Raw genomic sequence first — 113,640 nt, forward strand, 5'->3', positions numbered from 1 at the left:
ACCTCTGGAAATGTGTAATTTTACCACTTTTCTGGTGTAATGCCATTTTTTCAATCTAAATTGAGGTAAAATTACACCAACCTTCCAAAATTACAGCTTCCAAATTTACATTATTTTTTACTGTGTGCCGTTATTTTTGTTATTTATATAAATAACTCGTGATGGTTAAAAGCAAATTCTATACTTATAAACATCATTTTTTAAAAGTTCTAAGGAATTCTAAGAAATCTAAAACTTTGCTGAATATTGTTACACTGTAAAAAGAACCCTGCAATGTTACAAAAAATAGGGAATTTCAAAATTGTTATTGCTTATTTTTTTTCCTTGGATGGCCCACCTCTTACCCATACACAGTTTTTGTAGCATGGAAGGTTTATGAGCAGATATCTTTCGATAATTCTTCGTTCGTGTTTTTTTTTCATAAAATTATTTTTATTAGGTCCTTTTCGGTACTGGAACCTGGTTAGGACCGAGTCGGCTTTTGTAATTACATTTGACTTAATAATTACAATTAGTGGGTCTCGTGGCGCAGGGGTAGCGGCTTCGGCTGCCGATCCCGATGATGCTATGAGACGCGGGTTCGATTCCCGCCTTATCCACTGAGCTTCTATCGGATGGTGAAGTAAAACGTCGGTCCCGGTTTCTCCTGTCTCGTCAGAGGCGCTGGAGCAGAAATCCCACGTTAGAGGAAGGCCATGCCCCGGGGGGCGTAGTGCCAATAGTTTCGTTTTTAATAATTACAGAGGATCTTGTGTGTAAATGTTAGTGGGAGGGGAGCCGATTACCCGCGGCCTACTCGGGGTTAGTAGGGAAGGGATTGATGTTAAAAGACAAGGCGTGGGAAGGGAAGGGGGATTGTGTAGGGGTCTTGGTTGGCTCTTCTGGCCTTTGCGTTTTGTCCTCAGCCGCAACTCGGTGTCCAGCTGCTGGGGCGGTCTTGCTTTGCTTCCGGTGCAATCCAGAAACGACGGCTTTGTGCGAAGGCGAGTTATACTAACAGAAGGAAAACTAACTGAAGGAAAACTAACTGGAAGAAAACTAAATAGATATTTTGGAATCTGAGAGGAACTGATAGATCGGATAGAGAACATCAAGGTCAAGTTGAGATAACGCGTCTCGCATCGGGATTTCTGGTGGTCTTCCTCGGGCCCTGAGGGTATCTTTCAACTTAATTCTGTGAGCCTGGTGATCTGGACACGCCCATACGAGATGGTCGATGTCCTGATAACCCTGCCCACAGTCGCAAAGGTTCGTATCACTCATGTTGATACGGTAAAGATGAGCCTTGGATGAGTAATGGTTCGACATAAGGCGGGACATCGTTCTGATGAATCCACGCGTCAAGTCCATTCCCTTGAACCAGGCTTTTCTTTGCACCTTAGGTCGTATGGAATACATCCAACGTCCCTTGGTGTCGCCGTCCCATTGTGTTTGCCAATCCAGAAGCGCACGCTGCCTCGGAAAACCGTAGCATTCTTGTAGGCTAATTGGCCTTTCAAAAATGTCTCCACTCTCAGCACTTCGTTCGTGTTTAGAGAGTGTCCTGTAATCTTACTCCACTTCCGTGTATGCCCATCCATATCTCTATTTTCTCATCTCAAGGCGCTCTTACAAATCCTATGTTGAGTCTTTTTTTATCAATCAGATTGCAGCAATTATTTATCCATTTAGGGTTTTGGAACCTTTTGCTATTCCACACGCATATGAGCACATACGGTTAAACCGCGCCCAGATTCGCGTTACTTTTGATCAGATTTATCATATACGGCCCAGAGTGATTCCATGCAAATGCGTACCGATAATGAAGATGGCCGACCGTCATAACATGCTCTTCGTCACAGTACCATCGTGGGTCACTCTACTCCAACGGCCGTTGCCGTACAAACTCCTTGCAGCTCCGTTTAAACTCGTTTATATTGAACAGTACATTGAACTCTCCTTCAAATGACATGTCCCACGATTTGACTAGTTGAATAAATTAAAACAGCAGGTGTTTTTTAACCATTTTTTTATGAGATAAGTTTTTTTTCGGAATTTTGAGCACGCCGTCCCATCGAGAGTCCAATTTAACATAAAAATCCCTTTGACAACAAATTTCCAAATCATCACCATTTTTGACTGCAAAATATTGAAATAAAGTGGTTTATCGAATATTCAAAACTGAAATGGGTCGTATATCTACTCCGCCACGAGATAGCAAAAAATAAACCTTGGATTCGTGATTAGAGACATTTTTGCAAAAATATTCATTCAAAAGTACCTCTGGCTTCAAAAAGGTTATTTGTTATTGTTGCTCAAATCAAATAAAAAATTATCAAATGTTCGTCAAAAAAATCTTTTCGCTTTTAAGTGAAAAAAATAGTTTTTTCTTTAAGGGTGCACATCAAATAAAGATGTTGTTTTCTTCTTATTCCAAAATTGACAAAACTTACGGACCCAATCCTGCAACAATCTGATTGTTAAAAAATGGCTAATTTTGTTGTAAATCGCTTAATAGACAGTACTTTAGGGAATGAATAACAATTTATATCAATAGTTCCTGCAATTTCGAAAATACTAAAATATCTGTAACAAAAATCTTGGTGCAAAAGCTCTGGTTGATGTGCACCTATGTGCACCGTTAAAACTTCACATCGATTACCAGCCTGAAAATTGTGTGTAAATTTTATGGAAAATCCTATTATGCAAAAGTTCAATTTTACTGTAGGTTTTTGTTGTTGTTGTAGTGTTACGATGCTTTAGTTGAATTCTGGGATTTCTTTCCGTTCTATGATATCACAAACAATCTAGCTATTTTCCACCGTATCCGGCTATCATAATCCATGTTTATCTAATGTTACTTTCCTTCGTCACTAAAAGTAAAATTCTGGACATAGATTGCGTGTGTTGTTTGTCTCTTCTTCGTGTAGTAGTACTCTTTTATGCTGTACGCACGTGTCTGCTTCATTTGAGTATGTTCTCTCTTTCTTTCTGTTGTTTTTTTTTATGTGTGTAAACAGTACTAGTGTGTTGTATGTGCGCGCGGGCGGGTTAAATATGTTTCTACACTGTTGCGTGGCTACCAATTGCATATGGTTCTAGTCTAGTAAGATGCAAGTTGCTGCTGCTCTGAGAGGGGAAAAAATCTAGGCTTTATTTTGTTTAAAGCAGGAGCACAAGCTCCTCACGCCGCGTTTAGTGGGACCAAATTTCTATCATCGTAAGGCACTATGAAAGTCTGAACGGACACCGTTGTTTGATTCGATTTAGTGAGGCTTTAAAATGGGCGCAAATCTCACGCAAGCTAGTAGTTGATTGTTGGAAAAAGCTGTTTTTTTAAATTGTGTGTGTGCTCGTGTAAATGAGTTTGACGTGAGAATTTGCTTCAGTGCAGTTTTACCACTTTTTTCTTTTTCGAGCAAAATGCGTTTCTTAAATAGGTTCTCATTTTCTTGATTTCGTTTATCATGTGAGTTTTGAGTATCATTCAGATCTACAATTTGCAGCATTTGTGAAAGCATTCGTTTTTTTTAATGATTGTTTTGCTTGGTTAAGCCAACTACCCGCTCTCTAATAGTACAAACAGCTAACAAAGAGGCAGTCTAGAAAGATATTTTAGGCTTTTTTCATGTTTGTTGGTTTAGACAACGGCGGAAAAGTTTAAAGGTCGTTTTTTGGGTTTGTTTCGTTCTGTATTGATTTTATTAATAGTTTAGATTTATACTTGCGTAACAGTTAAGTGTGTGTGTGTGCTTTGTTTCTAAGCTAAGCGCGATCAAATAGCAGAACCAGAGTGGATTAGTATATTTGTCCACTCTGTTAAATGTTGCACATGCGTTTTAAATTGCGATTTGATGTTTGCTCTCCTAACGAGTACACCATGTCTTCTTCGTGTTTCACAAAGTCTTATCGTCTAGAACAAAAATAAATGGGAGGATTTCGTAATCTGTCCTGTTAAATAGTTGATTTTTTCTGCGTTGCACAAATTTTGTACAGGTAATAAATATTGCGATCTCAATCGTCTGTTTTTTTGGGGCATCCCTCCTCGAAACGAGTAAAGTTTCGAGGAAAACTGCTCCTCAGTAGTATGTGTTTGTTTTTGTAGGGTTAGAATTTTGGAGGGAACGGTTTGCCAAACGCTGCACATCGTGTGGGGGCCAAATTTATAACTTACACTTCTTTTCTTCCCTTAAAATGTCTTTAAAAAGAATCGGTATCACATTTCCTTTGTTACCTCGACAAGTTTCTCTTTCTTCCAATCAAATCGACGATTTGCTGATGTCATTTTACTCACGTTTCTATTTTTTTCTTTTCTTTTGATTAATCGCCTACATTCTAAATGACATTATTTGATAGAGTGGGGAAATACAGCGTATAAAGTAGGGTTGTTTTCGAAATAAAATATAGGTTTTTAAAATTACCCTAACAGAAAATGGAAGAAGAAAAGGAGAACATTTACAATTCTATAATCCTTACACAATACAACTGGACAGATTTTTCGCTAAAATAAAGGTGTAAATATCACTACAACTGTGTTAGAATAGGGAAATAGACAACGAAAAACATAAAAACAAAGAAAATAAAATAATTGCCATTTTTCTCGGTGATGTTAGGGGGGAGGGAAAGTTAGTTTAGGGTGCATCCCATGTACACGTCCCTCCTCTTCAGTTCAGAGGGACACCACTCGCACTCTCTCTCTCTCTCGCGCTCTCTTGGGATTTTAAGTATTTTTTTTTGTCTTCGCGTAGAATTTAAAAGAAACGTAACAAAGAGGTTCTCGCGCACTCATCCACACTCAATCACACACTCATCCGTTCTCACTCATCGCTCGGTCCCCCCGCTCAGTCACCCAGGTCTGCCGCCGCCGCCGACGGTGCAAAGCTGTAGTCGGACACCTCGAGTCCGCTGCCGGCCAACAGGTCACCGCCGTCCGGCCCAAAGCCGGACGCCTCGTCCAGGTGGTACAGATAGCTCAGCAGACGTTCCTCCTCGTGGCCGACCAGGTGCAGCAGCGGCCGGTGGTAGTCCGGATGCTGGGGGTGACGTTGCTGCTGCAGGGGAGATTGCTGGCGCCGGTCTCACATGTGGATCGTCGCGGCCGTGTAGCGTGCCTCGCCCCGCCGCCAGGACCACTTATTGGGACGGTACTGAGAAGTGGAGGAAAAAAAGGAGGTTTAATAACATTTTAAATTATTCGGTTGAGGATTGATATCTGTAATGGATGAATGAATAATATGTACAATTTTGTAGAGGCGAATTTAAGACTAAGAAATAACCATAAAAGAAATTATTTAAAGTCTAATGTCTGAAAATCATCGATTATTAAAATTAAAAATATCATTTTTTAAATGTTTGATAGAAAAAACTATCATTTGACGATTCCTGGACCAAAATATCGGAGGGTATAGCAACCGAGTAGGCGAATGTCCACGGTCCATACAAGGGGAGGGGGGCTTGAGATTTAAATAAAGTGTTCACGTGGTTTATGGATGGTCCCCATGCTTCTCCTATACTTGTTCAAAATTTCGTGTAAAATTCATTTCAAAATTATTTTTTTAAATTTCACCATCAAATGAGTCACAGTTTTTGTTAGTTCATAAAAGATCTAATAAATAATATCCTTTTACAAAATTCGGCCGAATTTCTTATAATGTGGTTCTGCGAATTTATTTCGCTTGTATAAAATTGTCTTTTTTATTCAAATGAGCACAAGGTTTTTCGGTATCTCTGGGAGTGAATAATGATGGCGATATTGTAATTGAAAAGAATTAAAAAACAAATTTGAAACGCACTAGTATCTCAAATAAACAAAGATAAGTATGAAATGAGTCAAACTAAATTATGATCCTTTCTATGTGATCACAAACCTTTTGCATCTTTTTATTATTTCGACAAGTTTTGCACAAGGAGAAAAAAAACGAGAGAGAGAAGAACAACGTCATTTTCATCAGTAACTCACTTCCCTTAAAACAGTAATTCTACTCACTCTGATCAGCAGCTGGCCGCTCTTGGTGTGCGGATTCCGGTACGCGTACAGTACCCAGCCGCCGCACGTCAACACCAGACAGCAGATGACCAGCACCGTCACCAGCAGGCTACTGCTGGACGATTCGTGCTCCATGCCGGTGTGGAAGGCGGGCACCCTGTTGACGCTGTCATCGTGGCTGGCGGCCCCGGCCGGGGCTCCGCTCTTGTTGGTGCCACTCTTGGACAGCTGAATTTCCGTTTCGTGCCGGTACGTTCCGTTGGTGTCGTTGCCCTCGGTGCTGATCTCGACCGGTTCGCCGTAGTTGTTGCCCTTGGAGCCGAGCGCCGGACACACGGAGATCTCCATGATTTGCGTTTTGTCGCAGCCTTAAACCGAGGTGCGGGGGATTAGCTGAGGTTCTGCGAATAGTTTTGGTCAACTCACCCTTCTGGATCCAGTCTTGACGTTTACGGTCGACACCGGTTGAGCAGCGGGTCAGCGTCGGGCACCAAATGCACTGTAAGAAGAAGACATTCGTAAATCTAAAATGGATATTAAACAGTTCAACTCACCTTGAAGTCCGAACCCTCGTGGTTCATACAGGACTGGCAGTCCTTATAGCTGAAGCACGTGGGCTGAGCGTACAACGTGATGAGCGTATCGTTCTGGACCTTTGACCGGCCAAAGTTGACCCGGTGGTACTCGTAGATCGTTTTCTGCTTAGTACCTGTTGTAAAATTAAACAAGCAATTAGTAATCTTCGCCTCAACCCAAGCAACAAACAGCGACTCACGGAAGATGGTCTTGTCGATGATGTAAGCGTCCGACAGGCCAACCTTGACCGGATGTTTGTCGTCGTAGATCTGCTGGATGTCGATGGGAATGGTTTTGTACGCAAACACAATGTCGCCGGACTTGTTGAGCGTGGCGCTGAACGTGAACGAGCCATTCTCGGGCCTATCCTGGAGCGATACGTTCTCCCAGACCACGGTGAAGGTTTCACCTGTGAGAAAAAATAATTCTCGTTAGAATTTCAAACAAGTCTCAAAGAGAAAACCATCCTACCATCATCACGGAACTTGACGAACGAGTTGGTGGACAGGCTGGTGTCAAAGTTGGCCATCAGCGGCGCGATGTACTGAGTCGAGGCGAGCCACGAGTGCACGTAATCGCCGGTGTACAGGAAGCCGCCGGTGGCGATCGTGATGTTCCGGATCGGAAAGCCGTAGTACGGGAAGTCGAACGTCAGCAGGACGGTCTGAAAAAAAAAACAGGTTGTCATGAATTTTAATAAATTGTTATTATTATCAATCAAAAAATCGAGTTTTTGAGATAAAAAAAAATAGACTTTACAAAAGTTTTATTCATAATCTACAACTTCGACGAATTCGCCTAAAGGTGCGCAGGTTTTAGTGTTTTAATGATTACAGTACATCTGAATAACCCCGAAAATGTATTACAAAAATAAAGCGGTCTGGCCTACTGTATTGCATTAACCGCAGAGACAGATTCTGTGAAAGAATCACATTAATCACATAATTAACAAGGGAGGAAGGATGCGTGGACATACCGTACCAAACACTCCGAGTCAGTTGTGGCGTGGTGTGTAAGTGCGAATTGAGCAAATTTCATATAGTTCTACAAGCCTTACCCGACAAACTTCGTTCTGCCTTTTTTTTCGTTTGTTGACGTTTTTAACTTTTTTGCTTATTCAGCCTCCTGTGATCAAAATTTGATTTTACGTAAATTTCTCCTTACAATGCCGATGCTCAGGAATCGGTTCCAGAGTGGCCAAAGTTGTCACTTTTTGGCGTGAGAACCTTCCTTGGACTTTTACGAACCCAACGCAGCAAAGAGCAACTCGATCCGACGCTCCGTATTGAACAGATTCGCGTTCGAACAAAACCGTCGAAATTTTATATATATATAGATAGATTATTATGGTAGAAATTGATTTTGAGAAATTGGTATTGTGGAATGGGAAGGTGGGAAGTGTTGAACGGGTATTTCATTTAATAAATAGAATATAATCATCTAGCAAATATTGATGGAACGCTCTTACCAAAAACAGCTCCAATCTTCAATAATTTTTCAGTTTATTTTCACAAAAAACTCGAGAGCATCATCAGATAGCTTCGGATGAGTTCCCGAGATATCGTAAGTTTGATTATCTGTCAGGAAATCGATAATTTAGAATTTTAAGATTTTTTTTATGGCCATAAGGGGGCCATCCATAAAACACTTGGACACTAGGGTGCCCAGAATATGGGACTTTTTTTCAAAACCTCGCTCCACAAGCTGTATATTATTACTTGAGCTATTTTAGGGCTCTGGGTTAACATTTGGGTTAGCAAAATCGGTTAACATTTACCCATTGATACTCGGAGTTGAAGTTTGTTTTGGAAAAATCGAAAAAATGTATGGAAAACCCAATTTTCTTACTAGTTGTTCTGCACGATGCGCTACTTACATCCAAATATTCCCAAAAGTGAGATTCTCATTGGAAATTTAATGCTCTACAACTTTGTAGAACATATCAAAGCTGTAAATCTCTGAAAAGTTATTAGCGATTTAAAATAATCATTTTTGTATGGAAAACATTATTTTCACCAACTTTAGACTCGGGTATCAATGGGTTAATTTTAACCAATTTCGCTCAAAATTTACACAGACGCTTTTTTTCTGTTTGAGTATTAAGACACTGAATCCTGATTACAAGGACTATTGTATCGTGTAACCCATTTTTACTGTTATTAAGCATTTCCAGATCTATAACACAGTCCCTATTGAGAGGGAAAGTGCTGTTCCATCCAGATGCTGTAAACTCCATTCCATGTGCCTTGTGCGCTATGTATCGCTAGAACCGCGGTGACAATTTTTTCGTGTCATTTTTCAAGCTCTTCCCAGCAGCTATTATTTGCCGCGCGGGGTCTTGTAAAGACAATTGTCTTTTTGCAGCGCTACTTTTGCGGTGTTCCCTTTGCTCTGATCTGGACAATGCGACTGGACTGCAGTGCAATACCGATCGGCTGGGCATTATTTACATGCGAAGGCACGAGGAATGTATTTTGGGAAAGAGGCGCAAAGGAATATCCCAAGATCGATCACATGCTAGAAGAGCACGTGAAGCAACCGTTTTATCCTCATGCGGTTGCTGCTACCTGTGAAATTCCCAAAAATATTCCCGAGAAGATATTCATTTATTTCGTAAAATTTTGATTATTCCCCTCTGTGCCCCGTGTGTAGAAGAACGATGGTGCAGCAGCGAACGAGAAACAATGACAAAGCAACCAGGCAAAACCATTTTTGCCACGCGGCTAGCAGTTATCACCGTTATGTCGGTTTCTCCTTTTTTTCGTACGTCCACTGCTGCACGTTCTGTCGCGTGGTCTGTTGGCGGCCTCGAGTTTTTCAAAAATATTTTTTTCATGCGTTTAGTGCTCCAATATTTTTCGAGAAAACTATCAATGTTATGGTATCATAAGAATCGTAAGAACTTGCTCTTTCCTATCATGTTTTCCTTTTTGCGAAAAAGTGACCCCAGTCAGAGTTATCGCGGTGGGAACAAACCAAAACGTGGGCAGACGGTCTACGAAGTTTTCACAAATCGACTCATTGTGAATTAACATTTTGATGAAATTTCAAAGTAGTTAATCCATCTGAAAATTCAGAATGTCTTCTTGATCCCTATGGTTTAACATTTTCCGAAATTCAATTTTGAACGCTTCTACCAGCCCACAAGAAAAAAAAATTTGGACTACGCTCTGCCACTCTTGACCTCCACGTTAAACCTAAGGCTGCCACCCTGAGAAGAACCCATGACTTTCCGCTTTTGAGGCGAAACCCGTTACCATTCGGCCACAGGAGGTTGGCTACACAGATGCTTAAAATAACCCAAAAACCGTTTTCCGCTTGTGGAGCAGGGTGTCATTTTTTTCTGGGCACCCTATTGGACACCTGGACAACTGATTGCAACTATTGCTGATATTTTCCAAAAATCATAATTTTTTAAAAATGCAGTAATCCAGTAACAAATTTATGTACTAATTTTGTAAACTTGAGCGCAAAAGATGGGAATTAAAAAATCGATCATATTTTTGATGTTTTCCAAAAATCTTTTTTTTTTCAAAATAATTAATTCCGGTTTTTCACTATCTTAAACGCATAAGATGCCTTAAACCCGAAAACATTTTTTAAAATCTCGAAAATAGTTAAAAATACGTATTTTGAAAATTTAAAATTAATTCAGGTTTGTAAAGTCGAAGTCGGTGGAGTCTGATACTTTTGAGGACCGGGAATAGTCAAAATTTGAAAAATCGAAGTCAATTCTTTTAGAGAGTTTGGTTTGAAGTCGATAAATTTTTAAACCCGGAGTCGCTTCAAAGGTTCCTGATTTTTCTAAAAATTCCTAATATGGCTTTATCCATAAAGTACGTCATGCTACAATCACCCAAAATTCCCCCCCCCCCCCCTCTTTGTCAAGCTTTCCCAATACCGTAAAACGGGGGTTTATTCAAAAAAAAATGTTTTCGTCAAATCTTACATTTTTGGAAAAAGAACTAGTGTAATATGCATTTTAAAAGACTTTTTTCATTCAAATGTTGAGACTTAGCATGTTGTTTCAATTTTAAATTTTTTTTATTTTTATAAATAAAAAAAATACTCGGCCAGCTATTGTTTCAGTAAACCCAAAGTTGACCGCAGGGTCAAAAGATTTGGCACCCTGCACTAGAGTTTTGTTTTGAGCACTTATATAGAACATTTGAAGCCCGGATAAAATGTAGTTAATATATTTAAAAAATATGAGGAAGACCTCAAAAACTTTAAGGTTGATTAAGTAACGGTTTTATAGATTATATACCTAATATAAAACGGTGTCGATAAACAAACATTAAATAAATATGATACCTCCACAACATGATATCCGAACCGAAACGCCACCAATTTGTTTGAATTAAACCCAATCCAAACAATGTTCAACATTCCAAAACAAACACCACACTCGTTTTGCCATTCCGTCTGTCCCTCGCCAGCTTTAATCCCCGGGGGCTTGTGTACAATTCACAACAAACAAACCACGGCTGACCGGCCGATCGACCACATTGCACATTGCAACTGTAGGTAGATAAGCCACACTGCACTCCACTATCAAAGCCAAAAGCTCGTACTTTATGTGACGCGCCCCATATTATGCAAGACGGAACTCACCGTGGCCCTCCGGTGCGAGTTGGACAGCAGACTGCTCACGTTCATCGCGTCCAGCCGCTTCCAGTACGCTTCGCTGGCGTTCTTATCGGTCGTCCAGACGCTGTTGTAGTACGTGTGGTAGTCCTCCTGGGTTTGGGTGATGTTGAAGTTCTGCAGCGTCGTGTTCAGGTCGGCCTCGCTCCGTTCGACGGTGTCGATGTTGATGGCATCGCTCAGCGGATCCGGGACGGTGGTCGTCGAGGTCGTGGACGTGTTCGTCGAGTATCCTTCGGAGGCCGTCAGCTTTGTGAGCAGTTTGCTCTTGGCAACGTCCAGCGAGGTGTTGATGGCCGTTGGCGTTGGCACGGTGATCGGTTCCGCGCCCGGCTTGAACGGCACCAGGGTGTAGTCCTTGCGCTGGCCGGTTCCATTGGCACCGAGCAGGTGGTCTGCCGACGTGTACAGCGTACCATTGGCCGCGATCAGCGGTTTCTTGCCTGTGAGGTTTTCGTTCTGAAGTTTCAGCTTTGTAGCGCTGGTTTTGTTCTCGCTGAGCGCGGGTTTACCACCACCCGGTATTTGTGTTGGATCTGGGGTTTGGGACTCTGCCGAGGAGGGTTTCTTGGCCGGGTCCGATTGTCGCCTCACGCGGTCGAGGGAGTCTGAAAGGGAAGAAGAAAAGTTTGTTTATTCAAAGCATTATTCACATGGTGATTACTATAGAGGAAAGCAAGTCTGAACCATAAAAAATATATGAATTCCACTAAAGTGGCGATATCTCAGAACAGGGATGCCAGATCTTTTTATTATTTGGATAGGGATTTCGAGTGCTAAACAAAACGTACAGAAATATTGACGAGAAAATTCTTTACATGTACTTTGCAGTACCGCAATTAATTAGCGCCAATCTGTCAGTTAAAGCGCCACCGACACCGACGTCGCTTCCATTGGATGTGATAATGAGACGCATCAATCGCCATTTCACAGCCGTACAACAGTACAATTAAACTATCTGGCTGGACACAGACGGCGCGTGTAATGAGCCTCAGCGAGCAGAACCGGTCGATTCTAGACGGAGCAAATAATCAACCGACGACGGCGACTTTAACAACTGGAATCTGTTTGATTGACTGTTTAACCCGCGTGGCGCCTCATGCAGTTATTAGCGCACTAGCTGGACGCGCATCGTGGAGATTCCCCTTAAGTTGTAGTGAAAAAAATAAATAATGCGATAAGGTTGGCTGGCAAAGTCCGAGAAGATGTCGCAAACTGATAGTGATCGCATGGTGTTGGCTTAACCCTAAACAAATAATTTGTTGTAGATTTCCAAATAGTTAAACTACGGAGTAAATTTTCCCTTTTTTATAATGTTATTTTGACTACTAATTCAACTTATTTTGAGGCTTTTTTGTTCGTGATTCGACTATCCGAAGTCCTATACAAACCTTCGGATAATCGAATTTTGGATAATCGAGGGTCTGGACTGAATTGCAATTTTAAATAATGACAAAATAAGTGCATGGGGCGTAATCTAATCACAAGACTTTCCAGCATGCTTTCATCGGACTGGCTGTGATTGTATTAGATTAAATTAGATTAGATTAGACTTTGTAGTTTGTGCCTTTCTCACTACTTAACAAAAATGGTTTACACTAAAAATCCACAAAAAAAAATATCTGAAATAATGATTCTTTAGAAACCACAATCAACTCAGTGTTTGATATGAAACAATAAGATTAAGATGCGGCCTCAAAAAGAATACAATTATCCCTTATGTGGTCATAACTTGAGACAGTGTGGCCAAACCTACGAACTTCTAGACATGTTTGAAAGGTTTTCTAGTCACCTATCCAACGATATGTCGAATGATGGTTCCGGACACATTTTTCATACATATTAGTGAGTCCAGCTTCGAAATAGTACATTAATATCCTTTAAGTAGTCATAATTTGAGCCAGGGTTGCCAGATTTTCAAATTTATAGACCTGTTTGGAAGGTATTTTGATAACCTATCCCATGATATGTTGGATGAGGGATCCTAATACAATTTTTATACAGATAGGTGAGATCCGGCTTCGAAAAAGTAAGTAAATAACACTTATGTGGTCCTAACTTTATACAGTGTTGCCAGATCTTTGATTTTGTTGAGAAATTCTTACAATTACCTATCCAACGATGGTGGTATTTTAGACGATTTTTGATAACTTATCGAGCATCCGGATATCCGGATATATGCGAAAACACATTTTTATACGTAACTTTTGGACTGAATTCGAATCTAATACTATGAACATGAAGGTGGGTCTTAGAAAAGTTCTTTTTTAAAGTAAGATTATACACGGAGAAAAAAGAGTTCCCAAAATCGTGAACAAGCGTTCTTGGAAATGGGAACCACGAACAAAGTGTTCAAATTTCATGGTAAGTTTTTCAAAATCATACCATGGGATTTGAACACTTTGTTCGAGGTTCCCATTTTCATGAACGCTTGTTCACGATTTTGGGAACTCTTTTTTCTCCGTGTAGCTTTGCCTCAGTGAAGAAGGCAAAGGTAGGAAAGAAGGTGAAATGTTTAGATTGATACTTTTTATTTTGCATTAATATTATTTAACTGCCAAATCACTAACAACATGGAGGGAAAAAACCATGTAGCCGAGGGAAATGAATATAAAAAAGCATAAAAAAATGATCAAAAAATTATTAATGTAAATTATGGACGACCCACAGATTAACACTGAAAATTCATCAAAATTTATGAATAATTCGATATTATATCTGAAAATAATTTTTTTTTCCAGATTAATAAAGTTTCACTATAACTGAATAAAATATCATAATGCGCTTACGTCACATAGAGAATTAAGTGCAATCAATTAAAAACAACTATTAGTAGCTTCAATTGTACTGAAAAAGGCATTTTTTGTTAATTTTTAAGACAAATTTTGTTAACTGAAAAGTTGATACTAACATCTCTGAATAGCGTAACTCAGTCCTGAGTCATTTACGTCACATTATCAAAAGGCAAATTTCCAATCAATTTGTTCTTTATTGGAAGAATCGTATTTTGGTCACAATGCAGGTGATTTGATCCTGTTTCAACATGTTCGTGTTTTTTTTTTTAAATTCTCTTCTCGACAGATTGTCAAACTCCGAAAAAGATGAACTAAACCAGATGTTTTGATAACACTGGGCAACAAATTTTCTGCGCATGTTCAATTCGAGGGGAAGCATGAACATTATGGTCTCCAGAAACACGTAAAGTAAATCTTTCCCTGTTCCTGAGGGAAACACCCATGAAGAGTATCGGGCCGGCATTTACAAAGCGGATTCAGTGACAGTTTATTAATCAACTTAATGTTAACATGTTAAGGTTAATGTTAACATTCCATAGGTCGTCTTCCTAAGGTGTCTTGATAAGGTCCAGTTTGTGGCGATACACTACCTTCCCTTTACTAAGCAATCGAATCCAGAAGGGAAAAGATCACCAGTTGTGTTGGTCCGAGCCGGGATTTGAACCCCGATCTACCGCTTACGAGGCGGAAGCGTTACCACTGGGCTACGTGGCTCGGTCTGCATGCAATTTTTGGATTGTATGCAAGAGCGACGAACCGCCCGCAAATGAAGCTTAGATTGCTTATATTATTGTTTACATCGATTAAGCTTATTTTTCTGACAGCTCTTTCCAAGGGATTATAGTTGATCCATAGAAAAAATGTTGTCTTGCAACCTTTTTTTTGCATTAAAATAACAAAAAGTGATCAGTAATTCGCGATCAAAAGCTCAAAAATTCCGACAGATGGCGCAAAGCATCGAAGAATGACGATTCAAATTTTCGCTGTTCGGTTACATAGGAATGCAAACTTAAAATTGAATTTACAGCTCATAGAACAACTTTTGAGAAAAAATTCAAGTAGTACGATTGTTAACTCTTTGCCCTCTATAAATTAACGCAATAAAAAAAATTAAAAAAAATAGTTTTGAAAAAATAATATTGTTTAAAATGATAGAGCATCAAAAGTTAACAAAGTATCAGCTCGAATTTTTGCTCAAAAGTTGTTTTCAACGCTGGAATTTAACAAAACAGAATTCGCATACATAACCTCAAAGGGCGGAAATTTCAATCGACATTCTTCGCTCTGTTCTGCTACTCAACACTAGGTGTCGCATGTCGTTTGGATCTTGAACGGCAATGGTTTTTTAGCGTGTTTTAATCGTTGTACATACAAATTAACTTAGGGCTTTAGGACCCTATTCTCCATACAAACATTGGAGAAAAACCATACTTCCCCTGGAGCTGAACCTGCGCAGTCATACTTGTCAATTTTTGTAGGCTAGTGTAACAATCAGTGTCAAACCATATGGATATCGATGATGAATTACCTGTACTGAGCACTACTCGTTTACATATTCAAGGAAGCCATACAAAATTGATGCCATCAACTATTTATTACTGAAAGTAAGGCAACTTACTTTCCATCTGAACTTATCCATCTGCCAACACCATCATCGCAATAAAAGCTTAACTAGACTTCGCGTAGATTGCAACCCCCGATTGCCATTGTCTCAAAAAGCTGCCGGGTGAAATGTACACCTTCGCCATTTTCCCTCCCGCGCCAGGTTAGTTTCACTTTAGCGTGCACGCCAGGCCAAGTTGGTGATGGCGTAAATTGCTGCCACCGGAAGCAATAAGTGCGCGGTAAAGAGTTTTATGAATTTGCTCTACTAATCAGTCTTCGAGGCGGACAATTTTTCTTCAACTTCCGTACCGGTTTTTTTTTTGTTTGTTGCGACTGACGACGATCAGCTGATATTGTGGGTCGCCACTATAGTTGGATAAGGCGAATCAATTTGTGGCGGCGAAACTCAATGAATTTCGCTTGTCTTGGGGCCGTGAGAACGCTTCTCTGAAGAGTGAAAGTCTCTGAATTGCATCGTAAACGTGAATTTCTAATGAAGAAGTAAAGATTTTCGCAAAAGATTAAAAACTGAGCAAAACAGACTGCTAAATCAGCTGACTTTGACCGCAACATTGAGCAAACTTTTCATTCCGGCTGTTTCGAGTGGCCATGATATTGATGCCACAGGTCAAGTCGACACCATTTGGTGGATATTGATCAAACCATGATTGGTTATGGTTTCCCGTCGATACCATTTTGGCACTCGCGAAAAACCCGGAAAACACCTGTTGTTGATATCCATTTTGTATTGTTTTAATTGTTTTTTTATTGGATCTTTTAATTATTCTTTGTTAAATTTTCCTAATAAGCTTTTCTATTTGGCGATATTTCAATCTCCAAACGAGCCTCCAATTTCCAACTTACGTTATGGTAGAATGCAGTGACGACCTTCAAGCGACCATAACGTTAGCCAATCATCGGCGAATGATTCGACGAAAAGGCCTCAACAAGACTTTGCGTTTGAGCCGCGGCGAAACGCCAAGAGTTGAAGGTTGTGGGCTTGAAGTTTTGCAACTTTCTCGTCAGATGGCTTCTGGTGGCTTGTTTGAGCAACTCATTGTTTGCCTTTGTTTCGCGAGTAATGGGTCATTTCGTGGTTTTGAAGTGTTTCGTTAGCGAGATTGAGGTGAACTGCAAGAATTTGAATTCTAAAAGAGTTTTTTTTAAGCTTAATTAGAATTTTTGAAAATATGGAAAACATTACGAACTTAATGTTAAAGTTAAGAACAACTTGTGAAAGCTGCTCGACACTGAGTCACGTTTCGTCGATTCGCTTCGTTGTATACCGAAGTAGTTGAAAGAACCTGTCTTTAGTGCGGGTATGGTCGTAAACTTTTTGGGAATTACCACTCAGCACCGACCAGTGCGCAGCGTTGGGAGTTCAAGCTGGAAGCTTCAAGTTTATTCCGAGCAAAGAATAAAGGCTTGCGCGGTTTGTGGAGTTGTGATTGCGTCACTGGTTTTACGACGCGGATGGAAAGTTTCAGGTTTTCGCAAAAGCTGTAAAGGTGCTTCGCTTCACGAAATTGGATGATCTTTAAAATTTCATGAATGTAATTTTTATTAGGAGAAAACTATTATCTGGTAAAAAGTATGACAGTGATTATGGATAATGAGGTTCTTTTCAACGTCAAACTTGATTTAAAAAAGTATTATAAAAATAAGTTACTTTGTCAAAAATCAATTTTACATAATTTATTAGTCGATTTGATCAATTTGTATTAGTTCAGTAGACTTTACACGGAGAAAAAAGAGTTCCCAAAATCGTGAACAAGCGTTCATGAAAATGGGAACCTCGAACAAAGTGTTCCCATGGTACGATTTTGAAAAACGTACCATGAAATTTGAACACTTTGTTCGTGGTTCCCATTTTCATGAACGCTTGTTCACGATTTTGGGAACTCTTTTTTCTCCGTGTAGAGATGAAAAATGTTATTCACACACAATCTTAGAAGATCAAAACTATAGCAACATTAAACGGGTTGATTTTGTAGTGAGTTAACTCTCTAATGCCCAATATTTTTCTCTGTTTTGACATGTGTTCAAGAGGTTATTTTGAGCATATTTTGTTCCACGAAAAACTTAATAAATCATCATTTATGTTTTCCATAATTCATTTTTAGTTTTTTTAAATGTTTTTTGTTGTTTAGTTCAGGCCTGCCCAACGTCCGGCCCGCGGGCCGGATACGGCCCGTGAAGCCATTTCATCCGGCCCGCGACTGCTTTTCAAAATAGTTCTATGACCGGCCTTGAGGCTGTTTATGAAAAACTCAATAAATAAATTGAGTGTTAAAATTTAAATAATAATCTTGAGATCAAATTTTCACATATAATAAAAAATAATGTATTTTTTCAGAACAACTTTTCAGTGTTTTTTAAATTTTACTGGAGAAAAGTTAAAAAAAGAAATTAAATCATATTGAAAATAAAGATCGCAGCCATTAATTTTAAAATATTAAAAAATGTCTGATAATAAGTCAAGAAATCAGAGAGAAACATTTTTTTCATAAACCTCACAAATTACAAACAATTCAATTGCTATCTATATTTATAAAAAATTTCGACGATTTTGTTCGAACGCGAATCAATTCAACATAGAAAGTCGGATCGAGGTGCTTTTTGTTGCGATGGGTTCGTAAAAGTCCAAGGAAGGTTTAAACGCTAACAAAATGACACTTTGGCCACTCTGGAACTGATTCCGGAGCATCGGCATATTGTATGGAAAAAGCTACTTAAAAACAAAATTTGATCACAGGAGGCTGAATAAGCAAAAATGTAAAAAAAAACCTCAACAAATGAAAAAAAGGCAGAACGAAGTTTGTCGGGTAAGGCTTGTTTAATATATATTTTTCTACACTTCTTTAAATTTTGTGTGTTTTAAATCATTTTAAAATGTTTTGTAAAATAATTGAATAAAGGTGCACAACAACGCAACTTTTTTTTTGTAGAGAAGTTTTGACTGCAAATTTTGCTTCAACAAATTTTATTTTGTCTCGCTGATTTTTTTGATATTGTTGTGTTGAGGAAATTAAACTTATTAAAAAAAAAAAACTTTCAACGGCGAAATTTGAACTTTTTTTAGTTCATATTGCAGATTGCAGCGATTTTTAACAATCGTGCAACTTGTGGAAAGCTCTATACAAAAGTGCACACCTTAAACTACAGCAGAAAAAAACTGTCTAAGACACACACCCTAGTTCGAAACTGTTCTAAAGTTTTCGAAAGCAACAAAGCTCAGTCGAGACACGCACCACTCTAGGCGAGCGGGGGGGAGAAGGGGTAGATATTTCAAGTGTGCAAATATTTGAGTTATGATTTGCAAGGGTGGAGAATTTGGGGCAAATTGTGCAATATTTCGTAAAAATAAATCAAATAAATACATCTTAGAATGTAATATTTCTTTCCTAAAATAAAAAAATATTAATCTTATTTGCAACACTAATTTATTTATTTGTTTACTTGAAACAACCTAATAATTCAAATCATATGAAAAAATGTTTACTTTTTTTATTTTTATCCAATAATAGTTCCGGCCCACTACTGCTCAGAAAAATCAGATCTGGCCCGCAGGGTCAAAAGGTTGGGCACCCCTGTTTTAGAAGATGGACCAAATTTGAAGCTCAAATGAGCTTGCGGGCAAAATTTACAAAATAAGATATTTTAAAAAATACGTTATTTTAATTTAAAAGTCTAGAAAATAAATTTTTCAGCTGAAATTTTTTTTATCAGCATTTCCGTTAATAAAAAACAATATAAAAAAATATAATTATCTTTAAATTGATCCAGAATTTCTACTCTTCAACAAAAAATGTTAGAAAATGTTTTAAGCACACGTAAAGTTGAATTGCAATAATTACTTTTAAAAAATGTAAGATTCGACAAAATAAAAAAAAATGAAAAAACATTTAATCATCTAATTTGCACAAAAAAATCAAATTATATTTGAATAAACCAGAACATGCTTAAATGATTCTAAACGATGAAAAATGCATTTTCAATTGTTTTTAGATGATTGCACTTAAATTTCCTTTGTTATTTTGAAGTTTTTTGAATTAATATTAAACCCATGATTTTTACTTTGGTCACCCCTGGTGTAGGCTATACAATTTAAGAAATAACAATAATTTCTAGGCAATGGAAAGTGTTGTACCGCCATTGGGGCTGGGGGTGAAATTGGGTCATATAAAATATGTACGACCCAATTTCACCCCCCAGACCCAATGTCACCCCTGATGACGGTAAACAACATTAACATTTCAATGATATGGTGAAAATCCAAATTCACGAATTAAATTAAAATTATCCCAATTCAATGTTACTTCAAACATGAAATCTTTACTAGTTACAAACACTTTCTCGCCCTGGAGCTACTCGTAATGTGCATTCTGTCGAAGAAAGCCCCAGCCCGAATTCAATTGCACATTCCATAATGAACACGTCCGGTTATTCCAGAGCTCGGATGGCCCTGGAGTCGTTTCTATGTGGGTGGCAAGTTTTCCTGAGTCGAGCAGTGTGACCAGACATGACAGAATCTAGTTTTGCAATCTACTGCCATTTGCATTTCATACACACAAACATCTTTTATCAAACCACATAACCAACCAGTTGCAGTTTGCATAGATAGTGGGACTTGAAAGGGTCGGCTCGGTGAAAGCCAGTGAAAAACAATAATACAGCAGCGCATGATACCTTCAGGTGCAACCCAAACAAGTCCACACGATGATGCACTTTCTGCGGGCCAAAACGTTTCCGGACCAGCTGAATCAGTGACGGATGAATGTGAACTTCTGAATGTTGGTTTGTTTGTTTGTTTGTTTGCACCCACGTTGCCAGCACCACATGTCTTGCAATTCAAAAGAGCGTGCATGTAAATCTCCACAGTTCAAGATGTGGGCAGGGGGAATAAGGTTTCGGGGGTCGAGGGGTGGCCCAGTTTTTGGACGAAAGGTAATTATAAAACCACCACCACCACAGCAGTGTCTTGTGGACTTTGTGGCCAAATGAGACGCTCTACGTCTGGGCCGTCTGGGTAGACAGTAGGGGATTAGCGGCGATGACGATGCATTGTGGTAGAATCGGAGGTCAAAATGATATTTTCAATAGATTGATATTGAATTGAAATATTTGTTGTTTTGATTTCAGTTTAATACATTATTTTTAGATATTTGTCTCTCCATTTCTCCTTTGTTTATTTTGTAGGATTGGTTCAAGCTGGAAGCTTCAAGTACAACGTATCAATAAATTCATCAAAGATTACAAATACTTTGATGAATTTATTGATACGTTGTACTTGAAGCTTCCAGCTTGAACCAATCCTACAAAATAAACAAAGGAGAAATAAAGATTTATGTCTTATGATTTTTGGTCTCAAAATGCCCCATTTGATTGTAGAGCATGAATAAACGTTATACTATAACAAAATAATTGTTTATTTTCATTTTCGGTTGTGGTAGCAATTATTATCTTCGTGTCACCATTTAAATTTATCATATAAACCCAAAATATGACTAAAAATCGATATTTTGAAAGTTTGGCTCAATTCTGAGAGCAGATTCAGATTCAGCGGGAAAAAATACATGGAAAAATAGTTGGACAATTTTAGAAAATCGTTAGGGTGGTCCCATACACTTTTCCCTTGAAAATTAGATATTTTCAGCGTTTGTAGTGCAGGATGCCCCTTTTGAATGCGACCTGCCGCTTAAAATTTGGCATGCGCTTTTCGAGATTTAAATTAGTATCATTTTTTAATTAAAAATGGCTGTAACTGTTTACCCTTCTAATCTAATCTAATCTAATCTAACCCTAGCGCAGCCAGTCTTTCGAGGGCATCCTGGAAAATGCCTTAGGTTGATTAACGCCTAGCATCCTCTTGTCATTATTAACAATTGCAGTGCCCCAATGCAATAAATTGCTTTGAAACATCACAAACGTTAAAGCGGCCAGGCCAACTGCGTAAAGTTTACCGCAAAGATGATTCGTTGAATTGGATTGAGTTTGAGCACGAATGTTCAAACACCAACACATTTCTGAATCGACAGGGGAGGAAGAAACGTGGGGATCCCCCGCTCACGTTCCTGTTTGTTTAGGCAATTTATCGTTGGGAGCACCATGCTAAGAAGTTTTGGTGCTCCGGGACCCTCGGGGATGGGACATTGTATTTCCACAAATGCCCTGGACACTATTTGCCGTGGTTATAGCGCCACAACTCGCTCAATGGCTGTAACTGTTTACCCTTAGGTCCAAATTGACTTGAAAAAAAATTAATAATGTTTGTTTTTTGAGCTCTAAAAGTACCCTCAATATCACTATACTCTAAAACTTAACCCTGGATTGCCACGTTTTGAAGGTTTGCTCGAATGCTTTCTATAAATTTGCTCGATGAAAACTAGATTACGAGATAAAATTTTAGTGTCCTCGACAAAGTTGCTTGAATTGGCAAGTCTAACAACTTTTTTTCCTAAAAAGTTAGATTTTCAAAATCATAGTGGGTCGGGAAATTCGTTTTTCCCAACCCCACACTACCTAAGAAATTAATTCTCAGGTGTCTGGTAGCAGATTCCGACCTTGTAAAAAAAAAAAAAAAAAAACACACACACACACACACACATCAAAACTTTTTGTCGATTCAAGTATGCCTTATTTTTCTGCGTGTAATTAAATTTACTAAATCCCTGTTTGAAAAATGTCGCACGTCGTACGAGTTGTCGCACGTATTTGATTTTACCGTTTCGATATCGATTGGTCGAAAGGACGACAAACACTCGACATGCTCGACATAGTTTTTTCGGTCGATTTTCCTTCAATTCGACGTCGATTATCGTCGACGCAAACAGTTTGACAGTTCTCTTCAGTTGATCTTGTTCGGACTTGATTCCAACCGAATCGAACCAGCTGTCGTTACTTTTGGCATTTGGTTTAGGAGCTGAGAAGATTTTGGACGATTTTCGACGGATAATAGGTAAGTTTAGTTCTAGATTGTAATATTTTTGCTGCCGAAATGTTCCGGCCGGGGTGCGCGAGTGACCGAATCAAAGTGTCTTCCTTGGTGTCTTCTATTCCAGATTTCGTTCTTCGTGGCGGTGAAGGAGGACGGGAAATTTGGCGGGTCATTCCAGAAGACGGGACGGGAAGGAACCGGTTTGCAATCGAGGTAGCGGTTGGTGTTTGGTGTTTTACTTTCCGCGGGAGGTTGCGGCACATACCTGATGAAACTGGTGAGTCATGTTTTAGAAACGAAGTGTGTGTTTGTATTGTATTAAATTCAAAACCTCAAAACATCAAAATTGTTATCTAATCCACGTTTTTACCCAATAATTCTAAACTGAAGAAAAATCTAAATTACTAGAATTAAAAAATCTTGAACACTAAAACTGTAAAATTCTACAGTTTTTTATTCTTAATTTTCAAACTCTAGTATTTCAAAATTAAAGGTTGTGACGGTTTGGTTTTGATCGTGTCGGGCTCTAAGTTGAATTGAGTTTTTTACATAGTTAAAAGTTTAAAAGGGGCTTCCAGTTAGTTGAAAGGGTTAGATAGGAGGTGTAACTACGTGGATTCACTGGAGTTGGGCTGCTGTTTGTGAATTTTGGTCATTTTTGGAACGAAAGTAGTGTGGCAGACTCTGAGGAGTCTTCTTGTTTTACTTGTTCTTATTCGATGCTGAAGGGAGAGGAACTTATCTAGTTAAGTTTCTGACGGCTCATCTGGGGGCTAATTTCGCGCTCGTGACGTTTCAGAAATCTGTCTTGGTTGCTCTCGGGTTTTCCAATAGGAAAAACAAACAACATATTGACAATCTAGTAAGCAGGGTGTTCTTATTTAAATTTACCTTTGATCAACTCGAAAATAAAGGGAAATATCAGAGCACAGTGTAAATATGTCGTGATAAAAATGGTAATAGTGAATAAAAGAAAGCCGTGTTTCTTGTGACGACGGTTAAGGATGAAGCTGAAATCTTGTGGGAACCAAAACACCAATGGAATAGGTGCTGGAATTTTTTTTTCGGCAAATGGTAACAGAATAGAGTCAACAAAATCTGGTGAGTTTGTTCCGGTTTTACTAATATTCTTGTAATTTGACACTTTTGGGAACAGAGGAAGTCTAGGAAATTGTTCATATAATTTTTGTTGTTGTTATTTATTAATTTTATCTAGAAATGTGTTTTATGGATATTTTGTCTAATCTGGCTTTCCAGATAACATATAACAAAGAAATTTAATGTCTTTAATTTTATTTATCAATGTGTTTTCATGGATAATTTTCCAGCTTTCCAGACAAAATATAACAAAGAAATTTAATATCCTTCAATTAAATTAAAACCAGTAAGGACTGCTATTATACTGTCAATGTATCTGTATGCAAATTTGAAACATAATTTAGTTCTCAATCTAAAGCAGCAAAGTGTAAATAGATTGCAATTTGCTCAATATTAAAATTAAAAAGGTCTAAATGTCTGTAACTTATGGGAGTCAGTTAAGATTGTCTTTAAGTGTGCTGCATAAATTCTTATTGGATTCCAAGGTAAGCATGTTAAAAAAAAACAATGTGTTCATCCGGGCGTGTGTGATTTGCTTGCGGCTGTTGTTTTCCGGAAGTGTGAAAATGGTAAATTACTATCAGAAAACGATAAATAATCGTTTTAAACTGAAGATTTTGAAAATTCCAAAAGATGGGAATTGTTTGTTCGGAGCTATTATTGAGCAGCTGATGGGTGAGCCAACGTAACAGTAAAGATAAACAATTGGGATAAAATTTACTGTTTTCTCCCCAAAGGACTGGACGTGGAAAGTCTGCGCCATCAGGAAGCGGTTCAAGAGCTGCGGGCAAGAAGTGTTTCGTATATGGAACGAAACTGGAGGCAGTATGAGAATCTTATTCTCTCGGAAGCGGTGACCTTGGACCCTGCAGCTTGGCCGAGCGAAGAGGACAAGGAAGAAGTTATAAGGAATCGGATTGAAAAGTTGAAGAAACCTGGAACTTGGGGTGGCTCGGACATAATTAGGGCCGTATGCGATCTGTTCCGAATCAGGATAAACGTGTACATTCCAAATCGTGAAATCTGCAGTTTCGGAAGCGTTGGTTCTGTTCTATTGAATCTGTACTACAATGGTTTGTCTCACTATGACAGCATATCGGCAATAGAAGTTCTGGAGGCATCAAGCTCAAGCACACGCAGACTTAATGATGTTCTACAGGACCGGAAGGTGACGCAACAGCCAACCGTAGTTCAAATTGCGTAAGTTTTACAATTTTGAGAATGTTTACATGTCTGCAGCGCGACCACACAATTCTATGTTTCTCAGCTCACCAACGGGAAGAGGAACGGAAGTAACCCCGGATGTTGGCCTGGATGAGATGCGTCAGGAGAAGGTGGTGCTAAGCACAATCTCAAACCTGCCAGCCCCGAGAAGGGATGATCTTGGCCAGACAGAATCTGAGAAAACGGATGGTGCGCAGCTCACTGGAGTGGGAGCCGGACACATCGGCAAGAAGCGGATCAATGATGACGAGCTGCATCAAGTGCCAGAGTTGGAGGGGCAAGTATGCTCTCTTCCAGGGAACGTCCCCAATGGGGAGACAAGGCTCTTGGTGCAACACAAAAGGCGCAGACTGACTGAGGAAGTAACCGATTGCCAAGTGGGAGATTCGCTGTTTATTGAACTCGCCAGGATTCGCCTCAAATCGCAGGAAACAAATTGGGCAGTAGAAGTCAACGCCTTGAACCTCAGACGTGCAACTATCAATGAGATAAAAGGTCGGCCTTCTTACTACGCTCAGTTGATTATGCCGGAAGCAGATCAGGAAGGTTTCTCGGACTTAATAACACACTGGAACGAGCCTGGAAATGGTACTGGAAAAGAAATTTGCTGGGCGATTGCTGAAGTGTTGGGTGCAGAGATCAAAGTCCAATCGAAGAACATCACAGGAGTGTTCCACCCTGCGGCGAGACGTGCCACAAGGCGACTGTATCTGTCTGAGGAGGACGGAAGGTACTCTGGCAAAGAAGAAGGGTGGTGCAGCGTTTAATAGCGTAGAACCGGAGGGTGTAGATACTGCTGGAGACGAAGTTCAAAGGGAGAAAGCTGTTATCGGAGGGAACGACACGGATCACTCCAAGGCTAGGAAGAACCACATAAATATTGGAACGATCAACTGCTTTGGGTGTTCAACGGAAGTGAAGCGAGATGGAATCGACCGACAGTTGGAAGAACTTGGAATTGAAGTTTGCGGTATTCAGGAGACGCGCGTGATCTGGGAGGAAATGGACACGAAAAATTTCAAATGGTTCTGTAGCCCTTGTGAGAAGGAAACAAGTCATCGCGGAGTTGGTATCCTTTTGAAAAAATCCTCTATGGTTCAGCTTAAAAACTTTCGTGCAATATCAGAAAACCTGTGCTCAGCGTGGGTACAGAAGGACAATTTCTGTCTCTTTCTGATAGTGGTGCACGTGCCCTCGGACAAGAGGATGCCTGGTGTGTTCGCAAGTGTATCAAGTCTGATATCGAAAATTCCGCCGGAAGATGACTTCATTGTCATAGGAGATTTCAACGGAAGGATTGGGAAACAGGATGTTGATGGAGATTTTAATCGTTTGGTGGGTGGCCAGCTGCTACACGATAACAGCAACGAAAACGGTTCGTTTCTTATTCAACTCATCATGCAGTTCGACCTGATAGTCGCGAACACATTCGCCAGGTCAGATACGGTTCTGGAAACCTGGTCGAGTAGAGGAACATCGTCACAGATTGACCACATCTTGATACCAGAGAGCTCAAGGGTCAAGATCAAAGAGAACAGCTTGGTGGCAGTTAAAGGGAACTACTTTTTGTCGGACCACAAAGTCCTCAAAGGGACCGTACGGAAGACATCGTTTATAAGAGAACGGTTGGGCAAACTAACCAGCAGATTGCCACCAGCCAGATGGAACGTTAAGCTGCTTGAACAAAAGAAAGCCAAGGACAAATTCCAGGAGGCGGTTAAAGAACGTGTGGCCAGGATGACGCCTCTGCTAGAACAAGAAGTCAAATGGGACAGGCTAAGGAACATCATCAAAGAAGCGGCCAACGAAACTATCCCGGCGGGGAAGAAACCACCCAGGTCTCCAAAAACTAAAAAGGCGTACGCAACACTGCAAAGGAAGCGTTTTCGGCAAATGAAATTCCCGGACGTGGACCGATGCAGGCAAGAGGTGAACTTTGCAAGAGCTGAATTGGAAAGGACGGAACGAGAGCATATTTGGAAGGAGTGGAAGCAGTTTTTCGCCAATATTGATCAAGTGGAACCCTACATGCGGCCAAAACTTACTTTCCAGTTTTTAAAGCAGCACAAACAACACAATCAGCGGAAATCCAGCAAAGTTCAGGTAATGGTTCAATTTGAACCAAATTTAAGCTTATCTGTAAATTGTGTACTTGACTAAATCGGCTTAAATTTAATTTTATATTTTTTTAGATAAGCCAATTCAGATGGCTCGAAGCTCTGTATGAGTCAGTTGCTGATGGAGAGGATTTCGTCCCACTAGATGAAGGCAGTGTTCGCATTGATGCTCCCACTAAGGAAGAAATCAAGGAAATCCTAATTAACTTTAGGAACGGAACAGCTCCAGGTCCTGATGGAATAAACATCGAGCTTCTGAAGAACGCACCACCTGAATACTTGGATGAGCTACACAACCTGCTGCAGGAGGCGTGGGAAAATAAGTTGGTTGGAGTTGGTTGGAGAGTTGAAGGTGTTGCTGGAAGAAGCAGGGCTAGTGATTCACCCGGGGAAGAGCGAGCTCCTGGTACGCGATTCAACCCGGGTGGCTGTGGAAGACACATTCGACATCGGCGGCATGAGCGTGAAGTCGAAGCCGTACTTTCGCTATCTTGGTGCATACCTGTCCGCTACTCTAAACAGACCCATTTCTGTAAACCAACGCTGTCTTCAAGGGATTCGAGTTGCAAAAATGCTGCTGCCGTTCATCCAAAAGAACAAACCGCCATGGGTAATCGCTCGAAGGATATACACGACTGTGGTCGTCCCCTCGGTCATCTTCGGTCTCAATGCGAGCGCCCTGACAGATTTGAAAGGAAGATAATCAAGGAGTGGCGTGAGGCCTGTGGGGAACCTCCGGGAATCACACGCAAGCTGTTGGGACTGAGGACGATAGTTCAGCGTGTGAAATCAGGACATTTTATGTACTGGGGACACATCTGTAGGAGGAACGAAAATCATCTGTTGCAGGCGGCCCTGAACCTGCGACTTACTGGCCCTAAGAGGAGATGCAGGCCGTGCGACACCTGGTGGGACTCATTAGACAAAGAGTTGGCTTCCCTTGGTAAAACCAGAAGAGACTTTGAACATCTCCTAGGCAATAAATAGGATCTGAAGAAAGAAGTCGACAGAGCCTGCCTAGTCCCAGAACAATCAGACAGCGAGGTATCATCAGCTAGTGAGTCGAACCAGTCAGTGAGTGAAGAATCAGGACACCTAAATCAGTCGGTCAGAGCGGATAGCAGCGAAGTCGAGCAGTCGGATAACGAAGAAGGTATTTTGGAGCGTGGAGAAACGGGGGAGTCGGATCAGTCGGAGACGGACGACAGTGGGGAGGTCAATCACTCGGACGAATCGGATAGCGAAGGTCTTTGAGGTCATTCCTGACCGTAATAGCGTTGGAGTGCAAACGGAAACGGATCGTAGTCGTGGTGGAATGTTGACTGATAAACTAACGCAGGTTTTTACTAATTAGACGTGGTAGATAATAAAAAGTGGAACGATTGGTTGGTTCTTTATTATTGTTTTGAGTATATTTTAGGGTGACAATTGGAAATTAACGTCAGGGATACTTTCAGAATCGATTCCCTGGGCGGAAGTGACTGGCTGTGCCCGTTTTTAGACCGGAGCGGTTAGGGTCAGGGGGTAGATACTTTAATACAAAACGTCTTCTTCAAATAGGGCATAACTCATCAGAGTAAACTCGGATCGTTTTGCGGTCTTCGACATAGTTGTTTACATAATGAGTTGATGGAATTTTGAAATCTTGGCTTTCCCCTTACATTCTGCAAATTTTCTCGATAGGTCAAACTGCACTAGAGCTGATCAGCTGTCATCGTGCTCGTGGTGCCAGCGGGAGTCTGTAGACATGATGAGAACACATGCTTATGTGCTGCTCACGGGCTCCAGCTTGAGAGATTAGCCAAGGGATCATCGAATTTGAGGTAGGCTCGTTTTCTTTTTCAGGGCATGTAAGAATGTGCCCAGCACTAGTACTTTGTCAAGGTGAGTTCTTAAAACGTTATTTTGATCTCGTTATAAAACAACCCCGGCATAGTTTTTTTCCTCTGACTCCCCTGTAAAATAATGTTCAAATTGACCCCTCACCCTAAACCATAACTAACCCCTCTCCTTAAAACTGTTTATTCTTATTAATCTTATTCTAATATTTCTTCAACAGTGAGCGAGTTGTGGCGCTATAACCACGGCAAATAGTGTCCAGGGCATTTGTGGAAATACAATGTCCCATCCCCGAGGGTCCCGGAGCACCAAAACTTCTTAGCATGGTGGCTTCCAACGATTTATTGCCTATAAAACAGGAACGTGAGCGGGGGATCCCCACGTTTCTTCCTCCCCTGTAGATTCAGAACTGTATTGCTGTTTGAATATTCGTGTTCAAATTCAATCCAGTTCAACGAATCATCTTTGCGGTAAACTTTACGCAGTTGGCCTGGCCGTTTCGACTTTTGTGATGTTTCAATGCATGTTAATGCAATGGCGCACTGCAAATGTTGATAATGACAAGAAGATGCTAGGCGTCAATCAACCTAAGGCATTCTCCAGGATGCCCTCGAAAGACTGGCTGCGCTAGGGTTAGATTAGATTAGATTAGATTAGATTAAAAAGTTAGATTTTCAAAATCACTGTTTGCGCATGCAAAAGGTTCAGATTGTAGATTTGTATCAGTTCAGTTAGATCTAGTACTACAGAATAATTCTAAGCATCTTCAAATGAGTTCTTGGCATTGTTATAGAATTTCCCGCTAGAACTACCAGCTTTGGTCACAAGAATCTTCTCGAGTGGCCATTGCTCCGCGAGACACAGTACAGAACAGATCAGACAGAACAGAACCGTCCTGTTCTGAAATACAGCTCAAGATGTAGAAAGTTACAGTTTTCTTGTCTAATTACCGTTTAGTACAGTTCAATAAACCGACAGAAACCAAGAGCAATAAAGTTTTGATTACAAATTACTGTGCATTAGTTAACCCGCGAGTTTCAGTTCTGTCCAGATCCGATTATGCCACGACCCAAGCAACAGACGCTCTTATGTGCGTTAACAATCACCTTAATCGTGAACCACCCTAATTTTCAACCAAACCTAAAGTTGCCCCTTCTTATCCATTTTCCACTTAATTTTGCGATCTAAACCACTGTGCATTGTTTAATGATTATTTTTGGATTTATGATTTCTGATTTTTGACACCGTAGATCTTAAAAGGACAAGAATAAAAATATTTTCATGAATTCGTTGAAAATTTGCAAATTTTTGACTGTGACGTCTTTTTTTTGCAAGAGCTTGAGACCTCCTAGCTGAACGATTTTTATACAAGATTTTTTTTTCTGTAGATACAGCGATGGCAGATTTTTCATTAAGTGTCACTAAGAACACAATGAGAGAAAAATTGGAAAGAAACCTGGTTCTAGGTAAAGATTTATCCAAACAATAAAAAATCTATTCCAAAAGTTTTAGGAGAAATTTCGTTGAAGTCACAATCAAAACAAAGAAAGTTGTTCTAAATATGTGCTGTTACTTTTTTCATTGGGAGAATAGTCAAATTTTATGGGAAATATGAAATCATGGATCTCTTTGTTAGAGAGTTTTGTAAAGAAATCCATTTCTTAATGATGTTTTATTTTGAGAGTGTTTGTTTTTTTGTCATAAAAACAATTAAAAAAAATCCATTTATTTTGTAAAGATACCCATTCTGAAATTACCCTTTAGTGCACTTTTATAAAACAAAGATTTCTTCCAATTCAAAACCTAAATTTGACCACCGTGCAACTTTAACGACGCCGTCCACGATGGGCAGCAGCATTAGTAAATGTGTTACACAAAAAAAAAAGAGCCATGATGCAATAATACGTTCCGTTCGTCACTTCATCGCGGTCTGCTCGAAAATGACAACCCGGCGGCGATGAAGTTGAGTTTGAAGAATGGACGATTTCTGGGCAAAGGGGCACAAGAGAGACTCGCTGCGCGCGAATTAGTGCGACTGGCAAAGGCCAACGAATGTTGTATTAGGAGAAAATGGTTTTGTTTTGGTTTCAAGATAGCAAAATAATGCACAAAGTAGAGTACTTTGAGCAGGCAGAGTAGAGTAGTGATGGTGTAATTGGATGGACTGCGGAGGTTTTTTTCTTTTTTTAAGGGGGAGAGAGGGCAGATAAACAGTTTCTTCCTTGTTGCTTGAGCTTGAGTAGAAATGTTTGGCTTTGGCCTGGTGATTACGTGTCGGACGATGGATTCAAGCAGCTTTGTGCAACAGTTTCGTTTTGTTGACATAAGTAACTGCTGGGGGTGGAGCAGCCTTTTTGATGAAGTTATTAAATAACAGTTTAATTGTTTGAGTGGTTCAAATTTAACTTTCGCCTTCCTTTACAGGGCTGAATTGTATGGGTGTACTGAGAACTAATCTCAAATATTTGCTCAATTGGACAAAAACTCGAGCAGCCCAATCCGAGTACATTTTCCATTCGATTTTGCCAATTTCTTGCTCTGAAATAAGAAGTTCAAATTTGAACCACTCTATTATCCAATCCTGTCATGAGCAAAGAATGAAAAGGAATCCCAATTCCAGAAGTTGATCAAAATTTGGAAGCTTTTTTACCCTGAACAATTATTTAACTTGCTGAAAATACATTAAAATTCCAAACATGACTATTTTAGATTCACTTTCCATCGACTCCGGACAAGCTCGTCTCCATATGCAAATTTGCTATACATTTAACAATAGGCTACTAATTGGCTTCAAACAAGCGTTCAGCTGCTAATGATGATTCTAAACAAATATAAAACAACCAACCAGAATATTGATCGTCACTCAACGGGAACAACCAATGCAAACGTGCCTCCCATTTCTCACCAAACTTGTGCGATCTTGAATGTCTAATCGAGTTGAGTTATTGCTTTGAACTTCACTTGCTTTCTCGGCGTATTTACTCAACCATCAGTGTTGTGCCCCCCCGACAACGACGACCGCGGGGATCAAGGCAAAACAGTTCGCGTAACTTCAAGTGAATTCAATTAAAGACCACCAGAGGTCACGTTCGTCATCATCATCATTGGATGGCACGATACGGAAAAAAGAGTGACACCCGTGGAAGACTTTGGTGGCCATGCGCGTCTGAGGAAGAAGAATTCGTCCAATATCCGTTTCGGGAAGGTTGACGTACCTCATAAAAAAGCAGGGGGATGACAGATGGTGATTTCAGCCTACCGCACATCATTTGCAATATGGCGGAGATTGTTTGTAAACATCACACAAAACATGCTAGCAGAAAAAAACAGCGACAAGAGCGAAAAGTTCTTAAAAGTAGTTCGATTATTATCATTCGTGCTTCAGTTTCGAGTGAGTGTAACAAGTTTAGTAGGAAAATAATTTAATGATGATAATATCAATAAAACTTTGGTTTCTTCCCACAGATATAGTAGGCAAAAAGGCAAGCTCCACCGGGACGTCGCTTCCAAGCTGGAATTTTCCGTTTGCTGCCCCGTCGTCTACTGTTCAAACTTCCATGTCCCGCCACGGTTGGAGATGGCCACTATCGCTTCTTCAGATGCCGGCAATTAAAGTAACCCAAATCCAAGCCCAAACCCCTATGGAATCGACGTGCTGCCGAATCTTTCAGTGTCCAGAAAATGGCTAACTAGTTCAACTAGGCCAAACCGACCAGCACCAGCTAGGCCCGGAAGAAGAACAAAAAATGTATATCAAAATAAATGTTGCCCTGTGACCGTGACCCTTGCCTCCTTCGCTAACAACCGTTCCAGAATGAACGTTTTTCAGATCGCATTCTTCTGCCAGTCGTTTTTTGCTCCCTTCCGCCACCTTGTAGTTTCACTAATTTATCCGCTGGACCTCCTCCCACTCGGCCTCAGTTTGCACGATCATTCAAAGGACCATATCGGAAAGGACACCAAAGTAAACGCCTCGATCTCTAACTAGATCTCGTCAACCGGAACCGGCGGACCGCTTTTATCTGGATCTAAACGTTTTTGAACAGCTGCATCAACTCAACCTGTTCCTCCTCGGCCTGTTAGCATCGATCCGGGACCAGGAACAGCCTACTCTCGGCCGTGCTCAGTCAGCGCGGCTTCCGGCGGTGTACTGGAGCGGGAGGTCGGTGTACTTGGTGCTGCAGTGGGCTTATCAAACATAGCAAGGTCTGCAGACCGGCAGCCTAGTAATTAATAATGCCATAAGCATGTTAAAAAAAGTAACTAATGTGTGTTTCATTGAACAAAATGATAAATAAATTAATTCTAATCACTAGGTCTATTCCCGTACTGCAGAATTCTGCAATTCTGCACAAAAACGGCAGCAGAGCGTTCCCGTACTTTTCTGCAACAAAAGTAACTTTTCTCTCAGGCAGAACTTCTGCAGTGAGAGAGGTAGAAGTTGCAGCAAAACCGTTCCCGTACTTTTCTGCAAGCTCTCTCTTCTCTTTCTTGTTGAAAAGTTACTGCAATTTGGTATGATGAGTGTTGAGTACACGCTTACATAAAATTTGCAAGTTGGGTGAAATCAAGCATTTTATTATTAGTTGTAATAATAAATTATTTTGGGGTAGTTTTTTTATGTCTGGTTTTATTGAGAACGATTTTCTTATGTTAGCGATTTCAGCTTTAGTTCATTCATGTAAATGGTAAAGCGATTTTGTTAGTGTTATTATTTTTACCTGATTACAAATTGATAACTTAAGCCATAGTATTACAGCACGGCTAGTACCTCAACAAAAAATGAACTATAAAAACTTTTTTTTTAACTTTTAAAAGGCACATTTCTTTTGAGTTTAATAATTGCAAATAAATATTTGTTCAGGAATAATTAAAATAATAGGTAAATTTAATTGGCAAATAATAAATTGTACCTTTAATCTGCCCATAATTGAAAATTTGGCTATTATGCCAAATCAAGTATTCCGAGAAAAACGCGTTTTAGTGTTTGACACAAAATCTCCGTCAAGGTAATTTCCCATAAGAGTGGCATATTAGCCGTTTGGTTTTTCGCATCGGCAGCCAAGTCTAGACACTATTTCAGTAAAATTCAAGTTCCAGAAGATGCGTTGGAACGTTCTCTATGACCTGGTGCTAATATCTCGTTTTTGCCAAAAGTGGATATTAGCCGTTTTTTCAATAGTGGGCAGTAATGGTGCTACCAATTTGTATTCTTATATGAACAAAAAAAATTGATGTTATTTTGTCGAAATTAAAACCCTGAAACTCTGAAATTCTTGAATTCTTAATTTCTTAAATTCCTGAATTCTCAAATTATTAAATTCTTAAGTTCCTAAATTGGGTCCTAAAATGAAGCTTAGATTGCTGATATTATTGTTTACAGCGATAAAGCTAATTTTTCTAAGTACAATGACCCTTTGTACGACCACAAAGAGTTTAAAATGGATTTTTAAATCAATTTTGAAAAATTAACCTCGCGGTCCTTCTTGACAGAAAAGCTCCTACTTGACAGCTCGTTCCAAGGGGACCATAGTAGATCCATCGAAAAAATGTTGTCTTGTCAAAAAAAAAATTTGCATTAAAATGAAAAAAAGTGATCAGAAATGGTTTTTAATCGTGTTTTTTACCGTTGTACATAAAAATTTACATAGGGCTTTAGTACCCAATTCCGAGCCACGTAGCCTAGTGGTAACGCTCCCGCCTAGTAAGCGGTAGATCGGAGTTCAAATCCCGGCTCGGACCAACACAACTGGTGATCGTTTCTCTTCTGGATTCGATTGCTTAGTAAAGGGAAGGTAGTGTATCGTCACAAACTGGACCTTATCACGACACCTTAGGAAGGCGACCTATGGAATGTTAACATTAACCTTAACATGTTAACATTAAGTTAAGAATGAAATTGCCACTGAATCCGCTTTGTAAATGCCGGCCCCGATACTCTTAAAAGGGTGTTCCCCTCAGGAACTGGGAAAGATTTACTTTTTTTACTAAATTCTCAAATTTTTAAATTCTTCGCCATCTTGAATCATAAAATACACACATTTTTTGGAGTCATATTTTAGGTTAGAAACATAAATTTGGAGAATCTAGAGATGGAAAATTTGGACTGTTTCTATTTTATTTATGTTTGAGTTTTAAAATGTTTTATTTACAGAATTTTTTCAATTTTACTTTATTTTGAAATTATAATTTCTTTAATTTTCTATCTTATTATTTTTAACTGTAGCTTTTGATTTTTTGGTGTTCTGAACTCATAAATATTTCAACATTACTTTTTTATTTCAATTTTTTTCAACCTTTATTTTTTTATTTCGAATTTTTAAAATTAAGATTCTTTGGAAATTTCAAACATTTTGAAATATTTAGTTTATAATTATTTGAATTTTTAAGCTTTGAATTTGTGATCTCTTTAAAAAAAAAAAATGATAAAATTATTTGCATTTTTAATTTCTCAAATATCTGATTTATGTTTTTTGGAAATTTCTCAATTTGAAAATATTAGTTTTTTTTTATATATATTTTTAATTATGGATTTCCTAAATAATTTCCAGATTTCTTAATTTAAGTGTTTCAAAAATTTGAGTTTTTGATTAATTTTTTTAATTTGTCAATTTCGCTGCGTCACCGTTGTTCTTTCATGTGACATCCAGTCATAATTTATTTATGTTATTATGAATAATCTTTCAAACATTCTGCAATTAAAACATGTGTTTTTGGTCCCTTCTATATAAAACCTTTGTTTGTTTTTTTTTAAACATATTTGTTAAACGTACCTGCCACTCTCATTTGTAAAATTGTTTACCTAATGTACAAAATTTGAGTTGTTTCTAATATTAATTTCTACCTAAGCATAATTAATTTCTAGTTACCTAATAAATAATACATCCTTGATTATTTAAATGAAATGTTGTACTGCATAAAAAATTATATCAACGTTATAGAGGTAAACTTCTTTCAATTACTTTTTTTGTTAACCTTTTTTAAATATTTTGAGATAATTAAAAAAAACTTTAATACCCAATTTGAGTAAATCCACTCAACTGTGTACAATATTGCAGAAAAAGTACTGGAACGCGCTACCCAGGCAAAAGTTTTGCGGTTTCTCTCCTTGCAGAACTTCTGCAAAAGAGAGAGATGAAGAGAGCGAGCTGAAAAGTACGGGAACGTGCTGCAAAAAAGTGACTTATGCTGGCTGCAGAATTCTGCAGAAGCTGCAGAAATTCTGCAATTCTGCAAGTACGGGAATAGACCTACTTTCTATTTCAATTTCCATAAATAGGTACGATTGAAAATTGACATTTTACCCGAATGAAAGACAAGTTGTGCGATAAAAGGGTAATTCATTGGTACCAACGGTGACATTTCAAATTGTCAAAGTACCAAAACATGTCAAAGTACCAAAAGGTGAGAGGTAGGCTCTCACTGTATGGAGTTTGACAGGTCGTCTACTCCCTGTAAAAAAGTGCGACTGTTTCATTGACAGTTTAGTCAAGTCGGTCAAGATGTTATCGTCAACTGGGTTGATTCAGGACTGCGGTATCAACGGTATCAATAGGCAAGAAAACCGTGACGTAGCAAATGAACTCAAAGAACTCAGTATTCATTTTGTGAGTGCCATTTGAGTGGTTTGACAGGTGTCAAATCGGGACTTAGCATTTTTTTGAATTCGAATTTGCTTCCGATTGCGCGAAACGTCATTACCCGATTTTTTTTTCGTATTAGTGCCCGTGTGCTTGTCCGTGCTTCTGGCCGTGTTTGTGTACGTGCACCTGACCACGTAGGTGCCTGTTCCTGGTCGTTCCCGTGGCCGTGCTCTAGGCCGTGTCCTTGTCCGGACTCCTGCCCGTGTTCGTGCCCGTGCTTCTGGCCGTTTTCGTGTCCCTGGTCATGTAGGTGCCTGTTCCTGGCCATTCCCGTGGCCGTGTCCTTGCTGTGTTCCTGGCCGTGTTTGTGTCCATGCGAAACGGAACAACCGGAACAAAATTATAATTTTAAATGCTAAGTCCCGGAACTGACACCTGTCAAAAAAGTTCATTCGGTTGTTTACCTTTGAGGTTAAGTTCCGAGCTTTTCTCCTTTATAGTGAATAAACAAAGTTAAAAAAAACTTGTTTCGTGTTTTCCTTTATTTTTTTTTATTTTTTTTTTGTTTTTCCTGATACATAGTTTACAACTACCACACAATAGATCTGCAACCTCCACACATTATCTTTTGTCAGTTTTTCTTATTTACCCGTTATTATTATCACAAATATTCTGCATCAGTTGATTTATTCGATCCATTAGATCCGAGCAAACTCTTTTCAACGTTGAATTAATCAGCTGTTAAAAGGTAGCCAAGAAACTGTATAAAATGCTAAAACAACGAAACTAATGTATTGCATTGAAATGATGAAATTAAATGAATTAATAATTTATGAAACTTTATCATTTCAATGATGTTGCTATTTTCTTGTAGTTTATGCCCCTCGACTAATAGTCGATAAGGCAAAAGGGTAACAATAATTGAGAATTCAACCCGCGCTTTCCAATTTGAAGAAAAGAGTTATCCAAAAGTATCTACTTGGTTTGTGGAAACACTCTATTCAAATAATCGAAAATCTGTAGTTTTCTAGTAATATATAATATATGAGGTATTTAGGCCGTTGCAAATATTTTTCAAAGTTTAAAAAACTCATAACCACTTTTTTAAAAAAAATCATAACTTCGCTCCATTTCAACCGATTTTAGCTGTCTAGGGCGCAAATGAAAGATGATAAGTTTGACTTCCAAGAAAAAATAATGTAGAGTTTCAAAAATCTAGCCTAACATATGAAAAGGGCGTATGAATCATTAAAATGCCGTTTTGACGGTGTCTGGACCAAAGAGCCTATATCTGAAAATATTTTCAACGGATTCCTCGGACAATTTTACATAACATATCAAAAAATGGGCGAGGTTCATTAACAGGATTCAGAGATATGATTTTTTGAAAATAAAATCCGGGTTTTTCGACGCGCCGCGCGCGGAAACGGGAGATTGACGAAATTGGCAAAAAATCATTTTTTTTCACTAAAACAGCGATAACTCGAAAATTTCAGCGATGACCTATATATGTTAGGGTACCAAAATTTTCGTAATTGAAATACGCAACTTTTGGTACCCTAACATGTATAGGTCATCGCTGAAATTTTCGAGTTATAGCAGTTTTAGTGAAAAAGTTGATTTTTTGCCGATTTCGTCAATCTCCCGTTTTCGCGCGCGGTGCGTCGAAAAACCCGGATTTTATTTTCAAAAAATCATATCTCTAAATCCTGTTAATGAACCTCGCCCATTTTTTGATATGTTATGTAAAATTGTCCGAGAAATCCGTTAAAAATATTTTCAGATATAGGCTCTTTGGTCCAGACACCGTCAAAACGGAATTTTAATGTTTCATATGCCCTTTTCATATGTTAGGCTAGATTTTTGAAACTCCACATTATTTTTTCTTGGAAGTCAAACTTATCATCTTTCATTTGCGCCCTAGACAGCTAAAATCGGTTGAAATGGAGCGAAGTTATGATTTTTTGAAAAAAGTGGTTTTTGTGAAAATCGACGAAAATGGCCATTTTTCGGACCACCCTAACACGGCGTAGGCCACCCTAATGGCCAATCAAAAAAATACGGGTCTAATTATTTTGGCCAAGGAACCCCCAGAAAAATTTTGAGCCAAATCGAAGCACTTTTATTTTTTTTCTTTGACTTTCATATGGAACTGCTGTATATATATATATATATATATATATATATATATATATATATATATATATATATATATATATATATTATATATATATATATATATATATATATATATATATATATATATATATATAATATATATATATATATATATATATATATATATATATATATATATATATTATATATATATATATATATATATATATATATATATATATTTTATATATATATATATATATATATATATATATATATATATATATATATATATATATATATAGGGGCGCCGACTAGTCCAAAATGTTGGGGGGCACGGTTGTTTTCCGAAATCGATAGGTAAGAGTGGCGAATAGATGTTGAAGTTTCATGTATATCACGAATTTTAATAATTTTATTACGATGTGATACGATTTTTTTTCATCCGGAATCAATTTTTTTTTAAATAGATGATTTATTAAAACGTGATCGAGAATGTTAAATAGGGGGAATTTAAGCAAAAGTTTAGGACTTCAGAAATTTAAAAATACAAATACAATTTTTCAAATCTGCAATTTAGAAAAAATAACAAATACACAAAATTCAATATTTCAAAATTAAAAAAAAAAATAGTATAAAATAATTCTAGTGTTAAAAAACCTCATGGCTTGAAAATGTTAAGAAATCAAAAGCAGAAATTCAGAAATTTAGAAATAACAAAAAAATCGAAAATTTCAAGACTATCAAAGAGACTTTTAAATTAAAGAATTTAAGAATTTAAGAATTTAAGAATTTAAGAATTTAAGAATTTAAGAATTTAAGAATTTAAGAATTTAAGAATTTAAGAATTTAAGAATTTAAGAATTTAAGAATTTAAGAATTTAAGAATTTAAGAATTTAAGAATTTAAGAATTTAAGAATTTAAGAATTTAAGAATTTAAGAATTTAAGAATTTAAGAATTTAAGAATTTAAGAATTTAAGAATTTAAGAATTTAAGAATTTTTTTTTTTCTGGATTTAGATGCATTTTTTTCTAAATCGACAACGTTTTATCTATACCACTGTGCTCTCTGGAAAAATCAGTAAGCTTATTACAAGAGCACAGAGGCGTCGATATATTTAGCCGAAAAAAACAATTGTTTCAAAAAAAGTAAATTTTTGAAAACTAGTGCACCGCTTTACTGAGAAACTGAAAAATAAAAACATAATCTGAGACAATTCCACTTTAAATTCTTGAAAAACACAAGTATATCGCCTTCTGCAATTAATGATCGATTTAAAAAATGTATAAAAAGGCTATAGAGATTTTAACTGTACCTTAAAAAATATGCCAAAAAATCAGGGAGTGGAAAATAATACTGAAAATAGACATTTTTCAGGAAATCAGCATTATTGATTATTAGGAATCCATTTTACAACGTTTTTTGTCGTATTCTTAAATTCATAAATTCATAAATTCTTAAACTCTTAAATTCTTAAGTTTTTAAATTCTTAAATTCTTAAATTCTTAAATTCTTAAATTCTTAAATTCTTAAATTCTTAAATTCTTAAATTCTTAAATTCTTAAATTCTTAAATTCTTAAATTCTTAAATTCTTAAATTCTTAAATTCTTAAATTCTTAAATTCTTAAATTCTTAAATTCTTAAATTCTTAAATTCTTAAATTCTTAAATTCTTAAATTCTTAAATTCTTAAATTCTTAAATTCTTAAATTCTTAAATTCTTAAATTCTTAAATTCTTAAATTCTTAAATTCTTAAATTCTTAAATTCTTAAATTCTTAAATTCTTAAATTCTTAAATTCTTAAATTCTTAAATTCTTAAATTCTTAAATTCTTAAATTCTTAAATTCTTAAATTCTTAAATTCTTAAATTCTTAAATTCTTAAATTCTTAAATTCTTAAATTCTTAAATTCTTAAATTCTTAAATTCTTAAATTCTTAAATTCTTAAATTCTTAAATTCTTAAATTCTTAAATTCTTAAATTCTTAAATTCTTAAATTCTTAAATTCTTAAATTCTTAAATTCTTAAATTCTTAAATTCTTAAATTCTTAAATTCTTAAATTCTTAAATTCTTAAATTCTTAAATTCTTAAATTCTTAAATTCTTAAATTCTTAAATTCTTAAATTCTTAAATTCTTAAATTCTTAAATTCTTAAATTCTTAAATTCTTAAATTCTTAAATTCTTAAATTCTTAAATTCTTAAATTCTTAAATTCTTAAATTCTTAAATTCTTAAATTCTTAAATTCTTAAATTCTTAAATTCTTAAATTCTTAAATTCTTAAATTCTTAAATTCTTAAATTCTTAAATTCTTAAATTCTTAAATTCTTAAATTCTTAAATTCTTAAATTCTTAAATTCTTAAATTCTTAAATTCTTAAATTCTTAAATTCTTAAATTCTTAAATTCTTAAATTCTTAAATTCTTAAATTCTTAAATTCTTAAATTCTTAAATTCTTAAATTCTTAAATTCTTAAATTCTTAAATTCTTAAATTCTTAAATTCTTAAATTCTTAAATTCTTAAATTCTTAAATTCTTAAATTCTTAAATTCTTAAATTCTTAAATTCTTAAATTCTTAAATTCTTAAATTCTTAAATTCTTAAATTCTTAAATTCTTAAATTCTTAAATTCTTAAATTCTTAAATTCTTAAATTCTTAAATTCTTAAATTCTTAAATTCTTAAATTCTTAAATTCTTAAATTCTTAAATTCTTAAATTCTTAAATTCTTAAATTCTTAAATTCTTAAATTCTTAAATTCTTAAATTCTTAAATTCTTAAATTCTTAAATTCTTAAATTCTTAAATTCTTAAATTCTTAAATTCTTAAATTCTTAAATTCTTAAATTCTTAAATTCTTAAATTCTTAAATTCTTAAATTCTTAAATTCTTAAATTCTTAAATTCTTAAATTCTTAAATTCTTAAATTCTTAAATTCTTAAATTCTTAAATTCTTAAATTCTTAAATTCTTAAATTCTTAAATTCTTAAATTCTTAAATTCTTAAATTCTTAAATTCTTAAATTCTTAAATTCTTAAATTCTTAAATTCTTAAATTCTTAAATTCTTAAATTCTTAAATTCTTAAATTCTTAAATTCTTAAATTCTTAAATTCTTAAATTCTTAAATTCTTAAATTCTTAAATTCTTAAATTCTTAAATTCTTAAATTCTTAAATTCTTAAATTCTTAAATTCTTAAATTCTTAAATTCTTAAATTCTTAAATTCTTAAATTCTTAAATTCTTAAATTCTTAAATTCTTAAATTCTTAAATTCTTAAATTCTTAAATTCTTAAATTCTTAAATTCTTAAATTCTTAAATTCTTAAATTCTTAAATTCTTAAATTCTTAAATTCTTAAATTCTTAAATTCTTAAATTCTTAAATTCTTAAATTCTTAAATTCTTAAATTCTTAAATTCTTAAATTCTTAAATTCTTAAATTCTTAAATTCTTAAATTCTTAAATTCTTAAATTCTTAAATTCTTAAATTCTTAAATTCTTAAATTCTTAAATTCTTAAATTCTTAAATTCTTAAATTCTTAAATTCTTAAATTCTTAAATTCTTAAATTCTTAAATTCTTAAATTCTTAAATTCTTAAATTCTTAAATTCTTAAATTCTTAAATTCTTAAATTCTTAAATTCTTAAATTCTTAAATTCTTAAATTCTTAAATTCTTAAATTCTTAAATTCTTAAATTCTTAAATTCTTAAATTCTTAAATTCTTAAATTCTTAAATTCTTAAATTCTTAAATTCTTAAATTCTTAAATTCTTAAATTCTTAAATTCTTAAATTCTTAAATTCTTAAATTCTTAAATTCTTAAATTCTTAAATTCTTAAATTCTTAAATTCTTAAATTCTTAAATTCTTAAATTCTTAAATTCTTAAATTCTTAAATTCTTAAATTCTTAAATTCTTAAATTCTTAAATTCTTAAATTCTTAAATTCTTAAATTCTTAAATTCTTAAATTCTTAAATTCTTAAATTCTTAAATTCTTAAATTCTTAAATTCTTAAATTCTTAAATTCTTAAATTCTTAAATTCTTAAATTCTTAAATTCTTAAATTCTTAAATTCTTAAATTCTTAAATTCTTAAATTCTTAAATTCTTAAATTCTTAAATTCTTAAATTCTTAAATTCTTAAATTCTTAAATTCTTAAATTCTTAAATTCTTAAATTCTTAAATTCTTAAATTCTTAAATTCTTAAATTCTTAAATTCTTAAATTCTTAAATTCTTAAATTCTTAAATTCTTAAATTCTTAAATTCTTAAATTCTTAAATTCTTAAATTCTTAAATTCTTAAATTCTTAAATTCTTAAATTCTTAAATTCTTAAATTCTTAAATTCTTAAATTCTTAAATTCTTAAATTCTTAAATTCTTAAATTCTTAAATTCTTAAATTCTTAAATTCTTAAATTCTTAAATTCTTAAATTCTTAAATTCTTAAATTCTTAAATTCTTAAATTCTTAAATTCTTAAATTCTTAAATTCTTAAATTCTTTAATTTAAAAGTCTCTTTGATAGTCTTGAAATTTTCGATTTTTTTGTTATTTCTAAATTTCTGAATTTCTGCTTTTGATTTCTTAACATTTTCAAGCCATGAGGTTTTTTAACACTAGAATTATTTTATACTATTTTTTTTTTTAATTTTGAAATATTGAATTTTGTGTATTTGTTATTTTTTCTAAATTGCAGATTTGAAAAATTGTATTTGTATTTTTAAATTTCTGAAGTCCTAAACTTTTGCTTAAATTCCCCCTATTTAACATTCTCGATCACGTTTTAATAAATCATCTATTTAAAAAAAAATTGATTCCGGATGAAAAAAAATCGTATCACATCGTAATAAAATTATTAAAATTCGTGATATACATGAAACTTCAACATCTATTCGCCACTCTTACCTATCGATTTCGGAAAACAACCGTGCCCCCCAACATTTTGGACTAGTCGGCGCCCCTATATATATATATATATATATATATATATATATATATATATATATATATATATATATATATATATATATATATATATATATATATATATATATATATAATATATATATATATATATATATATATATATATATATATATATATATATATATATATTATATATATATATATATATATATATATATATATATATATATATATATATATATATATATATATATATATATATATATATATATATATATATATATATATATAATATATATATATATATATATATAATATATATATATATATATATATATATATATATATATATATATATATATATATATATATATATTATATATATATATATATATATATATATATATATATATATTTATATATATATATATATATATATATATATATATATATATATATATATATATATATATATATATATATATATATATATATATATATATATATATATATATATATATATATTTATATATATATATATATATATATATATATATATATATATTATATATATATATATATATATATATATATATATATATATATATATATATATATATAATATATATATATATATATATATATATATATATATATATATATATATATATAGGGGCGCCGACTAGTCCAAAATGTTGGGGGGCACGGTTGTTTTCCGAAATCGATAGGTAAGAGTGGCGAATAGATGTTGAAGTTTCATGTATATCACGAATTTTAATAATTTTATTACGATGTGATACGATTTTTTTTCATCCGGAATCAATTTTTTTTTAAATAGATGATTTATTAAAACGTGATCGAGCATGTTAAATAGGGGGAATTTAAGCAAAAGTTTAGGACTTCAGAAATTTAAAAATACAAATACAATTTTTCAAATCTGCAATTTAGAAAAAATAACAAATACACAAAATTCAATATTTCAAAATTAAAAAAAAAAATAGTATAAAATAATTCTAGTGTTAAAAAACCTCATGGCTTGAAAATGTTAAGAAATCAAAAGCAGAAATTCAGAAATTTAGAAATAACAAAAAAATCGAAAATTTCAAGACTATCAAAGAGACTTTTAAATTAAAGAATTTAAGAATTTAAGAATTTAAGAATTTAAGAATTTAAGAATTTAAGAATTTAAGAATTTAAGAATTTAAGAATTTAAGAATTTAAGAATTTAAGAATTTAAGAATTTAAGAATTAAGAATTTAAGAATTTAAGAATTTAAGAATTTAAGAATTTAAGAATTTAAGAATTTAAGAATTTAAGAATTTAAGAATTTAAGAATTTAAGAATTTAAGAATTTAAGAATTTAAGAATTTAAGAATTTAAGAATTTAAGAATTTAAGAATTTAAGAATTTAAGAATTTAAGAATTTAAGAATTTAAGAATTTAAGAATTTAAGAATTTAAGAATTTAAGAATTTAAGAATTTAAGAATTTAAGAATTTAAGAATTTAAGAATTTAAGAATTTAAGAATTTAAGAATTTAAGAATTTAAGAATTTAAGAATTTAAGAATTTAAGAATTTAAGAATTTAAGAATTTAAGAATTTAAGAATTTAAGAATTTAAGAATTTAAGAATTTAAGAATTTAAGAATTTAAGAATTTAAGAATTTAAGAATTTAAGAATTTAAGAATTTAAGAATTTAAGAATTTAAGAATTTAAGAATTTAAGAATTTAAGAATTTAAGAATTTAAGAATTTAAGAATTTAAGAATTTAAGAATTTAAGAATTAAGAATTTAAGAATTTAAGAATTTAAGAATTTAAGAATTTAAGAATTTAAGAATTTAAGAATTTAAGAATTTAAGAATTTAAGAATTTAAGAATTTAAGAATTTAAGAATTTAAGAATTTAAGAATTTAAGAATTTAAGAATTTAAGAATTTAAGAATTTAAGAATTTAAGAATTTAAGAATTTAAGAATTTAAGAATTTAAGAATTTAAGAATTTAAGAATTTAAGAATTTAAGAATTTAAGAATTTAAGAATTTAAGAATTTAAGAATTTAAGAATTTAAGAATTTAAGAATTTAAGAATTTAAGAATTTAAGAATTTAAGAATTTAAGAATTTAAGAATTTAAGAATTTAAGAATTTAAGAATTTAAGAATTTAAGAATTTAAGAATTTAAGAATTTAAGAATTTAAGAATTTAAGAATTTAAGAATTTAAGAATTTAAGAATTTAAGAATTTAAGAATTTAAGAATTTAAGAATTTAAGAATTTAAGAATTTAAGAATTTAAGAATTTAAGAATTTAAGAATTTAAGAATTTAAGAATTTAAGAATTTAAGAATTTAAGAATTTAAGAATTTAAGAATTTAAGAATTTAAGAATTTAAGAATTTAAGAATTTAAGAATTTAAGAATTTAAGAATTTAAGAATTTAAGAATTTAAGAATTTAAGAATTTAAGAATTTAAGAATTTAAGAATTTAAGAATTTAAGAATTTAAGAATTTAAGAATTTAAGAATTTAAGAATTTAAGAATTTAAGAATTTAAGAATTTAAGAATTTAAGAATTTAAGAATTTAAGAATTTAAGAATTTAAGAATTTAAGAATTTAAGAATTTAAGAATTTAAGAATTTAAGAATTTAAGAATTTAAGAATTTAAGAATTTAAGAATTTAAGAATTTAAGAATTTAAGAATTTAAGAATTTAAGAATTTAAGAATTTAAGAATTTAAGAATTTAAGAATTTAAGAATTTAAGAATTTAAGAATTTAAGAATTTAAGAATTTAAGAATTTAAGAATTTAAGAATTTAAGAATTTAAGAATTTAAGAATTTAAGAATTTAAGAATTTAAGAATTTAAGAATTTAAGAATTTAAGAATTTAAGAATTTAAGAATTTAAGAATTTAAGAATTTAAGAATTTAAGAATTTAAGAATTTAAGAATTTAAGAATTTAAGAATTTAAGAATTTAAGAATTTAAGAATTTAAGAATTTAAGAATTTAAGAATTTAAGAATTTAAGAATTTAAGAATTTAAGAATTTAAGAATTTAAGAATTTAAGAATTTAAGAATTTAAGAATTTAAGAATTTAAGAATTTAAGAATTTAAGAATTTAAGAATTTAAGAATTTAAGAATTTAAGAATTTAAGAATTTAAGAATTTAAGAATTTAAGAATTTAAGAATTTAAGAATTTAAGAATTTAAGAATTTAAGAATTTAAGAATTTAAGAATTTAAGAATTTAAGAATTTAAGAATTTAAGAATTTAAGAATTTAAGAATTTAAGAATTTAAGAATTTAAGAATTTAAGAATTTAAGAATTTAAGAATTTAAGAATTTAAGAATTTAAGAATTTAAGAATTTAAGAATTTAAGAATTTAAGAATTTAAGAATTTAAGAATTTAAGAATTTAAGAATTTAAGAATTTAAGAATTTAAGAATTTAAGAATTTAAGAATTTAAGAATTTAAGAATTTAAGAATTTAAGAATTTAAGAATTTAAGAATTTAAGAATTTAAGAATTTAAGAATTTAAGAATTTAAGAATTTAAGAATTTAAGAATTTAAGAATTTAAGAATTTAAGAATTTAAGAATTTAAGAATTTAAGAATTTAAGAATTTAAGAATTTAAGAATTTAAGAATTTAAGAATTTAAGAATTTAAGAATTTAAGAATTTAAGAATTTAAGAATTTAAGAATTTAAGAATTTAAGAATTTAAGAATTTAAGAATTTAAGAATTTAAGAATTTAAGAATTTAAGAATTTAAGAATTTAAGAATTTAAGAATTTAAGAATTTAAGAATTTAAGAATTTAAGAATTTAAGAATTTAAGAATTTAAGAATTTAAGAATTTAAGAATTTAAGAATTTAAGAATTTAAGAATTTAAGAATTTAAGAATTTAAGAATTTAAGAATTTAAGAATTTAAGAATTTAAGAATTTAAGAATTTAAGAATTTAAGAATTTAAGAATTTAAGAATTTAAGAATTTAAGAATTTAAGAATTTAAGAATTTAAGAATTTAAGAATTTAAGAATTTAAGAATTTAAGAATTTAAGAATTTAAGAATTTAAGAATTTAAGAATTTAAGAATTTAAGAATTTAAGAATTTAAGAATTTAAGAATTTAAGAATTTAAGAATTTAAGAATTTAAGAATTTAAGAATTTAAGAATTTAAGAATTTAAGAATTTAAGAATTTAAGAATTTAAGAATTTAAGAATTTAAGAATTTAAGAATTTAAGAATTTAAGAATTTAAGAATTTAAGAATTTAAGAATTTAAGAATTTAAGAATTTAAGAATTTAAGAATTTAAGAATTTAAGAATTTAAGAATTTAAGAATTTAAGAATTTAAGAATTTAAGAATTTAAGAATTTAAGAATTTAAGAATTTAAGAATTTAAGAATTTAAGAATTTAAGAATTTAAGAATTTAAGAATTTAAGAATTTAAGAATTTAAGAATTTAAGAATTTAAGAATTTAAGAATTTAAGAATTTAAGAATTTAAGAATTTAAGAATTTAAGAATTTAAGAATTTAAGAATTTAAAAACTTAAGAATTTAAGAGTTTAAGAATTTATGAATTTATGAATTTAAGAATACGACAAAAAACGTTGTAAAATGGATTCCTAATAATCAATAATGCTGATTTCCTGAAAAATGTCTATTTTCAGTATTATTTTCCACTCCCTGATTTTTTGGCATATTTTTTAAGGTACAGTTAAAATCTCTATAGCCTTTTTATACATTTTTTAAATCGATCATTAATTGCAGAAGGCGATATACTTGTGTTTTTCAAGAATTTAAAGTGGAATTGTCTCAGATTATGTTTTTATTTTTCAGTTTCTCAGTAAAGCGGTGCACTAGTTTTCAAAAATTTACTTTTTTTGAAACAATTGTTTTTTTCGGCTAAATATATCGACGCCTCTGTGCTCTTGTAATAAGCTTACTGATTTTTCCAGAGAGCACAGTGGTATAGATAAAACGTTGTCGATTTAGAAAAAAATGCATCTAAATCCAGAAAATTGTTAACGATTTTGTTCAAAAAACTTCAGCGATTTCGAAAACAACAAATGTTTTTGAACTATTTTACGGATTCGCTTACAAGAGTTCTATCCGTGTGTACAAACAATGTTCCATTGAAGTTTTAGATATTACAAGCCTTACCCGAAAAACTATCGAAATTTTTTATATATATAGATTCAGCGATGACCTATACATGTCTGGGTACCAAAAGTTGCGTCTTTCAATTACAAAAATTTTGGTACCTGAAATTTTTAAGTTATCGCAGTTTTAGTGAAAAAAGTTGATTTTTTGCCGATTTTGTCATTTTCCGGTTTTTGCGCGCGGCGCGTCGAAAAACACGGATTTTATTTTCAAAAAATCATATCTCGGAATTCTGTTAATGAACTCCTCCCATTTTCCGGGGAATCCTCCCATGTCCGGGGAATCCGATAAAAATATTTTCAGACATAGGCTCTTTGGTCCAGACACCGTCAAAACGGCATTTTAAAGTTTCATTCGACCTTTTCATATGTTAGGCTAGATTTTTGAAACTTCTTATTATTTTTCTTTGAAAGGCCAACTTATCACCTTTCATTTGCGTATAAGACAATTGAAATCGGTTGAAATGGCGAGGAGTTATGATTTTTCAAAAAAAGTGGTTTTTGCGAAAATCGACGAAAATGGCCATTTTTCAGACCACCCTAACACGGCGTAGGTCACCCTAATGGCCAAACAAAAAAATACGGGTCTAATTATTTCGGCCAGGGAACCCTCAGAAAAAAATTGAGCCCGATCCGAGCACTTTTGTTTTTTTCCATGCTGTTTTCGTGGGGAATTGCTGTATATATATATATATATATATATATATATATATATATATATATATATATATATATATATATATATATATATACAAGCCTTACCCGACAAACTTCGTCTTGTAATTTTTTTTCGCTTTTTGACGTTTTTAGCTTGTATGCTTATTCAGCCTCCTGTGATCAAAATTTGATTTTACGCAACTTTTTCCATACAATCGGCAGATCTTCCGGAATCGGTTCCAGAGTGGCCAAAGTTGTCACTTTTTGCGTAAGAACCTTCCTTGGGCTTATACGAACCCAACGCAGCAAAGAGCGCTCTGATCCAACTTTCCGTTATCAACTGATGCGCGTTCGAACAAAACCGTCGAAATTTTTTATATATATAGATATATATATATATATAAAAACGTTACTTAAATCACCTCAGTTATTGGTGCCATCCTCCTAAAATCAATTAAAAAAGCATTCTAAAAGCGTTTGTAAAGTATTTCCAAAATCTTTCCTTTCTAAAAATGACATGCTTTTTTGCAAAAAACACCCTTTTTGTATCGTTTCAACTTCTATGGAATCAGTTTTTTAGCATAACTTTTGAAGTACTTTGCTAAACTTCCTTCCACCTCGGGTTTTGAATTCATGACGTTTGGACTGAGAATCTGAGTGCCTAACATCTGATTCAGGCAGATTTTTTAAAATTTTATTGAAATTGATAGGTAAAAAATAATTTATAATTATAGTTGCACTAACTTAAAAAAAAATAATTACGGTTTTTTTCTAGGTATGTGTCACACATTTAAAAAAAACCATAACTCTGTCAATTTCTCACAAAAATATAAACTTCTTGCATGAATTGAAAGCTTGAACATTCATCTATGTTTGGCTAATAAGGGTGTTTCATCAGATGAACTCTTCGAATCATGCCAAGCGTTTTAAAAAATATTTTAAACCGGCATTTTAAAAATGTTTGATCCCCCTTTCAACATTTTGAAGAAATCTTAAGCAATTTTTTTCATATTCATCCAAAATTTAGAATTTTTATAAGTTACAGCACTTTCACATAAAACCTGTACGTTTGTGTTCAAATTATTACAAGTTAAGTATGTAAAATATTTAAAAACTTAAAATATTATTTTAAAATACCAAAATTAGGCATGTTTACAAAAGCTGGAAATTTGTGTTTACAAAACTTTTGAAAAAAAGTTCAAACTGCAGTAAGTTATGTACAACTATACTAAAGGAAACTATGTATGAAAACCCAGCCCAATGAATTAATCTTGAGGCTGATTCCAGTGACTGTAAAAATGCAGGGATCAAGTCTCCCCAAACGCACTTTTTTAAACAATTGATTGTAAAAATAGTATGACGATAAATTTAACATCAAATGCGTTAGGGTTTTGGAGTTGATAAGTTTATCAAACAATTCATGTATAAAAAATATTTTTTTGAATAATTTTTGAGTGTTTTCTTTACATATCAAAACAAAGAAAAAAAGATCTCTTGGAAATTTTTTGCAGCTCGTTCTAGAAAAATGTGTGTAACTCAATCTAAACATTTTTTATTTTTTTTTTCTTTGTTTTCTACAATGAGTTTTAGTTAATTTCGCACAACTTTCTAGAATAAAGCTAATTGTTTTACCCACATGCTGACAAGATACAGGCTAAGGATCAAGTGTCCCCGGGGATCAAGTCTCACCACTCTCCCCTATATAAACTTCTTACAAAAATATTGTATAACCTGATTTCAATGTTTGTTAAGGAATATAAAAAGCACTGTTTTTCAATTGTTTTTAGTTTCATTGATTTTTATCATTTTTTTACAATTTGAAATGTCATTTTTTGATGTTTTATATTGATATGACGATAATAGTCTTTTTTAGTTCTAATGATTCTATTGTTATTTCATTTTATCAAATAAACAATTTTTCACATCTTTGCGGGTCAGATGTGATGTGATGATGCATATGTGGATTCAAATTAGGAATTTAAAAAAAAACTCTGAGGACCCCTGTTTTAAGGTCGTAGCAGGTGGAATTCACTCTTGTTGCAATGACTGTCACTGATGGTTCTGCATATAGAGCCCAAAAATAGTAAATGTAAATGAATGATGAATTAAGATATGTAAAACCTTTCTACAAACAAGATATAGATTTATTTTTATTGATGCATTCTGAATCAAAATTTTAATGTTTTTGTTCTAAAATATACATGCCCGCCAAATGGCTCACCGGAAATTATACCTTTCAGAGCATTGATTTGAATTATCAGATTTGAAAAGTTTAATTGCAGTTTGAAAAAAATCAAAAAGAACTAACAAAACAAAACAGATAAAAAATTGGTTATGTTAAACTATCCTTGTTTAATGAAAATCATAAAATTTCAAAATTGGAAAATAAGCAGAAAAATAAAAGACACAATCCAAGCCTTCAGTTAATCCCATTCGATTTTCATAGACGATAAAGCATTCATTCACCGCAGTGTAATATATGCACTCCATACACACAACCACACATCCTGAGGCCATTGTTCGTGCTATTGTTGCATCCACGATTATTTTTTCTCCTTTCTATCCAATCTATCAATCTTAGCCGCTCGTGTGAGTGTGTGAGTAGGTCTATTAACTCTGTGTATTTCAGACGTGCACATCGCACACACAGAGCGCAGCTCTGTCTAGCTAATTTCTATTGTATGCAGCTTTTACTTTCTTCCTCGCAATGCAATGTGGTGCATCTTGTGGTCTCTAATAGCAGGAGGAATCTTGCACCATAATTCAGCTTCCTCGAAACGATTAGACCGATTACGATGCATCACGCACTGAATTCAAGTCTCTTGCTCGATAACTCTGTCTTTTGTTTACATTCATGTTTTTTTTTTCTCTCCTCTAATACTAAGTTCAAGTGTTGCAAACGCGCCTCTAAATCAAGTCTAGAAGATAAGTCGACACACCCTTGCGTCTGTGTATGTGCGCGACTTTTCGATGATGACGGTCGTAGTCGTCGTACAAAGTTTCATTCGCTCAATTAACCCTGGAGATCTGTGCGATGATTACACTTCATTTTTCTTCTTTTCGTTTTCTTCTTCTTTGTCTTTTGTGTCTCTTGCTTCTGGTTGTGCTGAAATGGAATTAATAAACGCACCAGTGCGCTCGCTATGTGTGTGCCAAGATCTGCATCGTCGTTGCGTTTTTTCGAGTGTCGTCGTATGTACTATTGCATTCTTGTGTCACAGAAGTAATAAGACTGATTTGTTTTGCTTCTTGTAAGACATCACTTGGACCAGGCTAGTTAATTATTAGTGTATGTTTCTACATGAATTGTTGGGTCATTTTCGTTGCTTTGGTTACTTACTGTTGTTTAGATGATTCGATTAAGTGTTCAATTTTTTTTTTAATTTTACAGATTTTTGGCACTTTTGCAACACTATTAAATATTTTCAAAAAAAATTACCTATACATCGAAAAATGGTCTCTGGAATGCCTTTCAGATAAATAATAATAAAATAAAACATCCAGTTCCTACACAAAACTTTTTACAGAAAGATCGTAGACCCACCTTCATGTATACATATCGACTCAAAAATTATGCAAATGCCTGTCTGTCTGTCAAAATTGTCACTTAGTTTTCTTAGCACTGGCTGGACTGATTTTGTTCAAACGGGTCGCATTCAACTCGGTCTAGGGTCCTAACGTCACTATGAATACAAAGAGACGAGTTGTTCCTTTAAATTCCGCTATATTAATTATATCTTGATAGATACGTATTTCGTCTACGATACGAAATACGTATCTCTTTGTATTCATAGTAATGCATTCTGCTAAAACGCTCAACCAAACCACAATCCTAACGTCACTTTTTTTAAGAGCGAGTTTTTCACCAATGTGTAACAGGTCGTATCGAGGTACTCCGATTTGGATGAAACTTTCAGCGTTTGTTTGTCTATACATGAGATGAACTCATGCCATGGCCCTCTACGACAAAGGGAAGTGGGGTAAAACGGGCTTTGAAGTTTGAGGTCCAAAAAACATAAAAAATCTTAAAATTGCTCGCATTTCAGTAAAACTTCATCAATTCCAACTCTCTTAGATGCATTCGAAAGGTCTTTTGAAGCACTTCAAAATGAGCCATAGACATCCAGGATTGGTTTAACTTTTTCTCATAGCTTTTGAAAATTACTGTTAAAAATGATTTTTTTTAAAACCTTAATAACTTTTTCCAACAGCCTCCAACACCCATACTCCTATAGGTCAAAAGATAGGTAATTACATGGACTATAAGCCTACTGTATTAACTTTTTGGCCAATTGCAGTTTTTCTCATAGTTTTTCGATTTTTCTACAACAAACATTTTACAGCGTTAATTTTTGCCCTGTAGGCCGCCATAGCAGCACTTTTTGGTCTCAAATATGTCATATTCGGAATCCTCGGACAATTTCACGTAAGTTAGAAGTATTGAAGTTGTAAATTTGATTGGAAAAATTGCCATTTAGAATGAATTAAAATATTTGTTGGATTAGGGGTAAAACAGGTTTTCGCCTACTTGATACAGCATTTGACGTATTGATCAAATGGTAAATAAGATCTATTTCTTTTTTCAAAAATGTTTTATCTAATTATTTTTTAAATGAAATTTACAACTCCAATACTTCTAACTTACGTGAAATTTTCCAAGGATTCCGAATATGACAAAATTGAGACCAAAAAGTGCCGCTATGGAAGGCTACAGGGCAAAAACTAACGTTGTAAAATGTTTGTTGTAGAAAAATCGAAAAACTATGAGAAAAACTGCGATTGGCCAAAAAGTTATTACCGTAGGCTTATAGTCCATGAAATTCCCTAACTTTTGACCTATAGGAGTATGGGTGTTGGAGGCTGTTGGAAAAAGTTATTAAGGTTTTAAAAAAATCCATTTTTAACAGTAATTTGCAAAAGCTATGAGAAAAAGTCAAACCAATCCTGGATGTCTATGGCTCATTTTGAAGTGCTTCAAAAGACCTTTCGAATGCATCTAAGAGAGTTGGAATTGATGAAGTTTTACTGAAATGCGAGCAATTTTAAGATTTTTTATGTTTTTTGGACCTCAAACTTCAATGCCCGTTTTACCCCACTTCCCTTTGTCGTAGAGGGCCCATATTTGGCATGAGTTCATCTCATGTATAGACAAACAAACGCTGAAAGTTTCATTCAAATCGGAGCACCTCGATACGACCTCTAGAACAAACCGAGCAATATTTACAAAAACTGCCTCTTAAGTTTTGATTTGTAGTTCAAAAGTTATGTATAAAATTCGTGCTTGCCATTTCATTAGGGCACATAACTTTTTAAAACAAGAGTGTGTCCCTTTCACACCTTATGTACATTGTCATTCGAGTGAAAGGGATATACTATTGTTTACAAAAGTTATGTGCCCTTGTGAAATGTTAGGCTCAAATTGTGTTTCGCATAATTCGGATGTTAGATAAGTGGCGATATTATACATTATTGGATAGGTACTTGAAAGGCCTTTTCAACGAAATCAAAAGTAGGAAGATCTGGCAACTCTGTCTCAAGTAAGTTAAGCACTTAAGTGATGTTTGTGTACTAGATCTCACATATATGTATAAAAAAAATACCGGATCCTTCATTCAACCTATCCTTGCGTAGATAAATGCAAGACCTTCCAAAGAAGTCTAAAAACTTGAAGATCTGACAACCCTGTCTCAAGTTATGACAATTTAAGCCATATTTTTGTACTTTTTTGAAGCCGGATCTCACTTTCCTGTGGGTAAATTACTACCCATCGTTGATAAGGTATTCGAAATACCTTTCCAGCGAGTCCAAAAGATAGAAAATCTGGCAACCCTGTTTCATGTTATGACCACTTAAGTGATATTCATGTAATTTGTACATTTTCATGACTTCAGATCATTAAGTAAAGAGTGAGGAAGGCACCAACCACATAGGTGGATGAGGTTAGTTTTTGAAAAATATTTTAAACAACTCTTTCGACGTGTGAATCTTCATAATTTTAATTGAGGAAGAATAAGTGATGCGACAGGTTGCTTTTTGAGTCTAACTGATGAGAGTCAACATTAGGTGCCCGATGGAAGTGCACTCACTTAGATGTGCCATCGAAGACCTAAAACTATCGATTAGTTCAATGTTTCCATTCAACTAGTTTAAATTTTCCCCATCTCAAAGTGGTTCGGAAGCAAAAACCTCAGCTGTACCAACGGTAAATCCAGGAGAGCAACCAATTTAGTTCAAGCATTTTGCTATACCTTAGTCGTACGTGTGTAAGCTAAAACGCAAACGCCACCGCTGACGACGACGACGACGGACGTCTCTAACGATGATGACAGCTTCAACGTCTTGGTTCTTGGTGGTTGTCTTAGTGCAAGGTACCTACCGGCTTTGCTCGGACTGCCTGGCTGATGATAGTGCGGCTCTCTATGGATTTGAACGAGCGCGCAAAAAGAAGAAAAAAAATGAGGCACCTACACACTTCGACTTTGAATTCATTAGCATCTGATCAGGTCGGTGGATGGATGTTTTCATTAAGGTACCACGTTCCACGTTTTTCATACACACACACACACAACACTCAACCAGACTCTGCTGATTTGGTTTGGTAGTGGTGTGCAGGAGAGTGCAGAAACCCGGTAGCGCCGCCTCGGCGATGTGCAGTGTTGATGAAAAGTTATGTGTGTGATAGATTTGGTCGTGATGGGGTGATTTATCTTAGTGCAAGTATACTAGACTGTTTCCATTTTCGAGAAAATTTTATTGTAACTGCTTAGCTTATTTTTTTGTTTTTAGCTTTTTTTTCAACTATTTCTAACAGTTTTATGCAAAAGTTTTTAACTTAAGTTATTCTAACATATAACTGAAAGGAGTTCCAAACCTAAGTAAACTAATTATAATGTGATTATTTACCAATTTGAGAATAATATTTCTGTACCGTTGGGAACATGGCTTGCCAATGGCGTATTCCAGAAAAAAACACGAAGTTGACCACTAGTGTCTTCCTTTCAACTACAAGGACTTCGCCGCCCTGGGCTCCTAAGTGTTTTTAGTACGGCACGGAGCGCCGGATACCCATTTTTACACTTAGAATTTTTAGAGCGCCCGCCGCGGGATTCGAAATAGCAACATCTGGATTGTGAATCTAGTGCGCGGTCCGATTGATCCACACGGGCGGGACCAGTACTCCAGACCTTCCCATAAATCATCCATCTACAAGCGTTACTTATTACTAATACTTATAACTACCAATTTATCATTAGGAATCGCTGAAGATGACATTATATTTGAGACACGTTTAACTCTTTTCGTGTTTTTTGTATGTTCAGGGTGTTTTTAAACAGCAAATTAGGTAGTGCCATCGCCACAAAAGATATAAAAATGTCGTATGAGTGATTTTGTCACAGCCCAACGCTAGGTTCTCTGCCATTATGAAATGGGTCATTGAAAGCAGAGCGAAGGCTAAAACCACCTAATATCCGGGACTAATAAGCGAAGCTGTATCATTGTAAATCAAGTCTGATACAAAGAATAGTAGTTTCCCATAAATTCGCTGCCGGCCAGTGGACCACGCTCAAGTTTTTTTTAATAGGGGAAATATACCCATTTTAATCACTCTAAGCCGTTCGACCAATTCTCATCACTTTTGCAGTTTTTCGCTATTAAATCAACATTTGTGGATACGTCAATAATGGAAAGATGCTTGCTAACTTGTATTTGAGCTGTTTGTTACTTTGGAACAGTCAAAAACACTTTATGAAAGTTGTAAATCATGATCAAAGTGCTGATAGGCCGATAATAGAAATAGGCTGAGAAAAGGGTTATTTCCCCTACGTCATCATCCTGGTACGAGAATCGAACTCACGACCTCTGGATTGCATATCCCCACCCCCTACCGGTCAGTATTCACAGTGAGCATTATTGCTCTTTTAAGGGATCTGACTTTGCCGAGCCAGACAGGAATCGAACCCATCACCAATCAATTACACTCAAACCCCGATGGTTTGACACCAACTGTTGTCAAACGAACGGGATCACTTTTTAGTTTGACACCCCTTTTACACGGAGTTCACGCACACTATCAAACGTTTGTTTTGATAGTGTGCGTGAGCGCCGTGTAAAAAGTGACAGTTCGTCACTTTTTAGTTTGACTTTGACCAACCAACGGGATACAAACTGAAAAAGTGTCAAACGAAAAAGTGACCAACCACCGGGGGTTGAGTGTATTATTGAAGTTATTTTTAATTATAGCTTTGGTGTCGCGGTAAATAGTTTACAACTGACGATCATAATTGGCATTAAAGGTAAAAAAAGAAAGAGTAGTTTGGAAACAGTTTACTTACTTGATTATGATAACAATAATAAAAAGTCAGAATCGTCCAAAAATTACATGGGACAATTATGTGTAGGACTACATTATGAGTCTCATCTTTTTCAACTAGCCTTTTTCATTCACGTAAACAAAATATACAAAAATACTTTTGGTCGTTCTTTTTATCGTGAAACAATAAATAAAAATATTCTCTTATTGTTTTTAAGTTTGTGCGGTTAACAGATATCAGCTTAAATAAGGTGATATATAACTTATTTTTATATGTGTTGAAGATGAACAACTCTATGAACAAAATTTAAACAAGTAAAACATTGTATAGCCAATCTTGGAAGTGTTTTTCTTATTTGTTGAGATATGTATATCCAATCATCAATTTTCCTACATCAATCAAAAGGTTTACTCTCTTCAATGTTTAACTACAAGTATTGAAGCGTCTAGACGAAGAACAAACGAAATGATCAATTCTGTGCAAAGCAGATATCGAATCAACTACACATTTAGTAAACAAAAGGTTCTCACGATTGTATGACGAATGACCTCATTTTACAATGAAAATCGAAAGCATTTTACAGAGATAAGATTGCTTTTGACTCTATGTTGTTTCATTCGAGTATATGATTCAGATCTTATGAGAATCTAAAGTGCTAATTAAACGTTTTCAAGTTAGTTTCTAATTTAAATGTTTGTAAACATTTGTTTCAAATGTGTGTTTTAAAGTACAACGTTGTTAACTTAATAATCTGTTCATATATCTTGTAAAATGTATGCTTATCGATTCTTTCAGACGCAAATCAAGTCTACTATAACCACCAACGTTTCCGATATAAAATATGCATCACTGTGGGACGCCTCCCTGCTTCACACCATAGACTGTATAGTGGGTTATCATGGAACATGCAACTCAGTCAGCAATCCCTGTTGTTTGTCCTTGATTTCGTGTTTCCGGCACGCCAGGATAGCTGGACGAGACGACTAGAAATCGATACGTATCGCATGACTTTGAGTCTGCCTGATATCAGTCGACTGACAATCAGCAGGGGTTGGGAGGTGCATTTCCCGGTGAGGAGTTGAAGGTGGTGGTTGACGGACTGTCCGACTACTCTCAGGCTCACAGGCAACACGTTTCCTTCAGCCTTGTATACACTCTCGAATCTCCTGAAACCTCTCTTTCTTGCTGCGGATGCCGGTGTATGCGTTCGATTCCTCTATATCCAACTATTGCGTAGATTGCGCACACCACCGACCAGAAGAAGGTAGGCTCGTTCAGCGAGTCCGCTGCTGTTACGTAGTACGAGACATTCCTTCTCGCTCTGGCGGATTGCGATACACTCTTTTATTGGTTTTGTTGGTTTCTTTGCTTTTACTGCTGCGTGAATAACAAAACAACAACAACCATCTGAGCCAGCTAGTTGGCCATCGGAGAAGAAAACGAAGAAAATTTCACACTTCTTATATTTTAAGAACATTTCACCACGCAAAACCAACTAGTGGTGGTTGAAAATAAGACGACCCCAGCAGACTAGTTTGGAAAAGTGCACTTGCACAGCTCCACACACTAGCCGCTGCTTCCCACACTTCCCGTTGAAGCTGGTTTTGTTCAGCAAATCCTCAGCTGGACGAGACAGCAGCAAGCTACACGTAACCCCCGTGCCCACGAAACGTTCGCCCAAAGAACTCACCTTCCGCATAGTTCACACGACAGCAGTCGGCCAGCAAGATCAGCAGAAAAAGTGCACTTTTAAGCACCACAGCACCACCAGTAGCATTCGCCATTACTTTCAATTGCACACACTCACGTACACGTACAAGTACACAGGGGGGAACCAGACTACGGACACATCAATTCCGTCTACTCGCCAGCTCCACACTCACTCTTCACGAACCCCTCGCTGGAGAGACAACTTCTTCCAGCACTTCCTTATCCAGCGCGATCCCGCGACGAGACGTTCAGCTACCCGTCCAAGTCTGCAAAAACCTTCCACGACAATACCACACAACCCACAAAGCGAGATATCGTTGGTATTGGTTCAGTTAGCAAAGGGGGGCGGCCCAATTGGTACCCAATCTACAGGGGTCAGCCACGAACTCTACCTTCACTTGGCTTCACCTCGCACTTCACACTGCTGTGCTGAGTTCTACGACCGTAACGATAACCACCCTCGCGCGCGACTAGCGACTAGCGAACACCGAACTGGACTGAGCTGAACGTAGATCCGAAGTTCGGCTCGGTCTCAGACGTTGGTTGGGGGAGCTATGATGTTAGTGGTAGTGGTGAGAGTGGATTGACGTTTTGAACATGAGCAGATGGGTGCTGAACACGTTACATCTGACTTGTGAGGGATGGCGAAGCTGAACGTGTTATGGTAACGGTGCGTGGCAGTGGTGTGTTGAGGGTTAGATGAAAAGGGAGTTGCGAGATTTGATAAAGTTTTTGATGAATTTGATGGGTAATCTTGTTTGAGTGTAGTCTTGTAAAATTATTCAACCACCGACACCGACGTAATACTTCATGTAACAAATCTGCTGAAATGTGTCCCAGCACAACTCACCCTAGTTACTTCCTTGGAATCACCCCTTGCCGATAAAAATACATTTCGCAACACTGCTTGACCCATTGTTTGCAAACAAATCGTAGTTTATGAATGAATCAGCTGATTTGTGTTTACAAACAAAATAGAATCAGTGTTGCCTTGCTGATACATTTTTCGAAAAACCGTTTGACAGCTCACCGGACTTACCGGAGGGGTGATTCAAAGAAGGGTCAACTTTTTTACTTGAGTGTTACGTCGGTGTCGGTGATTCAACCGTTCGCAAAGAATCGAATCCTCTAACACAGTCTTTCTCAACCGGTGAGGAATTCCCTATAGAATTCTATATAGAAACCCAATGCATTTTTGTAAAAAATATAAATCTGTATCGGTACTTTTTTTGAACCTTTAAAGCTAAGTATATCTTTGAATCCATGGAATTTTTTTTGAAAAGATACAACAGCAATTTTTATATCGTTAGATTTCATTTTTGCAGGTGTTTGGAAATATATCTGACAAAAACTAAAATTCAAATATGTTTATCGAAAAAAAATAATTCCTTTAAATTGTGCTGAATAACTCCATATTATAAAAAAAAGTCCCTACATACACTTTTTCGGATTTTTTTGCAGTAATTTGTTTAAGATAATATTTTTTATATTTTTGTTAGTTTTACGTTCTTTTAGACATGAGCAATTTATGAGGAATGGGGTGTCTTAAAAAAATTGTGAATTTTCATTTTTTAATTGAATCATGAGCAGAAGTTGAATATTTTTGTAATAGTTTTCAAAAATGAGCTGTATTTATTTTTTCTACAAATGAATTCAAACTAGTTCCATATTGTAACCGAGCCTCGTAGCCTAGTGGTAACCTTCTGCCTCGTAAACGGTAGATCGGGGTTCAAATCCCGGCTCGGACCAAAACAACTGGTAATCTTTTCCCTTCATGATTCGATTGCTTAGTAAAGGGGAGGTAGTGTATCATCACAAGCTGCACCTTATCATGACACCTTAGGGAGGCCACCTATGCACAGAAAAAAAAGTTGAATTTTGAAATGTTGAAAATTTGGTAGGTTGAATATTACCTCTTTTTTTGAGTAATATTACATAAAAATGTGTAAAAATGTGAACCTGATGAATATTCATCAAAAACTGATGAAAATTCATCATTTTCTGGGGTAAAATTTATCATTTTTTTTGCCACAAAATCTGTCACCATTTCCTGATGAATATTACCATCATTTTTTTTTCTGTGTGGAATGTTAACATCAACCTAAACATTTTAACATTAAGTTAAGAAATAGCCACTGAATCCGCTTTGTAAATGCGGCCCTGATACTCTTCATTAGTCATGGGAAAAAAATACTTACTTTTTAGTTCCATATTCTTTCAATAAACTTTTCAAAAGTTCATGAAAATTTAAAAAAAATACTTTCTCAAGTATTTTTTCATTGTTTTGATGATGACCAGTTTTTGCCTTCCTCACCTAAATGAGGAAAGGCTATAAAATCACTCGAAAAATGAACTTCTTTATTCGACCTCGTAGACCCACCTTCACATATACCTATCGACTCAGAATCAAATTCTGAACAAATGTCTGTGCGTGTCCCTGAGTGTGAGTCCGTGCACCCAAAAAAATGCACTCGATTATCTCCGGGCTGGCTGACCTGATTTGGACCGTTTTGGTCTCATTCGATCCGTCTTTGGGTCCCACAAGACCCTAGTTAATATTATGAAGTTTAGAGAAGTACTTCAAAAGTTATGCTTAAAAAAACGATTTTAGCTAAACTTCGAAAGATTGTAAAAGGTGCTATTTGTAAGAAAACACTATATACACGCTATATGAAAATGATGGTAATCTTCATCAGGAAATGGTGACAGATTTTGTGGTAAAAATAATGATTTATTTTACCCCAGAAAATGATGAATATTCATCAGTTTTTGATGAATATTCATCTGGTTCACATTTTTACACGTTTTTTATGTAATACTACTCAAAAAAAGAGGTAATATTCAACCTACAAAATTTTCAACATTCCAAAATTCAACTTTTTTTCTGTGTATTGTATTCACTTTATGAATGCGAGGAAGGCACCAACCACCTAAAGGTGGATTAAGTAACGTTTTTTTTTAATATTTTGTGACAGATTTTTGCTTGGTAATTTATTTAAAACAAGCCTTACCCGACAAACTTCGTTCTGACTTTTTTTGTTTGTTGACGTTTTTAATTTTTTGCTTATTCAGCCTCCTGTGATCAAAATTTGATTTTGCGTAACTTTTCCCATACAATCCGCAGATTTTCCGGAGTCGGTTCCAGAGTGGCCAAAGTTGTAACTTTTAGGCGTAAGAACCTTCCTTGGACTTATACGAACCCAACGCAACAAAGAGCACCTCGATCCGACATTCCGTGTTGAATTGATTCGCGTTCGAACAAAACCGTCAAATTTTTTTATATATATAGAAGATTAAATTATATTTGAGTTCTTTTGAAACTGGGCAGTATTTGAAAGAATATATTTGTAAGATTTTGCGTTGATTCGATTTTTTGAAAACATTGTTCACATTAACTGCTGGGATTTTTTGCATCTTTTTGAGCAAAGTTCTATTACCTTGCAAAGTAGTAATAATTTTTTTTTGTAAAAGTAATTTGACATCTTATTTTTTTTTTGTTTTCTTCAGAAATTTATTTTTATCAAGATTTCTGTCTAAGATTGATAAAAAATAAAAGTTCGAGTGTTTGTTACATACAGGAAAATTTATAAAAAGTTTATTTAACAAATATATTTCGTGAGGTTTTGCGTTCCATTAAATATGAGCAAGTAATTAAAAATCGTTTTTTGTCACTCAAATATCTCGGCACGGACTGAACCGATTTTGGCCAGAGTGGTTTTATTAGACCGATTTTAACTTCCCATAAGTCCCTATGAAAAATCATGAAGTTTTTTTTATCTTTAAGCTAATGTCAGTAAGCGCTTAAGTTTCGTATGATATGATAGATTTGAGCTGTAAATTTCGCATGATTATTTAAGTTGATTCAATAGCTTTTGATGAAACCGAAACTTTGACTGACATAAACCTCAAAAATGTCGAGTAGTGTATTATGTTTGATTTAAAATATTCACATATATATATAAAATTTTAAATATAATGTTTACATGTTTGCATCGAGGTTCACATCCTTAAAAATTTGTCTGATTACAGAAAAGAAAAAGAATCTGTTTTGCACTACTAACTTTTTTGTTTTTTTTTTTTTCAATGATGTAATTACAGTTATTTTGTTTACAAAGGGTTGTAAAATATCAATGATTTATTTATTTTACCAAGCTACATGTCTGTTTTTAATTAGTGAAATTGACAGTGATTTTTGGCATATTTATTCAGTTTCAACTCAATTTAACAAATAATATAAAGTTATTTGGTATAAATATACACGGAGAAAAAAGAGTTCCCAAATTCGTGAACAAGCGTTCATGAAATTGGGAACCACGAACAAAGTTTTCAAATTCCATGGTACGTTTTTGAAAATCGTACCATGACATTTGAACACTTTGTTCGTGGTTCTCAATTTCATGAACGCTTGTTCACGATTTTGGGAACTCTTTTTTCTCCGTGTATGGATTTAACAAAATAAGGTAGTGATTCACCTAAGTCTATTCACGGGGTATAACCTCCCGGTTTACAAATGGAAAAAATCTCAAACGACCAACCCAAAGTCGCGATTTCAGCGAATGGATGAGGTCATACAGCCGCTTCTCCCTTATTTTTGCCCTAAGTTCATTCCAAAAACCCTTGATGATCTCATTCTGACCAGAATTACGTAACATTGAGACCCTTCTGGTGGTCAGCAGGGTGTGGTCGATCTACATTACCGTTGACACAGTATCAGTCGAAGGTTGTCATTCAGTATGCAGTTGTGCTGCAAGCTGATGCAATAGCTAGCATGATTTCATTGCATTATGGGCTAGCTCTGGACTTTCATTGCCAAAAATTATTTCTTTTGCTTCGCGTCCGCATCCCAATTAAAATCCGGACATAAACCTGATCGCGGTCCGTAACCAGAACGCATGCAACTCTCCTAAAAAGTAACTCCCTGTTGACCGCGATGTGCAATTCCTCACATTTCCAAGTCGCTTTGGGGTTTGTGTGTAGGTCAGTAGCAGAACGGTGAAACAGATGATGCCCTTGGGCGTAGGATGATCTTAAGGAGTGGTGGGGGATGCTGGGAGCTGAAGGTGGTGATAAATTGCCCCACTGTCAGCGACAGTTCAATCAATGTCTAGGGGTCAACAAACCGGCTTTGGAGCGCGACAAGCAGCTGAATTAAGTTCTAATGCTTTTATAGCGTTGGAAATTGCTATTAGATCATCGAGAGTTGGCTGAGCGCTGACTGTGGAGAGGGAGAACGACACAGAACACCGTAACCTGGTGTACGCCCAACATGCCAAGGAACACTGCCGGCGACGATTGCACTTGAAAGTTGCTTTGTAGCTGAATCCGGTTCGGGGTCGTTGGGCTGAATTGGATAACATGTAAATCATTTTATATTTTCCCAAACAAACAGATTTTATTTTTTTTATAAATTGCTAAACAATGAAATTTTCATTGGAAAAACTTGGCTTTTTAAGCTTTCAACTTATTTTGAATTTTATTACTACAGATCGGAAAAAGAAAAAACATTTTAGGAAAAAGAATTTAAAAAAAAATAAAACAAAAAACTTCTAAAAAATATGTTTAATGACCTAACAAAATTGAATAATGTTTTCAAAATGTGATGGAAACTTCTATAGTTTTTTTAAAATAATTTTCAAAACTTGCGTCTTGTTTAAAAATCTAGGAAACGCTTTCAGTATGCTGATGGGATTTGTTCGAAGAAACTCTCCATAGTCCCATAGAAGAAAATATAAAAACACATTTGTTGCAATAATCTTTTAACCCCAACTTACCCAAAAAATAATCTATATCAACATATCGCACAAAAATGTGTGACCCTTACGCATACTCAGAAGTGCACCTTAACCCAATCACTATGCATATTGTATCAGTAGGGTAGGTGTATGTAATGTTGGCCAACTAATAGATAAAAAATTATATCCAAAAATATCTGAATCAAAATGCATCAAGAAGTTTTTCAAAATTTTCAAATTCAATTTCAGGAACTCATGCTCTTATTGAACTTTGACAAGCCAGACGGCAATTTCAGATTGTTTTTATTTTTTTCTTTTTCCTCTCTCTCTCTGCAGACTTGCAGCTTTGGACTGGTTTTCGAGAGAATAATTGTTTATTGAGTTGCACCTTTCATCGGCGCGGGCTCTCGAGCCGCCAGTGTCTGCTAACAAGTCAGATACCGTCACCGTGTCGTGGAGCCGGCTAATCTTGGGCCTGTTCCGAGCCCGCCGGACGAATGCATGCGAAATTGAACGAGAGGCTGTGCTGCTAAAGCACGTGAGCACGTGAATTGCTTGGTCGCTTGGGCTTTGACAGATTTTGAATTAGGAATTACATTGCGACCACGCCTGATTTTTTTATTATTTCTGCTTGTAAAATGTTGAGGTTAGGGAAGGGTATTTTGACTTTAAAGAATTCAAAATGGAGTAAAGATAAAAATATCAAAAAAGAGACTAATATTTTTTTTTAAAAAAAAAATATGAAAAATAAAATGTTTTCAAAATTTTAAAAAATAAACTAAATAGAAAGAAAAACATGCAACAATAAGGTATCCTGATAATCAAACTAATCATATTCAATTCAAGGGTGACAAAACATTCGTGTCAGGACACTTCACGACAAGTTGCACGATAAAATCTAACAGAAAGCCGATCGCTCTGTAGCAAATCCCACGCGCGCCGGCTTCCACGCGTCCACCCTATGAGTGCAAAAGTGCAAAAGGGTTCGTCACTCCAATCCCGTTGAGCTCACTTTGCACTTGTTGCTTGCGCCGCGTGGGCTCCTTAGTTCTATTCTCTCTCGTCGACTCAATGACATCCACCGCTCTTAATCTCTTTCGAAGCTTAGCGAATAGCGTATTAAGAGTAAATTGCACTTAATTAGTTTAATGCCCTTATTTATGCTTCTGCAGTTTGTTAGAAAGGAAAATTGACCAAGTTGATTGAAATTGCATCGAATAAAATGGGTGGATAATCGATGTTTTAATTTTATTTTCAATGATACGATCCAACTGATTTACCTACTTTCTGTTTGACAAGATTATGTCATCAATTGGTGTTCATGATATTCATGATATATTTCCACAGAGAAAAAGCACAACAGTGAACAACTTCTTTTTCGCTTGCAACAAAATTAAATAAAAAGCTTTCACTTTTTTTATGCATACCAAAATGAGGAATTCCCCCCCCCCCCAACTCACACGAAATCGATTTGTGTGATACATTGTCCTAAGGAGTAATTTTTGACCCCCTGATCACGAATCCGAGCTCCATTTTTCGAAAGCTAGTAACGGAGGGGCGGTACGACCCCTTTCATTTTTGAACATTCGAAAATAGACATGTTTTTCAATGATTTACAGTCAGAAGTGGCGATGGTTAGGAAATTTGGTGTCATAGGGAATTTTATGTAAAATTGGACGCCCAATTTAATAGTTTAATCAGATTTCCGAAAAAAGTATTTTTCATCAAAAAAACACAAAAAATATTTTGAAAAGCTTAAGCCATTTTTCGTCATGCGACTGTTTTTTTTTTTCGATCATTTCATATTATGTGGGTATTTGTCCCTATTTTGGGCCTAGTACGTATTTTGGGTCTACCAAACTTAATTCAACGAAATTGAGCATTACACCAAATCTGGCAGGGATCTGTCATTATCTTCATTGCAGTCATTATCTTCATTTTGGTGGGCAAAAATATCACTCTTCACATTTTTCTTGGCAAATCGCTAGGTGCCCATTAGGTCCAAAATATTCACCACTTTTGCTTACCGCTTGTTGACACTCAGTGTAACGGTTTTCATCGCTCAGCAGTCAGCACATGAATGAGAACCGTCTCCCGAATCTCCAACCACCGGCAATGTGTTTTTATTGGTGGGTTGCACAATCCCATTGCAAAAACAATCACTAAACTGCCACCAAATCAATAAAATAACTGATTAAAGTTGCTTCGTCCATATCGGAGAGAAATGGATATATTTTCGGTACATTTGACAATTCTACAAACTGTGCCAGTGTGTGTGCGCTTCTCGAATTTTACAGTCTTTCTTGCATATTACGAGCTTGTTCTTTGGCTACGCAACAATTGTTTAATTATGTTTAAAACTCGTAAAGAATGATATAAATCATGTCCAAGCTAATTATGCACGTAATGCAAGTGAAATCAATCATTCTAATGTTTATTTGTGGCTTAAAATATCACAATGATTTAGCATATTTGTCGACCGAATTTGTGCGGCTGTACTTTACGAGCTGGGGCTGGCCCGTACGTCAAAAAAGATCGCCACGTGCTTCGAGATTTCAACCAATCAGAAGGTAGGCTGAAAATATGCACAAAGAAGGTCGTATTTACAACTTTGTAGAACATTGTACACTCTAAAAAATAACCAGGCATAATTAGAAAAAACGCGAACTTTTAAAATGAAAAATTTCGTTTTGAAAAGAAAAAACTAACTTAATCCACCTATGTGGTTGATGCCTTCCTCACTAATTCCTAAAAATTGATCCGGAATTATTTTTCATCAAATTATTATTTTTTTGGAAAGTACGTCATAACTTAAACAGGGTTGCCAGATTCAGACTCGTTTGGAAGGTCTCTCGATTACCTTTCCAACAAAAGGTCGATTGATGGAAATTGTTTCCGATCCGGTTTTAAAAAAGTGCATAAATATAACATTAGTGGTCATAATTTGAAACAGATTTGCCAAATCTTCAATGTTTTGTACTCGTTGAAAAGGTCTTTCTATTACCTAACCAACGACGGGTCGGATGATAGATTTGGACATAGTTTACATACATTTAAATGAGATCCGGCCTCAAAAAAGTACATAAATATAACTTAACTGCCCATGTTCGCATAAATGTCCCATATGTAAAAACAGCAAGCTGAGAAAAACGCATTTAAAGTTTGTCCCACACATAAGGCTACGTGTTAAGTTTTCGCGAAAAAACTGGATTTCCTCCTGATTTCTAGAACAAAGTACTGGATGTTGTAGGCTCTTTTGAAAGATCCCACAATTTCGAACCAAACTGCATCAATAGCTCAAAAACGATGAAAATGCATATGGGACATTTATGCGATCAGGGGCAGTTAAGTGGTCATAACTCAAGACAGGGTTGCCAGATCTTCAATGTTTTGGACTCGTTGGAAAGGTCTTTCAATTACCTAACCAACGATGTGTAACATGATGGTATTTGAATCAATTTCTGGCCATTTATCTGACATCCCGAAATATAAGAAAATACATTTTCATGCATAACTTTTGAACTATTTATCGAAACTTCAATTTGCATAAAACTCGATCTATGGGACCCTAAACCAAGTCGAATGCAACCGGTTTCGTTTCGTTTCATTTTTCGAGCAGGATTATAGCCTTACCTCAGTGAGGAAGGCAAAATACCCTTCTGCGTTATTGCTTATTCGAAAAATGCATTAAATTTGCCACAAAATGACATGTGCCAACATTGTTTACAGTCGTGTTACGAAAAATTGAAGAATTTTTGCAACTATTTTTGTATTTTTCTCAATGAAAAATACGTTTTTTCGGAATTCGGAGTACGCCATCAAATCGGGCAATCCAATTTTACACTTAAGTCCCTTTGACACAAAATTTCCATCTTATCACCTTTTAAGGCTGCAAATGATTAATAAACACGTCTTTTTGAAGTTCAATAATGGAAGAGGTAGTACCGCCCCTCCATCACAAGATATCGAAAAATGGAGCTCGGATTTGTGATCAGGGACAAAAGTTACCCTTAAGGACAAAGTTTCATGCAAATCGAAGAGGGTTTGGGGCAACTTTTTCCGATTTCGTGTGAGTGAACGGAGAATTACCCAATTACAAAAAAAAAGTGTTAATCGCAATCGGAAATCAATTTTTTTATATGTTATTTTAAAGTTTTAATGTAAAGTATAGTAAATTTTTCCCATGACCCATGAAGAGTATTGGGGCCGCAGTTACAAAGCGGATTCAGTGAGTATTTCTTAACTTTAGGATCCACTACACGCGAACATTTTTTGCTTCGACTTTTACTTACTTTTGTCTTAACTCTAGAAAAAATGTTCGTGAGTAGTGGATCCTTATAATGTTAACATTCCACAGGTCGCCTGCCCTAAGGTGTCGTGATAAGGTCCAGCTTGTGATAATACCTTCCCTTTACTAAGTAATCGAATCTAGGAGGGAAAAGATCACCGGTTGTGTTGGTCCGAGCCGAGCTTTGAACTCCAATCTACCGCATACGAGGCGGAAGCGTTACCACTAGGCTTTTCAATTCTGGTAGAGTAAATTTTCTTTAAATTTAATTAATATTTTAATTATTTATATTGAATAACATACTAAAAAAGGATCATTTCTATGTTATTCTATTGCATTCATATCATTTATGACTCATACACATACGACTCCTAGATAAAAATTTACCTATTTCTCGCTCAAAATCCCAAAACGCACTGCTCAACCACACTCCCTTCGATTCAAACAGGCCGCAACCAATCATAAACAAATATCTCGTCTAATAATGCTAATTCTGCATAACTGATTGTTTTAATGTCCTCCCCTTTCCTACCATCGGAGCCTCGATGTGTCTGTCTGTGTGGTCTCGTTGTGTCGTGGTCCCGGCGGCAAAGTCACCACACTGCAAAACCTGTCCGGTCGCGGTCGCCTCCTGAAAGTAATCACGCGGGCGAGGTCTGGTTAGCATGCATGCAACGACAAACACGTGCTGCACCACTAAATTTCGTCTCGCGACTCGATCAAAACTTACGCACCGATCTCGTGATTCTAGAACGCTATTTGCGCGGGGACCGAGCAAGTCAGCAGCACCTGGGTCGAAGGGATTATGGGCGCTGTTTGGGGGGTTCTCTCGTTCTAGCGCCCCTTTTACGAGCCGGCAGGGGAGACTGGGGAAATATGATTCTTTTTTATACTTAAAGAATGTATTTTAGCGAAACCTTTTTTGCAAAAATTAGTTTTGCTTTACCACGTAATTTTTGCGATAAAATCTCATCCAAGAGATACAGCCACTTTAAGCACAGAAAATATAATAGAGTCCAGGCAATATTTTTCCAAAGCCTTCGGATTATCAAACTTCAAACTATCGAAACACTGGATAATCGAGTCTAGACTGTATTAGTTATTTTTAATGTCTCCCAGAAAGCAATTTACTTACAAATGCTGATTTCTCAGAAGCTATAAAACCGATTTTCAATGTTAGAAATTAGAAAACCACATGAAATTTTGTTTTCGAAAAATATATTAAGGAAGAATATTTTCAAATCATTCGAAAAAGTCCACAAAAATAAGCTTGGGTTTACTCAAAAATCTTTTGAATTTTTGAAAATTTTCGATGTACAGTACCGCAAATAGTTTTTTTTTCGTAATAATTTTTGTTTTCCTTAAATCATACATTTTTTGAAAACAATCATTAGTTTTCAAAACAACTGAACTAGTGAAACATGCTTTTTAAAACACTTTTTTCATTCAAATGCTGAGATTATGGCTTGTTATTTCGATTTTTGTAATTTTTTTTTTCAAGAAAGTACCGTAAACTGGGGTGACTTTGATAGCCCTGGGTGACATTGATAGAAATTTTAAATAGTAAATTTTCATGATAATATTATATTGTGTATGGACAATATTTTAAACAATTGTTTATCAGTTTTTAAGAACTTTTATGTATTTTTTTCACAATAAAATATGTTGCTGCAGCAATTCGTATTTTTTTCCATACTAAAAATCCATATGGTACACTTGCCCCACCTAAACAAGATTTTTTAAAAGCTCTCTACAAAAATAACCAAAACATAAATCATACTTTATAATACGTGCAAGTCATTGGTAGGGACACTACTGATCTAGGAAAAATAGCATTTTGATAAAATGAGCCTTAAAACGAACCCTAAACCTTATTTTGTACTTTCCAAATATTATAAGGTATAAAAGGGTTTGAAAAAAACTTCATTCAATATTATGCCCCGTGGCGTTTACTTCATTTTGGTGGTTATGTGGTGGTAGAATCAGCTAATTGCATTGCTAGCAAAAATTCCTCATACTGGAAATAATCAAAATTGTAAAAATTACGGCCTTACTAGCGATTGTTCCTCTTGCCCCATATGGTCGTCTTGCCCCACCTTCCCCTATATTTGAGAAATTCTCTACGAAATCGGCCGATATCGACCATTGTTATTTTTTGTATTTTTTTATTTGGCTCAAACAATTTTGCATAAAAAAGTAGGTCAAAAAAAATCATGCATGAAATTTCGATTTTATCCAAAAATTACTATTTTTCAAAAATCGTTAACTCGGCGGCAAAATCTTTGACCATTCTTCTCTATGGCTCAAAAGTTGCTGTTTTTGGTCCCCGTAAACATATCAAATCTCTTGAATATACAAAAATACGAATTTTGAGAAATAGAGTTTTTGTAAAAAAAAAGTTTATTAGAAAATCGGCAATTTTTTTCGGTGCATCTTTTTTTCTGAATGGTCGTCATCAATACCTGGAACTTTGCCGAAGATACAAAATTGACCAAAAAATACCTTCAAAAGTTACAGATTTTCGAATATTTACGTACCGTTTTTGTATGAACAGCTGCCAAAATTGTATGTAGACTTGTATGGATAAAAAAATCAATTTCCGGTTTTGGTAGAGAATTGGTAATTTTACAAAATCTGTACAATTTTAAGATATTTTTTTCCAGATACAATGTGGTTTAAATAGCGTCAACAGTAAATATTCCATACAGATTTATTATATTTTTATTGCATTTATTTATTTATTTATATATTTTTTATCAATCAGGATTTAAGCTATATTATAAAAATTTAAAAATCATTAAAATCTTAAAATGACCTTCAATTTTGTTTTTTTTTTTAATAAATTCATAAAGGCATTTTTTAATAGAAGCGTTGCGATAGATAGACATTAGAAATAAGATTAGAATTCACCAGCCATTTCAAAGAAAAAGTGTTGTAAAATGCTTGACACCATTTTAGGTTCACATAAAAAAATGAGTTTTGGAAGTTTGAAAAATTTGGTGGTTGAATATAACCTTTTTTCGATAAACTTTTATTGTGGATTATTGATAAGAAATTACACATAAAAAATGCAAATTCAAACGTTATTACCTAAAAAAAACTTGAATTGACAAAAATTGCAGCAAAAACTTCTGAGCATGTTTTCCATAAATATAGATACAAAATAAAAAGAAGATCATTGCTATGATATTTAAAAAATAGCAAAATAATTATCAATAAAAAATCGACATCATCACCAGCTTGTGACATCAAACCAATTACTATCAACGCATACAATCCGAGGATCAACTGTCTCCCCTACTCAGCATTAACGCGCTATACGCAGCCACCGCCCTGCAAGCCCGGCTGAGCCTTACATCCGATCGTGCGCGCAAAATGCTCTTGTTTTGCGCGTTTGTGTCGTACGGAGACTTTGATATTCCGAATCTACGCGCACGGGGTGTTGCTTTTTTTAATTCTCATTTTTCAGACTCGGGCTTAAACGGTGCCAGCCCGAAAAGTAAGGTGTGCGCAAAAGCGCGACTATATAAAGCGATCACATTTTGCAATAAAGTTATCAGTTACTTGTTGCACTCTGCACTGCATAGTTCCTTAAGTTATTTATTTATTTATCAAACAAAAACACCGCTCAAAATGTTCAAAGTGAGTTGAGTGAGAATTTTGGGCAACTGATTTGGAGTTCTAAACGGTGATCTCGCTTTCTTTCCACAGTTCGTCGTCTTCGCCGCCGCCGTTGCCGTGTGCCAGGCCGCTTACTCGCTGAACCCAGCTGGTCCGACCTACGCCGGAATCCACACCCCGGCCATCACCAGCCAGCAGTCCAACATCCTGCGCACCTACGGTAACTTGGGACAGATCTCGACCCATTCCAAGACCATCGACACCCCGTACTCGTCGGTGAGCAAGTCCGATGTGCGCATCAGCAACCCCGGACTGGCCGTCGGACACGTGGCCGCTGCCTACCCGGCTGCCTACGCCCATGCCCCAGCCTACCACGCCCCCGCTTATGCTGCCCCGGCCTATGCCGCCCCAGCTTACGCTCACCCAGCCGTGTACGGAGGAGTCAAGGCCGTCGCCGCTGCCCCAGCTCTGCTCGGAGTTGCCTACTCGGCTGCCCCGACCGTCGCCCACATGACCTACAGCAACGGACTCGGAATCAACTACGCCTGGTAAGAAGTGTCTTCGAGAACCTCGGATCACCGGAACCGGAACCAACACAACAACCACAGCAACAACTCTAAGTCAACACAGTCAACGAACAAAGTCCGCTGGGTGGGTCGGAACAACATCTCCCACGACGACCCGCAGCGGTGATCAACTAGAACCAACACCCACACACACACACGCAATACCATACGAAGAACCGTTCTTTGCACCTCTCAACATCAGGGTAATAAAATGAACAAAATATGAGCCAAAAATCTGTTTGCTTTATTTGCTTTATTGAAGATATGAGAACGATAAGAACAAATGAACAGAAAATTTCTAGAGTCCTATAAACATATGAAATACAACAGCTTAAGACCTTAAAAAAATCTCTAGATTTTTTCTACATGATTCAAAATAAAAAAAAATGGTTTCAACACTTGAATTAAAAAAGTGTTTTAAAATGCTTTATACAGCTGTCCAGTTGTTCTACAATCATTAGTTTTCTAAACATCTCAGTATTGGCGGCTTTGTTTTCCTTTACAAAAAAATAACTTTTCACGGTACTGTACATTGAAATTTCACATCAATTCAATAAACGAGCTCAAAAATCGCTATAAACACTGTCTTACAACCATGTCATTTTTTTTTAATAGGTAGCTTAACAACTTTTCCTAAGACTTTTTTCTAAATTTCCTAAAGTGACTTCCTTGGCCTGAAAAACATTGTAAACTAACAAGTTGTCGTATCGAATAAACCAACAAATTACAAATTAAGACACCAACGTCATAAAAGGTCACCAGTAGAAGTTAGGGTTTGGTTGACACCCTGTAGGTGGGTCACCCTGCATGTCAATAATTTTATATAAAAGCCACATTTATATAAAACAACTTTTTCTAACATACCAATTTGCGAGGTTGCTTCCTTATTACGTTAACCCTCTACAAAACAAACTCAACTCTAGGCGAGCTTCGATCTGAAAATTCGCCAAAAAAAAATTCAACCAATTATTGATGTTAAAAAACATTGAAAAGAAGATTTCTCAAAATTTATGAAATTGTAAGGTTAGAAAAGTGACTTGTTTTATGTGACTTCGCCAATATTTCAAAAAATGTCATTTTTTCTAGGGTCAACTTTGACTGTGTTTCTTACTAACATTTACTTTATATTATATGAAAATAAGTATGCAGTATTTTTTGTAGTGTACCAAACTATGCCTCTAAGATTTTTTTTTTGCAATTTAAATGATAATGGTATCGTTCTTTAGTAGAAAATGTTAAAAACAAGCAAACAACCAAAAAATTCAAAAGTAACTGAGTAATTCTCTACGAAATCGATCTTTTTTTAATTTTGTTTAATTTTGTCCGGCTAAACTATTTTGGTGCCTTCGGTATGCCCAAAAAAGCCATTTTGCATCATTAGTTTGTCCATATAATTTTCCATACAAATTTGGCAGCTGTCCATACAAAAATGATATATGAAAATTCATTTTTTTATCTTTTGAAGGATTTGGTCGATTTTTTGATCGATTTGGTGTCTTCGGCAAATTGTAAGGACTACACTGAAAAAAATGATACATGGTAAATTTTAATTTGTGATTTTTAATTCCACTTTTTGTCACAAAAACATGATTTGCAAAAAAACACTATTTTTAATTTTTTTCATTATCCGATATGTTTAAAGGGACATCAAATGCAAACTTTTCAGAAATTTCCAGAATGTGCAAAAAATCATTGAGCGAGTTATGAATGTTTGAATCAATACTGATTTTTTCAAAAATCCAAATATTGGTCGCAAAAATGTTTCAACTTAATTTTTCGATGTAAAATCAAATTTGCAATTAAAAAGTACTTTCAAGAAATTTTGATAAAGTGCATCGTTTTCAAGTTAAAGCCATTTTTAGGTAACTTTTTTGAAAATAGTCGCAGCTTTTATTTTTTTTTAAATTAGTGCCCATTTTTGCACACTATTGTTTTTTTAATGCTGAGAAAATTCTATATATTTTGCTTTTTTTGAACATTGTTAATACGAAATTTAGTTGCGGAGATATTGCCATTGCAATGATTTAAACACAGGAAAATTGTTGGTTTCTAAGTCTCACTCAAATAACCCACCATTTTCTAATGTCGATATCTCAGCAACTAATGGTCCGATTTTCAATGTGAAAATATGAAACATTCGTTAAATTGTCCGATCTTTTCGAAAACAGTATTTTGATTTTTTTAAAATCAAGACTAACATTTCAAAAGGGCCAAACATTCAATATTACGCCCTTTTGAAATGTTAGTCTTGATTTAGTGTATTGTATCGTCACAAGCTGGACCTTACCACGACACCTTAGGGGATGGCGACCTATGGAATGCTAACATTAAGTTAAGAAATAGCCACTGAATCCGCTTTGTAAATGCGGCCCCGATACTCTTCAAGGGTCATGGGAAAAAAATCGGTTGTCGAAATTGGCCGACGAAATCTAACGGAATTGTTCATTAAACCATTTTTTTACCAATTTAGTATGCGAACGAATAAAAATCCGGCTCGGTCTTCATACGGCGACTTAAAATCATCCTAATTAAGCCAGCTAACTGAGCAGTGTGTCAAAGACAAATGGGCGTAACAAAAAAGAATTTATCAGAGCAGAATTGCGTCGCGTCCGATTTGTACTCGCAGGTAAACCGTAGAATTTTGAGCTACCATGATTCTTGGATAAAAAATCGTCAGAAAAAAATTCTATCGAATGTTGACCATTGTGAAGAGAAATAAATAGTTCAGTATTAAATGCATGGGATTTCCTAAAAAGGCGGAATGAATGTATAAATATCGTGTTTTGGTATTTTTAAATCAGGTGAGCAGCGATGGAATAATCATCATCAAAAGAAAATCATTGGACGTTCATCAAGAGAAAAAATCCGTAGGGAGCATGGCTCTCCTCTCTCGCGCACGAAAGATCGGTAAAAGGAATCTAAAAAAATCATCATCATGATTATTCGGCGGAACATCTTTTTCACTACTACACTTGCAAGTGTAACGTCACACGTCGAAAAATGATCTGTCACATTTTGTAGATGGGCAATATGTGTAAACAAAGTGAATTAAATATTTGTAAGTGGTGATGACAAGGAAATTCACAAAAAAATCATCAGCAGATAGATTTTCTTGAAGAAGTTCGTTCCTCTCTCTTTCGCGGGTGAAAAAAGTTCGCAAGTGAAAATGATTTTTTTGCGATTATTCCATCCCTGCAGGTGAGAAAATGTTCAGGATTTTCTTTCAACTTAAAGCACTGATAAATAAAAGTCGATTGTTCATTTTTCGCGTAAAATTATGATTTACTAACACTTTTTTCTGTTATTTCCTTTTTCTTTAAATTACAATAATAATAATAAGATATACACGTAAAAATAATGATTTTTTTTTCCTTAATGATCACTCTTTTCTTCTTAATGATTGTTTATATAACAAATACTGACGATGTTTTTTTTCCTCTTTTTTCTCTTTATTCTGCTTCTGTTTCATTCCTAAGATTTCTCTACCGATGTTGTGTGCCGCGTGTTCTTTCGGTGCTGAATGAAGTTTTGTTTCTGTTTACGTTTCTGTGTTCCGAATCCTTCCCCTTACTTTATGTTCATCTTAGTCATTCCCACCTACTTTTTGAATGTGTGTTTGCACATGTTTTCTTTTCTCTGTTTGCTCTCCCGATAGGTTATCAAATTTTACTGGTTTGATGTTGCATTTTTTCTCTTCTATTATAGGGTTGGTTTTTCCACTTTTTGTTTTTATTCAATATACATACGGTTTTTTATTAGATTAGGTTTTTTGTTTGTGTTCTCTGATTCTTCCGCGGATGTGTTGTCCTCTTTTTTGTCTTGATTTTTTCTGGCTTTTTTAAAAAGAGATTCTTGATTAAAATAATTTACTTTTTCCTTTGCCTTTTGTTTGCATTTGTTTTCAAAAACGTAATTATTTATATTTACTTTTACCTTTTTTTGTTTCTTTCTTTCTTTAGAGAATATTTTAATTTTCCTATTTTTAATACATTAAAATACTAGATTTTTAAGATACACTAGTACTTTCATTCGGTTTTGTGTACTCAGCTTGTGTGTGTGTTTTTTTTTTTACTTCTTTTATTCTGCGAATTATTCACATTCTTTCCGATATTCCTGTGTTGTATGTTTGTAATTCCAGAGAGAGGATAATTTTGCTATGGATTTTTACGTGATTTGTGTGTGTGATTTACTTTACAGAATTCCATATCGCATTTTTACGTGTTACTTCATTTGTTTTCTGTGTTGATTAGATTAGAGCAGTACAATGAGTTGTTGTAGGTGTGTTTATTACAAATGGTTTTTTTTCTTTCTTTTCTTTAAATTCTGCAGGTGGATGATTCACAATCGTCATCTCACGTCATGAGTGAGAAAATGTCTTAGTTTGGTTGAATCCAATTAAAACAATGAGCTATTTGAGGGGTTGCAGTTTCCGAGGTTGTTAATCGATAATACTATCGTTGCTATATTCATCGCCTGGCGATAACAATAGAGGATATAGCAGCGATAACGTAAATATTACGGCCACCTTCATAGACGGTACAAATCATGGAAAAAAGCTTCTAAAATTCACTAATTTAAAACACAATTAATTTTTCAAAGTAATAATAGTAACTTTTTTCTAATTTCTAACAATTTTAATAATTTTTAAAAATTACAGTTCAAATGTCAAACCAAAGCAGATTTTGGAAGAATTTAACTTTCACGTTGGTTGTACGACCCAAATTTAAGAATAAAATGATTCAAGTGTTTATCGATGGTAAATTATGTATAAATCTTAGCATATTACAGCTGTTTAAAAAAATATACTGAGATTTGAACAAAATCACTAGAGTGCAACACACGTCAAACGAAAACAAATTTTGAAAAGAACATTCTTTTGCGGTAATTCTCGAATGACGAAACAGCCTACTTTTCATCACCAACAATAATAGTACTGAACAGCATTTTTCAGCATTTGGGTGCCGAAAGGTTCGACCTTCAGCACTTGTATCAAAAGTAAAACTTTACGATACTTTTAAGGAGTTTGCAGCAAATGACATTCAAGCGGAATTGCAAACAAGCTGTATTCAACTACATAGTTACTTGCAAAACTTGATTTTTGCAGCACTCGTTGTATTGATCCAACTCGGTAAACTCGTGCTGAAAAAATCCTCTTTTCACAACTTGATGCATTAATTACAATTTAAATACTCAAATTTTCATGCTTTTTTTTAGTTTGGGTGTTAATAGAAACCAAATTTTGCTTAAATTCCAAGAAATTAAAGCATTTATAGTTGACAACTCGAAAGATGGGTGACAAAATCTTTGGTTTTATTTATAAAAATATGATCTCACTTGGAAAAAAATCTATAAAAAATTCCAAATGGTCGAATTTTTCAAACTTATAAAATTACGAATGAACAATTATATTTCGATGTTTTTTCTACATTTTTTATGGGGAGTTAGAGCGGTTCGTCGCTGCTGCATTTAATCACAAATTGCATGCAACATCTACGAGTGAACCACCCATATTCTCTGTATAAAATTTGAAGATAATTCGTGGCCAAAAAAATACAATCAATTGAGTATGAGATATATTGTTGCACATGTTTCTTGACGAAAATGACGATAATATTTTGGTAATCGCTAAGATTAAACTCGTTTCCGGATAAAATTATCAACCTTGAACATTTCTCAACTTTCCTCGGGGAACCGCCAGCTCCAAGTATTTTTTTTTTTTAGCATGTACCAATTTAATAAATAATCGAAAATAAAAACTAAAATATTTTTCTTTTTCGTTTTTAAGGAAAACTCTACCCCACTTTAAACTCTCACTCGACATTCATGTTCCACGAGAAGGAAGGAAACTAAAAAACGTATAGTTTAGTATTTATCCCACATTTACACCGCCCGAGACGAGAGACTATCTCAATTTACATCTACATGTGCCTTAACGAATGGTTTATCATCAAACTCTCTCGCTCTCTCACGTTCTCCACAATCACACAATGCTCTTAAAAACTACCCTTTTCTCTCAATTGTTTTTTAATTATTTCTGTGTTTGCTTCATTCGCTTTTCTTTTCTTTTTTTATAAGAACATTTCCGTTTTTTGCTTTTTCATTCTTGGAAAAACACGATATCTATATTGCAAAATTTTCGCTCGAAAAACGGGTCCTACCATTTTTCTATTCAGCTGTGCTTCTGTTTCCGAGTTAATTCCGTTTCTCTTTCAGTGATCATTGTCAGTTTCATGTTGGTTTGTTTGTTCTTTTCAAAGTGTCCAAATGTTTAGTGCCAAATTCTAGACTCCAAATATTTTTAATATCCGCCCGATCCACATTTAAACACTAGGAAATCTTGTCCGCGCCGCAGACGACTCGGGGGATTCGGGGGTGAAGATCACAAGCCAACCACAGGCGACGTCGATGAATCCGGATGCCGGACCCCGCGTCCGGAATTGGCCTCCTCTCCCCTGTTCTCCCTCCCCATCATCCGACGGCTCCTGGTTTGCGTCTAATTCTTGGTATGTGTCTTGGTTGCTTTCGCTTCTCTGCTTCCGCTTCTGTTAGGGTGATTCCGAGGGACGAATTTGCTCCAGCAGGCGCATCCATCATGGCCATCTACTGGTTCTCCTCCTTCACCCTATAATATTACAACTGTCACTGGGACACCGACGGGCTCTTCTTGTCCGAGTCCTGGCTGGCCGGTCCGCTGTTGTTGGGCCCTCCCGGTCCTCCGCCGCCGCCCCGGTCCACCTGCCATGAGTTGGGCCCACCGGGACCACCGGGACCACCCGGACCTCCCGGGCCGCCCGTCATCGGGCCCGAATCGTTGTGGCCACCGAACGCGTTGTGGCCGCCCACGCCGTCGTGATCGAGGGAGTTGGCCGCATCGTACTGGGTGTTCTCCAGCCGCGTGATCAACCGTTCGTCCTCGTCGCCAAATTCGCCACCCATCAGGGACGGTTCACCCACCACCATCACGTCCTTCGAAGAGCGAAAATCGCGGGAAAAGGGAAAAGAGGAAAATTGATTAATTACAGTTTGGGATTCATCAGTTATTGAAAAGTAACTTTGTTGAAAACATTATTTCTTAATAAATGCTAAGTCACCGAATGCTGCTCCCTAACTGGAATGAACGAAAAATAACGAGGCGACCAATAAATAATATTTTCCTAATGAAATATAACAATAATTAATCAAATTTGTTTGCAATGCTTACTTTTCATATTTCTTTAATTGTGATAATAAAAAAAAAAATAAAAAAAGATTTTTAATTTCTTGAACATGATTTTTGCATCCATTAACCCTTTTCGGTCTTTTCGGTTTGTTTTGGTTTTTTGACGTTTGTCTGCTTTTTAACTGGGCTACGGCCCAGTTATCAAGCGCCCAGTTAAATAACGCCCAGTTACTGAACAACTACTGTATTCGACTTAATTTTATCAAACTCAACGAATCATCTCTGCGGTAAACTTTGTAGCAGTGGGACTGGCAACTTGAACGTTGATAATTTTTCTATGGGTTTTATGACATTGTTGGGATTCCATTTGCTTTAGATTTTTTTTAGTGGACATTATCCGGAATAGATATTTTATGGAATACTAATTCATGATTTTTTCCAAACATATCTTACAATGAATTGAAGAATAAAAGTCTCGGGTGAGTTTTCAAAAAGCCGTAAGACCTCCGACACTAAAATTCGTTTTTCTCCAAGTTATAAAAAAAAATTCATTTATTTTTAGTTTAGGGCACTTGAAAAACGTGTAGCATTTCAGAAATTGGCTTTTCGTAAGTAGGTCGAACACCGATACAAAAGGGCTTTATTTACCATTGGCTCTTACGTCTTTTTGAAAACTAATCCGAGAAGTAATCCTACAAAAAAGTCTAATAGGAAATAACCATATTCCCAACTTCAAAGCATCCAACAAAGTGTCCAGGTGAGTTCGGTACTCCCCATAATAAATTTGATTTAAATAATTTTCTAAACTAGAATTTCGCACTTTTTGAAGATTTTTTAATTTGTATTTATTTAATTTTAATAATCTAGCAACGGATTACGAATAGTTTATTTAAAACTTTATTTTGACTTAAATAAAACATGCATGTAGTACATACTCGAAAAGCAAAAAGCACTTTAAATGATTTTGTACGGTTGATATTTATATTATTCTTGGTTAAGGGGTCATCCATAAATGACGTATCCCTGTTTAAACTAATAAATCACAAAAAACTAGTAATTAAAGTATCGTAAAAAATAATATTGTAAGCGAACACCTGGAGCGTTTTTACGAAAAGCCTGTTTAACTTTCTTGTCTGCCACAATATGTTATTGAACGGTTGTCAAAACGTATGTCTAACTCACTTCTGAATCTTAAAGGCAGAATGTTATTAAATGGTTCTAACAACGTTTATCTAACCCGGTTCAGAATATTATAGTTAAGAGTTCTCATGACATGTTCAAAAAACGTTCTCTATGCAAGTATGACTTGCACTTGCAAAAATAACTAAAAACACACACTTTTCTAACGGATGAAGAGATGTTCAACAACAGAAAAACGTGCGCTTTTTCCAGCGTTCAAGAGTTCTCGGGGACGTTCGGAAAATATAGTAAATGAGTTCAACAACAAGTTCGGAAATCTCTTGGCGAACAAAGTGTGCTACTTGGGTTTATGAATCCCAGCAATCTTAGAACAAGAAAGCACAAAGGCATCGATTTTTGAAAAATTAACTTTTTGCAATTCCGTCGTGAAACTACTTACTTTTCCTGTCATTCTTGAACGACGAAATGGCCTACTTTTCTGTACCAAAAATAACAGAATCGAATAGCAACACTTTTCAAAATAAATGCTGAAAAGTTCTACTTTTCAGCACTCAAATGGGTGCTGAAAAGTTGAACTTTTCAGCACTTGTTTCGAAAAGTAACACTTTTAAAAAAAAAATTGATTTAAACGATTTATTGACAAAATACATGAAAATTTGACATAAAATTTCACTCAGTGTGTGTTTTTTGGAATTGCAAAAAATGATGTATGGAACTCGTTGCAAAACTTGATTTTTTCAGCACTCAGCACACTCGGTGAACCTCGTTGGATAAATGTACGACTCGTGCTGAAAAAATCCTCTTTTTGCAACTTGTTGCATAAACTACTATTTCTCAATGATCTTTAACCAAAGCATGAAATTCATGTGTAATTTATTTTCTTTTCATTCCAAAATATTTCATAATTTTAATAATTAACCCAAACAATTAAAAGTACTGAAAACATATGAGTGCTTTCCTTAATTAAAAGTACTGAAAACATATGAGTGCTTTCCTTAATTAAATTATTTTTAAATCGCAAAAATGTGAACCATTTTTAAAAGATTTACCCGGAAAACACCATTAACCTGAAAACAGAGCACTTTATCAAACAAGGTGTAAAGTAACTTCCGATAAAAAAAATATTTTTTCGCCTTTAAATTTAAAGTTAGATAAATTTTCTATTTCTTGCGAAAAAAAACACATCTTTTTTCAAAAAAAAATATTACTCAAGTACCAGATTTTGCACCATCCTATAACCTCTGCAATTAAAGTCGCTTTTTTGGTCCCATAATAAATATTTAAAAATCTTGAAAATTAGAAAAAAAAACATTTTTTGAGATCAACTTTCAATGCTTAGAAGATAAATAATCACTATTTTTTCCCATGTACCTTGAAAAAAAAAACAAAAACTAGAGCACGCAATGTGAACAATAACAAACAAGTTTTATTTGGCAGACCGTTCTGCACAGTATCACGAATTTGGTTGTAGAAATCTTGAGTTACAGGTAATTAAAAATGTTTACACTAGTCGTCGTGTGTCAAACCGCTTCTGACGAAATTTTCTTTGGCCAGTTGTCACACTTGCAGCAATTTTCAGGGTGTGCCAAGATAGCACGAACAGACCGAAACTTCTTTCATATGAAGAGTGGCAACAATGCACGGAGTTCCGGTTTGTGTTGAATATCTAAGGATTGATATCAAATTTTGGGGATCTGCGGAGGTCAAACGAAGGCGTTATTAACTCAATTTGGCTCAAAATTTACGTGAGATAGCACGATGACGGCGATATGCAGTTTAGATTTAATAGATTGGTTAAAAAAATAAACAACGTTTTCGTACAACAAAATCTTTTCAATAACAAAGGGGGAAACAAACTGGAACGTCAACTCACTACCTGAGACGCCAGCGAGAAGTTGGGTCCGGGCGATCGCTTCTTGCTCGGCACTGGCGGACCGGCATTGCCCGCTCCCGCCCCCGAACTCGAACCCTTGCGTTTCCTCCGCTTGTTGGCGGGCCGTTGCGCATCTGGAAGGACGAAGGCACGTCTTATTACTGATTCATGTTTGAGGTGGAGGGTCACTTACCAGGTGGTGCCACCATCCGTTGCCACTTTTGGAACAGTGTCGTCTTGAGGCAGTCCCGCGGACTCAGGGCGTACGCTTTATGTCTGGACATCAACTCTTGCATCGGTTCTAATATCACACATAGCTGTGAGGATTGAAAAAAGAGCGAAAAAGAAAGGGAAATTTGGATTAACAAAAACAGAGAAATAAAAACTTTAAATGCTGGCTGCCACTGCTCTCATAAATGTCGATAAAACATCACCACTCACGCGCAGATAGTTTAGTGTCGAGTTTGTGATTCCCTGTCTGGTGATATTCTTCGTCAGCTGCTCCAGCATGGATGGATCCGGTTGTTGGGTGTGCATCGCGACCACCGAGCGCGGTATCAGCTCCCGGTGCGCCCGCACCGCAAAGTGCCACGACTTTATCCGCATCAGGTCGTCGAACGTAAACTCCAGGATGAGGCGGCCCTCGGTGATCACCTTGGGGAATGGGAAGAGGAAACGGTTAGTATGTTGTGTGTATATCACAAGCAGATTTTCAAAAATAAGATAGATGCAACTTTCCCTACCTTTGTGTACATGGGCTTCCCGTGCAACGTCTCCATCGTGCACTGGTCACAGTCTAGCGTAATGGATGTATTGTGAAACGACTCCTTCGAGTGTCTCAGGTTGAAGTACAGCTCCGTTACGCCGCCTTCAAAAATACTCCGAAAGTACCGAGGAATTAGTGTGCGTCCTATAGCTGAAAGGCGTTAGAAGAACAAAGTTAGAACAGTGTTAACATTTGTAGAGACCTCAAAGATCGTCTTACTATATCTTTTTGGTCCATCTTCCAAACAAAATGTTAGTGTTAGCGTTGCATCATCTTCGAAGAACTCATTCGCGAACGAATCCCACCAACAGTTATCACTTTCCTGAAAGATTCAAATTAGAATTTTTAGAACTGATCACTTCTTCTTCCATAGTTGGTCGAACTTACTTCAGTTCTTTGCTGTAATCGCTTATTTAATTCATATATTCTATAGTCAGGTTGTCCGAAGTACGCATGCCTTCTGGGAACGTTCAATTGACTGAAAAGAAGCAAGGAATTTGTTAGTTCCATGGTCAAACCGTACAAATCAACCGCTCACTACCTCTGATCCATCCGATCGACCGGCTGCGGACCGCTCATCATGTGTCCTTGATTCATCGGTCCGCCCATGTTGGGTCCATTGGGCCCGTGTCCGAACGGCGATCCCGGTGGCATCCCAAACTGGGGCCCACCGAAACTTCCCGGACCTCCGGGGGACGTAAAGTGGGGCCCACTGCCAAACGCCGACCCGGAACTACCCGGCCGACCAAACTGCGGACCATTCGCGGACGGGGAACCAAACGGACCACCAGCGACAGGACCTCCCCCGCCGGGCCCGTTGTACGGTCCCCCAGGGCCAGCACCTGCGTTCGGCGGAGGAAAGCCCGAACCTACGTTCTGTGGTGGTCCCGGTCCCGGCGTACTCGATCCGGACGGCGCCGGCGAGGCCGTATACTGCGGGGTGTTGGAACCGGTACCGGGCGGGACATTCTGGTAGTTGTTGGCGCCGGATCCGCCCGCAGGCGAACCCTGCCCAGCGGGAGGAAACACCGGTCCACCGAAGTTGTTGCCACCGCCCGGGCCGCCAAAGTTGTTAACTCCGCCGCCCTGACCGGGGCCTCCACCACCTCCGGGTCCACCGCCGCCGGGGCCACCAGGGCCCACAGGTCCTCCGGGTCCACCGGGCTGCTGCGATGGATCGGCGGGGCCCGAAGGTGTTCCTTTCCAGTTATTCGTAGTGTCCTCCAGTGTAGATGGCAAGCTCAAGGGCGGTCCAGCATTCACTCCACGACGACTTAAACCTGAAAGCAATGAGAGAAGAAAAAGTTTGTAATGATATGTATATCAATTGCTAAGACACGACGACAAATCCTTATTTTACCCTTCTAGGCCTGATGGGTCATATATGACCCAAAAGGCAAAATTTAGAAAACTAGCTTTTAATTTTCGTATGGTACTCAAAATCATTATCCCAACATTAACAATTTTTTTTTGAAAATTCAGGACTTAAAGGGTTAAAGAGTAAAATAAACAAAAAAAATATTATGAAAATAAATAATCTAATAATTATAAATCAAGTTAAAGATGATTTTTTTTAAACTAATTGCTTTTGATTACAGAAGAAAAAATCTTTTGAATTCACAAACCCAAATTAGGCCGATGCAAATATTTGTCCCTAAGCTATAGTAACACAGAAATCGGTCGAAAAATTTCAATCACGGTTTTCTCAGGTCTCGGGTTTTTTTTTTTAAAGTACATATAAAAATATGAAAGACAATAGCTTATAGGACCTTTTTAAAAAAAACAGGGTTGCACTTTTTTTTAACTTGGGACAATAATGCGTAGAACAGCAGAGATACGTAGATAGGCGCCCCCACCAGAGGCGCTGTCAATATTGTTTACGTATGGTTTTTGAAAAGGTCGTATGAAATAAATACATAATTATTTTCTCAACTTATGTTTTCTGTTAGTTTCTACCTCGGTTTTTACTTTTTTCATATATATGCGAGTTAGTTACAAGCATTACGTTTTTTCACATTTGACATTTATTAGATCAATAAAACAAAGTTCTACTTGGCCATTCAAGAAAAACAACACAACACACTGAACTGAACTAAAAACTGAATAGCTTCAGTTTCCTTGAAACAAAATAAAATTTGTTTGATATTTCCTGTCCGTTGTATTAAAATGAATTACGCTTTCAGAATACTAACTAAATTTCTGTCGAAAATGCTTTAAACTAGCTGTAACTGAACACCAAAGTGCTGATATGCCAACAGTAGGTTCTCGATGGAATTATATGCTGTTCCCCTAGTTCAAATTTGAGATTAAACATAAATCTTTCTAAAGAAAAAAAAACTGAAAAAAGTTTTTATTTATGTAATTTATGTCCGATGCGCATACGACCTTTTCAAATGCCACGCGCTAAAAACTTGGTTCGATCTTGGTTCGATTTTGACTTCACTCGCTTTATATGTGGATGACAGTCGTGTCGTAACCGTGGTCTCAGCTTCCTGACTAAAGATATGTCCGATTCAAAATATTCTGTCGGTAAAAATTGCGTTTTTCATACTAATGGAGACGTCTGGTGCTCAATATTAAAAAAAAAATAACATACTATCTCCGATCGTTTATGTGAATCAAAGGTAAAAGAAATGTAAAACATTTTGAAACACGACGCCGTCGTGCTAACTTGTCGTACGTCACTTTTTGACGTTCCGAGAACAACGGTTTTCAATGTTTGACCTTGAATAAACAAAAGCTAGAGCACGCAATGTAAACAATAACAAACACGTTTTGTTTGATTGACCATTGCATTGTCCTGAAATTTGGTTAAATTTGATAGCTGAAGTCCCGAGTTACAACTGAAAATGTTTAGGGGAGAGTGGGGAGACTTGATCCCCATTTTTTTGTATCGCACATAACTCTGTCAGTTTCTCACAAAACTTTGAACTTTTTGCATGAATTGAAAGCTTAAACATTTAACTATGTTTGGCTGATAAGGGTATTTCATCAGATAAACTCTTCGAATCATGCCAAGCGTTTTAAAAAAATATTTTAAACCGGCATTTTCTAAATGTTGGGGGTAATTTGATCCCCCTTTCAACATTTTTATGAAATCTTAAGCAAAATATCATCATCCAAACTGTTAATTTTCTATAAGTTACAGCAATTTCACATTAAACCTGTACGTTTGTGTTCAAAATATAACAAGTTTAGCATGTAAAATATTTAAAAACTAAAAATTTTCTTTTTTAGTCCAAAATTGAGCATGTTTACAAAAGCTGGAAATTTTTGTTTACAAAACTTTTGAAAAAAGGTTCTAACTGCAGTAAGTTATGTACAACTATACTAAAGGAAACTATGTAAGAAAACCCAGCCCAATTATTTAATCTTGAGACTGATTCCAGTGACTGTAAAAATGCAGGGATCAAGTCTCCCTAAACGCACTTTTTTAAACAATTGATTGTAAAAATAGTATGACGATAAATTTAACGTCAAATGCGTAAAGGTTTTGGAGTTGATATGTTTATCAAACAATTCATGTATAAAAAATATTTTTTTGAATAATTTTTGCGTGTTTTCTATACTTATCAAAACAAAGAAAAAAGATCTCTTGGAAGTTTTTTGCAGCACTTTTTAGAAAAATGTGTGTAACTCAATCTAAACATTTTTTAATTTTTTTCTTTGTTTTCTACAATGAGTTTTAGTCAATTTCGCAAAACTTTTTAAAACAATGCTAATTGTTTTAACCACATGCTGACGAGATACAGGCTTGGGATCAAGTGTCCCCGGGGATCAAGTCTACCCACTCTCCCCTACGGTAATCGAGCTCGTTCCTGTGTCAAACGCGTTCTGACCTGAAATCACTTTGGCCAATAGAGTTATCTACGTGCGCATGTATTGCGTGTACGTACACGAAAAAAGTGAGGTTAAAATTTGTACTCGCCAGCAAAAACAAATGGCGTGCTAGTGTGCGTGAGATCGGGCTTAGATAGCTCTATTGTTGCACTTACATCAATTTTCAGGCTGTGTCAAGACAGCTCGACAAGATTGAAACTACTTTCATATGCAAAGGACAAAAAATGCACGGAGTTTTTTTTTGTTTTTATTGATTATCTCGGGATTGAAATCGAATATTGGAAAGATCATAAGGCGAGACATGATGAAATGCTCTAATTGGCGATCTTAATTCAATTTTGCCCAAAATGCACGTGCGACAAGTTAGCAGCATCAGTTTACAGAACGATGCAAAATGAAGACTCGATTGAAAATATTTTTTTCTTGATACCCAGCTATGGGAGAGAATCATGGCAACGTCCATCAAACAAAAACAAACTAATGTCAAACACCCTTCAAAGCTTCGTTTCGCCAAGAAAAATGTCTATGCAAGCCATGAGAAAGTAAAATTATTGACAACCGGAAGAGATTTTTAAAGCAAACAGAATCCAAGGGACCGTCGAGAAAGAGATCCTTCAAGCAAGGAAAAATATCGAGGAATGAAGATAATTGAAGTATGTAGATTGAAGGGACTGAAGAATACATCGATAGATGGAGAATTATTGATATCGAGAAGATCGACAGCCAGAGAGTCGACTGTAGAGGATTGATTCAACTTTTGTCAGCAGTTATCTAAATAAAAGCGAAATCTGAACACTTAAAATTGATCGATTTTGAAATAAAGTGCATTACGCAATAGAGGAAACTTTTATGGAGAATGGGTCATTCTGGGGAATAAGTTTTTGGGCCATGAACTGAGAATGGACCATTATGAGGAGTGAGTGAGATTCTGGGAATTGGAAAAGAACCGATATCTCATCAAGTAAAGTATGATTTTCAATGTTATTTTTTTTGGAAAACTAATATCAACATTAATGTTTTTATCCCTTTTGAAATTAAGGCTGTGAAAATAGCTCATAATAGTGATAACCAACCAAAAACCTTCAATTGAAAATAAAACTAATTTCACTAATTTTAATTCATAGTACCGTAAAACGGGGTGACTTTGATAGCCGGGGTGACTTTGATAGGTTTGCAATTTTTCCGCAAAATGAAGAGTACAATTAAAATACGTAAGGAATGGTTCAGAAACATACTGACCGTGGTAGAGAAGTGTTCAAAGTACCTCATGAAGAACTTTTCACAAATTTTTGAAAAGTTTATAAAGTTAGTTAACTATAGCTAAAAAAATGTGGATGAAAGTCATTATTTTAAACTTCTCAAAGTGTCATGATTTTCTCAATGAACATTATTTTTAATCGGAAAACGGTATGCATTTTCGGATTCTTTGGACAATTTTTCACTAGGAGAAGGTTAAATAAGTTTGTAAATAATAAATAATATGTGTTTTTGAAACACAATTAAAAAAAATCTCCAAATTTATAGGCAAATTCAGTTGAACAAATTTCATGTAAAATGTGAAAACTTGTGATTTTTGCTTCGAATTCAGTTTAAAATGCAATATAAATCGATAATTTTATAAACAAAACTATTTTTAACAAATTTCAGGCAAAATTCCGACTTTTTAACAATTTTACCTAAAATTTATATGTATTTTGTTAAAAGCTTATAAACTTAGTTAACTTAATATAAACATTGATTTTTTTCTTACAAACTATATCAGCTACTTTAGTGATGGTACATTTAACGTACAAATAAAGTTTGAACATCTTAAATATGATTTTAACAAGAAAAACTATGACTATCAAAGTCACCCCGGAATTAAAACCAAGAATTTTTAACGTAACTATTTTTCTAAACACTATTGAAAAAACTTTTTTTCCAAAATAGTGCATGGACTTTGTGTGGCCTACCCCAGTACATGTTTTAAAAATAATAATCTTGAGAAAAACCTTACCTGTTGGAAAATATTCTAAAAACAAATTGAAATCCTATCAAAGTCACCCCGGTTTACGGTATTAAAATAAAAGTAATCACATAACTTTTAAAAGGGTCTATTGTTGTTCAAACTTCCCAAAAATTAAAATCTTAGAGATTTCATTTCACTGCTGTTTAAGCCGTGTATTTGCTCATTATTTTGATTATTATTTTTTTGCAGATATGGGTTGGAATAGATTCAAAATGTCAAAATATTGTGTAGTGACAAGGCTAAAACAGCTGTCCCAATCCGCCCCATGTGTCCCAATTTGCCCCAGATGACGGTACTCTAAGCAATGTGGAATGAAGTTTCAATGACACTTTTTTTAACTTCATGATTTGTTTTAAAAATTAACTTGAATGATGATAACAACTTTGAATATAAATATTTAATGGTCTTATCAAAATTGTTCCCAAGTGACAACTGACGTTTAAAATTTTAAAACGACTACGAATGTTGCTATCGATTCTAAATCCAACGTTAAAGCAAATCTACATCAAAATTCCAGTCCAAAAAACGGCTTGCAGCATAGAGAAAAAAGCAAAAATTATGCACACCTCTCGACACATCATAAATTGCATAAAAGCGAATCCAACCCAAATAAATGCAGCGGTGAAATGCCACAAGTTAAGTGCAATTCATCATCCACCCACCGAGCAACGACGTCGACGGACGGTGGGTTTAAAGCACCACGCCGCCGTTTTCTCTTCAAGTGCGGAAAAGTTTTCTGCGTGTGCGATAATATCGGACCGAACTTTTGTTAGGGGCACATTGACAAAACAAAAAAAAGTAAAGAATTGTTTGCTCGAAAATTAAATTCAAATTAAAGACATTTTTTGCAAAAAAAAAAAGTTTGTAGCAGCTTTAAGCCACAACGAAAAGTTCCGCTCGAAACGTCGTGTGAGCACGTCACGAAAAGGCAGTGACGGTGGGAAGGAAAACTTTTCGATGAATGAAGCCGGGGCCACTTCTGAAATTCTCGTTATTTGTTTACATTCGGATCATGCGCTCTTTCAATGCCGAATCTGCCTCCGACGACGAGGTGGAACAACACCCCACAGGGGCAAAGGTATACTTGTCATTTATTGTCTCTCCTCTTAGTTGACTTTCTTTCCAAAGAGAGGGGGGTCGGAGTTGGGATGTAGGGGGGTAACCCCTCAAAAAACAACAACCACCCATCGGCGGGTTCTCCCATGAGCATGATGGGGATGTTAAAGCCCAAGCCACCCACTGCTGACTGGGTGGGAGAGGTTGCTACTTCGATAAGTAGGTGAAACTTTGAAAAGTTACAGGACACGTTATACACAGTTGGGATTGAATTTTATTAGTGAAGGTCTGGAATCGTTTTCGTTCTGTTTATATTTAGATGAATCTTTGAATTAGAAGCTGTAGTATAACGTCTACGAGGTTTGACGGAAATACATGCTTTGCCCTATTCGTATATTATAAATAAGTTTATCGAGTCATAGTTTACTGAACTTCAAATCCTACCACTTTTGAGACATTAACCTGAAATATACAATTATTTCAGGTTATTTTGTTTAATATTTATTATATGAGCCAAACATCCTTAAAGTATGAATATAAATTTCTATTTCAATTCAATTTTCTCTACTGTACCAAGTTCAATCAAATCTGATAGTTAGAAGATAGTCTCTTCGCCCAAAAACAATTTTTCATAAAAATCATACAAAACGTCTTCTTTTAATCGTTAATAACTCGTCAGGGTTAACTCGGATCGTTTTGCGGTATTCGACAACGATGTTTGTCATAAAATTGTACATTAGAATTTCACACTTGACGATGACTCGACACTTTGAACGCCACTTTTTGGTGAAATTTAGAAAGTTATGCTTTTCCCCATACATTTTTGCGTTTTTTTCCATGCAAATATCAACGATCAAAAACGACCCTAAACCTTAACCTTAACGATTTGGCTCAAAATTGGCACAGTATCTTATTTTTACCTAAAAAATCGAGCCAGGAAGTATCTCTTAAGATTTCCCAACATTTTCAATGTTTCGTGTTACCCTATTGAACACTTAATAATATTTTGTCTGCATAGATATAAACAAAATATTACATATTTGTATTTGTATTTTATTTTTCAAAAATATACCGAAGGTACAACCTTTTTTGTATACATTGACTTAAATGAAAAAGACCTTATGTTTAATGATTAAAACTAAAAACTTACAACCAACAAATATCAGATAAATAAGTGCACAATTGTGGGATACACAATAACATCGAACAGGCAATTTGGAGGTCGTGTTTTTTCTGCTCTCGATTAAATAGTCTTGAAATTCAGTTTTTTGATAAAAAATAACTACTTGCACAGTTATAGGAAAATGTCCAAATAAAGATCCTAAAAATAGCAGGGTCAACAGCAAAGATGCATTTGGCATGTTATTGACAAATTATCAAAAATGTATTCCGAGTTAGTGAGTGTTCTGAATATGTGGGATGACTGTTTACTCTTCGGTTGCAAATTCTATTTTACTTTAAAACATGTTTTGATATTATTTTTGTTAATTTTTTTATTATTTAAAAAAACACGATGATTGAAAAAAACATACCTCCTAAATTGAAACTTTTTTGAAATTCATATCTCCTATTTTGAAACTTTTGTGAAATCAAGATTTTAAAATCAAGCTTAGCATTTGTAAAGATCTAAACAAATATTTTTCCTTATTTCTTATTTCATTTTCACGCGGAACGTGAAAAATGTTGAAATAACTCTGAAAATCTCTACTTTTTATGTTTCATTAAATATTATTCTTCAATAAACTAAAAAAATCCTCACTAAATTTTAACTTAACACAAAAAAAATCTCCCTATTTTCAAAAAAGTTTCCCTCTGGTTAATGGATGAGCTCTATTTATATTTGGAAACAAAATGTAAGCGTGCGTATTCTCATTTATTGAACTGCTTTTTTACTATTATGAAGCAAAAAAGCTTTCTCTGATTTGCTTCGGTTTTATCAGTTTACATTTCATTGAATTTCATATCAAAGCAAGATTCAACAATCTTGTCCAGCCAAAATGAGTAAAATAGTTTTAATTTTTCGTCCATTCAAAATATGTTTTAAGGTTTTAGTCTCCTTTTTCAAAAACTTAATTGAAAATCAATAGGCAAAAATAATAGAATTGGTAACGAAATCGAAATTTTTATTCAAAATAAGAACAGAAAACAGAAAAGGTGCTATTTTTAACTTTCACGAGAATCATCCACCCAAAAAATCAAGTATGGTTAAAATTAAACAGGACTCAGAAAAAAATCTGAAATGTTTTTAAAGGTGATTTCAGAGAAAAACAATAGTCTTCATTATGAATAAAACAAAGTTGAATTCTTTAAATTTCTTCTAAAATTTAAAAAAAAGAGTAGTAAGTTTTTTTACTACAGCGAATACAAATATTAACAAATTAAATTAGTTTCTTAAATACTAAAAAATCTGAACAATTCTTCAAATGGTTCATATTAATCTTTTCAATTGAAAACTAATAAAATTTACTTAAATAGTCTTTATTGTTGAAATATTTATTATGATGCTATTTGAAAAAAATGATTTGAGAAAATTCATAAATAAATTTGAAGAATTTTATACCGTCCGCGAAATCGTCAAAATTCACTAACCCTATATATTAGCAATTGAACAAGGTTATTCAATCGCTTAATTCTACAGTATTTCTGAAGATTATTTTTATTCCTATTTGAGTTTGATACAATATTTTGAGAAAATCGTTACAGTTTCGCACAAACATAAAATTTCACGGGATTTCGCGGAAAAAGACAAATTTTGCGGATTTCACGCTGTCCGTGAAATTTCACTAAACCTAGTCATAAGATGTCTTTTTTAGTCCCCTAAACTGCCCCTGATCGCATAACTGTCCCATATGCATTTTCATCGATTTCGAGTTTTTGATGCAGTTTGGTTCAAAATCGTGTGCTCTTTCAAAAGATTATTATGTTCTAGATATCAGGAGGAAATCCAGTTTTTTCGCGAAAATTTAACACGTAGCCTTATGTGTGGGACAAACTTCAAATGCGTTTTTCTCAGCTTGCTGTTTTTGCATATGGGACATTTATGCGAACATGGGCACTAAAGCAAATTAAAAAAAAATATCAAATAAAAATTACGTATTTTGGAATCCAACTTTAAGTCATATTAAATAATCAGAAATTACAACTTTGCCTAAGACACCAAATCGGTCAAAACATTATTTCTCAAGATATATCATTTACATACCTTTTGTATGGAGACTTGTATGTAAAAACCAACGATGCAAAATGACTGCATGAACAAAAATCAAGAATCAAAATAAGATACAAAGTACCGATTCTTAGTAAGGCTACACCAAAATGCCACTTTTTAAAATTTTCAATGAGATTTTTTAAATGAAAGATTTTATATCTAGGGGAATGTGGAGCAAGTGTAGTAAGCTAAGGAAATGCTCGTTATAACCCATTAAAAACGTTACGTACTTTTATGAATTTATTTTCCAATAAACTATGTTGTTACAGCAATTCGTTACAGCAATACTTTATAAAAGGTGCAAGTCATTGATAGGAACACTACTGATCTAAGAAAAATAGCATTTTGATAAAATGAGCCTTAAACGAACACTAAGCCTTATTTGGTACTTTCAAAAAAAAAATAAGAAAACTAAGGTTTTGACAAAAATTTCATTCAATCTTATAACCCGTGGCGTTTACGTCGTTTTGGCGGTTATGTGGTAGTAGAATCAGCTAATTGCATTGCTAGCAACAATTTCTCATACTGGAAATAATCAAAAGTGTCAAAATTACGGCCGTAAGAGCGATTGTTCCTCTTGCCCCACCTTCCCCTATTATGATTCAATTATTGCAATGTGTTTTAAATGCGTTTTCTTACCTCAAACGCCAAAAATATTGACCAGCCATTGAATGGGAGAGGATTTTTTTTTATAAAACTGCTCCTTTCGTTGTTCCGTCACCCTTTGCAATTTCTGGCAAAAACACAAATTTAAACCAATTCGTTCAGTTCAAGGAGCAGAAGATTCGTTTTTCAATTTGTGATAATGTGTAGAAGAGCAAAAGTTAAAAAAAAATCAAACTGCCATAAACTGTAGAGCAGTTCTCTCAGATTTCGGTAATTCGATTTTTTTTTTTGTATTTTTTAATCCGACTGAAACTTTTTTGGTACCTTCGGTATGCCCAAAGAAGCCATTTTGCATCATTAGTTTGTCCATATAATTTTCCATACAAATTTGGCAGCTGTCCATACATAAATGATCGATTTGGTGCCTTCGGCTAAGTTGTAGGTATGGTAAAAAAATGATACACGGTAAAAAAAATTGGTGATTTTTTATTTAACTTTTTGTCAAAACTTGATTTGCAAAAAAAAAATATTTTTTTTTGTTTTTTTTTTTATGTTTTAGAGTACATCAAATGCCAACCAGAAATTTCCAGGTTGTGCAAAAAATCTTTGGCCAAGTTATGAATTTTTTAACCAAAAAAAATCGAAATATGTAAAATTAAAATTGCAATCAACCAATTTTTTTACCGTGTATCATTTTTTTTCAATGTGGTCCGTATCCATACCTACAACTTTGCCGAAGACTCCAAATCGATTTAAAAAATACAGCCAAAACGCAGAAAAAAACTTTGGATTTTTTTGAAAAGAAGAATCGGTCAAATAAAAGTCGACTTGTCAAGTCGTAGAGAATTACTTATATAACTTATAATAATATACAGTCATCCCACATATTCAGAACACCCACAAAGTCGGAACACTTTTGTGATAATTTGTCACTAGCATGCCAAATGCCTCTTTTCTGTCGATCCTACTATTTTTAGGACCTTTATTTGGACATTCTCTTGCTATTTCACAAGTAAAAGTACAGTCATCCCACATATTCGGAACACCCACAAATTCGGAACAATTTTGTGATAATTTGTCAATAGCATGCCAAATGCATTTTTTCTGTCGCCCCTGCTATTTTTAGGACCTTTATTTGGACATTCTTTTGCTATTTCACTAGTAAAAGTAGTTCATTTTGGACAAAAAACTGCATTTCGAGACTATTTTATTCAGAGCAGCAAAACACTGCCTCCAAATTGCCCGTTCCATAATTGTGGGATGTTATTGTGCCTCCCACAATTGTGGAACACCTGGATTATACTGATATTTTCACAAAAAAAGTTATCAGACCATTGATAAAACATAACTAAGCTTGAATTTTGATGATTTCAGTATGTGAAGTCATTATGCTGTAAAAAAAATTGTGCTCCTGGAGAGAAAAAAAGTTTGTTTACATCCGTAAGAAAAAAGTGTTCTCAATTTGTGGATTTCAAGGGTCAAAGTTTTTCTTCAAAAACTTGATATAAAAGTTAAAATTTTCAGTTGATCGATACAGCATTCGAAAGATAGCAAGAAAAGCTTTCAAATGAAGGTAAAAGCGAATCGTTAAGTTCAATTATCGATTTGCTATGATTTTTTGAACTTTGGCCGATCTGGAAACCGTTCCGAATATGAGGGATGACTGTAAACTGAAGACTGTTCTAATTTTGTAGAAAAGTTTTGAATTCCTCTCATGGAACCGTCTTTCGCGCTACTTTAGACCCTTTGTGAACATCCTTGTCGGTACATACTAACTGCAATCGATTCGCAGCATAAAGCTCGGCACTACAACGATCGAATGAGATAGTCCTCTTTTTGGCAAGCATTGCTCCTCTCTCGCGCGCCTTTCTCACTCATTCTCCTTTGTGTGTGTGTTTTTATGTTTCGCTGTGTATGTGTGTGCGAACCTGTGGCGAGAAGGACTTCTGTTCGTTATTATCAATTTTTTCATTCTGTTTCGTTCTGTTTCCCTCGCTACCATCGCACCAGTCATCAGTCATCGTCATCACAGCACGCACACTGACACTGACACTGACGATTGACTACTGACTGGCTGGCAGGCTGGCTTCACCCTCAGTCGTCGTCGAGAGGAAAACAAAAAACCGGTTCTTGCACAGCCACCACCGCCAGAACCAAAGCCAAAAGAGTACATCGCAATGCTTCTGACACAAACACAAAGAGTACATAAGTTAGCTGCTGAAGGTACATTATGTACAACATCATCATTATATCCCCCCCGAGGGGGCAGGCAGCAAAAAGGAAGAGGAAGAACCCGTGTTGTCTCCTCCGGAATCATAGAGGAGGCCCGGTCTGTGGCCAACTGGCAAGTGAACAAAAGTCACCACCAAGAGGGTACTACTTCCATGCCTCAAGAGAGGAGGTGGCTCTTTTCAGGTGAACAGGTGAATTCTAGACGAACAACTGATCGGGACGTACTGAGAAATTAATAAATAAAAAAAATGTCAATACAGATTTCCAGCACTTAATATAACATGCTTCTCCATAACGAAATATTGATGGAGACGCATTATATGTCAACATGAAATTCTAGAGTAAATTGCCTTGGCGTTCTCGATTGCGAGATTCCTACTCGAAACTAAGTGTCCGAAGGCTTGAGTGTTGAGGCAATCGCAAACCTCTTTTACACCTTAGCCTCCATCCACCCCGGAATTCGAACTGACGACCTTTGGATTGTGAGTCCAACTGCCAAACAGCGACTCCATCGAGACAGGAATGGAGAATGGGACGATGAGTCTTACATCTGGATTGAGCTAACGACCTAACCCCCTCTAGAATAGACCGGGACCAACATTTACTTCCCCGTCCGACGGAAGGCGTGATCAGGCAAATCTCGTCTCGAAAAATGCCACCGGGACCGTCTGGGATCGAACCCAAGCCGACTGGGTGAATGGTAACCACGTTTACCACGTGTCTCATATAAATGCGTTCTTAATTTTGAACAACTTTTTGCTCTCTGGATTCGATTGCTTGGTAAAGGAATGTAATGTTTTGACACAAGCTGGACCTTATCTAGACACCTTAGTTAGATGATCTGTTAACATTTACACGTTTACATTAATTAAGTAATAAACTGTCAATTGCCAAAAACTGCCGGCTTGGATTGTGTGGTTACCTCATGATCAGTGAAAGATTGAATTTATTTTTAATGAATGAATTTTTGAATGAATTGTTTTATTTTTTTCCCTTTCACATTGTAAGTTTTTCTTGTCCCTCACAATCATGTAATAAAAATTATACTAAGATCTTTTATAATTGTTAATTAAAACAAAGCTGTCAAATCGCAACATGGAGTTAAACAATCTGTGCAGTTGCTGTGAAGCTTACCAAAGCATTTCAAAAAGTTTAATTCCATGTTGCACGCACACACTCTCACTTCTAATTTCTCGATAAAGAAATGTAAGCATTGAGTGTATCCCGTTTCACACCTTATGTCAATGTCCATCGGAGTAAGCGGGATACACTCAATGTTTACATTTCTTTACAGGATCCAATTAAAAAAAAAATCTAGATTTACTGCCTTCTTATTTTTACCTAAAAATTGGTAAATATTAGTCAAAAGCACGGTCAAATCACACAACGATTAAAGGAACTAATTAAATTATTAACTATCAATATTTAAACGGGCACCTGTAAACAACTGTTACTAGCCTAGCCTAACAAATAACTAGAAAGTTTCAAATTCGACAAAACAAAACCAATTTGGTCAACAGGCGAAATGTGTCCCAAACAGTTCATCCACAATTGCCGCAAAAGCAATTTCAGTTGTTACCGAAACGCTTTCTATGTGGACTATGGAGTGTAATTGAAATTTAACCACTCCTAAACTAAGCTCCAAACTTATAGCAAACCCTAATACAACATGTGGATATCCGAAGCAAATTGGTACACAACATTTGTGTTTTGTGTTTTATTTTTACTTTTTCAGCGTTTATCACAATAACAATACCAAAATATTTACATTTATTTACAAAATAAATACATTTTAATTTTTTTTGTCGGTTGATTTTGTAGACATTGGACGATCTTAAATCTGTTTCAAATATGAGGAATGTCTGTACTTTGAGCGTTTTTATTTTTTATTTTTTTACGTACTTGAACGCGTAATTAAACAAAACATTGAAAAAAATACAAGAAACCTAAAAAATCATTGAACTTTTTATTTCATATACAGTCCAGACTCGATTATCCGAAGCCTCGATTATCCGAAGTTTTGATTATCCAAAGTTCGATTATCCGAAGGTTTGTATGGAACTTCAAATAATCGAATCACGAACAAATTTTTTTTTCGCTTTTTTTTCTTTTAAACGTCAAATTGGAGTTCTGCTATCCCATTTTAGTCGAATTTGTATTGTATTGTAATTGATTGCTTATTAAATAATAAAATGCTTGGATTAAAACAAAGTAAATCACTTTAGCGTAGTTTAGGGGCCATACTTTAGCTCGACAACCAAAAATAAGACAGCGAAAAAAAATTTTTTTTTGTTATTCGATTATCCGAAGTGAAATTTTTCCGAGGCCTTCGGATAATCGAGTCTGGGCTGTAAATTTAAAGAGTACTAATATCGATATCTTCTGGATAAAATAAAATCCTACCAAATTTTGTGATACATGATTTGGTTTAAGACCACGTTTAACTGGGCTGCATCTTAACAACGTGTTCGAACCGAGCTCTCAGCCCAATTACCGAACAAGTAATTTGATTTACCATTTTGATTCACATAAAAAAAAAACAATAAATCCCATAGTCTGAAATTCTCAACCCTCAAGCCTAGCATGCGACCAATCGCTGGATGATGATTAAAAACCTTTCCAACGAGCCCGATTTCTGATGAAAAGGGGGCAAGGAACCCATCGTTGGATGAGTTATCCAAAACGTTAAAGGTTTGAAAATTAAATTTAGTATCTGTAACTGCTTGACTACCTTTGATGAAAAAAACTGCATTAATGTGAGGAAGGCGCCAAATAGGTGGTGGATAAATTAACGTTTTTTAAAAGAGTTTTGGTTCCTCAATTCCAGTTTGCGGGATACTTTAACGCATTTTTTTATTCACAACGCAGCAAAAAAGTAGTAGCTGCGTGTAAAAGGCCTGGGTTTAACATAAATTTTGTATTATTTTATGAAATTCTCTGTAATATTACACCCTGAAATATGTAGCCCACCAGTATGGGAAACCTATATGACCGAAATGTCAAGCTCATATATGCGTTTATCCTTTCAATTCTTCATCGGTCTGATGGCCAGGCGGGCTAAGGCTCCAGTCCGTACTGCTGGTGCTGGATTTGATTCCCGTTGGTTGCACTTTTTTTTTTGTTTACAAAAATTGTACATGCAGTGTGTAATATTAAGCTCCTTTTTTGACGAATGTGATGTCAGTGATGTGCATGCTTTTGCATGCGATTTTACCATCGGATTTATTGCTGTGAATAAAACTGGATTTTGATTGCTTCAAAAAAAATGTGTTGTTTGTAACTTTCAAAAGCTAAATCTGGATTTTTTTTCTGTTTCAATAAATTTTGAAATCAAAGTTACTCCAATTGTGAATCTTTTTAGGCCCAATATTTATAGGTAAAATGATTTGTTAAAATGTGTCAATTACTGTTATTATGAAATAATCTAGTTATATCAAAAGTATAGCACAGAATCGTCCAGTTGACGGTTTTTTCATTTAAAAAAATTAAACAGGTAAAAATTGCGTAGATTATGATAAAATTTTCATTGTGCCATTTAAATCATCTTTAGCCCTTTCAGAATTAAATTTAAAAAAAATGATAAAAATGGGTAAATGGATGAGGGACCATACGAAAATTACAGGCTACATTTGGTGATTTTGATTTGTGGGTCATATAACACCCATCAGGCGTCCAATTCAACGTTCCGGGAAATATTATACTAGGATATTTCGCTCTATTTTTTCCGCCATTTCTTAGAAAATAAGAAATTTCATAAAATTCAAAGAAATTCCGGAAATTTAAAAATTGTAATTGTAATTTGTTGCTTTATTGGATACGATAACTTATAGCGTGCACTTTTCGTCAAGTCATGAAAGGAACTGTAGGAATTTACAATAGAACCAACATCAATATAACAAATTTTCCAAAACAAAATTGATTAAACAGTTTAAAACTAATTTAGAAATGATCTTCTCGTTGCACATTCAATCAAATATTTTACATAAAATTTGTCCCACCAAACAAATTAAAATGTTTTGAAATATTGAATAAAATAGTAGAATGCTCAATTTCATGTACTTCTCATTCTTTCATTGGAATAATTAATGTATTCTCCCAATTTTTATTTCTTCGGGTTCTTTTTCTGATAAGAAATGCTTCGTGTTGTTGTGTTTATTTAAAACAACAGCATCTGAACATGCAAATGCAAACTTCAAAAACATTGCTCGATTCACCATAAAGTGGATGCTGCTCTTTTCCTCACATTTATATAATAATTTCATCCAAAATAAATAGCATTTGAATGTTCTGTAAATTCAACCCTTTTATTGTTAGCGAAATTTAACTTCGCTACTCAAATTTTTGGTAGGGTTGCGATATCTTTAGGAAAGGAATCATTGAATCTCGACTACCCATCATTTCCATCACTATAAAACCAGGGAGTTGGAGCCAGAGTCAGTGGAGTCGGATACTTTCAAGGACCCGGAGTCAGAGTTGCAGAATCTTAAGAGGCCGGAGTCTAAGTCGGTTATTTTTTTTAACAATTCAAATTCTACCCAAAAATACTCAACTACGCAGCCCTGATGAAAACACTAGGTGCTCATAACTTTTGGTAGGGTTGTCAGACCTTGGAAAATGTTTTATCTTTATTTTTCAATATTTAACTATTAAATCAATTACAAAACCAACACTTACCTATCATATTCTAAACGGGAAAACGCTGAGGCGAAATCTCTCTCTCTCTCCCCTTTTTTCGGGGATTGGTAGCGGGAGGTGGGTGGTGGCGGGTCGGTCGGTTGGACAACAAGCCGCCGACGACGACGACACACGTTTCGCTTCGCGGTGTCTTCCAAGCTTTCCCTACGCCTCTTTCTTTTTCCTTCTCTTCTGCTTATTCCCTCTTTATTATTAGTGGTACAGTTACAGAGTCTCTTTCGCTCTATCTGGTCTTTTCTTTATTTTTTGGGGGGGAATTTTTCCTGCTACGCGTGTACGTACGTACGTATTGCGTATGCCGACGACCCTCGAAAACGTGGGTTCGCGCGCGTGTTTTTCGCTTGCCTGACGCGTGGGATTGTGGGTGGTGAAGGAGGGTGGTTCGTATCTACGACTAGGCGACTCCTCCGGGATGATGATGATGGCGAGGATGACGGCTTTCGAGGAGACGACGAGCTGACGCGGACGAACCACAATGAACACGGCTTGAGCAGTACCGGTAACAGTAGCGATCGTTGGTTGAGGTTGTGGTGGAACACTCCAGTCTCACCAAATTCCGGTTCATCTTAATACACTAATTAACTGTACAGGCCCGAAAATAATAATAAAAAAACAACACCACAAATTCACTCACTGACTCAAAACTAGGTAGAGGGAAAAACAAGCTGGAAACAACACACAATGATCTCGTTTTCGTTTTCTTCTTTCCCTCTACGATCACGTTTTGGCTTAACTAACTGCTCTTCGCTGCTTCTTTGCTTCTTGTGTATTTTCATCCCAAAAAAACCTCCCGTCGCACACTTACACGCAGCACAAATACAGAAAGACCCACCAAACCTCAGGAAAGGTGCTTCTTTTCTTGTTTGCTGTCAAAAAATTTGCTCACACACAGTTTTCTTACAACTGCCGCACAAACCGAAGGTTGTCTGTTTCTTCTTCATTGATGGCCATCAGCAGCAGCACTCGTTCTGATTCCGCACGAGGAAAATTATATTATTGCACTTTGACTTCTTCGTTTTCTTCGCGTTGACTGCTTCTGGCTTTTCCTCTTATCTTCTTTTATTAATTCAAGGAAATTATTGATTCCTGCTAGTTATGCTGTTGCTGAAGCTGTGTTGATGCTGCTGTTGTTGATGTTGCTGCTGAATCTGTTAAAGCAGATAGAGAGAGAGAGAGTTTTCATTATTAACTTCCTTCAATTTTCGCGGACATGATTTGCTTCCTCCATTCCATTCCTCATCCATTGCTAAAGATTGCGCGGAATTTGAGCGCTCATTCACTCGATCTCTTAATCTCGAAAGAATGCCTGCTAACTCCCAGCATTTGAAATCCGTTTCGTTTATTCCCCGATCTTGGATGACGATATCCATATGACCATCGAGGAAGAGAAGAACGATGTTAAATAATGACTCGATTGAAAATATTATTTTTATTATTATTATATTATTTTTATACCCATCTATGGACCACAATCACGACAACGTCCAACAAACGAATGTCAGACTATCTACAAAGCACCTTTTCGCAAAAAAAATGTCTTAACATGAGAAAATATTGACAACCGAAAAGTGTTTTTTGAGCAATTGAAATTCAAGTAATCATCGAGCAAGGACTTCATCGAGCTGGAAAGAATATCGAGAAAAAAAGAGCATTTAAGATTGCAGTTTTAAAAGACTGAAGAAAGAAACTGAATCCTAAGAAGAAGCAACATTGAGAGAGAGAAGATTGAACATTATAGCTTCGACTGTATTAGGGGAGCGTTATTTTATTACGTAATTAAAGGGTGACGAGCGGGAATTTCAGGGGAAAATTTCCCGGGAAATCGACAATTTTTCGACCTCTCGAATCCCGGGAAATTTGGTCGAGACTCCCGGGAAATTTTATACCGTAAAACGGGATGACTATGATAGCCGGGGTGACTTTGATAGGTTTGCGATTTTTCCGCAAAATAAAGAGTACAATTAAAACACGTACGGAATGGTTTAGAACCATATTGACCGTGGTAGAGAAGTGCTCAAAGTACCTCAAAAGAACTTTTCATAAAATTTTGAAAAGTTTAAAAAGATAGTTAACTATAGTTGGGGAAATGTTGATGAAAGTCATTATTTTAAACATCTCGAAGTGTCATGATTTTCTCAATGAACATGATTTTGAATCGGAAAACGGAATGCATTTTCGTATTCTTTGGACAATTTTCCACTAGGAGAAGGTTAAATAAGTTTGTAAATAAAAAAATGTGATTTTGAAACACAAATAAAAAAACGTAAATTAATCCACCAGTCCGAAGGTGGTTGGTGCCTTCCTCGCATTCATAAAGTGAATACAATCCATAGCCTCAAAAAAGTGTATAAATAACAGTTATTTCTATCAAAATATCTGAGATCCGGCCTCAAAAAAGTGTTTTAAAAACACTAAAGTACTTGTAACTTTTGATAGGGTTGTCAGATCTTCAATCTTTTGGGCTTGTTGGAAAGGTCTTTTGTTTACATATCCAACGATGGGTCGCATGATAGATCCGGACAGCTTTTTTATCAAAATATTTGAGATGCGGCTCCAACAAAGTGTATAAATAACACTTGATTGCTCATAACTTTTGATTGTCAGATCTTCAAACTTTTGAATGCGTTAAATACCTACGTCTTTCAAATACCTTTCTAAAAATTTATAGCAAGACGGGTTTTCTTACAAAAACCACCCTTTTTACAATCTTTCGAAGTTTAACTTAAAATGTTTTTTCAAGCATAATTTTTGAAGTACTTTTCTAAACTTCATAATATTAACTAGGGTCTTGTGAGACCTCAAGACGGATCGAATGAGACTAATACGGTCCAAATCGGTTCAGCCAGACCGGAGAAAATCGTGTGCATATTTTTCGGTGCACGGGCTCACATCCAGACACACGCACAGACATTTGTTCAGAATTTGATTCTGAGTGTGGTGGGTCTACGAAGTTGAATAAAGAATTTCATTTTTCGAGTGATTTTATAGCCTTTCCTCATTCAGGTGAGGAAGGCAAAAATCTCCAAATTTATGGGAAATTTCAGATGAACAAATTTCATGTAAAATGTGAAAACTTGTGATTCATGCTTCGAATTTAGTATAGAAATTTCTGGCAAAATCCCGACTTTTTAGCAATTTTACCTAAAATTTATATGTTTATTGTTAAAAAGCTTATAAACTTAGTTAACTAAATATTAATATGGATTTTTATTCTTAAAACTATATCAGCTACTTTAGTGATGGTACATTTAACGTACAAATCAAGTTTGAACATCTTAAATATGATTTTAATAAGAAAAACTATGACTATCAAAGTCACCCCGGAATTAAAACTAAGAATTTTTAACGTAACTATTTTTCTAAAAACTGTTGGATTTTTTTTCCCAAAATAGTGCATGGACTTGGTGTGACGTACCCCAGTACATGTTTAGAAATAATAATCTTGAGAAAAACCTTTACTGTTGGAAAACATTCCAAAAACAAACTGAAATCCTGTCAAAGTCACCCCGGTTTACGGTACGAGTAAATTTCGAAGCAAAATTATATAAACTTTCAAAAAAAAAATAATTGAAAATTCGAATTTGGTTATGACATAGGATGTTCAATGTTTGGTGTTCAAATTAAAACCAACCAATGCTTCTCTTTTGTTCGTTTTTAGAATGTGTTATTTTAACTTGTAAAAAAATTGCAATAATTAAAATTGAGAGAAGCAAAAAAAAACGTGGATCCCGAAATTTACCTTAAAGCATGCTTAACAGTTACACCCCAGAAATGAAAACTTAAGTTTTTCAAATACTATTTTTATTTATTATTTATAAATATTATAAATATTAGCTATATTTTAAGTTCACAAAAATGTGATAATATGGTAATTCATGCAACAAGTTTTTGTAACTTTTGAAAAATCACTTAGTGCGAATGATTCATATACATTTTAAACTACTAAATCCAAAATAGCTCAATGAACGATCTTGTATTTGGAGATTCAAAATAAAAAGTCCAAAAGTATAAAAAGTTCCTCAAAATCATGAGGCGTTAAGGTTTCATTGAATAATTATTTATTAATTGTAACTGAATCCATTTAATAAATTAAAAAACGTACTTTTGTTTTTAAATTATTGGCACTTTTGGCATAGCAAAAAATCCCGATACCCGGGAATTCCCGGGAAATTGCAAAATTCAACTCTCGATACCCGGGAAATTGAAACTCTCAAGAATGGTCACCCTCTCTACGTAATGCATATAGAACAGGGGTGCTCAAAGTTTTTGGAGGCCGGGCCAAATTTAAAGCTCAAATGAGCTTGCGGGCCAAATATACAAAAAAGGTTGTTAAAAAAATTAATTACGTTATTTTAATGTAAAATATTACATTTCTGTTATTTAAAAAAAATGTGTATTCAAAATAATAGAAACCACAAAATAACTGGTTTCTATCGGTATTGTTGATTTTGTTGTTTCTGGTATTTGAAAAAAAAAAGTTTTTAGCTGAATGTACTTGTGTTTTCAAAAAAAAAAATTAAGTTTTGTTTTTATATTTCGAAAATGGTGGTGACATTACATGTTGAACAATTCATCTATAAGTTAAGTGTGGCTAATGAAAAACTTTTAGAAAATGATGAAAGCTTCCGCATAGTTAACCTGCAATCATTATTTTCAAAAAAAAGCGAAACAACATTTATTTATTTCATCGAAAATTTACTAAAATTCAAATTATTTTGAATAAACCCAAACATGCTCAAATGATTTTAAATGCAAAGGAATGCTTATTTAATTAATTTCAGCTAAATGCACTTAAATTTCATTTTTTTATGTTTTTTGAAAATATATTTTTGCTCCTGGTTTTCGAGCCAATTTTTTAATAATGGTGGAGGGGTGGGTTGATCGACGAAAGCTTTGTTAAATATTTGCTGCAAACTTGATTCTCAGATTTCCACATTTTGTCTGCCTGAATCAGTTGATAGTCAATCAAATTCGTTATCTAACTGTAATGAGTTCGAATCCCTAAGGAAGTACAATGTAAGTTTGAGGGTCAGTTTATAAAAGGGTCAATATGACTTGCAAATTAATAAAGAAAACTTTTATTTTTGCAACTATTACAGAATTCTACCTAAAACAAACTTGTACGTTTTTTTATATTTCTAAAAATGTTTGATAAAAGTTTTGACGATATTTACTAGTTTCACTCACATTGAAACGTGTGAAATTGTTTTAATTACAAAATATTTGGAACAAATTATTTCCTAAATAATATCAATAATATTATTAATTAAAAAATAAAAAAGATAAGCATAAAAAATCTTAAAATAAACCCTAATTTTGAAAAAGTATAAAATCACTTTACAAGTGGTCAACGGGCCATTTTACATGATCATTCAAAATGGGTCCGCGGGCCACAAAATATCACCTCGCGGGCCACGTTTGGCCCGCGGTCCATACTTTGGGCACCCCTGATATAGAAGAAGGGGTCGCTGGATGTGTTGCGCTTCATACACAAAATAAATTGTATGGAAATTTGGTTGCGAGGGAAGTCAATAATCCCAAATGTTGCGTTACGTAATGAAATCACGCTCCCTTACCAAGATAACTTTTAAATAGAATATCTTCTATCGTTAACAGTTTTCTAAGACCCCTTGGGGACCATCCACAAACCACGTGGACACGTGGAAGTCTGGACTGTATTTTGTAAAGTGATATTGCAACAATAGAAATAAAGGAAAATCCACGGTTCAAATAACCGTGGATTGGTTAACTATAAATCAATGCTCTTTCGTACTGTCCACAATCACTATTTTTAAGGTTTCAATGAACCACATTTGAGACTTTAGTTTTGAACACCGGGAAAATCCGTAGGGAAAAGCTCACTGCTGGTGAAAAGCATCGCAGCCATCATCAAATCCAAATCCGCGATATGTCGGTGGCGGTGGCCCGCGAGAGTCACAGCAGCCAACAAACAACAGTAAAAAAAAAGTGTACGTGAATAGTACGAAGAGAGGAGTTCAGAGGAGCGAGAGGAAAAAAAAATGCCGTAAACCAAAAAGAAGTCGACGACGACGATGATGATGATGAGAAGGAGAGGAGACACGACGACCAAACCAACAAAATCAACCAACTCTAAACCAGAGAGAAACAACGAAACAAAAAATAATATGACGGGGTCGATCCGTGATGGGAGGAATCCGTTGCCGGAGAAGAAGCCCTGCCTGACAGCAGAGTTGCCAGGTGGATGCGATGATAAGTGACCCCGTGATGAGTGATCCAGTTGTGTACTGGAATGTTGTTCTTGTTGGAGGGAATTGGAAGAAAGCTCCATGGAGAGTTGTCAATGGAATCGCATGTAAGTTAGTTGATAAAAATGTGCTTGAATTTGAAGCTGTAGGCGAATTGCGAGAAACAAATTGAAGATGAGCAGTGTGTGTTTGTGGAAATTTATTCATGTAAAAAAGTAATTAAACAAAATACATTGTTAGTTTACAATTCTGAAGTTGTTTTATTTTTTGAAAAGGTCCAATAAACCAAATTTTCCAGTTTTTGATTTTTGGGTGTTTTTGAAACAGCCTTGAGTCGGGGGTATTAAAAACACCCAAAAAGCAAAAACTGGAAAAATTGGTTTATTGGACCATTTAAAAAAAAACTCCAGGTATTATGTTTTCGCAAAATACCTGGATAATATTGATTTATCTGAAAGAGCACACGATTTTGAACCAAAATGCATATCTAACTCAAAAGTAAAGAAATGAAAATGCATATGAGACATTTATGCGAATAGGGGCAGTACAGTTTTGTAACTTCAAAATTTTACAATAACGAATCCAAAAAATTAAATTATATTATCAACTTTTGTAAATTTGTTCTCCGATCTCCTGTATTGAAAAAAAAAAATATTCAAATTTTGCTAAATCTTATTTCGATTCTTAATTTACATTTGTAGTAAAACTTACGTTTCAAATTTTACAAAAATATATGTAGTGTCGTGAACAAATCATAAAAATAAGAATTGTGTGACGATTTTATGGTGATTTCGACTTTCTTACATGCCCAACAATAAAAACCTTCAAGTTGATGAATAATTATATAAAAAAAAACAGTCAGAATTGGGTCCTGAAATTAAGTTAAATCTGCAGATTTTATCGTTCACCATGATAAAGCTTATTTGCTAAAAGCAATGCCACATTGAACGACCGTAAATCAATTTGAAAAAAAATATCCTGGTCAAGGTCACCAAATAAATCTTGGGACAAACTGGGGGTAAATGATTTTCCTAGTTTCCACCAGAATAACCATTATCTGTTCCAGATTTTGACATATTTTCTGTTCCAGATTTTGACATATTTTCTGTCTTCTGTCTTTATGATTAAAATGAACGATTAAAATGCAAAATTTCAAAAAAAAATATATTTATCTGAGTTTAGATGTAAATTCAACCTATTTGAAACTAAAAAATTAATTAAACCATCTTAAAATATTTAATTTCCGAACTATGCAACTAAGAAGTCAATTAAATAAATATTTGAAACATGAAAACTATTTCAAAATTTGCACATTCCTTCACACTAATCAAATAACTTCGACGCCAATATTTCAAAAAGCATTATATACAAACCATGCTTTTTATGAAAAACTCATTCGAAAGTTTAGCATCATTCTTCAATTCACATTTTAATATAAAAGCAAAAGCAGATGTTGTAATGATAACAAACGATGAAAAACGTTGCTTTTATTTGATACGTGATCATCCATATTCAATAAAACATTATTTTTTTCATTATATTTAAGAAAAACAAACATAACTTCTTTTGAAATCACCAACGTCTATATCACCCTTTGTTATGATTCGTTTCTCTTCGCCGAATGTACATGGCGCCTTTTGCAAGCGGAGGGGAAGTTTTGTTATGATTCGCTTTTCGTCGGCAAATGTACATGGCGTCTTTTTCATGATGCTTTTTTTTTTTCGTCACGAGGTTCATGTAGTCTTTTATTTGACAGGTTGACAGGGCTATATAAGCAGGCATTGCTGATGCCAGAGATTTTGTTCATGTTACTTTATTTAAAATCATAATTAAACAGACTTTACTGACGTAGGAGAACTATACCCTTTTTCAGCCTTTTTCTATTCTTGGCATATCAGCACTTTGATCATGAGCTTACAGCTTTCATGAAGTGTTTTTGACTGTTACAAAGTAATAAATAGCTAAATAAAAGTGAGCAAGCAACTCTCCATTGTTGATACATCTGAAAATGTTGATTTAATAGCGGAAAACGACAAAAGTTATGAGAATTGGTCGAACGGCTAAGAGTGATTAAAATGGGTATATTTCCCCTAACTTGTGCTCATTTTTGGTGGAGAGGTAGTTTAATAGGAGTACTTTCAGAATATGCAATAACCCAGAATGTGTCAAAATGTACATGATGCCTTTTGAAATGTTGCCGTCGACTTGTTAAAACCAAAAACTATCCTTAATTTCATTAAATATTTTAACCATTCTAATTGGATTCACATAGTTGCGCATACAATATTTTTGTTATTGTGATATCTTGCATAACTAAAACCTGCATTCATTTCGAAAATGCATATCTCCCTAACGACTATCTTTACGTTATTACACAATTTACAATTTCCAGGTAAATCACTACTTGCATACGTGAACATCACCCGCGCGACTGTTTACATTAGCAACGACGAAACGACAGTCTGTCTGCATTGTCCAACTGTCTCACTGTCCCATCCACACTTCGGTTATCAATCCCAACGGCGCTGGCAACTCTGGCTCTGGCTTGCTGGACGGTGATTTTTTGAGACCATCATCGACGAAACGTCGCTCGGAACCGACACAACACGGTGGAGGGAGGGTGTGAGAAACGAGCGCGGCGGGTGTAAATTTAAGTTCTTTTGCAGCGGTGGTAGTGTGACGGCGACGGTGTGCGAGATGGGTTTGTATGGGTGAGTGTTCCATGATATTCGTCGGCCGAGAAGGCCGTCCAAGATTGGTGGCGGTGGCGGAGACGGGGTTGGAGTCCCCTCTTCCACACACTCACACCTTGCTCTTTACTTTTCTCTAGCTTCCGCGCGCCAACCCAATAACATCCACACACCACAAAGGTTTCACACTGTGTGTAGCGTTTTTATTTCTGTGTTCTTCTTTCACTTTGCCCACTGTGTTCACGAAATTAACAACACACATACAGGTGAATCCGTGTGCAACTTCTTCAAAATCTTTTCCAACATGGTGTTTCGATCTCTGATTGAAGTATTTTATGTGGTCACTTGCTCGGTGTTTCTCGGGAAAATTCAATGAAATTCACTGAGCCCCCCTAGTCCATGTCTCCAGGGTTCGGGCCCCGGTAGTCCGATTTGTTGCTGTGGAAACCCGGGACCGATTGCAAATCGGCAATTTTTCCACCTGAGCGCATCCGCTACTCCGCTGGCATAGACACACAGAGTGAGAGAGCAAACGCTGCTCAAGTGCTACAGGATTTCCATTTTTCCACTAATGTGTTTGTGAGCTTGCCGAAAAAAAGGAGCACTTGCGATCGTCCTTACCAGCATTCTTCCTCTGACACTTTATTATGTTCTTTAACTTTTACGCACAACAATCGTGAATTGTTCCACCGTCTTTGCCGTCTACTTAGATCCCAATTTGACGTTTCACGACCGTCGTGGCGCGATTTGATGGAAACGTCGACGATGACGCGCGTGGAGCAACCGCGATAAAGATATCGGCCGTCGTAGAGTGTGTATTGAACAAGCCGAGGAAGATCTTCTCTTTACGGCGGCCCCAATATCGACGACCAACACCACAACAGCCACCGCCGCTGATTTTCCATCCACCGCCAGCGAAACAAAACTTACACAAACAGCCGCACAGCAGCAACACTACACACAAATCGAAAAGAAGAAAACTGGCACTCTTCCACACACAGAGTTTTTTCTTCTTTGATTTGCTCTAGCATACACACCACTGTGCCGGGTTGCCAGCAGAACAAATCGCGTTGTGATCCAAATTCGCGAATCGATTGTGAAAACTAAATAGGCACCTGTCACAATGCTCTCTCATTAGCAGACCCGTCACTGTATTTTCTTACTTTGACAAGTTGATCGTTGCGTTCATGATCTGTCCATATGAGTTAGTTTGCTTGTATATGTCACCTGCTTCTCGGTATTATGCAATTTTGTATTCGATCTGTAACTTCCTTGTTTTGAAATCAACCGTTCCTGTCACTTTTCAACTTTGTATCATTCCACAAGAATCCTGCACTGCTTCTTCTCTTTTTGCTTCACACAAACAAAATGTTTATTGAAACCGGAACTGCATCCAAAGTTTTGCATGTTTCACCAAGCAATGTTTACACAATTTAAATCTCAACAAACACTCTAGCCTTCCCGAACCTGGCAACACTGCGTGCCCTACTCTTTTCACCGCGCACTGTCTGACAGCGCTGCCAACCCAACACACACCTTCACCTCAACTTTTCCACGCAAGCTCACACCAACACACCCACATGGTGGAAAACAAAAAAAAGGTCGACACAGCACTCAAAAACCATAACCTCCAAGGTGAGCGAAAGAGATAGCAACACACAAACGAAGCCACCTATCGTCGAGCGGTCCCCATTGTGAAAGAAAGAGAAGGAAACAAAAAAACGCACACACAAACACACACTTGAGCGCAGGAGGAAGGGAAGAGGAGGAACACAGCAAGAAACGAAGAAAAAAACGCTCCCGGGAAGTTTTTTCGCGTCCGACGAGAGGATTTTTTCAGTCCTCCCAATGGCAAGAAAAAAATGGTCCAACCTTCCGGCGGATACCGTCGGCCGGATTTGGGCCGCTTCCGTCGCGGTTCGGCACCGTTCTTCGTCACTCCGAGCACCACTAGCACGTCACGAACGCAGACTGCACTACAGACGCCATCCGGATACACTTTTTTCACGAATACACTCCGCACAACACACTATCGCTCGCTATCCGTCGTGACCATGTCGGACGGCCATTTTAAAATATATTGCACGAAGACGGCACCAGCGGTCGCTGTCGTAGCAGGCATTGACGCGCAAGGTTTGTCAGAGCAGAGGTTGGCCGGTGCGAGAAAGGGACAGAAGCACGCAATCCCCTTGGGATTCTGCTCTCGATGGAGTAGTTTGTCTCGCTCTAAGCGGCAACTCTGGCGTACCTTATTCACATCTTACAAACTTTGCGTTTGTATGTCGACTTGGCTACGCAAGATAATACAGAGGAGCGAAAGAGTAAAAGAGAGCATCATTTATGTCGACCGATCAAGTGACGTTTCAACTTTGCTCACCTGCATTTGACGCCTTGGGCTTTGTCCGAGGTTTAATGGATAACAAAATATGAGTTGAACAACCAACGAATCCTCAGAAATTTTGGCTGCATCGGACTCCTACCAGTTGGCCGTCGAAGATATTGCTCCGTGATCGGCTACCTTTAGCGTCCTCCCTTCAAGTCCGTAAAAAGCCATAGGGAGAACACTCGAATCCCGACGGTTGGACACCAATTGTTGTCAAACGAACACTTTTTAGTTTGACACCAGACGTACATCTGCACTCAATAGGCAGGGAGCGGTCGTGGCTGAA

The 113,640-nt window shown here is 35.3% G+C and overlaps 3 protein-coding genes across 4 annotated transcripts; 1 reads left to right on the forward strand and 2 right to left on the reverse strand.

Moving 5' to 3' along the window:
• Positions 1 to 2,791: 2,791 nt before the first annotated feature.
• On the reverse strand, positions 2,792 to 59,776 carry LOC120421452 (plexin domain-containing protein 2). The gene is made up of 8 exons (XM_039584664.2): positions 59,245 to 59,776; positions 11,156 to 11,796; positions 7,013 to 7,205; positions 6,741 to 6,950; positions 6,520 to 6,674; positions 6,392 to 6,464; positions 5,966 to 6,333; positions 2,792 to 5,126 (listed from the first exon to the last, which is right to left on the reverse strand). The coding sequence occupies exons 1-8, from the start codon at positions 59,336 to 59,338 to the stop codon at positions 5,058 to 5,060; spliced, it is 1,803 nt and encodes a 600-aa protein (XP_039440598.1). The 5' UTR covers positions 59,339 to 59,776; the 3' UTR covers positions 2,792 to 5,057.
• Positions 59,777 to 72,856: 13,080 nt separating this feature from the next.
• Positions 72,857 to 73,705, forward strand: LOC120421477 (cuticle protein 76-like). Its single transcript, XM_039584694.2, has 2 exons — positions 72,857 to 72,926; positions 72,996 to 73,705. The coding sequence occupies exons 1-2, from the start codon at positions 72,918 to 72,920 to the stop codon at positions 73,455 to 73,457; spliced, it is 471 nt and encodes a 156-aa protein (XP_039440628.1). The 5' UTR covers positions 72,857 to 72,917; the 3' UTR covers positions 73,458 to 73,705.
• Positions 73,706 to 76,898: 3,193 nt separating this feature from the next.
• LOC120421450 (LIM domain-binding protein 1-A) lies at positions 76,899 to 113,064 on the reverse strand. 2 transcript variants are annotated; one of them, XM_039584660.2, is made up of 10 exons: positions 112,844 to 113,064; positions 102,034 to 103,202; positions 84,951 to 85,689; positions 84,797 to 84,887; positions 84,629 to 84,731; positions 84,387 to 84,559; positions 84,085 to 84,297; positions 83,837 to 83,960; positions 83,647 to 83,777; positions 76,899 to 80,437 (listed from the first exon to the last, which is right to left on the reverse strand). In XM_039584660.2, exons 2-10 carry the CDS (start codon positions 102,038 to 102,040, stop codon positions 80,111 to 80,113), a joined length of 1,908 nt encoding a protein of 635 aa, XP_039440594.1. In that variant the 5' UTR covers positions 102,041 to 103,202; positions 112,844 to 113,064; the 3' UTR covers positions 76,899 to 80,110. The 2 variants fall into 2 exon arrangements, with proteins under 2 accessions (XP_039440594.1, XP_039440593.1); XM_039584659.2 differs by having other exon boundaries at positions 83,644 to 83,777; positions 112,844 to 113,062.
• Positions 113,065 to 113,640: the final 576 nt, after the last annotated feature.

Source organism: Culex pipiens, chromosome 2 (genome assembly GCF_016801865.2).
Source record: "Culex pipiens pallens isolate TS chromosome 2, TS_CPP_V2, whole genome shotgun sequence".
Lineage (NCBI taxonomy): Eukaryota > Metazoa > Arthropoda > Insecta > Diptera > Culicidae > Culex > Culex pipiens.

Bases quoted from the DNA above. Each gene is read 5' to 3' on its own strand.
- LOC120421452 (XM_039584664.2), bottom strand. From the start codon at position 59,338: ATGGCGAATGCTACTGGTGGTGCTGTGGTGCTTAAAAGTGCACTTTTT. The intron at 7,206-11,155 runs GTGAGTTCCGTC...TTTTTTTTTCAG, and splicing joins ACTCGCACCGGAGGGCCACG to ACCGTCCTGCTGACGTTCGA. The intron at 6,334-6,391 runs GTGAGTTGACCA...CCTCGGTTTAAG, and splicing joins TCAAGACTGGATCCAGAAGG to GCTGCGACAAAACGCAAATC.
- LOC120421450 (XM_039584659.2), bottom strand. The intron at 84,732-84,796 runs GTAAGTTCGACC...TGAATCTTTCAG, and splicing joins GATTACAGCAAAGAACTGAA to GAAAGTGATAACTGTTGGTG. The intron at 83,961-84,084 runs GTGAGTGGTGAT...CAATCCTCACAG, and splicing joins CGACACTAAACTATCTGCGC to CTATGTGTGATATTAGAACC.